Source organism: Vidua macroura, chromosome Z, assembly GCF_024509145.1.
Source record: "Vidua macroura isolate BioBank_ID:100142 chromosome Z, ASM2450914v1, whole genome shotgun sequence".
NCBI classification, from domain to species: Eukaryota; Metazoa; Chordata; class Aves; order Passeriformes; family Viduidae; genus Vidua; species Vidua macroura.
The window spans coordinates 59,364,990-59,509,168 of NC_071611.1; the positions used below are offsets into that span (position 1 = coordinate 59,364,990).

The 144,179-nt window shown below is 39.9% G+C and overlaps 2 protein-coding genes and 1 long non-coding RNA gene across 8 annotated transcripts; 2 read left to right on the forward strand and 1 right to left on the reverse strand.

The window, feature by feature from the left end:
* Positions 1-40,081: 40,081 nt before the first annotated feature.
* On the forward strand, positions 40,082-66,410 carry GDA (guanine deaminase). Of its 2 annotated transcripts, XM_054002406.1 has the most exons (14): positions 40,519-40,812; positions 45,758-45,846; positions 47,468-47,639; positions 50,111-50,198; positions 51,449-51,554; positions 54,327-54,354; positions 56,219-56,326; positions 56,805-56,912; positions 59,051-59,148; positions 59,675-59,742; positions 60,197-60,343; positions 62,545-62,663; positions 63,510-63,537; positions 64,256-66,410. In XM_054002406.1, exons 1-14 carry the CDS (start codon positions 40,690-40,692, stop codon positions 64,324-64,326), a joined length of 1,353 nt encoding a protein of 450 aa, XP_053858381.1. In that variant the 5' UTR covers positions 40,519-40,689; the 3' UTR covers positions 64,327-66,410. The 2 variants fall into 2 exon arrangements, with proteins under 2 accessions (XP_053858382.1, XP_053858381.1); XM_054002407.1 differs by lacking the exon at positions 56,219-56,326 and having other exon boundaries at positions 40,082-40,812.
* A 30-nt stretch (positions 66,411-66,440) lies between these two features.
* On the forward strand, positions 66,441-70,832 carry LOC128821409 (uncharacterized). Its single transcript, XR_008441104.1, has 2 exons — positions 66,441-68,825; positions 68,864-70,832. It is a non-coding gene; the product is annotated as an uncharacterized LOC128821409 (long non-coding RNA).
* Positions 70,833-85,705: 14,873 nt separating this feature from the next.
* On the reverse strand, positions 85,706-98,448 carry ZFAND5 (zinc finger AN1-type containing 5). Of its 5 annotated transcripts, none has more exons than XM_054002408.1 (6): positions 98,244-98,448; positions 95,154-95,311; positions 94,633-94,744; positions 94,128-94,225; positions 86,126-86,251; positions 85,706-85,875 (listed from the first exon to the last, which is right to left on the reverse strand). In XM_054002408.1, exons 2-6 carry the CDS (start codon positions 95,302-95,304, stop codon positions 85,727-85,729), a joined length of 636 nt encoding a protein of 211 aa, XP_053858383.1. In that variant the 5' UTR covers positions 95,305-95,311; positions 98,244-98,448; the 3' UTR covers positions 85,706-85,726. The 5 variants fall into 5 exon arrangements, with proteins under 5 accessions (XP_053858383.1, XP_053858385.1, XP_053858384.1 ...); XM_054002410.1 differs by lacking the exon at positions 98,244-98,448 and adding an exon at positions 97,661-97,959; XM_054002409.1 differs by lacking the exon at positions 98,244-98,448 and adding an exon at positions 97,527-97,623.
* Between the last annotated feature and the right edge of the window lie 45,731 nt (positions 98,449-144,179).

Sequence of the window (144,179 nt, forward strand, 5' to 3'; positions counted from 1 at the left end):
TTTTAATGTGAAGTTTTTTAGTAGGGAAAGCTTAAAAGGCTGTACTTCCCAGCCTGGCTAACCCACCTGCAGCTACAGTACTACAAGTGGACAAGTGCTGAGTTTCCAAAAGTCAGAGCTACCAACCTCATACTGTATGTTGCCCTCTTATAATGTGAATATTTAATTAATTAGAACATACATATACAAATAAAAATAAAACCCACACCAACCAACCAAATGAGTGAATGCTGCACAAACACAATAAATGATACAAATGAAGGATTACACATAGTTAGATTAAGCTCAGCTCATTAATTTCCCCTGAAATCTTGGAGAACCTGGTGTAGAGTTGTTGAGGGAGAAAGAAGTCTGAAAATTAAAACGTACTGCCAGCACGTCACATTTAACCAAGAACTCTCAGTTTCCACAGCAGCTTCTCAGGAGCAACCCTGAGTTGCTAGTTCCAAGGACATGGAGGTGTGTGTCAGGAACTACACAATTTTTAGTTTACTCTTAAGTTAGGAGAAAAAAAAAAAAAAAAAAAGAAAAAAGAAAAAAAGAGTGTAGGTAGAAATGAGTTAGTCTGCCTTCCTGTTATGAATTCCTTCAAAAATCATCTGCTCATTTACCACGGTGGGCCAGCCATAACTGAGAGCCAAATGCTCACACAGCTCTTTCCTAGCTTTATTCTCTGCAACATGGGAAAAGGTAGAAGAAATGTGAGGAGACTTGTGAGATAATTACAGCTTAATAGAGATAGCAAATTGAGACCTAACCCTAACCCCAATCCTAACCCTGAAAATAAAATATAAAGTAAACAATGGGTGTTGGGGCAGTGCAAATCAAAAAGAGAAATTCACTTTCCACTTCCAGGACCTGTGTAATTGCTACCAGAAGAGCAGGGTTTTGCCACGAGTAACATTTGTGGGCTGCTGTGGAGAAAGTCAGCTCCATGTCAGCCAGACACAATACTTTCATGTACTGAATATGCTTTCTGAATTGTTTCAGTGTCACAGCAAACTCAGCTCTGAGTGCCAAAAATATAAATTATTGTAAAACTTTTAGTGCAGACCTTTGCTAACACACACTGAACAAATTTGTAAGAAACTGTATCAGCATACACCTGGGGATCCACATGTACCAATCTAATTAAATGTCTGCCTCTCGCTAAAAGTAAGTCACTGTGCTCACTACGCATGATAAGCAGTTCTTTCATTGATAGAAAGATTTAAACCTCTATTTTAAAAAGAATTAATGTCTTCTTCATTACTCTGTAATTGGAAGACTATCAACAAAAATACAAAAAAATAGTAAGGTGCTAAATATTTAGGATAGGGTTATTTGGAGTCACTTGAGTTTGAGAACAGCAGCAGCATTTGAGATTTTAGTTTGCCTTTTTCTCTTTTGGAGGTTCCTCAATCCCTTTACTTCATGAATTGTTGGAGTCTAGGACATCCTTCTGGCTGCCCTGGCTGTCTCAAGATCTTGGCAGGGGGCTTGGAGACCTTGGCACAAAGTCAAAAACACCCGTGGCTTCGATTTCAGCCCATGGAAAAAGCTGCCAACTTTGTATGAGGAATTACAAGCCACAAGGCTTTGAGTAGTGTGGTAGTTGAATTAACACAGGGTGAAAAAGTAGATTTTTGGGGTTTTTTTAGAATGGGGTTCAGGGGACAAGATGGAGGGATTTGGGTGTGTCCTGGCCTTCTTCTCCTTCTTCTTGTCCTCCATGTCTTGCTGTGATGGTTGCTCTATTGGTTGAAGGTAGAGACACACTGTCTAACATAGATGATAGGCACAATATTGTAAATATAATACACATAGTTTCTAGTATAAAATGTAAACGCCATCCAAGGTGACACACAGAATGCCATGGCCTCCTTGCTAGACAGAGCTCAACAGGTCAGAGAAAGAATGTTATAGATAAGGAAAAATAAACAACCTTGAGAAGCCGACCCTACGCATTCTGACTCCTTCTTTGGCTGCACGGGCTGGGAAAAAGGACTTTTACACTCTTGGGGTCATCCCTACATACAGACCCCGAGATTTTGGCATCCCTGGATGGGCCAGGGCAACGACATTGGCTCACCAGGTGGGCCCGGCACAAGCTCAAAAGACTCGAGCCCGGACCATCAGAACATCAGAAAATTAGACATTGAATTCCAGCCCAAGAAAAGGAACACTGCCTGAGGAGGAGAAAACCTTCCTGAAGAGGACAGCCTAAACCCCTGCAGAGAACAAATCGCTTCAAACTTGACTCAGAAAGGAGAAGATCCAAGGGCCCTGGGTATTCTCCACCAGAGATCTGCTGGCCAGTGACCAGGAAAACCTCTGAATCGATTTTGCAGACAGCACAGTGAGATCAGTCAAAAATAAGAACATGGGGGGCTTGTTCCCAGGGTGATATTTGAGCGAGGATTTTGGCAGGAAGTTAATAGGCATCTTTAACATTTAGCAGCGAAAAAAAGATAAAACGGCTGTAAAGCTTTTGGCTCAAGCCAGGAAAATTCTGCGGGGAGTGTCTGCAATAGACAGGCAGGGGACACCCACAGGAAGGTGCGGGGGAGGAAGGTGCGGGGGGAGGAAGGTGCGGGGGGGGGAGGGCGGGGAGGGCACCGTCTTGTGAACGGCAGACGAGGATTACTCCTGAAAAGTCAGGAGGGTCAGACTTGACACCAGTTAGAAGGGTGCAGGAAGTATCACCACCCATTAGGTCTCCACACACACCCATGCCAGTTCTGAAAACCGAAGTTAAATATTTTCCCCAGTGAGCACGAGGACTGGGACTTTGCATCTTTTGAGGCATGTTCGCCTGATTCGCAGAGACCAATGAGAAGCCTCACCTCAGGGACAGAACAGCCCACACCCCCCTTTACGGGGACTCAGACAGGGAGATGGCAGGGGGTGCAGAAACAGCGCCGAGAACATCAGGGGTGGCGGCGGGCTCCGGGGCTGCGGGGGTCGCCGGGGACGGGCGAAAGCGGCCTTTCGGGGAGCCGCGACAGCCCGAGGACAGCAGGGGGCCGACTGGGGAGACCATGGGGGTCGGTGGAGCCGCGGCAGGGTTGCGTGCGGCAGCGTCCGTAATGGCGGACGCAGGGGCGGCCGGGGAAACCGCGGGGGAAGCGCGCGTGGCGGACACCACGGTGGCGGACACCGGCCAGCCGCCCGGGGCATGTGCGAATGCGGCGGGAGCGGCGGCGGCGGCGGACACGCGCGCGGCGGGCACGGGGACCGCGGCAATAACATGCGCGGCAGAACAAACCGTGGCGGCGGGCGCCGGCCAGCCGCCCGGGCAGAACGCGGCAGCTGCGGAGGGGAGCGCCGAGCGGCACCGGGCCGGGTGGAGCGGGACGCGCGGGCATGAGCGCGGCATGCGCAGTACCGGCCGCGGCAGCGGCGGAATGCGGCGAGCGCGCGTTGATGACATCAAACCCAGAAGACGGAGCGGGAGAAATTTTATCTCGTCTTGCGAACGCAGCGGGGACCCTAACAGAGTGGGGGACACTCGCGCCGAGTGCAGGCGTTGCCACGGAGCCCGGGGGGGACCAGCCCCGGTGGGGATCGGAGCGGGGCGGAACCAGGACGGGATCGGCGCAGCGCGGGTGCTGGCCGGGGGCAGGAGGAAGGCATTCCCGGGGGCGCGGCCACACCGGAACGAGCAGAGGCAGGGCGTGGCGGCGATGGGGGTGTTCCTTCCCACATCCCCATGGTGATGCAGCAGAAATGGGGCGTGGCCTGGGCAGAGACGATCTACAAGGCACCACCCTGTCCCGGTTGCCATGTCAGAGAACAAGGCCACGGACTGCGACAGCGTCACCTGGTGGCGGAACTGCAACATTACAGCAACCATGCCCAGCTGATCTGACAACACCGCCACCCAGTGGCGAAGTTACAACATTACAACAAACATTGCAACAATATTTTCCGATTTCTTACGAAAGACAACTCCAGGAAAAACGTATCCTGTGCAGCAGGATGTCATGGGGCTCAGGACATTCCTACTGAAGCGCAGCAACAGGATGATGATGTACTATGTATTACTGCTTTAGAGGGTGTCCCAGCTTGGATGGTTTCAACGCTAGGAGCTGCTGGTTCATATGGCCAGGGACAATCAACTTTGATATCAGGGGATGTTGTGAGACAAATTCTTGTGCAGTATATTGATACAGCCTTGAAGTCTCGTCTGGATTTGGTGACTCAACTTTTGCAGATTTTTTTATTCAATGCAGAGCAGCAGTGCTTCATCTTTAGCCACAGATGTTCCTGTTCCTCATTCAGGACCAAGGGAAACTCCAGGACTGTCATTATTTTTTAGAAATACAGCACCTACAGTCCAGCAGAGTGTGGAAATGCCGCTGATGTCAGTGGATCCCAGGATGGGACAAGTTGCTGCATGGCAGCAAGCACAACAATTGACTCCACTTTATAAGCAGATATTCATGGAATTACAAATACCTAAAACACCTGTAATGACAGATTGGGCAGAAATCAAGAAAAAGGCATTGAAAGAAAAAGACTTCCACATGACTCTTACAAGGGACATTGCCATGCCCATGAATTTTGATGCTCTGGGTCAAAATCCAAGATGGGAATGATTGGAACATGATGTCGTCAAAGACCTGATCAAAGCGATAAAAGATAATGGCCTCAGATCTTCATATTTCAAGCAACTTTTAAAACTTACTTTTAATATATACAATATGACACCATATGATATCAGATCCATTGTGTCAATGATTCTCACTGACACACAAATTCTCATGTGGGACTTGAGATGGAGAAGAGCTCTTACTGAGCTGAGAACCAGATACCAAGGCAGACCAAACACAGCTCTCACTGTGGCACAAATGGCAGGTGATCCCTCCAGATGATAATCCAGCTCAACAAGCAGTGCGACTTCCATGAGAGGTGCTGAATAACATCAAAGAAGCCGCAAGAAGAGCAATCATGCAATTTACACCAGCAGGAATTCAAGACACCATTTATACAGACATCAAGCAAGGTCCTTCTGAACCTTCTTTTTCATTCACTGACTGCCTCACACAGGCAGTGGACAGACAAGTGACTGAAGAGGCAGTGAAACCACACTTGCTCCGAAGCGTTGGTTTTGCAAATGCCACCCCAGAATGAAGACGAATCTTCAACATAATGACAGGCCAACCCTCTCTGGCAGAAATGGTGGAAGCATGCAGCAAGGTGGGAACACCTCAACATGTTGCATCCATCATTGAAGAATGGATGGAGAAAAATTTTAAAGGGGTTCTCTCAGAGCTTCAAAAGAAGGGTAGATTAGAGGGACAGTGCTACAAATGTGGGGCCCATGGACACTTCGAGAAAAATTGTCTGAGACTTGCAAAAACTGGGCAGTTGACAGACGTTTGTTCAAGACACAGAAGAGGAAAGCATCTCACGAATGAATGCTGTTCTCAAACAGATGTGGATGGAAGACTTCTACCTCTTCCAGGAAACTCAAATAAAGAGCACGAATCACCAGTGCGCGATGACACAAGTGATGACAATGACTCAAAATCAAATTCCACAGACAGGACAGATATTGGAGAGCATCAGACGGACTCCCTCAGTGGGACAATGTTCTGGTTTGAAAGCAAAACCAGTGAGATACTCCAAGTCAGAAATACAATTTATTGGGAAAAGGGAAAAGAAACAAAATACATGCAATAATACAAAAGGAAGACCACTGACAAAGTCAGAATACAACCTGACACCCCTTTGGCCAGCATGTTGGTAGCAGTCCAAATTGGAGTGGCTGCAGTCCTCCTGGAGTGGCAGATGTAGTTCTCTTGGAGCAGTGGTCCTGTAGAAAAGGTGTAGTCATCCAGTGGAAACCCCAGCTGTGTCCTCTTGGGAACGTGTGGAAAGGCTGCCCGTTCTGTCCAAAAATCCCAGAATATACCTAGGTGGGAATGCTTAGCTCCTCCCCCCTGGGCGGAGCATCTCACAATGTGCTGATGTCATTCTGAGTCACGAGTTGGGTCCTTAATCACCTGTTAAACAGAACTGGCTCCTGGAGGGAGTTATCTCTGAGTCATGTGGCAAGACATTGATGGGCCCATTAACAGGAGATAAGGAAAACTGCCCAGAAGACAACTGCTACACAGATGGCAATAGAAAACATCCTGGTTCTCAATCTCGGACAGACAATTGGTGGGATCCCCAGTGGTCTAGAGTTGTTGTCACCAGGAGCGCAGTGCGTTCTGGCAGTTTCCAAAATGACATGTTTCATGGATGACAATCATGCAGTGATACACACAGGTACCACTGGAACAGTGTCAAAAAGACAAGACCTTTTAATTATAGGTAAAGATAGAAGCAGCATTCTTGGACTCATCATTTATCCTTCAATAATCTCAGCAAACCGCAATGAAGAGTTGACAGTTTTAGGTAAACCTCTTCAACCACCATTGATCGTTCCAGAAAATACCTCAATAGACAAGGATATTGCTTTGCCATGTCATGCAGTGGAACAAATAATTGTTTGATTATCAGGACTCTCCTTCTGATGACCATGTGGAAGTTCATGCCTCCTGGGTGAAACACAAGGGTTGGAATCTGATGATCCAGAACAACGACAATGCCATGCCTGAAACAAAGCTCACAATGACTGAAATGATAGGGACACACAGTGAGGTGAGCACACCTCAGTGCATTGCAGCAATTCAAGCAGATGTCTGGGGAGAACAGGTTGGGAAACTCCTTCAAGCACAGGATGAAAAAACTTTCCAGAACTCTCGCAGCGTTTTATCCAAATTCTCAACAGAAAATGCAACTCCACAGAAAATGCAGCAGCAACAAGTCATTGTCCAAGATGCAAAAAACGGGAACACTATGTAAATCAATGTTATTCCAAATATTATATAGATGAAAATCTTTTACCATGAAAAATGCTTCCCAGGGATGGAAACCACAGTGTAAATAGAAAAGTATTAGTAATAATTTAACTACCCAAAATGTCTCTGTAAAACAAAGCATTTGGGAAATGTCAGTCAGATTCTATCTGCAGGGTCATCAGCTGATTCCACAATGATTCAGAGTTTTAGGGATTGTTGGTATTGAGTTTGTAATCTTTGTTATTTTTAGGTTTTTATAGGTAATATTGATAAACGGTGATTGTTGTTAATGTTATATGAATGCCTTAAAAAAGTTGTCTTAACTTCTTTCAAACATTTCCTGTAGATAAGTTGATTATATAATGTGAATTCTCTGATTTTTGTGATAAGAATTATTATTAGGGTATTGTTGTGTTATTTACAGCCAGTTTTCATGTGGTTTACTATCTCTTTGTGTGATTGTCTGCAATACATGTGTCTCCTCAAGATCCCGTCTTTTGGTTTTTTAACTACTCATATGTTTTCTTTATCCAATCTTTTATGCAGCTGCATTTCCTCCACCTTCACACTTTCAGCATCCAGATCCTGGTTCACAATCCTGTGATCACTTTCAGATCTCTGAAGAAGAGGTTTGCTATGTTTGAAGAATCTCTGTCTTGAGGGAAATTTCAGAAAGATTCAATTACTTGATGGTTTGATTGGTTTTTTACTCATAACTACTATTTTTAAGAGTTTTGTTTTAAAATGTGTTAAGTGATATCCTCCAATTAGAGTTTGGGCTCTGGCCACATTCTAGCTCTACTTGGATGGAATGACTGACCCAGATGTTTTCTGCATCAAAAAGTATTCAAGTCCTTTTGGCTTGGCAATTTGACCATATATGACAGCTGAGCCTGTGTTTAAAGGGAGTTTGGAGAGACATGAATCCGGACATGTTTTCTCCAAATCTCTGTTGTTTTAAGGTTTATCGGCTGTCGCAGACTATGGGATGGCAATTTGATATTGTAGTGCTTGGTAACTGTGTGATTTTATATGTGATATTGATTGTGTATTGTTTGATTGATTTTTATTTGCTGTTAGTTTCTTTACTACATGCATTGTCTTGCCCTGGATGTTTTCTCATGTTTATAACCAAAGAATGTTAGTAATAACAACTTACATTATCTTCCATTTCTCCATGCAATTTTACAGAACAGAATTGAGAAAGAATCCTGCAGTTCCTCTTGGGGTGTTGGGCTTGTTTGTGTTTTAAGAGGTGCAGAGTCTAGGTGGATTTCAGCGAAGAATGTGGAACTTTACTAACTGCAATAAAGCGGTGACCTCTTCACAAGCGGAGAAGAAGATGCACAGATGTGGACTGTACAAAGATTTGTGTTTTGCCCACAGAAGATTGTGGTCTTTGGGTTTTTGCAGGCGTGTGGGAATTAATGATGTTATAGAATTTAGTTACTGGGTCTTGGTTGATTTTAGTAGGGCTTGTAATTCTTCTGCTCATTTTGCCATGCCTTTTTCAATGCATGCGGCGGGCCATGAACAGGGCTCCCAAAGAGATGTTTTTAGTGCAAAGAGGAGGGGGAGATGTCGGAGTCTAGGACATCCTTCTGGCTGCCCTGGCTGCCTCGAGATCCTGGCAGGGGGCTTGGAGACCTTGGCACAAAGTCAAAAACACCTGTGGCTTCGATTTTAGCCCATGGGAAAAGCTGCCAACTTTGTATGAGGAATTACAAGTCACAAGAGTTTGAGTAGTGTAGTAGTTGAATTAACATAGGGTGAAAAAGTGGAATTTTGGGGCTTTTTTAGAATGGGGTTCAGGGGACAAGATGGAGGGATTTGGGCATTTCCTGACCTTCTTCTCCTCCTTCTTGTCCTCCATGTCTTGCTGTGATGGTGACATTTTTCTATTGGTTGAAGGTAGAGACACACTGTCTAACATAGATGATAGGTATTGGCACATTATTGTAAACATAGTACACGTAGCTTTTAGTATAAAATGTAAACACTGCCCTAGAGGGACAGAATGCCATGGCTGACCTGCTAGACAGAGCTCAACAGGTCAGAGAAAGAATGTTATAGATAAGAGAAAATAAACAACCTTGAGAAGCTGATCCTATGCATTTCAGACCCCCTCTTTGGCTGCATGGGCTGGGAAACAAGGACTTTTACAATCTTGGGGTCATCCCCACATACAGACCCCCAAGAATGAATGTGTGTGTGTGTGTGTGTGTGTGTGTGTTCTGGAGAACACTGAGTTTGAGTGGTCATGAGAGGGACAAAGTACAATTATAAGTGCTTAGGAATAGAGACCTGAAAATTATTTATGGGCCACTCCTCCTCAGAGGTCTTCAGAGCTCCTTCTTATTTCTTCCACAGTTAATTTCAGACTTTGACTGGTGATCTATAGCAGATAATCATTTGCATAAGAGCATTATTCAAATCCATGCCAGCATGTGGTTTAATTTAGTACTAGAGGTCTGTATTACTATATAGTAGCTTTACAAAACAGCACTGTACCAGGTTTCTTTCTGAAGTACTAAAGGACTTTCTGAGACATATCAAATTGTTCATTTATCTCAGGTATCCTGGTTTTTTGGCTGGATTAATGTTAGTTTTCTTCCTAGTAGTTGGTACAGTGCAATGATTTGGATTTATGTTTTTGAAAGAATGAAGAGTTTAAAGGGTTTAACACCAGCCAGCAACTAAGCTCCAAACAGCTACTGGCTCATTCTGCTCTTCCCACTTCTCCTCTTTCCTCCTTACTTTCTGGTGCGATAAGGGAGAAAATTAGAGTAAAAAAGAAAAAGCGTGGGTAGAGATAAAGACAGTGTAAAATGTACAGCAAAAGGTAAAGAGAAAGGTAAAGCAAAAGCCACACACACAAGCAAAGAAAAACAAGAAATTAGTTTACTGCTTCCCGTGGGCAGGTGGGTGTTTACCCCTCTCCAGCAGACCAAGACCCCGTTACAGGTGATGGTGACTTGGAAGACAAATGTCATCACTCCAAATGTCCCCCACTTCCTCTTTCTGCCTCCACTTCATATACTTAGCATGATGTCCTATGGTGTGGAATACCCCTTTGGTCAGCTGGGCTCAGCTGTCCTGGCGGTGTTCTTTTCCAAGCCTCCTCTCTGGTTGCATGGGGTGAAAAGCAGAAAAGAGCCTGGTCCTGTGTAAGTACTGCATCAAATCCAGACTGCATAAAAATCAGTGGGAATCTCAGTACTAAATCTAATGGTGTCTGGATCTGACATTTTCAAATCTCTACTCTGCTAAAGGTGATTTTGAATATGAAGCCTTCTGCATTGCAGGCATGCAGATCAAATTTTGCTCCTGCTGAGAAGACCTTGTGGTTCACATGGAACCTCACTATAATGAGATGATTCACAAGCATATCCACAAATGCTTGTTTATCCAAATTGGTCACACAGAAGCTGTTTTGAAAAGCTGCTACAGCAGTGTTTAGTTCTGATGTGAATTTCTCTTGCTGGAAATGCCATTGTACCTAAGGAGGTCTTAAGTCTCAAAAAAGGTAGATTTGGGGGTAAAACTTTTTTCAGCCCAACAAATAGGTGTAATTCCAGTTCATCCCAAAAGTGAATTCCCGGACCCAAATCTTGGGAGCTGAAGTATTCATCTTCCAATGGTCTAAGACAGGTGGACACAGAGGAGTTGGATAAGACAGCTACCAGCAATTCTTCTGTTTTTCTAGACTTTTTTCAGGTAGAGCTAAAGATTTCAAACATCTCTCCTCTGCTAACTTGACTGTTTTTTGACTCTGAGGGTATTTTGTGCATTGAAAACAAAATAGATGAAATTTAACAGCATCTGTTGAATCTTCCCTAAATTCCCCCATAATTTTTGTTGCAAACTTAAATGATTTCTATGGTAACAGCAGAAGAGTGTTTCTAAATTTATAACATCACATTGTGGGTGGGCATCAGTGCTCTTCTCTGCTGAAAGATGTTTGCATTTGAACCATTATAGGTAAAGTCTAAGATTTGCTTAAAACAAATGATCTACTTTTATTGTTTTATTTTTTAGGGCTGATACAATAGGCAAAAAGTTCATTTCTGTTTACAATTCAGCTCATGAATCACTTGCTTTGGCTGCAGTAAATGTGGTGACTGGAAAAACTGCACCAGCAGAGTTCAGGTGTCAAGAACTCTTCCTTTACATAATGTTAATCATAAAAGTGTCAAAATCAAATGTCTGGTCACAATCATAACTGATGACTTCACTGTGGTTTACAATGTGAGCATTTATAATTATAGACTAAATCAAGAGCATGAAATGAAAACACAATTGAAAGCTACAGCTTTCACAATACTGTTCTCATTTAGTAACAGTATTAATATTGAATTAAATGAGGTAAAATTAATATTTGTTATCACAGAAAAAATCTAGGGGTTCTTGACACCTAATCTAAGTAGACATATCCCTACTCCATTAAAAGTTGGAAGTAATTTTTTTTCTGAGGAACATTTGAATTTGATCCACAGTGTTTCCTGAATTGCAAAAGGCTCTGCAGTAAAAGGTACAGGCCTTCATGTCAGTAAATTGTATATGGAACAAAGTAAAGTGCATGGATATGGAACAAAATATGTTTTTTAAAGAGATGTAATATAACATTTTAGGAGTTGGAGGTTACATTGGAAAATATCTTTCTGAAAGCTCTTTCTCTTGTACATAAAGGAACATCAAAACATAGAATTATTTGGGTTGGAAGGACCTTAAAAATCATCTAGTTACAACCCTCCTAGCGTGGGCAGGGACACCTTCCTCTCCCAGAACTACCAGCTCTTTTCCCTCCTAATTAGGAGTGAGTGGATGACAGTTTGAGCAAATGGACAAGAGAGAAATCTTGTCCTTTCTTTAGCCAGTAGATAGAAATTAATAAGCAGAAATACTGTTTTCAAGAACATTTTCCTAATCATATTTTTCAGACACTGCCTTCCTTACTAGCAATTTATTTTCTGATGCAAAAACAGCCACAAGGTCAAACACATCAATGCAGAAGGCCTATAAAATATTCCACGTACCACAAAACACTTGCTTTAAGAACTTAAATAGTTGTTGTGGCCTTGTGCTGGCAAACAACTGGAGTCTTAATTCACCTTCTAAAAATATCAGATCTATTTTTGTGCCATCTTAAAAAAACCCCAACAAACCCACTTTGACTCTGACTTGGTCAGTTCATTTTTTACAATTGCTGTTTGCAGAGTGCAGGAATTAATCACTCTGATTAATGTCTATGGTATTTCACATCAAATACAGGCCTGCTTCTTTGAACAGTTTTTACTGAAGTGGGTCCAACTCAGAACACAGTACAGTCTCACTAAGGCAGGTCAGTTTAAAGATATAAATTATACATTCCCTCCCTGTTTCTGGCTTAGAAGCAAGTAACCATGGTGACTGGAAAATCTTATCTTCTGCACTTATTCTGAGATTGTCACCTTTCACAGATTTATTCCCTTCTTAACCCCCCCAAAAAGAATTACCTTGCCAAAATAACTTCATTACTTCATAAAGTGACGCCAATAGAAAAGCTTCTTGCCATTCAGCCGAACTCCAAACTGCTGTTGTTGTATCACACAGCAGGTTATCTCTAATCTCATATCTGCAAGGCACTTCTTATGACAAACTGGAAAAAAAAAAGCTGACCAAACAAGTCCAAAGGACAATCTCCATATGAAAGATTAAACTTTCAAAATCACCCCTGTACCTGGAGAGCCTGGTCTGTGCTGACTCCTTGACACAGGAAATTTACTGTTGTGCCCTGTGCAGCTCACACAGCTGGCACAGGGTCAGCCAGTGCTCAACAGGTTTGTACCCGACCTGAGAAGTGTCTCCAGGATCACCACTGTGCTGGGAAGTCCAGCTTGGAAAGGCCAGGAGGGAGTCAATGCCCAGAGGGAGACAGAATGAGGGCTGCTGGTGGTGAAAGGAGTCCCTTGCCTCCAGTCCTACCAAGCTGTAACACTGCCACCACCACCAACCACCCCGAGCAGGTTCTGCCCAGCAAGGGCTTGCCCATCTTGCTTCATTTGGGGCTGCATGGTGGGGTTGACCAGTGAGCTATCATCCTAACCCTAACAACTAATCCCCCAAAAGTTGTTCTTCTGTAGGCTTGATATTTACAGCATGTACATCAACCTGGATTGCACACCGTCACGCCACAAAAAATCATGGACTGATTTCCACATCTTTCACCCCATTATAGATGCAAAAAGATATCTCATCAGTATTACCTTAAAATGCATATGTCCATAAATGATTCTTACCATAAAGGGATGTCTGCTAGTGAGGTGCTCTGCTTACAGGAAGTGCACTCAGATATGTCACTTCACGGGGCTCTGTCTGACAAAACTGGAGCAGCAACAGTTCCACCTGATTAGCTGGTCTAGGATCATTATGATGGCTGAAATCAGCTTTCAAGAAGGTATCTTTATTTTTTCCTTGCTTCTATATATTGTGTACTTTTTGGAAGACAGCACTTTGGCATGTGTTTGAACTCAACACCTTATATTCTCTTAGTTCTTCAGTTTCACTTGGATAATCTGAAAATATTTCTTATTTTATAAAGCCTTGTCAAAAAGAAGAAGCTCAAGTATCAAGATAGACAGGACACCATTTTCCAAAATCACTCTGCAAAGAAGCCTCTAGATCTTTAACTGCATTTGGTGTACAACTATTCTGAAAAAAAAAAGAGAAAAAAACTTGAAGCAAGGTTGGAACAAAGATCCCATAGTAATTCTGTTGTGTATCTATATAACACATTTCTTTGAACTGTTTCAGTACAGCTCTTTTTAGAAAGAACAAAAGTTCACTCAACTATACTTCATGGAACAAGATTTCAGCTGAGGAGAAATCTTGCATTTTAAGTGTCTGTTGGACCATGACTGCAAAATGGAAATTGAAGCTGCTTATTCCTGTAACCCAGATCAAGTTTTAAAACTGAAAGTGCTCACCTCTGTAGGGCTGTGACTGTATTAACACCAGAGCTGGACATAGTGCCAGATTAGTGCATTTTGATAGAGAGTGAGAAACAGAGTAATGCTGCTGCTAGCTATAAGATCTTTTCCTGAAAGTACAGTAAATCACAACCACAGTATTACAAGGATTCTCTGGACTGTTGATAAAAATTGTATTTTGTTGTTCTAGTAGCAGGAACATATTAAATGTTTCTTCCTTCATCGCTAGCAAATATAAACTGAATTTTGTAGCAGAAAGAAGTAGTAGTAAGAAAAGGTGGTGGGGGAGTTCAGTGTGATTTTGAGGGATCCAAGTCAGGATCCAGTCAGGATAAAGAAGATTTCTTTCTTGCCATTATGTATTATGAGTAGAGTGCTGGTTTCGGGGGACAGGCTGCTGACCACCTCTCCCTGTCTACACCCAAAATTGGTGTAGAGTAAAACTGGGGATGCATGAGTATCCCCTTCTAAAAATAAGGGATATAAGCTGAAGTCTCATTCTTTTTGGAGTATGTCAAACCCTACCATCCCCAAGCTAGGATTATCTTTGGAGATATTTGCTGCTGCCTGGTGGTTCACTTCTTGACTTCTTGACTTTGGCTAAGCTGTTCCCTGACACTGTCATCACTGATTTTTCCCAGAAGTTAAATTACCATGTGAGACAGACCATCTATCTGAAAATCCATTTTTTTTCTTTTTTTTCTTTTTTTTTTTCCTTTTTTCTGTTTATAGTGCAAGCTTCTTTGGAGATTATAATGTTGTTTTAATCCGTGCAGTTCACAAATACAATGCAATACATGACATATATACCCTTGAGCATTTCTGTGGTGTGATACTCGAATCAAACAATACTTGGAATTAAAAAAAAGCCAATTAAAAGTACTGATAATTTTAATCCCTCTAGCCTATAGGTGTTCCAGTTATTTTGTGTGGAAACTAAAGACTGATATCTTCCATTTAAACTAAGCCAAAGTAATTTTTGAGATGCATAAGACCTTTTTTCTAAGAAGTAGAAACCTTTTTTTTTTTTTTTTTTTGCCATACTCCCTGATCTACAATTAAAAAAACCTGCACCCCAAAAATTTGAAATAATTATATTGGTCTTTGAATTAATGGTGTTCTGGTTTTCTCTACCAAAAGTGCATGGATGAATTTGATTAATGAAAAGGGATTTAAAGGGATGAGTCAGAGAACAAAATATATGAACTCAGAAAACCTGTGCTAGATTCTGAGGACATGTTTCACATTTCTGTTCTACCCAAGGTTTCACCAAACTCTTCTGAAATTGGGTTGTGAGAGACTGGGAGGGAAGTATTTGGTTGAAGAGAGGATTTCTGTTCTTTCTCTTTCTGTGGAATCTCTTGACCTTCAAATCAGAAAGAGCTGTATCTTTTCTGAGGTTTGATCTGGACTAGCTTGAAATTCTTTCAAGCCATGGCGTTGCTGCAGCCAAATCCTGTGCATTGCTTAACATGCTTTATTAAATGAAATTAAAATTATTGCCTCTTACCTTCTCTTACCTACCTCAGCCATCAGACCTGTTAGTGACTTTGTTCTGTGTGCATGGAAGCCACACATATCAAAAGACTGACTGATGTCAGAAGCTACAGATTTGTAAGGTTTGTTTGGTACAGTTGCATAAAACCACTACAGCTAAGACAATGATATCCAGTGTGCAACTGTTAGAAGGAATCAGACAGCAGTCACCTAACAGGTTATACTGTTCTAGAACACCAGTAACACATGTCTGGAAGGACCACAAAAGACTGTTTTTCACCTACAAAAGGAGGAAATAATACTTTGGGCCAAACCTGCCAAATTTGTTTCTCTTTTCTTTTATCACAGTGATCCTGAGCCTGGCCATCCTGAGCTCAGAGAACTAAAGCCAGTCAACCTTGTGAATATCAAGAGCCAGAAAGGAGTATCAGACATGTGATATGATATACATAAGGACTGACTAATGATGATTAATTTTTAGTTGCTAAGCATTTGCCTAGTCTTTGAACATAAGTAAAAACAGTTTGTAAGTTTTGAGGTTAGCCTGCTCCCATCACAGCAATCCACAGATGCCTAACAAAAACAGCTGCAACACCACCAAAATGCACTGCTGTTTATGTCTCTACAATGGTCTTTATGCTTTAATACACAAGGAGCACAAGACAAACGCTACTGCAGGGAACACCTGAGGAGCAAATTTTTCTCACAAATAATGTCTTTTACAAGCATGCATTAGCTGCCCTGATAAATCTATTTTACAGTGTTATGCATGCTAATATTAAAATCCTTCACACACCTCAGAGAATATAAATACTATTGTGAGAACAATGGTTACATTATTATCAAAATTTAACCTTGTAGATGGCTTTGAAAAACTCTAGTTTCAAAAACCAGTTTCAAAACTGGTTTTAGCAGAGCAGGTAAGCTGTCTATGAAGTCTAACTGTACCATTTTCTGATAAATTGGACTGTATCTATATCTCAACCTTGTTTGGTAAACCACCTGATTTAGTAGGACAAGCTTTTTCCGACTGTGCTTTCAAAAACTAGAAAAGATAAAAATTTACTTTGTGACTGACAGAAGGCTGCTGATGTCTGGTGATTTTTCCCTCTCACCAGTGTTGGTCACCTTGACATGGACCACACAACCATCATCATAGCACAGCCTTCAGCAAAGACTCCAGGCCCTGCTGCACCCCTGCTGCAGACAGCACCCTGTCCCTCTGAGATGGCTTCATTCCCTGTGACCTGGCAGCTGTTGCAGCATTATACTCAAAATCCTACTTATGGGATAGAGGAATCATAACTTACATACCAGTAAAGTTAGAAATATATTGTTAGGACGATGGAAATCCTAAAAGACTAACTCATGAATCTTTAATCATCTGTTGGATATGAGGGAGGGTGACCTGCTGTGAGATCTGATAGGCCACTGATTGCGTGGGTTGATCTGACTGATCTGGCTAGCTTAGGCAGGTGTTCCCTTTCTTCCTTGATATTCCATGTGTGTTCCTCTTAATAATGTGTGCTTGGTTAATGAGTAGAGCCTCCCCAACAGACATGGTATTGTTCATCGGTCAAAGGGGTGTGGTAGCTGTGCTCCCCTGCTGGAAGCTCTAAGTAAGCTCAAGATCCATTTGTGGATAAATGTAGGGTAATCAAGCATCCAATACTGAACACATCCAAATGAGAAGCTGCATGCACCAGTCTGCCACTGGCTTTTTTTAAAAACAAAAATTTCTTAGGGCAATGAAGCTGGGGAAGGGTCTAGAGAATAAGTCATATGAGGAGTGGCTGAGGGAGCTGAGGTTGTTTAGTCAGCAGAAAAGGATGTTCAGAGGGACCTTATCACTCTCTACAGCTACATGAAATGAGGTTGAAGCTGGTGAGGTTGGTCTCTTCTCCCAGGCATCAAGCAACAGAACAAGAGGAAATAGCCTCAAATTGAGCCGGGGAGGCTCAGGCTGGACAACAGGAAGAATTTTTTTACTAAAGGTTTGTCAAGCTCTGAACAGGCTGCTCAGTGAAAGTGTTCAAGAAATTACTGGACATGGCACTTAGTGCTTTGGTCTAGTTGATATGGTGCTGTTCAGTTAAAGGTTGGGCTCAGTGATCTTGGAGGGCTTTTCTAATCTTAATGATTCTATGATTCTGTGAACTAGATCTAATTATTACAGAACATGAATTAATAGAATTTCAGTCAAATCTCTTCTATATGGAAAAGTCTTGGTAATAATAAAATTAAAATTGAAACAGCCCCATTCTATAATTTTTATCCCCCTTTTCCTAGAGCTCATCTTCCCACTGTTCCTCTGCATCTTGAAGTCAACAGATTTGGGCCCCTAGAGAGGGCAGTGGTAGAAGCTGTCAGCCTCATGAATCATTCAGGAGAAAAAAGATACTGATATCACTGGTTTCTTCTGTCTGTCTCCAGGAGCCACTTGAGGCCACTTGTACACATTTTTTTTTACATCTTCCTTTTTCTTCAGTGGTATGTAGCATCATACTACAATCCAAATTTACTATGTATGGTGCTCTCTACATATGGCATGTTTGTTATCTTTAAAACCAGTTCTGGCCAGTTCTGGGTCCACATTCCTTTAACTCATCACAGGAGAGTTGTTTATAGATGCAGAGTCTCTCTCCAGTGCGAACCTTGTTCTCCACTTTTTATCACCCCATGCTGTACTCCTCTGCATCATATTGTGCATCTCTGCTTTTCAAGACCTCTGCTATTGCATCAGACCTGGGTTTCTCTGCTTTATGCCATTGTGTCAGAGGTGTAATTATCCCATTCTGCATAGAATGGCTGCTAATTTTTTTTTTATCTGTAAAAAAAACAGTGGCTCGTACTATACACAAGTACAACAGATTAATCACCAGCTCTTGCTCAATTCAAGGAGTTGCTTTCACAGCTGAGACAATAAAAAGAAAGCTATAGATCAACAAAAATTCAGCCAGAACAAGACTGACAAGCTTCAGACCCAAGGTCTTGCAAATTCAATAAAAAAGAGTAAGTGTGACAGGTCTGAGCCCCTGTTAGCTGCTCTGAGCTGCTGTGGAAATGGGGAAAGATACCATTACTGCCATTTCTACCCTAAAAATGCCAACTGCCAATTGTTTTAGGAGCATGCTTATTCTGAAACACTTGACAGTAAGGCGAGAGGGAGTTGTCACTCCTCAAAGGTATTTAATGGAAAAAGGATTTATAAAAAAGAGAGATTAAGCTGTTAGAGAGTGTCCAAAGGAGGACTACAAAGACAGTGAAGGGCCTTGAGGGGAAGCCTTGTGAGGAGTGGCTGAGATACCTTGGTCTATTCAGCTTCGAGAAGAGGAGACTGAGGGGAGACTTCACCACTGTCTTCAACATCTTCATGAGGGGCAGACACTGATCTCTTCTCTGCAGTGGCCAGTGACAGGACCCAAGAAAATGAGCTGAAGTTGTGTCAGGAGAGGTTTAAGCTGGATACTAGGAAAAGTTTCTTTACTCAGAGAAGAAACTGAGCACTGGACCAGACTCCCCAGGAAAGTGGCCCCAGCACCAAGCCTGACAGAGTTCAAGAAGCATTTGGCCAGTACTCTGAGGCACCTGGTGTGGCTCTTTGGAATGGTGCTGTGCAGGGCCAAGAATTGGACTCAATGATCCTTGTGGGTCCTTTCCAACTCAGCATAGTTTGTGATTCTGTCACCTGGATGAAGGGATCAAATGCACCCTCACCAAGTTTGCTCATGTTACCAAACTGGGCAGAGTGACTGATCCACCTGAGGACTGTGCTGACATTCAGGCTTCATAGGCTGCAGATTTGGGTGGAGAGGATCCCAGTGAGGTTAAACAAGGGCAAGTGTAGGGTGCTGCACCTGGCAAGGAATAACCCCAAGTACCAGGGTCAGGGGTGATCTGCTGGAGAGCAGCTCTGCAGAGAAGACCAGGGAGTCTTTGTGGATGACAAAGTGTTGAACAGAAGAGAACATTTTTTCCATATATGGGAAGGCGATCACAGAATGTTAAGGGGTTGCTCTAATCCTATCCTGTGCTGTAGCCTTATCCTAGAAGATCACCAAATTTGTCAGGCATGATTTCCCCTTTGTAAAGGCATATTACCTGTTACCAATCACCTCCTCAATTTCCATGTGCCTTAGCAAAGTTTCCAGTAGAATTTGTTTGATGGTCTTGTCTGGCACTGAAGTGAGACTGACTGCTTTTTATTTCCCTGGGTCTTTTTTACTCTTTTAAAAAATGCATGTTATGTTTCCTTTTTTCCATTCATTAGGGACTTCACCTGACTGCCATGATTTTTCAAAAAATTATGGATAGTTGTTGTAGATGTCAGCGAACCCAATGGGAAGAATGATGATGTCTAACTCCATTTCAGAAGGCTGAATGATTTCTTTATTATAATTATGTTATAATACATTAATATGCTATATAAAAGAGGATACTAAATACTACATGCTACTTTCTCTAACTATCATATCTCACTCACTCACAACTTGTGACCCTGTTCTCCGGAGTCCAGACACAGGTGGATCCGATTGGCCATTGAAATGAACAGGGCTAATGCCTTTATTAATGTTCAGCTCTTTATTAAAAAGATCAGCTGGGCAGGGGGCTCAACGCAGAGTTCGCCCCCGCGGTTGTAGCTTTCCCAGGCAGCCGAAAGGAAGGAGGCGTGCAGAGTCGGTCGCTGGAGTCCCGAGCAGCAGCTGTCCTTTCTCCTTTTCTTGTAGCACACTGGTAGCCTGAGGATGAGGAGGCGTGGTGTGCAGAGTCTGTTGCTGAAGTCCAGAACAACAGCTGTCCCCGCTCCTTCCGTGGTGGCAGCACCAGGGCTCTGTCTCTCTCGCCCTGCTTCTCAGAGCCTAATCTAGTCTGTTCTTTCTTAGGTGATGGCGACGGTTGAAAGTCAATCAGGGGATGTGTTTCCCTCTTCCTCAGCTAGGGCATTTGTCTAGACTCCTCTATTGTGTTCAGTTTTTGATTTATATTTCTTTTTAGCTCTTAAAAATACTCCCATGATCCTAAGGGGTTTTTATTTGCATGTTAGTCCCAGAATGGCAGCATGGAGGGGTGGGAGGCCAGTTATCTTCAGGTAGTTTAGAGAAAACAAACAGAGCAATTAGCTAATTAGCATTTCAATATCGGTACTTAGCTAGAGTTAGTAATTTTTTTAGTGTTGCCATGGGAACCAGGAGGGCCCTGCCCGCGTCTCTGGGGAACACGTGGAAACTGTTCATAACAGCCATCAGGCCCAAACAATCCACCATGGTCCAACCAAGCGCTCACTCTGGGTAAACAATTCTCCAAACACATCCCACAAGAGAAAAATAAGGAGCAGAAATAGAAATTGTTTTCTCTTTAATTTCTCTCTGTGCACCTCAATAAAAAATCCTGAGAGAGAGAGAAATGTGCTTGCCACAGATCTGCTAGCTCCCTTAGGACATATGGAGGAGTCTCATTGGGTTCCATGGACTTGTACACACTCAGGTTCCTTAGGTGGTGTTGAAAGTGATCCTCTCCTATGGTGGACCTAGGGATTTTATTTTCCTGATTGCTAAATTTTCTGTTCTGGACTTGGGAAGCATGGTTGGAGAACATAATCAGAGAACAGACCCTGGACTTCAAGCACAAAAACTTGGCCTTTTTCAGAGAACTTGTAGGTGAGAATGAGAATAGGAGGTATCTCTGAAGTAGAAAGGATTCCAGCAAAGCTTGTTGGCCTTCAGGGACAGCATTCTCCAAGTACAAAAATGGTCCATCCTCATGGAAACAAGGGGATATATTAGAAGGCCAGCTTGATGAAGCAAGCAAGTTGTGACACATCTTCAACCAAAAAATGCAAATACAGATTGGGGACACAGGCAGGATCCAGAGAAGGAATAAATAAACACTGCCAAGGCATGTAGAGGCAGAATAAGGGAAGCCAGAATTCCTGCCCTGGCTTACAAGAAATGTCAGGGGCAGTGGATTGTTTTACTACTGCATTAGTCACAGGCGGCTGAACATTGCAGGATGGGGTAGGTGATTCGGTGACAGCAGGCAGGTCTACACCACCCTGCTTGTTGTCACCAGCAAAGTCTGCCAGGCCTCTGCACTCAGTGAAGGAGAAGAGGAGCTACCAGCCTAGCTTGATGTTCAAGTCAGGGGTCATGCAGGAGCACTTAACACATCCTGGGACCTGTTCTTCTGCACCCCAGGGTGCTGAGGGAGGTAGCTGATGTCTTTATACAACCAGTTTCCATCAGCTCTCCAAGGCTGTAGATACCTCAACAACTGGAGAAAGCGAAGTGTCAGAGCGGCCTTCAAAAAAGGGCAAAACCCACCTTGATATGCCTGTTGGCTGGCCATCAGTCTGGGGTAAAATCAAGGAGGGAGACATCCTGGAGCCTGCATTTGGGGACCTGAGAGAGAAGACAGTGATGGGGAGCAGTTGACAAGAATTTACCAAGGGATTTGTTGCTGCTGGAGAAACATTCTCTGCAGTAAAACTCTTAATTCAAAGATTTTACATTTGCAGAAATAAATGAGCATGAATAAACCTTCATCTGAAGTAAACACAAATTGAGCTACATGATGTTTACTTCAACTGTAAAATGCTTACTCTTTTAGAGGTTGATTGGTTGAAAAGTGGGACTCAGTGCCAAATTCTTGTAACTCCCAAGATTAGATGGAAGAGCACCTGATGTATTTATTCAACAGAAAAATTATTCTACTTTTGCTGCATTTTATCCTTTTGTGTGTTGGCTATATTATGTGGGATGTTAAATATGTACATAATGAACATATTCTTAGGGATATAACTTTCTATCCTTCAATATGTTTTCCTGAATACAATGAATGATCATTCTATGGAATAGTGAATACGTACCATCCTAACAGCAGCACTAGCCACTCTCATTTCTAGTTTCAGAAAATAAAATGCAAACTGGTTTCTCCTATTTCTCCTATTGCACAAGAGCTGAAAATACAGGATTCAGTAAAACACATTTGTTTGTTAAGAGAAAGATCCAAAAGGAAAGACCTGTAAAAATATTTTAGATTCCTGAATATGTGTTCCTCCTTTAGTGTTCACTGAGTCTTCAGGATGACTGTCTGCAAATATGAAGCCTGATTTTCAATTAGTGGGAGTCAGCTCAGCTCCATTAAGGCCCAATCTACAAGGCAAGGTGGCTTCTGAGTGTCAGGCTCAGTATAAATGCAACACTTAGAATCTTGAAAAGGAAATTCAGTTTAGCTATGAAATTGATGTATTTTTATGAGCTGATATGAGACATGAGAGAAGGTCTTCCCCATTATTAAGAACAGAAATAAAATTTAATCACACTTCCCAAATAGTTAGCTCATAAATAAAAAAAACCCACACTGAAAATGATGTTACAGAAGCAGAAGAATAGTATGGAAACATACATGATACATACATTTAGTAATTCTACAGAGCTTCCCTAATGCAGAAAGCAGCAACTAATCTTTGAAGCACTGTCTTTCAAATATAAAATGAAACAACTTTTCAGGTATCTGCCAAAGCACCTGTAGAAGTAATGTTAGAAATAATGAAGAAACAGTTTTACTTAGAGTCCCAAGACAGAAAGAAGGGAATTATACAAAGGAAAAATTCCCTTCCATTTCATTAAGAACAATGGACTAATTTTTTTCCGGAATAAAATAATCAGCTTGTTTATTGTGTCCTTCTTTATTATGCTGTTCACAGTACTCATCACAAATCTTACAAATGCAGTCTTACTCTCCCCTTACTACTGCAGCTGCAGTGATGTATAATTTGAGTTCTTAGCAGATTCAAGTCTTATTGCAGTCTTCTCTTATGGAACTTCTAGTAAGAAATAAGGAAATTAGTTTGATGTGTTATTGTTTAGGAATGGTATTCTCCAGTATTGTGCTCCCACTAAAACCATGCACTGCTCGCTCCCTCTCCCCGCTCTCTGGTGCAGTGTGCTGGGGAGGGGAGCTGGGGACACAAAGGCAAAGATCACCGGTTGAGGTAAGAACAATTTACTGGAAACAGCAATGAGATAAGAAAATGAACAGAAGCAGCAACAATATTAATGCCAGAATGTACAAAGGAAAGTGATTCGCATGTAAAATTCTCACCTACAACCATGACCAGGAGGGAGCCCTTCTCCCTGGAAGAGACTCCCCCCACTCCTGGGGGAATTCAGGTAGAATAGAATAACTTTTGGGTTCTGGCCATTCCCCTCCTGGCTACTGCAAATAATGAACCCTGTCCTGGCTGGAATCAGGATAGACGTGAAATAAGTTAATACATTTTTATTTTCTCCCTTCCTTTCTTGTCCTCCTGTTACTGAATTCCCAGATTTCCTCTTCCAAAGTCTTCTGACCACAGTCTGTTGTAACTGGGGCCTTTGAAATGGCTTAGAGAGCAGGTATATAACCCGAAGCTAGGTCTTGACATGGTAGAAATAACTGCAGCCATTATAATTATGGAAGAACAACTTACTACCTGAAAGAACAACCTGAAAGAACAACTACTTATAGAGATCACTTCATTAAAAGAGGCAGGCTGATCTCAGTTTTGTCCCCTCACACTGTCCTTGAGATCTCTTCTTGAGGTAAAATTAAGTGTTCAAAATTTCAAGTAGAAATCTCACAAACCCTTTAAGAAAATGCTTTGGGGGTAGGAGTTTCAAGGCTAGTATAATAGGAAGCTGTTTTGCATCCTCCACATTGAAACTGCCTCTGAAATTTTTTATACCTCAGTTAGAGATCTGTTAAGCAGAAAGCCATGAAAAAGCTCTTCTTTGGCTGTGCAAGCAAGCATCTGATGGAGATTGGACAGTCACAACAAAAAGAGCTGCTGCTAAGTGAAACATATAAATTCAGAAGCTTAAGTCAGAAAAAAGGGAGAAAAGCAGGACCAGAAGCACTGATTAGCTTGCACATACAAGCTTATCTGTACCCCCTGTGAAACAGATATTTTCTTAGCAGGCACACTTCCACTGCAAAGGCATATAATATGTAACCAGTCTTAGAAAACCCCTCAAGACTACCTTTAATCAGGTGCATCTGAGCATGATTTAAAAGAATGAGTTATGAACAAAGTGGGTGGTTGCATGTGGGAAGTGAATGAAGTTATTCGGCAGTGAGGAGTTAACGAATTCTGGTTGGTGTTGCTATTTTTGTTTAAGGCACACTGAGTTGCTGGAGTATTAATACAACCTTCAACTAATCAGTTGCTTAGTCTTTAACCATTATAGGGTATTAGAAAAGGTATCTTCCCAGACCCCAAAACTAGTTCAATTAAGTTGTCTGGAAAATGAGCTACAATCTGGCTTTTCTGATCAACTACTTCACAGTACAAATGTGTTTCACAATATAAACATTCCTCTTCCTAGAGAAAGAAACGGGTCCCTATCAGTAATAAGAAGATTTTAATGTACACAAAATCTTGTATTTCTGCTGAACTATACTGCCAAAAGTATAGACAAGTATAAACCCCAGTTTTGTTTTCTGATGTAAAATGCAATTGCCCACTTTTTCTTTTGTAATTTGGCTGTGTCAAAATAGCCTGTTTTTTTTCAGTTCAAACTTAACTGCTCAGCTGAGGAGTGAAAGATGCAAATGAGACTTTTTCTGCAGGTCAGCCTTCCTTATGTTATAGATACATATTATAATATTGGCTTTTTGGAAATGTTAAAATGGATTTTATATGTGTAGTGTTAAAGTAACTTTGTTATAAAGATTTAGTTTTTATTTCTGTTGTTAATTAAGCTTAGACATAGTAGTGAAATAGCTATGCTTGTGTTAAAATGCTTGCTTGGATGGGATAACATCCAATGAACACAGGATGAGGACACCTCACAGATATGCCAACTATCAGCACTCACCATCTGAAGACAGTGTGGGCCAAGGCCCAAACTGGAAGTGATAAGCAGAAGGAGCCAAAGCCACAGCTGAGAAACATGCATGCTCTAAAAAGTCAGACCTGAGCAGGGGCCATATAAAATATTCCTGGAAAATGTAAACTAGTTTATGGATATGCATGACAATCTATGAATATGCAATCGGCTGATGTAAGGGAAAAGGTATTTAAGGGGTATCACTGAAGGTAACAGTGTGTTCTTGGCTGAGTGCCAAGACACACCTGGCAGTAATAACCTTTGCTCTATAGCCCTTGTTTCCTATTGTCCTTTATTAAACTTTTTACACTTTCACAGGAGAGTGAACATGTTTTTCACACTTATAATTTGATATTTTTTAATAAATAAATTTTGTGATTCTATAGATGAGGTGAAATCAGGAAGTCTAACAACAACCATTTCAAAATCATTGCCCATTACTTCAGTTCAGCCAGTTCAAGATTCCTAAAAATACATGGGATTTAAGTTTTGCAACAGCAGAACATGCTTTGAGGTTAATGTTTGAGGAGCATCACCACTCATAGCAAGAAATCAACAGGGGTAACTGAGAGGTCCATGACATTTTGCAGTCAGAAACTTGCTTGGTTATTTTACATTTCTGCATGATTTCCCTGATGTGACGCACCAGACACACTGGGCATCACTGGAACATAGTTAATTATTGTTTAAAATGGTCTAGGTTTTGCTAGCACACAGCTCTCTGTAATAGCCCAGGCACATCCAGCTTTGTTAGTTTCCCAGTGTACCCTGGCCACCTGCTGTGCTGTGCAAAACACCTCTGGAGCAACCATGTGTTTCCAGGAGTTGCCACACCTCTCTTGTACCCAGACCACCATCTAACTGATCATAACCCTGTTTGGGATTGTGCCTGGGTGTTGGCAATCCCCTTCTGTGCAGTGAAGATGGCCTTCCCTCTTGATAGTTATTACTGCAGTACTGGATACCAATTATATGACAGTTTCAAAACCTGTCTGTCTTTATCATGGAATCTATCTACCCAGAGCTTCCACTGAAGAATGGCATACATTCATGACTTCTAATCTTGTAGGCTTGGGAGGTCTGTAGTTGCTGCAAATACAGCTATAAACTCATTGACTAGCACTTACACTTTTCAGGAGGTAATGTTCTACCTAAATCTCTTGGGAAAAAAAAAAAGAATTTTAAAAGAAAAAAATAATAGAATTAAGCATTTTCTATAACATCCATTTTTGAGAATAAAATTAGAAATCAGTGTTGATACCGTGGGAGTTACAGAACTTGTCCTGGGTATGTATGGGAGTTTCTTTTGTTTTCCCTCAGCCCAGCCGGTGTTTCTGCTTGTATTTGTCTTGGAACCTGTAGGGTTGGCACACAGCAAAACTTTTGTAGGGTCACAGAGTAGAAGTTCTCTTTCTCAAATTACACATCCAGAGCAGAAATTGTATTTTTGGCTGGTACTTATCTGGGTGTCCAGCCATCCATTCCTCTCTCACTTGACAGAGCAATGGGATAAAACGCCTCTTCCCCTAGACAGTGAAGGACTCACTGAGAAACTGTGGTAGGCCCCAGCTGTTTTTCTGCAGCTCTGTGTGGATGACTGAGAAAAAGGAGCCTATTCAATTTGCATAAATTAACTGCCTCTTACAAAGGCTTAGTCATGGCTTTTTTTTTTTTTTTCTCCCTGTTGTATCTAATAGAAAAAAAAATCCCAAATTACAGTGTTTTAACACTGATAATGTGTGAATGAGTGTGACTTACTAGGGACCAAGATTCTCAACACAGACAATCCACCTTGCCTTCTCGGTCTTTCTGTCATGGTGTACTATTTAAAGCATCATACTTGCATATCAAATGAGCCTGTGAGTCACGACAGAACTTCTGAATCACAAGAATCCATGCTTGTGCCACGGATGAAAAAAAATATCTTCACTGTGAATGCTAGCAGGCAGCAGATAATTGAATACCTGTGTGTATGTGAGTAGATGTCCAAAGCAGAACTTCTGCATTCCCAGGAAGCAGCTTTGATTGTTGCAAGGGTCGCAGGGTGGACTCATAAATGCTGATAATAGCTGGTTTAAATACAGATGTCATGTCCTGCATTTTGCCATTCTGGAACGGATTTAAGAAACCACTTAAGAGGATGATGACATATTCTGCTTCTGCACACAGACTATTTATTCAGGTTAGGAAAGCTGGAGTCTGGAAAAGGGTGGGTAAAAAAAAAAAAAAAAAAAGAAAAAAAAAAGACAATTCCCTGGGAGTGACGGGAGACTGGAGACCAGAGGGCTGAGTGAAGATGAGTGCCAGGAGATGCCCAGTGACACAGCAGGAGCCTATGTGACATTTTGCCTGACAACACTGGGTCAGCAGTGACCTCCCTGCTGCAGACTGAGGTTGACAATTGGGAGGCTAGTGCTGAGGGAAGTGAGGATGTAAGTGCATAGCTCAGTCCCCGGATTCTTGATGAGCTGTCATTCAATATGCCTCATCTGGAAAACCTTGACAACTTGCATCATATTTTTAATTTAATGATTTTTAAAGAATTTCAGAGCAAAGACTTACGAATGTATACCAACTGATGTGCACAGATGCTTTGGATTAGAGATACCACTGCTCTTTCCCGCAAGCATTAAAAGAAACGATGAAAGGAAAAAAGCACAGGAAGTATTTATCTCGATGATTTTGAGTGCTTTTTTCTCTATTTAAGATTTTTCTGCCATAGTGGAGTGATAAAATTCCAAAAAACTTAAAATTTTAAAAAACTTTACACTGAGTATTTAGCTAATCTGTTTTATCAGAAATAACACAAGATAGGGTACCACACAGAGTGTAGTTTTGACCATCCCACTAGCTCATATGAGAATGACAGACCTCTAGCCACATTATTCATGTGAAAGTATATTATGGTATCTCCACTAGAATTGTGGAGATACTGATGCTGTGCTCCACATTCTTCTTATTAGCCATTAATAAAAAAAAAAAACAAAATTTCACTGTTACACAAATAGGAAGAGTAGCAAATAATAGAATCTTCTGTGATCTGGACATCTTGACTGCTTTGTCTCAAGCAAATTGTGCATACAAAGACAGAAAAAATATAAGGTGTATGCTCATGAGTGACTAATGTATATTGTATTGATTCTGCAGCTAACTGAAACATAGGATTAATTGTGGTCTATATGGCAATATGACTTGTCAGTGCAATAGCACAAGCAAAATGGCAAACATGCTGGTTTTAGCTGTATAAATAGGGACATTACATAACCTCTGCATTTCACTTTACCATGATTGTTTCTAGCATATGGCATTCAGTTCTCAACGTCCGTGACAGACACTGAAATCAGACAGAATCAGAAAAAGACATAAGGAATGTTTAACCTGGGAAAATAGGCTGTATCTTGAAGGACAAAAAATACAATCCATTTAGCTTGTCAAGCAGAGAGTGAAAGGATCTGCTTGATGCCAGTGAAAGCACAACTTTCATAAAGAGTTTTCCTACTCAATAAAAATATATTTTTTGTTTGGGAATCCAATGTGAACAAATTCAAATTATAAATAAAGGGTTTTTTGGTGTGTTTTTTGTTTTTCTGGGTTTTTTTTGTTTGTTTGTTTGTTTTGTTTTGTTTTGTTTTGTTTTGTTTTGCCAGGAGAGGTAGTTTTCAATAAGAATAGTTTGGCACACCTTATTGAAGACCATAATGAATTGTCTACTACTGCCAAATTATTAATCAAGGTCTTCCTAGAGATATTTAAATAAACATACACAACCTCAGGTGTTGCTAGTGGCACATATTACATAGATAATCAGCTATAGGATCACTGTTGTCTCTTATTTATACAAAATTTTGCTACATATATGAATGAAGGGAAAAGCCATGGAACACATCACAGTTTAATGGCCTTGCATTTAGTGTCTCAGCTTAAAACCTGAACGGAAAAGGACATCTCTTCATGTCACTATGTGAAAAACTGAAAAACACATTTAAAAAAAATTTACTGGAAGTTTTAAGGAAGTCTGAAGAAAACTTGTGTAAACCATAACAATCCTGGAATACAGCAAGGCAACAAAACATGTCTGAGAAAAAATTTGAATGTGATAGTATTCAACCATTTACTTGGGCTGAGGCCAACTACATGACATTCAACAAGGTCAAGTGCTGGGTCCTGCCCCTGTGTCAGAACAGTCCCCTGCAGTGCTATAGGCTGGGGCAGAGTGGCTGGAAAGCTGATGGCAGGAAAAGACCTGGGGGTGCTGTTTGACAGCAGCTGAACATGACACAGTGTGTTCCCAGTGGCCAGAAAGGCAGAAGCATCCTGGTGTGAATCAGCAACAGTGTGGCCAGTAGGACCAGGGCAATGATTGTCTCCCTGTATTCAGCACTGGTGAGGCCACACCTCAAGTTCAAGTGTCCAGTTCTGGGCTCCTCACTACAAGAAAGACGTTGAGGTGCGGGAGTGTGTCCAGAGAACGGCAATGGAGCTGGGGAAGGCTCTGGAGCACAGGTTTGATGAGGGGTAGCTGAGGGACCTGGGGCTGTGTAGTCTGGAGAGGCTGAGGGAAGACCTTATCGCCCCCTACAACTGCCTGAAAGGAGTGTTGGGGCTGGGTTCTTCTCCCAGGCTATCCCAGCAATAGGACAAGAGGACAGAATCTCAAGCTGCACCATGGCAGGTTCAGTTTGGACATTAGGAAGAATTTCTTCATAGAAAGGGTTGTTAAACATTGGAACAGACTACCCGGGGAGATGGTGGAGTCACCGTCCCTGGCAGTGTTCAAGAAACAACTGGATGTTTCTGACACTGGCACTCAGTGCTGTGGTCTAGTGGTGTGCAGTCAAAGGCTGGACTCAATGATCTTAGAGGTATTTTCCAGCCTAAAAGATTCTGTGTGTGATATGCAGGAGAAAGACTACAGCATAAGGAGGAGTTGCAGAAAAACAGAATTGAAAAAATGCTGTTAGTTACAATCTAGTCAATAAATTGAGGTGAGGAAGTAAAGAACACCAAGCATGAGGAAACAATGTTCTTGGAAACTCTTGGCTATAAAGGACAAAAGTGATCCAATGCTTCTTAACATTGATTTATGGCCTCTGCAACATTTCTTTATGTCTTGGTGTTCTGCTTTGTGGTAGTATGTTGTCTATCTGTGTGTTCATAATGCTTCAGTCAGTAAAGTTTGTCCAGATGCACTTCCAGCAGAACAATTTTGCCTCGGCATTGCCTTTGGGAATAGCTCTGTGATTATTTTGTGAATTCTGTCAGGATTCTATTCTGGAGGTGGCAACAAGAACATGGGTATGTGACTCAGTATGTATCCCTCATGTCAACTTGAGACTCAAGAAGAGCACTCCATAAAATTGTGAACACTGTTATTACCTTTGGGGAAAAAAAAAAAAAGACAGATATCTTCAGAAGAAGGAAGATACTTAGAATCACAAAATGGTTTAGGGTTTTTTGACATTTAAACTAATCTATACCAAACCCTCTATCACAAGCAGGGACACCTTCCACTAGTCCAGGTTACTCAAAACCCATCCAACCTGGTCTTGAATGCCTCCAGAGATAGAGCATCCATAGCTTCTCTGGGAATGTGGTCCATTGTCTCACCATCATTACAGTACAAAATTTATTTCTTATGGCCAATCTCAATTGACAGTCTTTCAGTTTTAAATGGCTACCCCTTGTGCTATCACTAAAGGTTCAGGTAAACAGGTTTCTTATAAGAAATAATTATATGAGATCAATGTAAGAAAAATATATGTTGAAAAACCACAATAAAATCTCTACTGGAGTCTTTTCTTCTCCAGGCTAAACAATCTCAACTCTCTGTCTTCACAGGAGGGGTGCTTCAGGCCACTCATCAACTTCATCACCTTACTTTAACAAGTCCTTGTCTTTTCTGTGCTGAGAACTCAAGAGCTGGATGCAGTACTGCAGGTGGTGTCTCACAAGAGCAGAGCAAAGGGACAGAATCCTCTCCCTCACCCTGCTGGCCATACTGCTCTACAGGCTGGGAACAGGCTGGCTGGGAAGTGGCCCAGGGAAAAGCCCCTAGGGTAATGGTCATGGTAATGGAGCATGAGCCAGAGTGTGCCCAGGTGGCCAAGAAGGTCAATGGCATCCTGTTGTGTATCAGTGTGGTGGTGAACAGGACTAGGGAAGAGATTTCCTCCTGTGCTTGATACAGATGAGGCTGCATCACAAATCCAGTGTTCAGTATTGAGCCACTCAATTAACGAAAGATTTGAGGTACTGGAGCAGGTGCAGAGAAGGGCAATGAAATGGGTGAAGGTTATGGAGCACAAGTCCTATGAGAAGCAGTTGAGGGAGCTGGGGGTATTTAGTCCGGATGAAAGGAAGTTGACCTTATCATTCTCCACAACTACCTGGAAGGAGTTTGTAGCAGGATGGGGGTCGGCCTCTTCTCCCAGGCAACCAGCAACAGGACCAGAAGACACAGTCTTCAGCTGTGCAAGGGAAGGTTTCGATTGGACATTAGGAAGAATTTCTTCACAGAAGGGGTGATTGGGCATTGGAATGAACTGTCCAGTGGGAAGGTGGAGTCACCATTCCTGGAGGTGCTTAAGGAAGGAGTGGGCGTGGCACTCAGCGCTATGGTCTGTTTGACATGATAGTGTTTGGTCACAAGTTGGACTCTGATCTTTTCCAACGTAACTGATTCTGTGAATCTGTGATAAAAGCTTGAATTGACGCTATCTGTTGTGGCTCTAGAATTGCATACCCAAGTTGTGTTTAGGAGCAAATGATTTGATACTAGCTGATGCCCATCAAATGCACCACATGTCCATACCTGTGTCCATACCTAATACTACATACCTTACATGTCCATGTTTCTACACCTAATACATGATTCCTACATGAATAAGTTTACAGATTGCATGTGAAACCAGATTTCTGTTTGGTAGAAATGTCTCAGATTTCCTAGTCTTTACTAAGAGAAAACTGTGGAAGTATAAAAATAAAACTACTGGAGGACCTCACGAAAAGATTTCAGAAGGAGAATTTTTTTGTGGTTTCGTGTATGCAGTCATCATTAGCTTCCTTCAACCAAGAGGAAAACCATCCAAGCATACAACTAGTGGTCACAAGCAGACACTGCATTACTTGAAATGTAGATACAAGACAAATCTACAACCAAAAAAACAAAACATGGAAAAGGAATTTGAATTTGCAGCTCAATCTGCTCAAACTGCCAGCATAAACACATTTATTGGGTGTCCAGATGACACATACTTATACTACATTCAGCTTATATGATTCAGTGCTGAAGAGTCAGGAAGGCAGAAAAAACAGTGGTTTTATGAAAAAGACACTACGAAAAATCCTCTGAAATACTAAGCAAAATATGGACAAAAACAAGGACTGAGGAAATGAATAGAGAGAAGGTTAATGTATATCCAAATCTGTAATTTTCCAGCTATAGGCAATCAAGTTTTTTCATGTTCACGTGGTCTTTACAGAGGGTACTGACTATTGGCCATAATGTTTCTAACTAGGTAAACAGCATCCCATGAAGCCCTGTTAGGAAAGGGTGAGGTTGGGAAGTGTTAGTGAAAAAATGAACATTATGATCAGCCTTTAAGTGATGAAAATTCCACTTTTTCCTACTTGTCACATGTATTTGCCTTTTTGGGAAGTAAGAGGGCTTTTGTCAACTTTTCAGACTGACCTTGGATGAATATGTGCATCTGCAAAATGTTGCTTCTTTTCTCTCATCTTTCCTCCTTTCTTTCAGTCTCTGTCCTTCTTTAAGAGGAACTATTGGGAAGTTCAAAATATTGTATACCTCAAATTAGAGACCACCACTTTAAGATGGATTCAAAATCCTGTTTTGGATGCAAAGCAGGAAGTTTCTGTCAAGAAGTCATTGAAATAAATTTCTTTTCCATTTCAGAACTGGTAATCCATAAAACTATGTATCTGTGAATAAGTAAGTTAGTTAATTTAGTGTAAATACATCATTATTACAAATGGAATTCAATAAATGTTTGGTTATTTTTTAAATTCTCACAGTTTATATATTTATGTTTAACTATCTTATGTAATGAAGTGATGAACTAATAATACTCTGATGTCATTTTTATATTTCTAATAGACTTCCTTCAACCTGATCACAAAACTTTTCATTATGATTTTGCTGCTTTACTGAACACTGGCACACTTGAAGAGATCCTTCAAACAGCTTAGAAGTGCAACTGCTGGTCAAAACATTGCAATTTTTAAGTAATTTTACAGGAGTAGGTTTGGATGCACGGACTATTGATTACATGTGTGAATTAGATTATTCATCATGGTTCAGAGTTCACAAATTGCTCAAAAAAAATTAATTCCAGCATCGGTGGAATTTGCTCTTTGGTAAAGCAGAAAAGGCGTTCATGTGTATAGGCGTTCAGCAATATAACAGAAATAAATTGTAACATCTCACTTTAATTCCTTACGACAATTTATTTGTGACTACATGTCTAAAAGTGTTTTGTCTTCTGTTAGCAATGCAAAGTTAGATAAATCATCACTGATAGTATGTTGGAGATTATTATTTGGTTTTATTGATTTTAAGCATGAAAATGAGACTAACAACAAAGTCTACTTTGAACAGTTACCTACAGTGGTCTATGATATTGCCATGACTAGGGATGAGCCAATCCCATTCTGTCATGTGTCTTGGCTCTACCATACAATGTAATTCCATGGATAAAGTTTCTCAGTGAAAGTTCTCAGACAATAACAGCAAGTCATGTCTCCATTTTTCTTCATAAATCTCTGTTAACAGCAGCAGACACCCAAATTCTATTGCATTCTCTTTTAACATGATCAGAGGTAAAGTCCACCAAGCACATTGATTCATCCTTTTTGTCTTGTGGAAAATACAACAAATTTGTCAACAAAATATTTTGACATATTCACCTTGTGCTTCTAATGAGAGATGAGTTTTACTGATATTTGTGTAGCATTTGCTCTCTCTCCTTAATAATGTTTCTGTTAATTGTAGTTAATACAATTCCTGTTATGAACAAGCCTTGGCAGTAAAACAGAAAAACTTTGTGAGTGTAAGAACTAACATCAGCCAATCTGCGTTTCAGTTAATCATGTATCTGTGAGCAAGTAGAATGTGCCATTTCTAAGTTCTAATGATGGGATATTTTATGACAGTACAATGCCAGTACTGGCCTCTTTAGGAGATAGGAAGCATCAGAAAGTAACTCCAGCATCCCCTGGCAGTGTCTGAACCTTGCCTTCCCAAGGCTTTGTAGACTTATATATCAAAGGCTGAAAGCTCCAGCTGGGACCTGCAGAGTGAATACTCATGGTCGCAAATGACAAAGAGGCTGTTTTTATTGTGATTTCTTCATATTCTTTTGGAATGTGGTAATTTTCACTTTTAGGTGGAGTTGGAAAAGTTAAGTAATGTAACATATTCTGATTATATAATTTTTGTGGGAAAATAAGGTGTATGAAGTAGCCCATGCTAGATTAAAACCTAGCTCCCAACTTAATTTCTCACTTGAGAGTACGTATTTATCAAGCTTCACTCCTTTGGTTTTTTTTTTTTTTTGGTTTGGTTTTTTTTTTTTTTTTTTTTTTTGGTTTTTTTTAATAATCCAAAGGATTATTAAAGTAGCTGTATAATCAGCTCTTCCTTATCCAGGAAAAAAGTTAATTATTGGCACATAAATCAACTATATTTTTTTTCCTCTCCTCTTACCTAGTTGCTATGTTACAAATTACGGACAAGGTCAATTTTGATCATAAATGCTATAATAACATTCATTGCCAGATCAGAGTAATGATTCTCATATCCTGGCACTCAGGCTGCACAGGCACTGACCTCAACAGGCTCATGAAAGAGGTGTTTCTTGTTGGTGGCAAACATCCCATCAACTACTTTTTGAAAGCAGTAGGGAGAAGCAGGTTTCTTTTTCTTATATTTCTCAGATGTTGCAGGATCAGCTTAGGTGCTCAGAGACTTTGAATCAAGTAATTGAATTCTTCCTTGGCACAGTGTGAAGAAAAGATCAGAAAGTGAAAGTGTCAAGGAAAATAAAGGCACTCTTATTCTGTTAAAATCTGTCCTTGTGCTCTTAGAAATACATTGACAAATTATTCTTCTAATCCTGAATATGTTTGGCTTCAGGATTCACTTAAAGACTCAATTCAGTAATTGCCTAGAAATTAATAATTTAGAAGACACAGAGAGTCTGATAAGCTACTGAATAATGAGGCAGATTTTTTTTTTTAAAAAACAGTATTAGATCAAAGTACACACTATTAATTATTAAATGTATTAACACATATATGATAGTATTAAATTCTACTAAAAGAACACCCATTGCATGATTTATAAGAGGCTAAATGTCTCTCTCCAGACCATCAACTATTTAGGGGAAAGAGAAAAAAAAAAAAAGCTACTCCTTAAAATAATTACTATGTAACAGTCACAATAGAGCATTACACTTCTATTCCAGATGGTGAAGTGCCAAGCCCAGTTTATCCCCAAAAAACCTAAACATACATTAGTCTTACAACATTTTGGAACAATGACTCAGTTTTTCATAGTTGGCCAAGGTCACTCATGTAAGTATCTAGGTGGCAAATTAAGTAAGTAACTGGTTGCAAATTAAAATCCAAAAAATCTGGAAGTTTGGAAGTTTGGAAGTTTGGAAGGAAGTTTGGAAGTTTGGAAGTTTGGAAGTTTGGAAGTTTGGAAGGAAGTTTGGAAGGAAGTTTGGAAGGAAGTTTGGAAGTTTGGAAGTTTGGAAGGAAGTTTGGAAGGAAGTTTGGAAGGAAGGAAGTTAGGAAGGAAGGAAGTTTGGAAGGAAGTTCGGAAGGAAGGAAGGAAGTTTGGAAGGAAGGAAGTTTGGAAGGAAGGAAGTTTGGAAGGAAGTTTGGAAGTTTGGAAGTTTAGAAGTTTGGAAGTTTGGAAGGAAGTTTGGAAGTTTGGAAGTTTGGAAGGAAGTTTGGAAGGAAGGAAGTTTGGAAGGAAGTTTGGAAGGAAGGAAGGAAGATTGGAAGGAAGGAAGTTTGGAAGGAAGTTTGGAAGGAAGTTTGGAAGTTTGGAAGTTTGGAAGGAAGTTTGGAAGGAAGGAAGTTTGGAAGGAAGGAAGTTTGGAAGGAAGTTTGGAAGTTTGGAAGTTTGGAAGTTTGGAAGTTTGGAAGGAAGTTTGGAAGGAGGGAAGTTTGGAAGGAAGTTTGGAAGGAAGTTTGGAAGGAAGTTTGGAAGTTTGGAAGTTTGGAAGGAAGTTTGGAAGTTTGGAAGTTTGGAAGGAAGTTTGGAAGGAAGTTTGGAAGGAAGTAAGTTTGGAAGGAAGGAAGGAAGTTTGGAAGGAAGTTTGGAAGGAAGTAAGTTTGGAAGTTTGGAAGGAAGTTTGGAAGGAAGTTTGGAAGGAAGGAAGTTTGGAAGGAAGGAAGTTTGGAAGGAAGTTTGGAAGTTTGGAAGGAAGGAAGTTTGGAAGGAAGGAAGTTTGGAAGTTTGGAAGGAAGTTTGGAAGGAAGGAAGTTTGGAAGGAAGGAAGTTTGGAAGGAAGTTTGGAAGGAAGTTTGGAAGGAAGTTTGGAAGTTTGGAAGTTTGGAAGTTTGGAAGTTTGGAAGTTTGGAAGTTTGGAAGTTTGGAAGTTTGGAAGTTTGGAAGTTTGGAAGGAAGGAAGGAAGGAAGGAAGGAAGGAAGGAAGGAAGGAAGGAAGGAAGGAAGGAAGGAAGGAAGGAAGGAAGGAAGGAAGGAAGGAAGTTTGGAAGGAAGGAAGTTTGGAAGGAAGTTTGGAAGGAAGTTTGGAAGGAAGGAAGTTTGGAAGGAAGGAAGTTTGGAAGGAAGTTTGGAAGGAAGTTTGGAAGGAAGTTTGGAAGGAAGGAAGTTTGGAAGGAAGTTTGGAAGGAAGTTTGGAAGGAAGTTTGGAAGGAAGTTTGGAAGGAAGTTTGGAAGGAAGGAAGTTTGGAAGGAAGGAAGTTTGGAAGGAAGTTTGGAAGTAAGTTTGGAAGTTTGGAAGTTTGGAAGTTTGGAAGTTTGGAAGTTTGGAAGGAAGTTTGGAAGGAAGTTTGGAAGGAAGGAAGTTTGGAAGGAAGGAAGTTTGGAAGGAAGGAAGTTTGGAAGGAAGGAAGGAAGTTTGGAAGGAAGGAAGTTTGGAAGGAAGTTTGGAAGGAAGTTTGGAAGGAAGGAAGTTTGGAAGGAAGGAAGGAAGTTTGGAAGGAAGGAAGTTTGGAAGGAAGGAAGGAAGTTTGGAAGGAAGTTTGGAAGGAAGTTTGGAAGGAAGGAAGTTTGGAAGGAAGTTTGGAAGGAAGTTTGGAAGGAAGTTTGGAAGGAAGTTTGGAAGGAAGTTTGGAAGGAAGGAAGTTTGGAAGGAAGTTTGGAAGGAAGGAAGTTTGGAAGGAAGGAAGTTTGGAAGGAAGGAAGGAAGGAAGTTTGGAAGGAAGTTTGGAAGGAAGTTTGGAAGGAAGGAAGGAAGGAAGTTTGGAAGGAAGTTTGGAAGGAAGTTTGGAAGGAAGTTTGGAAGTTTGGAAGTTTGGAAGTTTGGAAGTTTGGAAGTTTGGAAGTTTGGAAGTTTGGAAGTTTGGAAGGAAGGAAGGAAGGAAGGAAGGAAGGAAGGAAGGAAGGAAGGAAGGAAGGAAGGAAGGAAGGAAGGAAGGAAGGAAGGAAGGAAGGAAGGAAGGAAGGAAGGAAGGAAGGAAGTTTGGAAGGAAGTTTGGAAGGAAGGAAGGAAGGAAGTTTGGAAGGAAGGAAGGAAGGAAGTTTGGAAGGAAGGAAGTTTGGAAGGAAGTTTGGAAGGAAGGAAGGAAGTTTGGAAGGAAGGAAGTTTGGAAGTTTGGAAGTTTGGAAGTTTGGAAGTTTGGAAGTTTGGAAGTTTGGAAGTTTGGAAGTTTGGAAGTTTGGAAGTTTGGAAGGAAGGAAGGAAGGAAGGAAGGAAGGAAGGAAGGAAGGAAGGAAGGAAGGAAGGAAGGAAGGAAGGAAGGAAGGAAGGAAGGAAGGAAGGAAGGAAGGAAGGAAGGAAGGAAGGAAGGAAGGGTGTTAACCATTCTTCCACCAGCCGTTTTCCACACCTCCCATGCTTTTCCAGGTGACAGCTGGAAAAAGCAGAAGATACCTCTTTTTGACAGTTCTTCTGACAAGGAAATTGTACAACTTCAGAGTGTTTGGAACACACTAAATTAAAAAAAAAAAAAAATCATAAGCAGTGCACATTTCTCCGTAAAAGTGCTAATGAAACAGACTGTTCCACATTTTCTTCTCTCACATAAATACTATCTGGATTACCTCTCACTCAAATCACTGCACTTCCTTTTTTAAGGAAGTTCGAGGCAATCCCTGAGATTTTTAATGGAAAACTAGGGTTGAAGCAGACAGAGATTCTCAGGAGCAGCCCCCTTCCCCACCAAACACAACTAAGAGGTTCCTCAGAAACACTGAGCTCTGTTGAATATTATTTTGAACAGCAGAGTAAATGAGTTTGGTAGCAGCAGCAGCAGCTCCCTACCTCTCCAGCATGCTGTCCTAGGACAGCTGTGTGCTTCACTTAATGAAAACCAGGCTAATACAGCTCTTGGTACCAAATCTTGAGTTCTTGTGCTGCCTGCTGCCACCAGGGCAAAGGCAAGTCGTTTGAAGCAGCAGCCATTGCTGGGAAAACTGTTTTCACTCCTTTCTTCACAGGAGGATCAAGTGCATTTACCACTGCAGGGCTTGGTCCCTTTGCCCTGTTTCTCATTTCCACTCACCTTATTTCTCAGTAACAAAACCAGCCTTTCCCCCAGTCTTTATCCTTCTCGCCACAAAAGACAATTTTCCTTGTCTGGAGTAATAGCTTGGAAAACAGCTCATTTCAGCTGTAGCCTTGACAACCACAACTGCAACACCCTGAGAAACAACTTTGGAAAAGGGGTGTCTGCAAGTCCTAATTGAGAAAACTTTTGGTGCTATTTTTGAAACATTTATTACTCTGCATTTCAAAGAAACAGAAAGTGTTATTGTGTTTTAAACAGACTAAACTGCATGAAAGATTTTTATGCCGGTTTCTTCTCCAAACTGGATTAATCTGCAAGACTTGTGATTTGTTTTGTGTGCTATTTTCTCATGTCAAAGATGCTAGAAATATCATAAAAAACTGCAATGTGTCTTAAATAACAATTTTATGTCATTGTGAGTTTTCTTAAACTGCAAGACCTCTCACAAGAATTGCCAATACAAGTAAGTAAAAGTCACTTTCATATGTCTATTTTTTCTTTTTTTTTGAACACTCTTTATTGCCTGACTAAGCTGATCTCAAAATCCACATATGAACATCCCACCGATATCAATAAATCCAATATTTTTTTAACTTCATTCTCAGTAACATAACACATTCTTATGCAAGGAAGGCAAGATACAGGCTGATGACTTTCCCATAGCAGACTAAAATTAAATTTATTCTGCACTTTCCTGCTGTGTTTCTCTTTCCTCCCACTATTAGTCTGGAGAGTTTGTAGGAAAGATAATCTGCCATGCATTTGTATAGTGTCAGCACAATGGGGAGTGCAAAGGTCTTTTAATGATAAACCATGTAATGACAAACTTTGCAATCCAGCCTTGAGAATGGTAGTGTCAGTGCCCTTGGTGCCAAGCTCATTTGTCACTTGATAATAAAGTTGATGAATAAAGGTCACTTCAAACATTAATTCAGAGGATGTTCATGGTGTTATCCTTGATCCACACAATTCTGCCTTTGTTAAGTCTTAGTCCAACACTCTCAATAGTGATCCTCTTAGCATGTGTTCATTATGTACTTTGACTTAGCTTGTTGTTGTTCCAGGGACACATTTCTCTGAGTAAACAAAATTAATTTTTCTCTGCCTTTCATTCTCCTGAGGTTGTTTTGTTTTGTTTTGTTTTTCCCCTGTAGACCATATCCATTGAATGAGGCTGCCTGCTTCTGGAAGTTCTGGTACCTCAGCTGGCTCTATTCTCTACTCCTAATGTCTCTTCTAATGTCCAACACAGAGGCCAAGGACAGATAGGACAGTCTGACATTTGAAGGTCTTAAAGGTCTTTTCCAAACTACAAATCCTATTGTAAATTAAATTTCTGCAAGTGGTTGCAGCCCGCAGGTTGGTTGCAAAGCCGAGTTGCCAGACACTTGTAAAACACTACCAGACACATTGTCGAATCTCTCACTGCTTCCCAGGGAGAAACAGGGAGCCTAAAACCCACCGGGCATCTCTCCTGTCGTTCGCTCCTCTTGCACGGAGGAGAGCACATCCTTGGGATGACGGCATCAGCGGCGGGAAGGCCGAGGGTTCGGGGGACACCCCGCGCACCGCCCGGACACCCGTGTCCACCGCCCGCCCGGGGGAAGACAAAGGGGGCGGTGCGGCCTCCCGCCCTCCTTGTGCCGAAACCATTCACCGTAAAGAAAGTCACCAGGGGGTGGGGAAATGGCGACAACTCCCGGAAGCCGCCGGCGGCTCTGAGAGACACCGAGGAAAGGCAGTCCGTGTGGTGGCAGCTCCTAGCCCGTGCCCGCCAAGCCCGACGCCGTCGCTATGAGCTCCCCGCAGCGCCCGCCGCTCGCCCACGTCTTCAAGGGGACCTTCGTGCATTCCAGCGCCTCCGCCCCGATGGAGATCCTCCACGGACACCTTCTGGGGGTGGACGATAACGGGACAGTGAGTGGGGGGCTCGGGCGGGGTGTCGCGGACGCCGGTGCGGTGCGGACGGCGGGGGAGATGCCCGGCAGCCCCTCCCGGTCCGCTCGGCGGGGGCGGTGGTCCCCGGGAGCCACGCTCTGCTACAGGGTCCGCCAGAGGCGGTGACAATGACCTTTTGCGACCCCGAGTCCGCGTCTGGGGGTGGCGAGAGGTAGGGCCGGCTCCGCCGGTCTGTGGAGAGAAAGCGGAACATTTTCGCACTCCTGTCTGTCGGGGCAGGCGCCACGGAGAAGGAATTTCGCACTTGCAGGAGCTGGAGTTAACCGGGATGGAGGGTCTCCTCGGCACGAGTCTGCAGTTGGCATAAATCTGTGCTGAGTGTTCCTGGAACAGCAGCGTGCCTAGATCTGGCATTCTTTCAGATTCTCTGTTTTCTTTCAGTTTCGCAGACTGTTTTTTTATTCTCAGGGTATCTAAACAGTGATAGTGAAAATAGCTATCTTTTTGCACAGCCATCTAAATGAGGGTCTTTTTGTCTTCTTGTCACAAAAATCCCCCCCCATGGCATATACCCATAGAGTTAGAAAGATGGTGATGTTGGGCATTTCAGTAGTATGAACCAAGCTTAAAACAAGCATTGCACTTACTGATAATGTAGGAGAGAGTCTGTCTGAGAAGCAATGTCATTTCCTTAACCCTTATCACACTTGAAGCTCAGTTTCATAGTGCAGGTTGTGCAAGTAGACTGGTTATTTCTTGTAGACTCATTAACATATGGTCACCCTATGTGAAATCTGAAAAAGTAGTTTTCTTTCTTGTGGTTAAATAAAGGCTTCAGTCTGTCAGGCTTCAGTAACATTTGAAATATGTGCAAAACACAGTCTGAGCCCTAACAGTGTGCATTTTCTCTATTCATACAGGTCCATGAGGGCCTGTTTCAAGACAGTCCTTTTATAGCTGTTGAGGAGTCTGGTGCATTGGTGTATTGAAGTCTGTGAGGAGCTGTATTTGATGAACAGGAGTGGAGTAAAAACTTGCATAGTTATATATCGGCTGGTGTTCACTAAAACAATAGATTAGAATGAAAAAAGGTTTGGCTGGTGTAACTTAGGTGCACAAGGCAGAAATTCATACCTCATCCCACTCTCTTTAATGTCAGTTTCTGGAAAAGTGTCTCTACACAGCATCCATATGAAATGAGGATTTTTTAGTGATTTTCTTGAAAAATAGGTATCTTAGTAAGCTACACTTAGGGATCTGTGCTCTCACTTACTCTCTCTTTTTCCTAGGGAACAAGGATTCACAGTATCCTGTTTTCCTTGCATAAATTGGCAGAAGGCTTATTTTCCCCTTTTAATCCATTAAAAAACTATCTTCCTAAAATAAAATCCCCACCAGAATACAGTGACAAGCACTTGTATTTTATTCTCTTTTTATTACAAATTCTGACATTTTAATATTCCAGGGGCTGATACAGTGAGTATGCCATATGCTCTCTTTTCTCCCTATTATTCATAATGTAACCTCATGCAGAACAACCACTGGAATTACAGAAGAGTTGGCTTTTCAATAAAGACATAGTGGTTAGAAAATTACTTACCTTTATTTTTCAAATTTACACCAAAATTGCTTCTGTTTTCCTCCCAGAGATGTAAATTTAACTAAACAGGTATCCTTCTTTTGTCTCATGTTGCTGACTCTATCATGGAAAAATTTTGCATGGTCTCAGACACTGTGTGTCAGAGCTTGTATGAGCAACTGAGTTCTGTTTTGCAGTGTGAGTCCCTGCATGTCCTCCAAGGGATGTAAAATGTCATCTCTCTGCTTTGCCCCAGATGAAAACTAAGTTTTATGAAGAAAAGCATTGCTTTTGATATAAAACCCCAATTTATCATCAAGTTAGCAAAGTAAGGACCAATGTTTAACTGAGTGGTTTGCAGAGCAATGTAGTGTCTCCCTTGAGGAACAGCAAAGAGAAAGACCAGCATTCCTCAGAGTAAAGAAAACAGACATAGGTGCAAAATGTGAGATGTTATTGAAATGTTGGTGTAATTATCCTAGGTGAGTAGAATATTAAGTAAATAGAAAAAATATTATGCTAAAAGCCCTTATGGAAGTCATGAAAACAGCAAGAGTTGCGGAATAAGGATTTTAAACATAATGTTTGATTTAAGCCATTTGGTACAGTGAGTGTCACATGTCAGCTGTACAAAGAGGAAGGAGTACATCTGGAGTTCATTGCTTCCTCTTTCTCAGTGGGCTGGGCAGTTCCTTTAGCAGCTGCATCTAGCAAGTGTTATCTGTCATTTAGCTTCACATTCCAGTTTTGGGAACTAAGCAAACAATAGGCATCATGTCTCTAATTGCAGAAGTCATTTAATAACTGTGGGAAAAGGCAGGGAGGAGAGCATGTGGGAGGGGAAAGAGGGATAGACTCCTTCTCATGTTCACCTCTGAATGTCATAGCCAGGCACTGTTGGATACAAATAAACCGTGTTTCTTCAGCCAGTAAAATTCACTTTCCATTTTCTTGTTAGTGTAATATTTGCACTGTTTGAAGGCACTCAGGGTTTGCTGCATCAGGGTTGATGCACGGTTTAGTTGACCAGCTATGCTTTAATGGAAGAGCTTTGGACATCACTTGGTATACAAAAGGCCTGAATTAGTCACAAGTGTTGGGAGAGCTTTACCCCTGATCTTTGGATGTTTTAGCCCCATTACATGAGTAACGCATGAGAACTTATGGAAGTGTTTGTACAATGGGGTTAGCAGCCACTAATTCTGGGTTTTGTGATATACGTTTCCTGAGGTGCCAGTTATTCTCCTTGACTTCTTTAAAGCTGAAGTTCTTAGTCTTGTGCACTTCTCTTGACACTGTAGTGACTCTGCTGTAGAATTTCTTCTTGCTTCTACAGTGTTGAGGTGCAGAACTAATTTAAAGAACTGTGCATCCAGTTGGTTATCTTGAATGCACAAGCAAATACTGGAACAAATATCCAAGCATACGATCTCAAAGAGCTTAAAGCATTCAGCACCAGAAATGCATCCTAAAGCAATGGGGAACAACTCTTGGCTGACTAAGGAATTCTACTGGGAAGTTTGTTTGAAAAAAATATAGATGTCTTGTTGATTTACCCATAGTCTAATTCAACCATAATAGACCAGCTGTCAATTGAGAATTGATTTCATGTATCCAGCTTCCTTGAAACATATTTTCTTCATTTTTCCATGATTTAGGTATTTTATTTTTCTGCACCCTAAGAGTACATAACAGCCACTGCTTTTCCATGGCAACGCCTGTTTCCAGAATTCTCATCTGGTGTTTCATGCTTTTCTCTCTCTCTGTTTCCCTCCCTCTTCACCCTTCACCCCCCACAGAAGCTCTAACACTGCTCATTCTGCATCCATTTTGACTTCAATATCTGAATGACGTTTTCTTTATTGCACATCAGATATTTCAGTAGGTCTGTATTCCAAGCCTTCTGCAGTTAAATTAAGTTGGATGTATTCCTCTTCGCATGGAGGACAATACTATTTCTGTCAACTATTAATGGAATACTACAATCTTACAATTTTTGCTAGTGTGGTATTTATTTATATGGCATTATTTTAATATTTTTTCTGACTTAAAATGTAAAACATCTGCTCTTTAAACAATATAAATCATACCAACCATAATTAATTTATAAGACGAGGCAGCCAATAACTTTTTGTCTACAATTTAGCAGCATTTACAGTTTAGCAGCTTTGCTTATTTTCGTCTATGGAAAAAACAGAAAATGGTAAATTTCTATGCAAAAGAAGCATACACATTAAAAATGGCATGCAAATAAGTGCTAAACAATGCTTTTTTTCAGTCCTCTTGCTCTTTCTCCTAAGTTTTTTCCTATTGCCATTTTACAAGTACTAAGTCTTGCCTTTTGTAATGTGGTTTTGTTTTTCTTTTTAACTGATGCCCTAAAAAATGCTGTCATGAGGGTGATACAGGCCCTCAGTGTGGACATCATCCCAGGAGCAGAAGGATACTGGTAGCAGAAAAAGTATTCCCTTGAACTTAGGGGAACGAGCTCTTACACCAAGGGAGTTAGAAGACGATGAATTAGTTTCTGGCAGAGGCTGTGGTCAGAGGCAGGAATTTCTGTAAGCTCAGATAGGCAGTCTTTGGCCAGGGGAGACTTTCAAGTCCTCTAAATTGTCAAGTGTTGAGGAAACTTGGATCCCACATGGATCTATAGTGGGCATTGCAGTTCCTAGGCTCCACAGTCTCTGTTTCCTGGGGAGCTGTCATACCTACTAGTGATAGACCAGAGAATCAAAGAGTTGAGAGTCATCTTGTACATTAAAATATCATGGAATTTAAAAATAAATGGGAAATGTGCTAAAATACTGACTAGGAAACAGCAAGTCATCATCAATAGAGTCTATGTTCTCTAGGAGTCAAATGGGGTTGAGTTTGGCTCAAGATTGTAGTGTTTTATTTTGAAATAAACAAAGATATCATCATCCTTTTAGCCCATTCTGTAAAATGAAAATATTATCCACATTTTCCCCTTCAATTTATTTTCTCATCATAGGCAAAGCAGGTAATTTGACCCCTCTGATTGTGAATACTGTACCTGCATTCCTGTAAGTTTGTTATACACCTCTTTACAAGTGACTGTGCTGCTAGCATGATACTACATTACGGAACACTAAGGTCTGTGCTGTTTTGCCTGTGTATTACCTGAGAAGGAATTAATTGTTTTATGACAAATTATGAGGTGGGTGCGGTTATTCACTGGATTATGAGAAGGTATTTCAATGTCATGCTTGATAGTCAGGAAGAACAAGTGTCTCAATGCAAACCTAACAGCACTGTAGTAAGTGTGTAAAATTGGTTTTAAGATATAACTTGTCTTGCATTCACATAAAGCTGATGTGGGATGCACGCTTAAGGTACTTAACTATGTTTTCTTCTTTTTAGATTGTGTTTGTGGAACAAACTGATCAGCTAGAGCAACTGGCTAAGACGTGGGGGTTCAAAACATCTGACATAAGACAACTGAGTAAACAGTATGTGTTTTGTTAAGATTAGCTACAGCAAATTCAGTTTATTCTTTGAGTGAGGTAAAGCAAGTCTTTGGAATACATTTTGACAGGAAGCACATTAAACCTATATGATGCCTATACAATTAATGGCCAAAATTCCATTCCTTGGTTTGGGATTGCAGACATGGCTGGATTGTGCTGGCTGATGTATGCTGCACAGAACAAAATGCCATATTTAATTTTCACGCATAATCACTTCCGTGCTCAGAGAAGTAAGTGCCATTCTTTCTTGAGATTACATTTTATATCCATTTTGTTAGCAGTGGTCTGTGCCTACCATGAAAGTCTATATGTGGTAAATGTAGGTAACACTGACACTGCAGATATGAAATTCATTTGCTTGGACTTTGACACATTGTATAATAAAAATTAATACAATTAGAAGATTTAAACCCTCTAAACACAGAGCTTTTGATTTCTCATTATACTGCAGCTGGAGCATTTATTTTTTCTTCATCCAATGAAATCCTTCAACTTTATGGTGAAGTGAAAAAGTTTTGGACTCTGTGAAAATGTTTTGGACTATGATTTGCATGTAGTAGCAAACTGTAAACGACTTGTGACTTATAATTGAGAGCTAAAACTATCCTCTAGTAATCAATTGTTAAAAAACTTATGCTTTGATGAAAGGCTAATCATACAGTATATATGAGTAATCAGATATTTTCTTCACTTGAAATAGCCTGAGGAAAATGGAAGGTGCTGTGAATATGAATCAGACTGAGGAAGATTTTCAGCATTTATAGACTGCAAGAAAACAGAAAGAAGGGGAGTTAAAAAGAGACAAAATTCAGTTCATTCAGTAGTCAGGGAGACGGAAAGAGGAGTGAGAGAAATGTTATGCAGTAAGGAGTTCAGCACAAAACAAAATAGCCATAGTAGCTTTCTAGTAATGTCGATATATTCATTCCTGTTATTGCATGAACATTACATGACAATATATAGTTTTACAGTTACATTGTAAATATGCCTTTCCTGTCAAGATATTGAGCAGAGCTTTTTTCACGAGTGTCTGTGTCTGCATTTTTAGACACAGTGTCTGTTCTTCCATTAAGCCTTGAAATTAATTGATTTTATATCTCTATATAGACATATAAATAATATAGAAGAAAACTAGAAAGTCACATATAGAAAGTCACATTTTGTAGATATAATGGTCTGGAAGCTGGAGCCATTCCATATATCTTCATAGTAGGAAACAAGACTGTACAAATATCTTTTTCAGGTGGATTCTATAGTGGAATAATTTTAGCTATTGTGAAGTCAGTTCCCCTTTGTTTGTTGGCATTTAGGGTAGGTCAATATTAGAGATAATTAGATTAATCATGCTCTTATACAGTTTTTCTCACAGTTAGATATACGTATTTTGCAGTGTAAATGATAACTCAACTGCTTCATACCAAAATATGGGTATGGGTAGAGGTACAGCAGGAGTTAATAGGCTGACGCTGGAAGAGACAGATTAATCTGTACTTGCCATTTATTCTGGTGGATTTTTATCAAGTATATTCTTTAAAACAAAACTAATTACTATAGAGAATTTTGAGGCATTTTGGATTATTACAATTTTATTTTCTTTCCTTAGTGAATTCTTCATGCCAGGATTCGTTGATACACATATTCATGCTCCTCAGTATTCATTTACCGGTACAAGAATAGACCTGCCTCTTTTGCAGTGGTTGACTGCCTACACATTCCCAACTGAAGCCAAATACCAGGACAGTGGTTTTGCAGAAGAAGTGTACACCAGAGTTGTTGTAAGTCCTGCAAACAACATTTACCTACTTGACAACATTCATTTTCGTGTAATATAGGCATGTTCTCAGAAGGTCAGCAGAAAGAGTAGAGAATGTTTTACTGTCGTGGAAACCACATAAAGCCACTGTTCTAATTGCTAGTCAAGATTTTCTGATACTAGTTACAGTCTTGTTCTGTTGCTGCTGGCAATAGAATTAATTTAATCACAAGGTTAACAATGAACTGTTTATCACCTTTTCTGAATATAATGACCAATGACTAATCTACAACAACTAATCTGCTCAGAATTAGTACAGCTAGCAGGTGCAGACAACCTCAATGCAGCAATAACCAAGCATAGTAAAAAAAAAAATAATTCAGGAGATGTTTCCTTTCTTGCACAAAAATCCTCTATTATAAACTCACCATCTACAAAAACCACATGAAAGAGAAGATACTTCTGATAGATGACAATTCTGGGGTGTTCTGGAGTAGTAAAGGAAGACATTGCTGCTGCTGAGGTCTTTATAGTGAGAATGTCTTTCACTGCAGGGGTTTTAGAAGGAATCTCTCAGTGGTATTGTGGGTCAAAGAAATACTATGTTTGAGTTAGACGGTTCTGAGCATTATAAAGTCTTTAAGATCCACTGCATGGACAACAAGCAGCTAGGTCATATTGCAGAATACTAGTTCTGTCCTATAACAAATTTATCCTTTAATATGTGGACTGAAATATTTTCAACAGATTAAATTATTTGGCCAGCATAATTTGCCTTGCATTTGTCTATTACCCTGGCAGCATCTGTTGTCAATATAATAACAAAACTGAAATAAATAGTTATGCTGTTCCTTGCCACACAAATTTCAAAAGAAATTCCTTTCTGCCATCTGCCATGATAAAAGCATGCAGAAGCAGCCTGGTCATAAGCTCTAGTGACAAGCACACATGCCTTCAAGTGCTTAAAACATAGAAGTGACCTCACCTTTGAGCTGTGTGCCCCAACACTGTTGCAGTGCAGGCTGCACGACCCCAGCATATCTAAAGACCGCACCCTGCAAGGTATGTTACAGTATTGTCTGGAAAAGAGCTGCCAGAGAGAGGTTGAAGTTAGCTGTGGGAGCCTGAACACCACAGTTAGGCTCTCCCCATGTGAATCAAAAAGAACAAGGTCAAGAAAATGTCTTCACCCACAGAAGATACAGAATACCAGTCACTCTGCAGTGTTTTATGGGGCCAATTATAACCTTCATCTGTTAGAAACAGAACTAAACTTTCATGGAGCATATATTTTTTCATAAGTATCATTGTGCTTATGAAGTTGTAATGAAAAAACAGTGGATTTTTTCAAATCAAAGTCCCATTTCCAACAAACACCTTCTATACTCAGCAAAAGAAACAATTTAGTTGAAATTTTCCTGCTTTTAGCTGGAACCTCCTCTTTGTGCTGATGATTTGGAAACAGAATGGTTTTAGATTTACTTTAACAACGTTGTTAGGATTTCAGAAGTAGAGAATACTGAATTTTAAAAGCTAGGAAGGACAAAGTACCTTGTCTCCGTAATGACATGGCTATTTTTGAGACATTTTTTGGAACTTTTAAAGATTTTCATTTGAATATTGTAAGGAAAAGACAGAGCTTGGCTTCATGTTTGTCAAATAATTAACTCTAGCCTTCCTCCAAACATTGTGTGGGATGTCCAACCTTTTGTCTCATTAAAAAAAAAAAAAAAAAAAAGAAAATTCTCAAATAACTAGACAGCCAGAACCCAAAAGTATAGTTTATGCCTGTATGTTGGATAAGTGGTCAACATAGTTTGCATCAGTCCCAAGGACAAGAGAAGCTACAAATTTCATCATGAATTAATGTTACTAAAATACCTGGTAATTTACTATTATGTTCCCCAAAAGTAATTTGGGGATTTCCTTTCAAATGGTATATTAGATAAGTAATTAGCTCATAGTCTGAGCAGTTTTGCTCAGTTTACTTTTACAGTTAAGTTTGATATTTGGTAATTAGGGACAACAAAGGTTTTTGATACATGAAAACCTGACTTGTTTTTCTAGCTAGATCAGGTTGCTAAAAGAAAACCACCATGTTCCCCAAAAGCCTTGCTTTGCTAACACTGGATAAACAGTGCTTCACCATGAAAATTGAAGAACCTTTCCTAACTAGGAAATAATAAAAATTACTAGTTGTTTGTATTTCTAAATATAAGTTGGAGCATTGCCAGTTTGGGGAAAGGAATAAAGACTGGTTTCTATGGGTTTAGCCACTGCAAAAATTTTGTGAGGAGTTTTTTGTATTTATTAACCCTCAGACTTAAAAAAGCTTTTATGAAATTAAAAATCTATATTTTTACCTTCCCACTTCACTGCAAAATTTCACAATAACTAAATGTTCTTGCACTTTGAAATGAGACTTTCTGTTCTGCATTTTGCCAGCTTTACTGTTTTTTTTCCCTGATAGTTGAAACTGACTTCTTTTTTTAGAGACGAACTCTAAAGAATGGCACGACTACAGCTTGCTACTTTGCAACAATTCACACAGATAGTTCCCTTCTTCTTGCTGATATTATAGGTAAGTCTAACAGTGAATTTTGAAGGATTGTGTGGATCTTTAGTTGAAGGAAACAATGTTTAGGAGTTTAGGCTAGCTTGGAATCTGTCTTTCTCCTAATTTGTTTTTTATTCATTGTACCTGTCACACTGTGTCTCCAAACCCTACCTGTTACCCATATTCACTTAACACTTCTATCCTACGGTTGCTACTCCTTCTCTCCTTATTCCCAAATCTGCTGCTGGCTGAGCTTGAATTAGGTCTGCTGGACTTGTTCTTCAGGTGCAGCCCTCTGCTTTTTCTAACCTTTTGTTTTTTGATGTTTAAAAGAACTGAATGACAGAAGGCCCAGTCAGTACATTAATTTCCTGATACACTGAGATTTCATCTGATAATCAGTCTAAAAAATCTTCACACATCCTCTGAAATCAGAGAAGTGGAGGCTGCATCAGAATCTTATCCTTCCCTTCTGTTCATAGTTACAAATGCCTGTTGTTTGAAATTATTGTAGTTCTTGCAGGAATTCTCAAGGCTCAGACAGCTCATAAAGCAGAGAAATTTAATAAGAACCTCAAATTTCATAAAAAATTAGCTAGTCTTTCTGATTTATTAGGAAAATTTTGAAGTCATTATATTAAACAACTCAAATAGTTAAAGTAGACAAAGAGATCTGATTTAAAAACATGTTTGACAGCCAAGAACTGGATATTATACGCATGTTTTACACATGAGTTCTGGTTTATTCATCTAGCATGGGTAAGTCTCAAGAAAGAGGCTAGAATAGATCTGGAAATTTCTCACTCTAAGTGCATGTGGGGAGGCCTGTTAGCAATCTTTTCCTGTTAGCAAAAGGGGAGATGGTTTGCTGAGATCTTTATGCCATCTCTCATCTTCAGGTAGCCATCTACTACAGCTACTGCATTTTGATGCTTGTTTCTCATGCTTTGTGTCACAGCCTTCTTCATAGACTACCATTAAGAATTCTGGTTGTGGTTGAACTATAGTAATCTAGTTCTTATTTATAAAGTTGAGTATTAATGTGGAAGACAGCTCCTATTTAATGTTGTTTGTTTCCTTATTTCGTCTTTTCTTTTTATCCTTAAAAGTCACATGAATGATCCTAACTTAGAGACAAGATGGGAACATAAATTCGGGTCATTCTAAATGGAGCTGGGTGGGGTGGACTTCATTTTTTTATTTCAGTGCAAACTTTGGTAATGGTTTCTGAGAAGCAGTGAGTCTGAGATTTATATTCTAATGCATCTCAACAGATAAATTTGGTCAACGAGCATTTGTTGGGAAAGTCTGCATGGATGTGAATGACAGTGTGCCACAATACAAAGAGATTACTGCTGACTCTGTCCAAGAGACAGAAAGGTAAAATGATAAAATTGATGGCATAACCTTTTAAAATAAGATTTTTTCATACATCTGAAAAGTGAATGTGAATCTGTCTAAGTACTTACAGGTGTGAATTTATTAGCAACAGGTTTTTTTCTTCCAACAGTACTGTCCCCTACAGTCCTGGCAATTCCTGCAAAAGTTGCTGCACAGCCCAAGTAGCATCTCTCTGGCTTTTCCAAAGAGAGGGAGAAACCACAGATCTAGGGTTTGAGAGGATATGTGTGTTTTCTGCTGCCTCTTTTCCCTTTCACAGTTGTGTGTGTGGAGGTCATGGGACCTGACATACAATAGTGAGGTGGCAGCCAGTTCCTTCATCCCCATTAACTTCTAAGCTATTTCCTTCCACCACTTAGGTTAAGGCTTTATTCAAATTGTAGAGCTCAGCTTTCATATATCCCATTTTAAACATCTCTTCTCCATCACAGCACCAGTCAAAGTACTCCAATATGCAGCTGAGAGAATGAAGGAGAATCAAATGAAGGCAATGTCTGTAGCGGAGGAGAGCCAAGACTGCATTATGGAAGCTTATTATCATGTTTCTCTTGTCTTTTGCACCCATGCTCAGAAAACAGTTAAGCAGACATACAGCTCTTCTCATTGGACTATCTATTTACTTACCTAAATGTTTCAGATGTCATGCTGAAAGAGAAAACCCCTAAGAGTAATATAAATATCTTTTGGCGCTTGTGTGAGGTTGCTACCTTGTTTTTACAAATCATGCTAAAGGCATAACAATAAAAGTTAGAAATGGTTGTGTATTTCTAATGGTGTTTATATTTAAAGAAAATTTTAAAACATGCAGTATTAGTTACCTTCACTCTTCTAACATTTGTTTCCCTCTATGTAAATCCCCAGCTTCCATATTATGGTGCAAGTCCTGCCAAATGGGCCTGAAAGAAGCAGAACTTCCTGTTCTGATAGTTTTAAAAGCTTCAGAAGGATCTAAATAGCTTTCTTTTAAATATCTGTCTTGTGCCTCCAACTCATTCCTTTTCGATTGTGTAATAAGAAATATTTCTCAACTTTGGGTGAGAGGTTGCCACAAGTACTTCCTAGCTGTCTAGGGATTAGGGCTGTGAGCTTCTTGGCATGAATCTGGAGTACTTACCCGAATCACAGCAATACAATTGCAGAAGGGCGAAAAAACTGTTTCATGAAAAGGGTAACATGTTAGTTGGGTTTTTGTTGCTTGGTTTTTTTAAGAATCTAAGAAATGTGATCTGTTACACTGTCAGAAAATGGACTACACTCATTTCAGTTACTTAGAATTAACATTCAGAAATATTTATATTGTATGCATGGAAATAAGATACAATTCCAAGTACTTCATATATTAGATTTAAATTTGTCAAGAATTTGAATCTAACATTCTTTGTCAAAGAGGATTTAATAAAAAGTTAGGGAATTGAACTCTAGATTACCATATATGGTATTATTAGTTATAGTCAGCTGCAAAGATGAGAACCTATATTCAAGTCTGTTCTGCTACAGAAGACAGTGATTTGAAGTTGAGCTTCTTTCCTCATAGAGAAGTACATAAGCCAACAAACTGTAGGCTATATTTGCAAAACATATTTAATCACATTTCATCAGTTTTGATACAGCTCACGCTGTTCAAAGAATGTGAGAAACATTGAAATTTTGGCTTGTCAACTGGGCATTATATTTCTGTTAAAGCTTCTGCTCAAGTGCATATTTTGTTATATCAGGTTAATTGGTAAGAGGAAAAACAGGTAGATGATAGCTAATTCACATGGCATTTTAGCTCTCAATGTTAGACAGTGGTGGGCTCAAACTCCTTTGGTCATTGCAGAAGTTGAACTCAGGTTTCTCATTTCCATCTGGTGATCTAGCGTGAGCTTCAGGGCTGTGAATGTAGCCTCTAGCATAATTTTCTTTTCCCTCTGAAGTAATTTGAAAAAATTGATACAGCATGTGTTGTGATCAAAATTACACAGTTCTCTTACTATGAACTATGACATAAAAAATTTACAGAGATCCTATCCAGAAAGCATCTCAAACTGTCATTCACATGTCACTTACATATACTGAACAAATGGGCTTTCAAAAAATTTCCTCCTTCCAAAGTAGGAGGAAGTTTAGTTTGCTAATCTGCATTATCCGTAGTGACTGCTTGGGCTTTTTTGTAGAGGTCTGAGGTAGCATTTTATTTATTATTGGATTTCTGGAAGGTAGAGTGTCTATACGCTAACATTAATATAAGCATTTCCAAAAAAATCAAGGGTTCTTTAAGTGAAAGAGGATATATGCATCCCCTGTAAGATGTAAGATGTTGCTGCATCTTTTAAAATTTGGATTTGAAAAGGTTTTAACACTGCAATTTGAATTCATGGACAGACAAATTTAAGTTTTGTTTGTTTTTTCTTCAATGTTGCAGCTGTAGGTTATAATTAAGTTTTCAATTCATTTAATGTAGCATGTGTTTGATTTTCAGGGAGAACTCAGAATTATTGTTGCTTGTCTAATGCTAAATATTGCAATGAAAAAACAATAGTCTGTATGTTCAGAGTAAAATTCAAAACTACCATAATTTGTTGTCACTATGCTGACTTCATTGTGTTCCTTTTTTTTTATTTGATCTGAAAATCTGGCTCAACATTTTATAAAAAAATTGATCTGTCTAAGATGTTTAACAGGGTATCCAAGCATATATTTTTTATATTTTTTCATAATTTATAACATAGAGGACAGATTTATAGCAACTTTATTTCTACCCTTTTTCAGGTTTGTTAGAGAACTACTGGAAAAGAAAGTAAGTAGTGCTCTTTATTGAATTCACTTCCGTATTCAGAAGATGCTGTGTGAGCACATGAAAAATTAATCCTGCTATCCAAATCTGTTGTCTTAGTGTCAAATCAATAAATATACATATTTGTGTGTAATAGACAGATATCATCACTCTGGAAAATGTTCTTCTAATCATGTTGAGAAATGTACTTGTAACAGTGTAAAATCAGTTTTCTGTGCTCAGAGCAGAGCAATGTGTTTCTATGTGTTTCTCTACTGAGTTTGAAAAGCCTGGCTTCCTAGAAAGGACTATTTTCTTGTTAAGAAAGGTGGAATTCAATTTATCACTCTGTAGTATAGAAGTAGACAGACTAATGTTGCAGTTACTGTTTGTCTTACCCCAGCTTCATAATCTGGGTTCTCTGATAATGGTTACTTCCAAGTCCCTCCCTATGTTCCGAATTGGTTTCTCCCTAAGTCGTAGCCACCCCAATGTAAACCACTCCCTTCACTCCTCCCCTAAGGTTATCCCATTGGCTGGCTGTTTGTGCCTGCCCATCGGTTTTGGTCTGTTTATAAACCCCTGGAGGGGAAGTTTAGCTGTGTTTTGCTTTTGAATCTCTTGGTTGGAGGGCTGTTGGGAGATCAGGTGGAGAACATCCTTTAACTCTTTTACTTTTTTCCCTGATGCTGGTAAAGTTAACTTCACTGTAGAGCTGCAGCTCTGAAGTTCAGCTTCTGGTGAATTTATCCTGGAATTGTTCCGTACACCTCAGCGTGGCTCCTGCTGTTCTGAAAGAGCTAGCAAAAGACTCCAGTGGCTAGCATCAGACTAGTTGAAGGACTTCTCACCAGCAGAAATCATGTTTTTTTTCAGTAAAGTTACTAATCCACTATAAAATTAGTGGTTTGGGTCAGTGCCACTGTTAAAGTGTGTTTCTAAAGACATCCATGCTTACACTCCTGTGGTGAAGATAGAAGTTTACACTCCAAAATTATACACAGTAGTACTTATCAGCCTTTGATTTTAAGTGGCTTCTTTTGACATCCCACCAGAAAATATTCAAGAGCAGTTGCTTGGATTTTAATGCCTAAACCCTATGTATCACTAGAGTAATGCCTAAACTGTGTATGACTAGAGTAAGTTGGCTAATTTGCGAAGACCTGAGCTCCTTTTTTTCTGGGAGATAATACAAGGAACTACAGTCTAAGTTATTGCTTATTGGCTTATGCCAAACGCTTGTCTCTGACTGGTGACAGAATTGTAATCCTGCTGACTATTTTTTTAGGAAAATTTTAATTTAGAGATGCAAGGTGTAAACCTCTGTAGTTCTTAGTGGCTTCTCCACTGTTTCCTACAGTATAGTGTATCTTATTATATGACTGTTCTTCCCATCTAAGGAGTTTAGGGGTTTGTCGCTGATACGAGTAGAGAAGATTGAACAAGAAAATGGCTTTGGTTTTACAGAAGCTTGCAATTTTGCTTCATTGTATCTTCAATGGTCACAGAAGTGTGACTGAAAAAAATCTGGTCGTTCAACTGACTTATTTCTCATTACATATTTAGATTGTCAGCAGATAGGAAAAAGTATCCAGTGCTACTGAAGACTGGTAAAATTTCAGTAACTTGATGAAAGTTCTAAAAAATCAATTTCTTTAATAAAGTTCATTAAAATTGTTGTAAGAAACCCCCACTTTCCTTCTCTGTTTCTGCAATGAGATGTCTAATGAAAGCAAGGAAATGACTATACAGCTTAATTTGAGTTGGCAAGGATGCAGTAAGCAGTAAGCAATGAAGACAAAATGTAATTGTCATGTAAATGCTAGCCTTAGTTATGGTTACTGAAATATATATGTAGAATACAAACCCCATCTTCTATTATTTTCAGTATCCCAGAGTACAGCCTATAATAACCCCTCGCTTTGGCCCCTCCTGCACAGAGGACTTGCTGAATGCCCTTGGGGATTTAGCACAAGCCCACAATCTCCACGTGCAGGTAAGCTCTGAGAGCTCTGTGTGCCATTTAAGTGGCATGGACAGACAGCATGCTGAACATCTAAAGACACCTTTGGGAGGAAATACATATCTGCTGCCCTGATGTCAGCATTTGCTCTGTTGTAGGCTTGTTCTCTCTTTCACCTCACAATAACATTGTTTATTATTTTATCTATTATTTCAACATCTTCCTAAAACTGGAAGTGGGCTCATTGTGTCACCACACTACTGAGATGGACATATGTACTATCTCATATCACTTTGTTCCTTTAAGGAGCAAATGGAGCTTCTTCTTTAGGTCCTGTGAAAACTTCTTCAGGTCTGATGAAAAAAGAGATGCAAGGACTAGATCAAATGATAGGCTTTAATAGCATTATTTTTTATGATTGTATATTTAGCACTAGTAGATTGGTCAGAAAGTTGTAATGTCAGGTTCAAAGCTGTTTAAAGGACTTGATCTATGCATTTTCTTGTTGCAGAGTCACATAAGTGAGACTGAGGAAGAAATCAAACTTGTGGAGAACATGTTTCCTGCCTACCAGAATTACACAGAACTGTATGATAAAAACAAGCTGCTAAACAGCAAGGTAGCCACATAAAAACTTCCCAGATATGACTTACATTAATTAATGTAGAGATTGTGATGGTTTACTGTATTTACATGAAAAATTTGAATTGTTCTGTCAAGGTCAGTGACATCTGGGGAAAAGTAAATTTGTTTTATGTTCTATGTTGAGGTGTTGGATCTTTAAACAAGGCCACACTGCTCCTAAGTATTTTAGAGGAGGTGAAAAATAAACATATTTTATGCTCCCTGATTCATTTTCTAAAGGCTCCAAAGAGAATTAGGGTAGTAGGATTAGAAGAAAGCTAGATAAAGTTGGTATTGTAGGAACTGGTAATTCCTGGACAGTACCTAGTTATCCTTATATTCCAAGGATGTTATACAGTTTTTGCAGTTTGCCTGAAGATTTCTTCTGTGGTGTTACGTTAGAACCAGCTTAATTTTCTTCCTATGGAGAAGCAGCCCTTAGAAGTTGAAATCTAAACATCAACCTCACTTGCAGACAGGTGCACTTTACTGCTCTGACTATCCAAAAGCACTCTCACCTCATTTTACCAGCTTATTTTACCAAGCTTTGAGAGGCACACTAGCCCAAAGAATTGAAATTCATTACAGCTTTATGCTGTTGAGACAAATGTAATATACCTGCCCACAGTAATTACAGCCTGGAGACTCAGAGCACAACTAATTAGATAGTGGACTGCCCATGCAAAAGTAAATATGAACAACCCAACTACAATCAGAGTCATCAGTCAAGTTCATTTAAAAATTTGTGAGAGAATTTTCAGACGCACAAGGGGCAGCTGGGACTGCCCCTGGGACTCCCTGGGAATTAGCTATTGAGTTGCCATTTCTGTGTTTGAAATTTTTATCCCAGTAAATTTTATCCCAGTAAATTACTTGTTTACTTGTTTACTGTCCTTTTTGCTGAGAAATCAATATGGATTACAGAAGTATGTACACAGAATTAACCTTTGTTTTCTTACATGGTTCTTTGCTTGCTGATTTGGTGTGCAAGTGTTCTAAAGAGCATTATTTGTGCTGCAAAAGCACAGGTCTTCATTCTGTAACTTGTATGCACACAAGTGAGAATGGTAATGAAAAATCATGATTACTGGTGTCTTCTGGAGTCAAGCTCCTGGATATTTGAGAAAGGATTCTATTAAACATAAGCATAGCAGCAGAACCTCAGATATTGTTTCCCCATCAACTCAAACTAAGACACCAAATCAATTTTTTAAAGTGTTTTAAAAGCAGGGCTTTTTTTTTTGGAGCTGTTGCTGAAATGTTTCTTTCCTTTTAAAAACAGTACAGATTGGCAGGGATATGCTTCAGTAGCTACCATATGTAGGTCCTTATCTGAAGACGTGGCTATTCTTCCTGTGTTTTCAGCTACACTGATCTTGATGAGTAGAGATGGGAGTGGTACAGTGCCATTAGGAGATGCTCAGTGGAAGCAGTCTCTGTGCCATGCTCAATTTTATGTGCAGATTGCAAGATCTAACAGAGCTCTTGCTCCTCTCTTTCAGTGGGCATTTGGCATATGAGGTATCGCCAGTTAGATTTGTATGGGAATAATTGGTTTATCCACTATTAAATTATCCTATCATATACTTCTATGTTTTTCTTGTGAACTTATTTTTAAAGTCAGTTATGTCAGCTAAAAAGTAAAAGTAATTTATCAGTTGCGTAAAAAATTAGATTATATGTTACATAAAGAATATTTAATCTCTCTTTCCCTGGTGCAAACCTTTAGAGAGCTAATAGGAAACATGCTAAGTGTACATGCATCTTCCGTTTTATCTGATGTATTCCTAGCCCCAGTACTTAATCTCTGTGTTAGCTACAAAATATAAATTATAAGCTTGCTACAGTGCTAGGACAACTGGGAAGTTCTTGCTTTTGTCTTCCATCACAGCAGTCACTGCAAGAGCAAGTACCCTGTATTCTCATATTTAAAAAATGCAAAAAAGCTGAAGGAATGATATGTCAGGCACACTGATGTTAATCGGTTTTTCCCTTGTGGGTTTTAAGAGCTTAATTCAAGAAGTGCATTAATTTCACAAAATGGTAAAGTGTCCTTTTTGGCTATTTAAAGCAGTGCAGCAAACCTCATAGCCACAAAATATTGAGTAAATTTGTGATTCTCTTTTTCTTTAGACCGTGATGGCACATGCCTGTCATCTTTCTGAAGAAGAGCTGAAACTTTTTAGTCTTCGTGGAGCTGCAATTTCACATTGCCCCAATTCTAACTTTTCGTAAGTTAAAGAAAAAAATAGGAATGGTGTACAATTAAATAAAGCTGTTGTTTGTGTAGTACCCTGAGTCGATGCTACCATTGCAAAGCTATGATATAGATGCTATATGATACCTCATTACACCATAAATGACATATTGAATTGAACATGACCATTCATTATCCACTTCTGCCTAGCAAGCCCTAGACCAATTTGTGGTCTTTCAGTTTAGTTATTGTATCTATATCCATATCTATATAAATATTTATTTTCTAAAAATTTATTTCTTTTGACTGTTCTGTCAGTGGTAGATGTCAGTGGCATCTCCCTTCCCACTGAAATCTGCTAATGTTTTGGGGAAATGGACTATAAAATCTTCTTTCTATTGAGTAGACATGAGATACTGCGTGGTGTACAGACAGAATAAATAAACCAAATTGTGTACAAATTAAGGGAGAGTCTTTATCATAAAATGGCTGTGCAGCCCTGCTTTTCCTGAGCTTTTTCTGCATGTAGCACACAGAACATGTTTCTTCTTCCAATCCAGGATGCGCAGTGGTGTCTTAAATGTGCAAAAGGTTCTTGAACACAATGTGAAGCTTGGTCTTGGCACAGGTTAGTAGTTTCCTCTGAAAGTGGTTTCTTCTGGAAATGTATCTTTGGAAGATACATTCACCTGTTCATATTTAAAAGCATGTCTCCAGCTTTTGATCCTCCTTTGTTTTCTCCACCTAAGGAAGTCTAGACTATTGAAATCTAGGGTTGGTCCAAAACTGTTTTAAAACAAATTCAAAAAATTAATGAAGAGTTTTTGTTGCTGTTGTGACCTTAAACAGGGCTTGAACATCAACTTTTCAGGTTTCTGTTTTTGTGTTGTGTTCTATTCACCTGACTGTGTGTGAGAACACCTTTATTGGGAATTATGCCTTCAGAGACAGTGCTTAACTGTATAACTTGTTGGGTTTACCCAACAAGTATGTTGCTTCCTAACTTTGAATTAAAACTTATAGAAATTTAACATAGAGAATTATACCCAAAGCTTGTAACCTAAGGCTCTGATCCCTTTTAGATGTTGCAGGTGGATATTCAGCTTCTATGCTTGATGCTATAAGGAAAACAATGGTGGCATCTAATAGCCTTCAGATCAATAAAGTGAATGAAACCGGACTAACTGTTGAAGAAGCCTTTCAGCTAGCCACTCTAGGAGGAAGCCAAGGTAAGAAGAAAATTCTTTAGTGTGCACACAGACAGCTACAGCTCTCTTTGATTATATGTCTCCATGTCTTTATGGGAGATTCACGGATTTTCTGGTGCCAGAGTGAAATCTAACTGGTAGGCAGAGGTAATCCTTCCGATTCTCATACGCATAATAGGCTTTTCAGAGAAGAATACTCTATTAATGCTGAGAGTTTAATAACAAAATCTTAATGGCTTTTCAGGGTTGTACATTTGCTTTGCAAAGATCCTCAGACTTCTTAGTCATAAGGCTGTAAGTGCTTGTCTATTTATTGTACCAGCTGGAAATTTGTTTTCTCAGCAATCATCACCTAGAAGAAAAACTGCAATTACTGTAAAGTCATGCATTCTATTTGTCATCAGTTTCTAATTTTGCTTGTGCTTTTTGAGCTGTCAGTGAGGCAGTTTGTTGCAAATCAAAACATCATGTAAATCACTTCTCACTCAGGGAAAAGCAGAAAACCAGGCTTTTCACCATGGTTGTTCAAAACACAGTTGCATTTGCAGAATACAATCATATAGTATATGGGCTATCCAGTTTTGGAGAACCATTTTTGCTGTAGTCAGTGTGCACATAAAAATAGATACAATTAAAAAAGTTCTAGCAGAACTGGTATGATTTAGCAGAGAGGAAATCCACACGAAAGTGAAAACCTATTATTGTTTCAGTTAGCAGAAATGAGCTCACTACCTTCTAAAGCACTGGTCCTAAATCTTCTCAGTGTAACCTGTCTGTAGCTTCCAAAAAGCTCCATTGGGTATTATTAATGGAAGCTTAAAAGATGTAGTGAAAATGTCGCCAATCAGGTCTTCTCAGAACTGTGTTTGAATTCCTGGAGAGTGTAATGGTGGAAATAGAGAAGACAGAAGATGAGCAGGGAACAAATAGTATTCTTTTTCCTGCAATATATACTATTCCACAAAGTGTGAGAATAAATTAGCTGAGACACAGAAAGGAAGACTTATAAAAATCCCAAACTCATATGTGGTTTCCCTTCCCAGCTAGTCTTGTGCTTTTTCTACATTAGATTTCCTTAGTAAAGTGTTAGTTTTTTATATAGATTTTAAGCTGTTTTATCCTTACTGAATCACTTTTAAGGGTAGAATATAAATCACTTCTACAAGCTTCCAGTAGCCCTGATACCGAAAGGGAAAATTTCAGTAGCAGAAATTTAAATGAGTGATTTTTTTTTTAAGTTTGCTTTGTTAAGGCTCCTAAACACTTATCACCCTCTTGTGTTTAATCTAAAAATTGCATTCTGCTCAAAAACGTGAAGGAACATAAGATCATTTTAGTTGAAACTAGTAGGTAATCAAAATATTTCAGAATTTGTAGTAGTTTAAATGTCTTTAAGATAGTGTGATATTTCTGCCACTCACAAACTTCAATGACTTCTTAAAGTAACTTCGAGACTGAATTTCCTTTATCAGTGCAATCTGAAAACAAATAAATTATTTGCAGTTATTATACTCTTTGATGACTTAATTTCAGAGTATTGGAAAAAAAATAATTCACAGATACTTTCCATAACTTAAAATGGTTCTAATTTATTTCTAAAGAGGTACAAAGGCTTCTCTTTAGTTATTCTGAGCACTTGCAAGCACCCAGTCTCTGAAGATGAATTTGTACATTTTCAGGACATGCAGTTTCATGCACAATGAAACTTTGAAAAAATAAAGCTAAGTAATAGACCATGAGGCTAGCCATACAGGTAGGTATGAGGCCTTCAGACTGGCTATGATTATTTTTCCATACCATATTATTCTTTTTTTCCTGCTAATTGCAATTGCTCACTGGATACCTCTTTTATTAGCATATTACTATATATTAATATTGCAATACATCTATATAACCTTTCAAAATTGCTTAAACTTTTTTAAAAAATGCAGTCTAATACTGCCTTAGCAAGGTGAGTGTTATTATATGCTTTACTGTTTCTCTGACTTAATTTCATTGCCCCGTTTGGAGTTTGAATGTTTGTGGAATATAACCTATTGTTTCTTAAGTCTCTTAAGAGCTCAGGTGCTAACATACTATACAATTTGGTTTTGAGTTTTTCCTTGTAATCATCTAAATTTTTGTTTGTGTTATGAATATTTCAAGTAAGTTGCCAGGTACTTCTACGTGGTGGAAGGAGGCTGGTGCTGAAGACGTGTTTATGAGCTTATTTTCTTCCTCAGCTCTAGGACTGGATGATGTGATTGGAAACTTTCAGGTGGGAAAAGAATTTGATGCACTGCTAATCAACACGAAGGCTTCAGATAGCCCTTTTGACTTGTTCTCTGCTGATGATTTTGAGGTAATCAGAACAGGATTGATGCTCAAAACATTAATGGAAGTGATGTGGGGAAGGCTCATGATACAGACAGAAAAGGTCTCTTGAGAGTGATTCTGGGGACAGGAATGGGGTGTACTACACCCCTGCTGTCTGTGTTTCAGCCTAGGTTTTCTATGTTTTTTTTTTTTTCTTCAGAATCTTGCTGACCCAAATGACAGTGCCATAACACTATGAGCAAACATGCCTGTAATATTTTTAATGCCAGTTTTATTAGCCCAAGATGACAATTACAGTTATGCATTTGCAGTGACAAATGGCAGCCAAGAATAAGCAATTTATTTTTAGTCAATCCTTAGAGTTCAGATTGAAAAATTACAGCCTTTTCCCAGAGAAAGGTTAGGTTGCCTTTTCTACATTTCTGTTACAAAATGAAGCAAGCACTCAAGATGGCTAATTTGAGTTAAAAGCACAGTTTTTATATTAACATTAAAGCAGTGTTGGTTTTATGGTATGGAAACACCTTCTCATTCAAAAGCCTACTCTGACTAAAGAAGATAGTTAAGAGCAGTTACTTGAATTTATAGATGTGGTCAGACTGCCTGGAAACAATTCCAGTTCTGTAAAAATAATTATTTTTAGAGTTTAAATCTAAACTTTTTAAGCTAAGTTATTGGTCCTTAGCACTTTACAAAAGTTTAAATTTTGCCTTGTTTTCAAAAAGTAAATTATGTATGTTAAGTTTTTATTTCAATGTTACTAGGAATATTTAGGAGAAGTGTTTTTATCAGTTCTTTCAAGCTTCAAATGATTATGATCCGGGACAGCAGATACTGCTTTCTGAATTTGTTTTCTCCCATTTTTTTAAAGGACACTCTCCAGAAGTTCCTGTATCTAGGTATGTTTTGATTTTCAGCTCAAGTTGAATTCTCATTTCCTACATCAAATGTCTAAATTAATGTTGGGGTTAATAATAAATTAATTTTACATAAGTAAGTATACATTTGTTTGCAGTAATTAAATATGTTTATTCGAATCTTATATGAACATTAACATGTCCCAAATAATTAGCATTAATATTTGACATTAATAAATAAAAACTGGTTTATAATTGTTTGTAAATATGTCCGGGCAGTGTCCACACCAGGGCTGCGCTGCTGCTGTGTTGTGATGTTGAGGTGCCTGGTGCCAACTGTGGCTGCGGCTGTGTCATGCTGTAATGAGACTTTTGCCTTTCTGAGGTGATTTCTGGGTCACACCAGCTTTCTTGATGGCTGGTTCCCAAGCCAATTCAGATACTGTGCATCAAATAATTTTCTGTACAGATATGTAATATTTTTTGGGGTTTGGATCTACTGAATATATAGAAAATCTATGACACTATTGCAGCAGCTGAATGCTATGTTTATTTTTTTTAAACACGTGTGTTGCTAAAATATTTATTAGTTTTTGTGGTAGCCTTGACTATTTCTCTCCAAATGGACTTTCTAAGTTCTAGGAAATGATTGCTGCAAGTAATGTGTTCCAAAACAGTTTTTGTAGACTGCATAATTGTCATTAATTAAATCAGTGTTTGTATTTATGTGCAAATCTCAGTTTTGACCATGTTATTTCAGGTGATGATCGGAATATTTCTGAAGTGTATGTGGCTGGAAAGCAAGTGGTTCCTTTTTCAAGCTCTGTATAAATCCATTTTCTGTTTGCAAAATACTCTGCTGGTCATTCTGCATCTAATTTGGAAAAGATTGATTAAACACAGTGCCTGATCATCAGGAATGACACCTCACTTTTGGATAATGTTAAAATCTCTTGCATACATTGAAAATTTGCATACATTGAAAATTTTGCTAGACCTTTCAAGAATTACTATACTGAAATTTTCACAGTTGTAGAGGGAATGGCTATTTAAATTTCTTTATAAAAATAGCATTTGTGCATTGATAGGGTATTTGATAAATACCTTATTTAAAGAGGGCACCTGCTGCTCTGTTTAATAATAGTATAGGAAGCATTATGTGGAACAATCAGATGCTCATTTTCTATAGGCATTTAAAAAAAACCCCCGGTGCTTGTAAATTGATTTTCCAGGTAATGAATATCATGGAAGAATGCAATTTCCATAATATTATTATCAAGTATGGAAAAAATCAGTGTCCTTTTGGAGAATGTAGTTTTCAGTTTTTCGTATGAGCTTTAAAAAAAAAATTTAAAACATTTTTTTAAGACGAGTTAAGTCAGGAGTGTGTGTTTATAAATAAATAAGGGTCTTCACTTAAAAGTGTAGAATTGTCATTTGTAGTCAGACATTCCATTGAATTACTTTGATCTTAGTGATGGCTGAATGAAACTTCTGTTAAATTAGAAGCAGGCACTAAGATATCACAAAGGCAAACAAATTAAGAGGGTTTTCTGGACTAGAGGGAGTGCTTAATTTAGTTCAGCATCCTGCAGAATCTTCCCAAACTCATTTGCTCCTGACTGTTCAGACAGGATGATATGAAGATATCCTTTCTCCTTTCTGTAAGGGAAGCGAATGTATTTAAAAATTTCCAAGAGAAATGGTCTCGTTCTGGCCATTACCACTTTTGACTCGAGGTGAAAATCATCACGAAGAAAGCAGCTAATCTTTACTGTGCTTTTTATGTTTTTCAATGTGGCATAATTACAGCCCTGTACAATTCCAGGATTCCAGGTAAAAAAAATACGCCCTTATTGTTTTTTTGTTTTTTTTTTTTTTTTTGGTAAATCTATGTGACTTCCTACTTCCTTTCCTAAAATGGCTCTTTTTTTTTTTAATGTTTTTGCAACACAAAGAATGTAAGCTTTAATTTCAGGGTCATTAGAGACCAATATTGTATTTAGATACTGTAAACATGTGTTGAATATCGTTTTAAGGCATACTTCAAACTTATTTGATTTCACTAAGCCTTGTTTTGCACTTTTATCTCACTGCCTGGGGATATAGGACTTACCTCTGTTCACAAAACAAGGGAGGTCACTGCACCAAAGTTTCACTTCATGTCTACTTCAGAGAGAGTGCTTGGCCAATGCCACTCATAATGTTCTGATTTTAAAAGAATTTTCAGAGCTTATGTATTGTTATGATTATGCCTACATGAGACAGCATAGTGTCAAGGGGAAGTGTAACAGTTAATTTGGGCACTTAAAGCAGTACAGTCTGTTCAATGTGGTTTTTTTGCCAAAGCTGAGGGGCTGTACCAAACAGCAGGGAATAACCAGGAGGTGTCTTGCAGACATCACCTGGATGCAGCCACTCTCTGAGAGCTGGCAGAGGTATCTTCCTGGTTGCTGCCACTGCATGCTGAGGTACAGCCTTCCTACCCACTATGTTCCAAGACTTCTAAGGCTTTAGGAGTCAAGATCTAAGGATTAAGATTTACACATTCCATCAGGGTGTTTTCTCAACCATTGTGTTTTTCATGTGTCCCAATCACCTACACAGTAGCACACTTGTTCAGCAAATAACAACCTTCAGCTCTTTAACTTGCTTTCCTGATTCAGGGACATTTTTTCTCATGAATTTTGACATGAATTTAATTGACCAAATTTCACATTTCAAAACCAAAGAACTGTGAGACACATGTTTTAATCCTCCCAGTTAATGTTTGAAACTATTTTTAGGGAATTACATGGTTTTCAGCTTTGGCTTTCCTGTGGTGAAGAAAGTTCACACAGCCTTGTGTACAATGTATGCTAGTGCCCTACTTCTTTGCCTTCAGAGCTATGAATTAAATCAATGCTTTTATTTTAGTGGTAGTCTTAACTGTCTCTAACTTGTGGTGTTTTTAAGAAAAGGGTTCAGCAATTCTTAAAATACCTTTGGAAGAGGACAGGTTGCTTATTTGCAATATGAGAACACATTAAAACTTCAACAAGTTCAGGACTACACTGCTGTCCCAATTACAAAGGGACTCTCTAGAATAACTGTTGCCAGTGAGCTTTGTATCTGAGTTTTTACTGGGTCATGAGCAGTTTGATTCTTGTTAAATTCAGGGACAAGGTAGGAACTTCTCTTTTGATTATAGGTTTTCTATGTCTAGTATCTAGAAATTACCCAGACATAGCAGTGGAAAATCATCTTTTTAAGAATCTCAGCTAGAGGAGGAGCTCTGCCTGCAGGTAGTGCATAGGCTGCCTGCAGCACTCTGCAATGCCCAAGACCAGGAGGAGCAAGGCCCAAGATGGATAGCATTACATTAAATGCTGAGGTGTTTAGAGGTAAAGGAAAGAAGTCTGAATTTGATGTTTGAGGAGGCCAGTGGAGGAGTTAATATAAAAAATAAACCGAGGGTCTTTTAACAGCAACATTTAAATAGATCTGAATAAAGAAAAAATGTGCTGCCAGAAAAGCTAAGTGGGGTCATCTGAGGCAGTCCCAAAAGCTTGTTCAGTGGAAGATGGCTTATGCACAAAAAATTTAAAGGTTTTAAGTCATACAAAGAATGTAGTAGTCAGAATTCTCTGAAGTAATTTAGAGAAAATTACTTACTAAGGATCACTAAGGATCCCACTCTGAAGTCTTGATCCTTGAGACTCTGTGCCTGTGTGTAGATTACCATGGTGTTTGATTTGGTGGGGGAGAATCAGAGAATCAGTGGATAAAAGTGGTTACTGCTGAGACTTACACATGTACACTATATGCATCTCAAGACTACATATATGCTTCCTTGGATAGATGTCCCTACTGCATATGCACTTTGAAGCAGGCCAAGTAATGGGTTCAGATTCTTAGTGTCTCTTTTAGAGACTGGAGTATATTTGGAAGGCAGCTGAGCCTCCAGTGCAGTTTTCTCCAAAATAAGCTTAATTCTTATTACACCAAAACCACCCTGCAAACTGAAACAAGGTTCAACAAGGGACAATGATTGGGGATTTAGAAGAACACTATTGTCTCAAACCAAAATGCTAATAGAAGCTAGAACTTGAACTATTCCTCATCTGTTCTCATCCCATCACATAACTTAGTAGCTGAATACAAATTGAAGGAACCCTCTTCTACCTTCCTCCCTTTTCCCCAGCACTACCTGCCCAAAAAAAACCAAACAATCAAAAATACCCCAAACCTTAAAATGAAACAACTGGACATTAAGGGGATATGAGTATGTGGAAGAAAAGAGAGGAATAATTTTCAGTCAGTATAAATTGAAAAATATGACACTATAAATTGGTTTATTAAACATAAAATCTCTGGAAAAATGTACATTTTTCAGATTCCAGATGTCTCTCCCCACAAGTTTTCTTACTAGATGGTGAAATCTTTCTTTCTTTCTTAATATGTCTTTATGTTCAATGGTAGCACGCCATTCAGACAAAGGGAAAAAAAAGGGTACTTGTGTAGAGCTTGCTTGTTGGAACAATATGCTTACTGTGTTCTATGGTCAGATGAGCACTTATTTGTTATAAATAGAATGCATTTGAATTACTGTTACATGTTTATCTCATTGTGTCACTTTAGGTTTTGAAATACTAGTAAGAATTGCCTATGCATTATGCAGCATTATTTGAATTATTCATGTGTGGCAAGTGGAGTTCTGCACTTTAAAATGTTGCCTTGGCCTAATATTTATATTTATGCTGTATTTTTGTGTAATCCTAAGGTTTTGTAGGGGAAAAAGAGTGTATTTTTTCACTGTACTGAAATTTTCAGTAAGTTGGCTTTCTTTTAGAAAAGGGAACTTTAAAATTACCCTGTCTAAAATTCTGAGCCTGATTATGCACTCATGAACGGAAAAAAAAATAACGGTTTTATGAACTTGAATGCTAACATTTAATGTAAAAAGAAGTGCAGATAAATAGATTTTTTTTCAAATATAAATTATGATAATGCAAGTTAGTAAGAGGTATTACTGTTGAATATCTTCAGTTAAATTGAGCAAAAAAGAACATAGTAATTCTTGATTATTCATTTAAAAAGAATACTTAAGCCCAAGTTTTTTCAAAGAATATCCCGGTTTTAAAAGGAAAAGATATTAATGTCATTACTCAGATAAGCTGTTTAAAAATACTTCTTTAAGCATTTCCAGGAACAATCCATAACAGATGACAAGGTGGACACATTTTAAAGTTCTGTATTTTCATTAATAAACTATGCTGCTTTATTTGCAGCCTGGTATGTGTTAGGAGTCAACTCACCTGTAAAATGATAGTGTAGAGTCACAGAATAAGGTAAGCTGGAAGGGATCCTCAAGGATCATTGTGTCCAGCTCCTGGCCTACATGGCACCATCCCCAAGGAGAGGTGAAAAATTAATTTCAGAAGACATTTGAAAATACTGGAGCAGAATACAAAATACTGCAAAGTAGAAAGGAGATCGATCTGAGGAACTCATAGAAAGAAGATGACAGGCCAGTGAAATTTTAGGTGTGAAATGCTCTGAAAAAAATATACATTCCAAGGTAATGTTCCATTAGATCATGGATGTCATTCCTTCTAAAAGTCATGGAGGTCCAAAACCTGACTAAGTTCCCAAAGCCGTTGCTTACATGCTTAATAGTAGAAGGCCAAATACCTGCTTATGGAATAATTATGTAACTCTTCACAACTTCTAGAGCTCGGCTCCAAGTTTAAATCAAAATTACCTGTAATGGTTCCAGAGGAAACAATGTAAGGGCATATTATGTTTTATCTACACCTGCCCTGTGAAACATTTAGCACTGGCCAGAACAGAGGCTGAATTAGTCTGGTCCCAGTGAAGAATTTCTATTCATGCATGCTCCAGACATCATTCCCTTTCATGTGCATGGTGATGCAGTAATAACTGAGTTCAGACAGTCTGGTGTGACTGAAGTGACTGAATACAAACTGTTTTAAATATCACATTGTTTAGAAATTAAGCTCATTGCTGAGACCAATAAATACATATTAAATCACACAATCATATATCTAGTACTGAACTTCTAGATGCTAGGACTTTGGCTTAAATCTGTGGGGGTTTTAAGCACTGTATGTGCAACAACTGACGTTTTTCTCAACAGAGAAACCAGCAAATGACATCTTCTAGGTATGAAAAAGAGTAACAAAAGCAACAAACACCATTCTTGGGAAGCCAAAAGGACATTCTTGGGAAGCCAAAAGCACCATTAACAACTATCTGTTGTTTGAAGTTAATAGAATTGTTAGTTTATGTGGAAAGCCTGAGCAATGTTTTTGGGAGGCAGTTTCCTGGAAACTTCAGTGGAAATTCTTTCTTAGAAAATACCCAGAATCAGTGTGCTCCAACCAAAAGATCCTTTGCGGCTTCTGCAGAGGCAGTCACTTCTGCAGACGTGAATGCATTAGTCATGCCTAGACCCTCACTTCTTTGCTCTGTCATGACTCGTAAGCATGTATTAGCTTTAATTCTGGTATTGGTTTGTGGTTTCTCATAGACTGAGTCTTAGTTTGAAAATAACTATGGTAAAGAGTGGAGCTGGGAGAAGGATAAGGATAAAGGGCAATCTTACACCAGTCTGCCTAATGCTTCAACACAAAATATTTGCCCCACCAGGTAGATGTTGTAACGTTTCAGCAGCTCTTAGACTCAATGATTTGGCTTAATGACTTGAGTCAACTAATAACAATTGAACTCAGTCAAGGCTAGGATATAATGTGTGAGCAGCTCACAAACACATAAGGATGTTTTACTGTGATCTGCATTTAAGCCATCAGCAGCTTTCCTTGGCCAAGGGCTCCTAGGCATATTTAGGTACAACACACTGGAGATAAGCCTGCAGGAGAAGGGGCAAGTTTTGGTGACAACTGAAGGCTGTAAACTGCATCCTGTCTGGCCTTGTGGCTTTGGAGCTGGGTTGTGTACTCCTCTAACAACTTTTAGTGATTAAGCTTTTAGAAAGCATTAGCATGCGATCCTTATCTGAGGATGTTTACATCCCTTGCTTCAAGACAAATTTTCTTTCCCCAAAGGAGAGTTCACATCTTGCTGGAGTAAGTTTTTCTGATGCTGATTTGTCTGCTTGTCACCTGTTGTGCATAAGCTCTGGTTCATGTGAAAATGCCTAACTGGAGTTAATGTTGAATTTATCCTTCCTTTTGTACTTGTGCAGTTTCAAGGAAGAACTCTGTATTAGGAGAAATGGTATATGTGATTTTCACTGTTCTGCTTGGTTTTGATCATGCTAAATAGGAAGTAATGTACTGTTGAAACAAAATAAAGAGGCCTTGTATTTACACCAACCCTTGTCTTTTTCTGTATTTGACTTTTGAGAAGAAAGAAAAGCTGACAAGCTGACTAATGAACAATAAAATACACAGCAGCATACCCTATTCTCTGGGGAACCTGGACAACTCCCCATCACAGGAATTTGCAGACTCTGCATCGTATGTACAATGTTATTTTAGGGGATCTTTTTTCAGATTCAAAGCTCTTACAGGTTTTGATGTATCTTTATTACCAGATTTGTTGGCTTCATCAATCAAAGCCAGTGCTTCAGTAGCCACTTTATTTTTTTTTTTTTTTTGTGTTGAAGTATACTGTCCTGAAATGCTTGCTTCTTCTGCTTAACAAAAGAGTCACATCTCCTTTGAAGTGTTTCTTCACTTTCTTACTTTTCAAAGCCTAGGCATAAAAATCTCCCCAGTTTAAGTAGCTCTGAAACTCACCAGAAGTGTATTTTCTTAAAACAAAAACTGCCACAAGAGGACCACTAATTACACACTGAGGAATTTTATACTGAAATGTTGAGAATTATGTGCAAGCTGTTATCAACTTTCTCAAAATTTTGTGCACAAGAAATAAAGCTGTTCTGTATTTTCATCAACCAGCAGAGAAGAGAAGGTGAAAGAAAACTTCTTTATAGACTACTTTCCTTACTAGGAGGGTCGATTTAGGCTTTCAGCATGGGAATTCTGCTACTTGACACTTTACTTCTGAAAAATCCTTGGAGTACTCCGTTGAGACTTACCCGTTTAAAGTAGTGTGAGCCCCAGATGCAAGCAGAATTCTTATGGTGTAGAGGGTTTCCAAGTCAATTTGAAAATTGGAGAGCCTTTGGTATGCTCTCAGTAAATCTCAGGATATAATTACCTTTTTCACTACAATGAGTTGATGCAGTTTCTACAAGTGAAAACAGGATTTGCAATCCCCCCAAAAAGTCACTGAATAATCCTGAGTACTTCATCAACGTAAATTTATCAGTCTTCTCCCATGACTGTAAAGCAGAAAACAAAAATGCTTTTGGTTTGAGATCAGATACTGGATTATTTATATTTCAGCTTAAACTGCAAATATATTTGCAGTTCATGACTTAAGAACATAGTTAAAATGCAAAATGCAGGTTGCTTGCCCTATGCTTGTAATCCGTAATCAGCCTTTCAAAGCATGTGACTGCATTCTTGCATTATTTTTAATTAAATATGGCCTTTAGGAATTACCTTAAAAATATGGCATAAAGGCCATGAAATCAAGCTGAAATATGAGCAATGCTTCTTCCTTTCATAGTTGGTGTTAGTTGTAACATCTCAAAATATAGAAGTATTTTTCTTCATAGAAACTGAAAGTATTCAGCAGTAGTACATTTTCATCTCAGCCGCTGCTTGAACTAATCTCACCTTCCAACACACTGGTGAAAGTTCACAGCTGTCAGAAATCCAACTTCTCTGATAATTCATATAAAATATCAATTCCAGCTAGCTAAGGGCAGCATTAATACTCACTGTATTCTCTTGGTGCTCTAAAAATTATTCCCTGGCCTTTTATTTTTGAGAAGTGTTATGGTTGGACACTGGCGCAATGCCAGCGCCCCTATGAAAATGCACCTTCCCTAAATAAATGCTGTGAGATGTTATTAGGAATAGAGCAGAGCAGGCTCAAGCTTAGTAACAAAGGAAAAAACTTTATTAAACTACTACTAATACAGAAAACACATAAACTAAATCTAGGATGAAGACCTTTTAAAACACCCTTTCTCCTCCTAATTTTTAAAAATACTTAGCTATAAAACATTACCCGGGATTCTTGATCAAATTACCACCCTTCAGGTAATCCATACTCAAACTATCAAGGGAGAGAGAAGTCTCTCTTGCACCACAGACCCCCTAGGAAACACATCTGCCACTCTGTGTTTCCCTGTCACACATGGCAACTGCTCGGAAAAAAAAAAATCTGCTAGTGTGACACTCTCCATTCCATGTCACAGTGCTCTCACCACCGTGCATGGACAGACTGCTCATAGGGCTCCTTTAAGGATGCTTTGCCACGGACTTAAAGATACAACAGTTCAGTTTTTCATCCTGGGACTACAGTCCCCCTGATTTTCCCCTGGGGCCGAGGGGTTTAAAAACAGGACTCATCTTCTTCCCGAAGACAGAGGGTATCACCATTCCCTCTTTAGCTTTCTTCATTTCTCGCCATTTTTGTGCTGTTCGAAGCTGAAACAGGTCTCCCTGGGTCACTACTGCATCTCTCTAAAATGCAGTCTCTATTGCAGGAGATTTTGGTTCAGTCTATGGCTAACAAGAAAAGTCTAGCCAAAAGCTACTTCATCATCTTCTCTCACCTAAATATTTTTTCTTCTAACATCTCAGGTCCCGGACTATCTCTCTTCTACTACAAATTAAGGAGCAGTAATACTTTTAAAAAGCCCTCATTTCCTAGAAAGGGTTAAATGTTCAGACTCCCTGGACGGCTGATATCTCGGTCTGGTGTTCTATCTCCCACGCTGGACATCCCCCCCCCTTCTCCTTCTCTTCTGCTGGCAGATTTCCAGGTGCCGCCAAGCTCTCTGTCTCTTTCCCTCTTGGGGGGGGGGGGACAAAAGCATCTCCACTTCTCTCCACCCTTCCGTCCACAGGAGCTGGCTCAGTTCCAGACCCTCAGCCCCTCGGCCTACCTGGACAAGGCCGCGTGGCTTCCCCTCCCCCACCCAGCCTGTGGCTGGGCAGGGGAGGTCTGCACTCTCTGATGACCGGAACCAAAAGAGAGAGTTCTCCTGGGAGTTCTTGCTTTTAACCCCCTGTGTTCTCAGAGGCGTGTCTATACTTTCAGTGGTTACTCCAAGTGCCAATATCTAAACCTGACCACTAATTAGTTTGACCCGACTTCCTAGAAAAAATTCACTTCCATGTCAAATCACAACAAGAAGGAATCCCCATTGTTGTATTTTTATGACTTGTGAAGCAGCAAACAGATGTGCCACATGAGATCAGCACTGCCTTGCAGGACACAGCAGCCAGTGCTGCACAATCCTCCCTACCCCAGTTGAGGGGCTGCCTCTGGGCATTTCCAGCATTGTTATACAAAAATCACTTGCTTTGAGGGGTAACTGGAAGAAGAGAAGAGTTTGAACTGTGTGCAGCAGATGCTGTTACAGAAAGAGATATTCAGAGATTTTGTAAGTGTAAATCTAAATATTGAAGAGTTGCAACCCTCTGCTCTTACCTTTCCAGGTCAGAGAGGGATGGCTGAGGCACCCGTGAGGCCATGTCGTATGTCTTCATCATGTACCCACCCTTGGAGCTGAATGTCCTGGTGAAACACACACAGAGTGGATTTGAGTGACCAGGATTAGAGTTGTTTCAGGCACAGTATTTACATACTGAGCAATTCCCACTGTGCACGTGCTAAACACCCAGTGTCTCAGCTTACTATGGGTCTTGCTCCCTTAAGTGTAGTGCTGTGATGAATCCCGTGCTGACAGTCTGGGAGGTTGCTTGGGCACCCTGTTGCTTAGCCAGCCTACAGAAGCAGCCCAGATGCTGTCTGGAGGCCTGTTGGAGAGCAGGGAGATCCCACCACTAGGGCATCCTCATCTCAATGACATCACAAAATGTCAAATTAAATTCATATTGCTGCATTTGCACTTCTTCTCATATAAAAGCCATCTTAATGCACTTTATGTGCACAGACAGCTCTCTGCTGCTCCCCTGCCTGTTCTGGGAGCTGCTGCTGTCCTGTAGTGGCTGCCACTTCTGCCTGTAGATGCTAAAGTGGAATTGAGGCCAGACTTGGGTGTGCTTATGTTTGCAGCCAATCCTCTCCATTATTTTCTAGGTCTTTCCTGCAAAATGTGATTTGATTTAATTTAAAGTGCCTGGTAGCTTTTTCCAAAAAGAGGTTTGCTGCTGAGTGAGAAGAAAGTAGATGTACTTTTAGGGTGATGAAAAAAGAAGTACACAGTTGTCACAAATGAGTGGTTTAGATCACTGTCAAAGGTATTTTAAAAAGCAATTTTAATATAAAGGTCCAGAAGCACAGCTTAACAAACTTCAATGGCAAGATTCTCTGCATTACATACTAAATGAATGAAATATATAAAGTAAAATCAGATAAGAATTGATTTAGAATTATTTAGTAGGAGACACAGAAAAGGTAAGGATGCAAAAGGGGAGACCATCCTTCTGAGTCATGAGATTTGGGATGGACCCCCTCATTTTCTAAACTACCAGCAGATATCTGTCAAGTTGAAATCCCCCATGAGTGCAAGGGTAGCACTTGTAAGATTTCTCCCAGCCTCCTGTAGAATGAATAATCTGCCTATTCATCCTGGCTAGGTGGTCTGTAACAGACTCCTACAAGGACACCACTCTGCTGACATTCCCCTGATCTTTACCCACTCAACCTGTCATCATCATCATGGGTTTCAATCTAATCTAAATAGTCCCTCTCAGATAGTACCCCACTGCCTCTCCTGCGTCACTTATCTCTTCTAAAGTTCTTAAAGACACCCAAGAAAGAAAGTAAAATTGCACCCATTGCAAAAAACACTCTATTTTCTCCTGGCAAATGTTATCTGCAAATTCTGCTCAGAATATTAAAACGTTGGGGGACTAAATAGGCATCAAGCTGGCCTGAGCAATTCTTTTTCCTACATAATACATATCCTGTGGATTCACAGAAGCCTTCAGCTATCCCACTGAAGACCCTGGCCCTTATATCTTCAAATAAAAATAACCCATAACTTTCTGATGTATTAAAAACTATTGATTTGGGGAAAACAATACAGCAAAGGCAGTGGGCACAAGAACGCCAGAGTTGTTAACAATATTATATTATTCACATGGGCAGCAGGTGCAAAATACCACTTTGGGTTGTGATTCATATTCACTTCTGTTATTCACATGAGCTCTCAGAACCATTTCTTTTTAATTGTCCTGATAAAATTCAGATACTGTGGTGACAAATGTGGGATGGATGGATGGATGGATGGATGGATGGATGGATGGATGGATGAACTACATGGTATTACTAACAGGAAGGATAAGAATTAGTAAATTGTTTCCTAAACCCAAGATTACCATGTAACCCCAACATCTTCATAGATGCAAAGACCATGAAAATTTCAACTGGCCATCTCTTGGAATAACATCACAAACCCAAGGTATTAGACATTACCAAGAATTACTTCATAATAACCACAACAGTGTTTTAAAAATGCTTACTCATCCTTTTACTCTAGAGGACGAGCAACAGCATGGCCCCACTGCTTTTAATGTCTTTGGCAGAGCCCAGGAGAGACCAGCTGGACACTGTGGCTTCTCTGCCAAGATAGGGGGCAGAGAAGCCCCTCCCTTGGCCTGGAGGATTCACCTGCCAGCTTTGCCCCTCTCTGGAGCAAAGAAAGTCAATGCTGACTGCTTGCAAAGGTCTAAGCAACTTGCTCTGATAGACATTGAAAGACTGCATTGTATTGCTCCCCTCTGTAGTGTTTGTGCTGCTTTGGAAGAGTTAAACCTTTCTACAGGCATAATTTAACCAACCATTTCTAGTCTCAACAGCATGTGAAGATTTTTATAAGGAGGATTCTTGCCTGTTCAGTAAACACTACCCCTTGGTTACTAAAAATGTCTATATAATTGTTTTGGGTGGTTCTGTTACTTAGGCAGGCTTCTGAAGTGTTAATTGTAATATTAGTGCTAAATGCACTGAGTTGTCTTTTGCATTTACTGGAATTGTGACTCACTGTGCTGACTAAATTGCGACATGTTTAACTTCAGAACAAGGCAGAACTGAAGTATTTCAAAGTGGTATTTGATAAGCAGATTATTCCACTGCCTACAAAAATCCATACTAATAATTAGACAAAATTAAGTATGAGAATGAATTGCGTGGCGTCTCTCGCTGACACAAATAGCTCCCACACTCCTCTCTGCATTTTGCTTGGTCTATTCACCATGCAGAGTGTGAGCACCTTGAAGCAACCACCGCCTTAACATTGTACACTGGACTTTGAGACTCCTATTTTGACATTTTATTATATCATCATAAAAAACAGAACAAACACTCTTACCTCTTATTACAGTCATTTGCATGACAAGTCACCTAAACATGATGTAAAATTCCTTGTTACAAATCTTCATAAAATCATAAAACAGGAAAAAAACTACTCCCCCTTTTCTCACAAGTCAGATCAGATATAGGCAAAATTCACGTGGAGGCCCTATAAAGAACAATCACGCTGCAGATATTAAACCTTCCTTGTTATTAAAGGAAAAGTGTTTGAAAATCAAAAAAGGGACTTGAAGCACAAAATACCCTCCTGGATGATCCACATGGCCACTTGTGGGGCTTTGTGCAAGCTTTTGTGGCACTGTTGTGCTTTGCCTCTGAGCATAGGTAAAGTGATGTCAGTGTGTCTTGGTGAAACTCAGTCTTCCCTGGCATTTGCAATGAATGTGGGGGTATGAGACTGCTCATGCTGGACCAATGGTGACAGAGGAGGTGCTGTTCTCCCCTCTTGCAGACTCAGCTCTGCTTGGTGACTTGGAGGATTTTTTCCATCTGATAGCCCCTTGTCCCAGCATCCTGGGGACCAGCAGAGGCAATATAGTGGGCATAAATGCTCACCCCCTCCATGGTGCCCTTGGTAGGGCCTGGCTGCTGACTGCATTCACATACTGCTGAAACTCCAAATCCATTATCACAGTGGTGGTGTGGCATAGACAGCCCCAGGGCACCATGCCCTGCCCTTTTGGCCGACTCAAAATCCTTCTGAGATGTGGTGCTTAGCTTATGGTCAAAGTGACCTGATTGTGCCACAGCTTGGCACTATCAGCACAGATAAAACAAACGCACATGCCTAAAATATTTACTTGTTCCTGGAACTTTGTTCCGGGACTAGCCAGTGTGACTGACAACTTCATTAATTGAAAAAATGGGGTCGTTTTACCCTTAGTTTTTAGCCTTGGGAAAGGGGAGCCTTAAGACACCAGTTAGTTTATTTTATTTTAGTATTTTTCTACAAGCAGTTTCCTTATATTGAAATTCCTTGTAAGTACTCAGGGAGGAGAAGAAAAAGGCTGTTATTCAGCTGCTGAGGAAGGTTTGCAGTGGTGCAAGGATGCCTTGCTGGGATCGTGTGGGCTGGAGTTGGCACTGCAGCAGGCACGGCTGGGACCCCCACAGCCCTGCCAACCAGCTGGGACTGCTGCAGTGACACAGGAGGCCTGAACTGGGCTCCTGAGAGGCGTGACAACTGGGACTCCTGCTCACATGGGGATGGCAGTGTCAGGGCTCAACCCACAGCAGGAAGATTCTGATGGGCTGTCCTGGACACCGTTTTTCCACACATGATTTTTGTGAATCACTTTCTGACGTGCTGGAGGGAAAGTGAGGCACAGTGAAGACTGTGGTTAGCCACTGGTTATATTAAGCTGAATCAAACCCCTGAGCTTGTTGTGTTTCTACATTTGTGGGCTGATAATGGCTCTTTCCTTGAAGCAGGAAATAAAAAAGCTATAAAGTGTGCTCATGGCTGTAAATCCTGCACACACAAAAGGTTTTGAAACACAAAAGCATATATCTGATGTCTGAACACAAAGCTTTGCTTCTCTACACACAGCTTTCAGATGACTGAGGTAGGTGAGCACGGGGCAGGGGTTTTCACGTGCAGCTCTCACCTAGAACAGAGCTGGGCAGCAAGCAGGTGTGTTTGAACAACAGACTTTTTAAAAACACAATGAGCAGGTTTGCAAAAACAGAGATTTCAAACAGTATTCTTTGTCTATACTCCACCTAACTAAATTGTGTTTAGTTAAAAACAGCCCAAACATAAGTCAGCAACTTAACTGATGTTAGCAAAACATTCCCTAAAAAGAAGCATATTTAGCAGAAAGAGAAGTGGAAATTCTTGCTTTTAGCTTTTCTAAAAACAGTTCTACATTTGTAGCCCAAACCAGCAAACTACTTATACTGCAGGCTGTGCATATATGAACTTACTTTCTTCAATACTAATAAGGTCTGCAAAGATATGTTCTCGGCATAACCTTTTACCAGAGTTAAAAAACAACACACACACACAAATACACAGAGGTCATGTTTTCAAATTATGTCTGCCTTAAGAAAATCAGACACGTTTACTTCAGGCTGTTAAAGTGCTATCACAAGTGGGGATGAAATGAAAGAGAAAAGGCCAGTCAAAGCTTGTGCAGGGGTTAAGTTACAGAGTAAGGGTAAGGCAGTAGAAGTGTATGGGTATTCTTGCGTATTGGTGTTTTTCTTCTTTGGCATTGGTGTGACACAATTGTTTCCTGAGCTGAAGTGCCAGTGATTGACGAATTTTAATAGCCTGATGAGGACCAAGTGTGGTGCTGGTGAATTTTAGCCTCCAGAGAAGCATACAGATCTTTTGGGGCAGCATTTGCTGTAAGGGAAATGTAGAAATGACAACTCTAGGCTTCATCTGGTTTTGCCCACCAACGTGATATGGTGGAGCTGTGTCTTGAGTAGTGCCTGTTCAGGGCCCAGCCAAGGGGCTGCTGCTCCTCCCTGACCCTCCCTGATACCACTCTGGAGCTTGGGGAAAGCAGGTTTGCCACAGTGACACTTGAAGCAAGGAGAGCTGGGTCCAGAACATGGCACTGCTGCTTATCCTGGCCAGGGGCAGTTTAGAACTCAGATGTTGCACTCCTCTTATTGAAAGATGATGTTAGCGGCACTTGGGATATTCCTAGATGTTGTACGTCTGCTTCTGGTAGTGTAACTTACCCACCCTCTCCGAGATGTGTCATGTTGCTCTTTAAAATGTGGCTTTGTAGCTTGGATCACTTCACCAAAACCAAATCAGGAAGCAATTGCACAAGTTAGGGTAAAAATAATGCTGTAAGACAGTCAAGCAGCTGGTAGCAGTAGTCCACTAATATAGCACAGCTGGGGGCTGTGTCCTCACTGACCCCTTCCATGCTTTGTCCTCCCCTCTGTGCACTGAGGACAGCAACCCTTACCCACCAGCATGAGGGGCTCTGGGAAGCAGAGGCAGAGTCAGTAAAAGTCCCAATGTTGCTGTTCACTGATATAACCTTTGGCCTCCAGCAGCTATTTGCAGAGTGAGTGTTACATGACTCTATTTACTGAAGGCTGGCCAACACTATGAAATGACTCTCTGCTGAACTGTGATTCCACCTCAGCAGATGACAAATACAACCACTCCTGCTTAGGTGAAATGAGGAGTAAATTAACTTGAATCTCTAGGCTATTTCCTAACATAGTACAATTTCCATACTCTAGCTTAGAAAATGTTGCTGAGAAGCCAGTGAACTGTTGCTACTGTCAGACCTTTATCTATTGGCAAGTCTAGACATGTAGTTACTAACTAGTTTCAGCAAAAGAATCCCCTTAAATGTAAAGCTATCTCCACAACCTGCAGGTTTCTGGCTCATACTCAGTTAGCAAACCTTAAAGTTGCAATGGCAAATGCTAATCTTTGCATCACTGCCATGCTTGAAGCTACCAAACTGTTTCAGCACAGAGACCGAAACCGTGATTCCTCAGCAGTGTGTGCAAATCTGTGTGTAGTGGTCTCACCTCTACTGCCTGCCTGTCCATCATCCTCACACTAGACCCAGTACTCACAGAACTTCCCTCGAGTTGCTGTCATGACTAAATTGACAAAAAAAAATCCAAGACTTTGGTCATCCAAGACAAGGTCAGTCAGGAATTCTAAAAGAAATACACAAATCAGTAAGGGTTTCATATTCATCATATGAATCCAGCAATCAAAGGAACCAGCTCAATCTCACTCTGAAGACTGAGAGGGATCAAAATTTTTCCAGGTTCATAAATCTGCTTTCCCCTCATCAATCCCATGCTACTTAAAATACAACTAAGGAATATCTACTTTAGCCTAATCCTGTTTAAACCCAATCTGACCTGGTCTCCCAGAAGCATTATCAAAGTCAAATAGTCCCATGCATAAACTGTTTCACAGGCTTTCTTGGGAACTCAGGGTACAGTCATCATGCACCCAACTTCTCACTAAAGAAAATTCAATCACATCTAAAGATGTTTTCCACTCAAGGAAAACCCTAATCAAAAAATGACACAGGCCGGGTGGGTTTTAAACAATATATATGATCACTATGGTAAGAAATATATGAACAAGAATGAGGGATAGTGAATTAAATTGATTTCTTTTTCCTCAGATTTGTGCTATAATCTCACTGATACTACCAAGTAAAGATTCACAGTGGGACTTCATTCTCTTTTGCTATATTTGAAAATATATTAAAGAGACAAAAATATTAGACACAGGTATTGTAGGTCTCCAAAAGTAAAAGGTCAGAGCTGTTGGTAGCATTTCTTCACCTCCATGCTTGCCATGCAATAGCTCAGCAAATGTATTCTGCTTCTAACACCTCACAAGATTATGCCAACAACATAACAGAAGTGGTTAATATAATTATCCCATTTTTGTTTTCTCTCCATAGTGAATAAACCTCAGATTGTGATAAGCAGGCTTACTGCTGCTTGGAAATAAATGTTGGTGAACTGGTTGTAGATACAGAGAGAAAAGAAAGAGCACCACAAAGGGATTTAATGAAGACACAGATATCTCAGGCAGTTTGAGCCAAAGTAACACTCACCTGAGAAGCCCATCTTCCAACACTGCTACAATTCTGGCCATGAGCTTACAACAGAAACACACACTGAAATGAAACTCATTGAAAAAAGAATTTGTCATCTGCATCTTACCATCTAGTACAAAAGACATGTACAAGACAGCTTCTTCAGGAATCTGTGACACTAGTAATCTCAATTATTAACTTTTTTTTTTTTTTTAATAGTAGATTCTACCTATGCAAATAAAACAGTCAAGCCAGAGTATTTGGTTACTATTGTAGGTGTTGATTCTTGCATTTATTTCAGTACTCCCATCTTTACCCCTATTTTAATTTAATTTACATAAAATCACTGCTGATATTCTGCTAATTTCTAATATTCTGCAGACTGCCGATATTCTGCTAATTTGCATCCTACAGAATTCAATTCGTCATACCATGAGTGAGCCAGTCTTCAGTTCTGCTTTATTAAGCTGATGTGCCCTTTCAAGCAGAAATGGCCTCTTTATTTCCTTTAGTGAAAAAAACCTCCAAACTCCAAACCTGCTTCTTTGGCCATTACTAAATTACTTATAAAACAGGCAACTTAAACACTGAAGCACTTTCTGTTTAAGTGTTTACAATAGATTAAGTAACAACTCAGGTTTGCAAAATGGCATTTAAAACTCTCTGTGGTGATAACTGTAACTGCACTCACAGACAGAACTTTGTTCCTCTACTGTATTTCAACATATAGTCACTCATTATTTTTCCAGCTTAAATTTTCCAACTATTCAGTTATTTTCTAACTATTCATGTCAATTCCAATGCCATCCAGGTACTTTCAGGTATACTGCCAAAGCTCTTTGTGTCCTAAATCAGGAAGCAGGCCATCAAACATCCTGCGTGTTTAATTACAGAAAAAGATCAAGGGAGTCAGAAATACATTATTTGTGAGAAAACATGTTATTTCTGGCTGATGGAGAAACTAATGAGAGAAGCAGAAAAGTGAAAAGTGACCTGAGTCAAATCCTTAAGTACCCTTTCAGTGACTAGAAGAATCTAAGACATTCCATTACACTTGTGAATAATGACCTCCCAAAGGAAAGTAGCCGATGATCAATAGCATGGTTTCAACGATCTAAGTGTCATGAAAATAGTCAGGGGTTCTTGACCCCCTGGCATCCTTATGCATCATGACCAACAACCAGCCAAAGCATCTGGCAGCTCATCAGCATTGGAACCACCACAGAAAGGCCATTCTTGACATTCCAAGTTTCAGGTTTAACAGTAATAACTGTTGGTAAGTTTGCCCAGAATCCTGTTGAACATAGCAGCAGACAGCCATAACACTTGGGGCTAGGCAAGCATTTCACAGATTGAGGATTATGAAATGATGACCTAGGTGTTTTCATTTATTCACATGTTTACATGGCCCTTTCTGCTTCCGAACCAAAAAAGTCACCATCATCTAGTAATATTGTTTAAAACAGAGTAAGACTTTTCCCAGAACTTGTGTTTATGCATGAGTTAAAAAGATCTCAGTCTAACAGGCAAATGTTAAAGAAGGATGAGTGACACATGAAGCAATTATGTTTCTTGGATAATATACATACCAGTGTTTGCACATAAGTCTAAACAGTGTCCCCATCCATATACTTTGTCAATACTTGCTCTTTTCAAACAACCTTCCTCTCCTTTGTTTAATGAGCCTCAACAGAATCAGAACTTAGGACATACACTATTAAAAGAACAAAGTACTGGCCAACTTGCAGACTTGAGGACAGGCTCATAACCTACTTAAGTGTAATTTACATGATATAGTTCATTTTACAGGAAAAAGAAGGACTTTTCATTCCATACTTTCCTGTACAGATGTACCAACATCAAATATTTCAACAAGTGTTTTCATGTACAACCTTTTTACAGAAAAAAATCAGACTGAGATTGAGACCACCATAATCATTAACCAAAAACATCAGTATTAGTACCAGTCCTAAACCACTCTAGCCAAGAAAGTATTAAAACCAGACAGTTCCTCAAACACTCAGCTACAGGGCATTCTCAGGTCAAAAAAAAAAAAAAACAAACAAAAAAAACACCCACCAAAAGAAACCCCAACACCTTTATGCTGAAGCAGTTGCAGATGTTGCTTTAATACAAAAGGTAGAAATACTTTTAGTGCTTTAAAGCAATTCCATGGTGAAGTCACAGAGCATGCCTGTGTTCCCTTACTGGAGGTACACACAGTGGCTGAAGTATTAACTTATCACCTTGACTATCAGCTGACTGGTGGAATACCCATTATCCATTTCTGATACAAGCAATTTTTATGGATCATTCAGTATTGAAGATGTCTTTCTCCATTGCAACATGTGCTGTGTACTGTATCATTTTCCTTCCCACTGGAAAGGATAAACCAGGTATACTTACCACCTGTATTTAGTTGCTGACACTGACAGTAACTGACGAGGTCGACTGGTGAAGATGGGGACAGAATAGTCAGTGTACTGGCTCTGTCATGACAGATCCACTGGAAGTAAGTCAGACGTTCATTGCTAATACTTTTGTTTTCTCCCTTTAAAGCACATTGTTGTTTGCTGGCATTTTTGTCAGGTTATCAGGTAGTTACCTATACCCCAGTTGCTCATGCAATCTGTCACAAAAAAGCTGGTATATCCAAATAAGGACATAGGCAAGCTTACGCACAAGACAGCATCTGTAAGAACTTACATTAAACTTTGCACTTGATCCTCTACAAGGTCACGTTCTCATTACAGCAAGAACTAAAACCAATGAACTATCATAAAAAGAATTATTTCCTTCTGTACATTATTTTTATTATTTACATAATACAATATAGCATAGATGCTGGGTAGTTTATGTGCAATACATAAATATGAACTATCTGTACATGTTTGCATATCTAATAACTCAGAAGAACAAAGTTAGAAGCGAAAATCTCACGCTTTTAATAGTGAAGTAAAAACCAAGACTGAACACTGGCAACAAAAATCAGGTAGGAGTAGTGCCTTGTATGTAACTATTTACAGATGAGGATGAGAACAGGCATTACCACAACACTAGTCTAAACCGTATTTGTTTATATAAAAAACACAAGTTTCATACATCACAAAAACCCCTTCCATTATAACACAGAAGTGATATATATTACCAGACAAGCATCAGTGAAGAATACTGCCTTTTCTAGAGTTGTTATTGTACAATGCCGTAGATAACGCAGCCCATGCAATACACCCAAGAACACTACAGTCCTATACCCCAAGTACAATTAAAAATGATAAAGCAGCCCTCCAAGAGTGGTTCCAGCTACCATTTAAGTCTACAGCAGCCATGTTAGGTATGGTTTTCCATGCAGAATTGTGCAACTGTTACATTTAAAACTAGAAAAAATAATTCCTAATAGTCTTTTGAACTTGGAACACACAGAACATAAGTAGTACATGAATAATAAACTGTTCTAGTATTTCAACAACTTATTCAGACCCGTGTTGCTTGATAGATGCTGTGATGTGTCTAGAAACATTTGTAACTGTGTTTTGAAACCCAATCTTACAATACTGTGCTACACAACATTTTTAGCTAGGCAAGGAAAAGGGGACAACTCTGTTGCAGGCCAGTTCTTAAGCTCCTAACAGGACATTTCCTTTGGGAACTTTTTTTCAAGATTATGAAGTTAATGTAATCTTTTACAAAACAATTTTCTTCTCATATGTATCTGATTTTTTTCATTTTTCTCAGTGCAGTTGTTAAGTGACTTAAGTATGGGAAAGATGCTCGTCTTACTGTGATGGTAGACCCCTCTACACAGTTCACATTCTGCTGGAAAACTAAAATGGGAGTGTGGCAACTAAAAGTAGAATGAAATTTTAAATTATAGAAGTAGACTGCCAACTGTTTTGATGTATCCTTCTCCGAAACAGGCATATAACATTAGCCAAACATTAAATACCTCAGGCATATCTCAAAAGGCAGAGCTACTGCACACATGCAGATTGCATATGTCTGTCTGGCACATGTGAACTAGAGTCTGTCCTCTGAGCATATGTATTCCTGTGCAGGTTTCTGATCATCCATCTATTCTGGGGAGGGCATATACGTTTTCAAGGGCTGTATCTATCCAATTCTGCCTGTAACAAACACCCAAACATTTGAAGTATAATTTAGACAGACAGGACTAGAAGTAAAACTTTTGAAAACAAAGGAAAATGACCATGCACCTGCTCTTTTCATGGTTTTTAGGATGTATTGGAAAAAAAAGCACCACAAAAAGTCAGTCTTTTCACAAGCACATTAATTTATATTCTCTGAATTTTTTCAGCCACCACAACTGGATTCTCTTTTCTTATTTTTGCTGCAGCTTCTGCTTTGTAATCATATGGGCAGTTATGCTTGTCAGAATAACGGTGAAGTCCACAAAATAGGTTTCCACATCGGCAGTCAAATCCTGTACATGGAAAAAGAAACATTACTAGGAATTAGTTTTTAATTAAGATGTTAATTAAGGGTGCAGTCACTACAAAGGGGATATGTTTGTCTACTACAACATACAGAGTAAGAAAAATAAATGGATTTACTAAGTTGTGTGAATTGTGAAGAAGGTGATAAATTTAACAGAACACAAATTTTGTCAAGTTTAATGTAGCAAGAGGTAACTAATCATGCAAATTTGTTTATAATTGACAGCATTCTCATACCTGTAAGGCCAACCTTCTTCCTGCACATGAAACATCTGTTCTTCTTTGGTTTTGGCAGTTCAGTAGCTCTCTCCTCACTCTCTGAAGTACTAGGCTGAGAAACTGATGGGCTTGGTTGAGTAACAACTGTTAAAAGCATGGAAAGGAAATAAGGGTTAAATTTGCTTTTCTTGACTTCCCCCACAACTAAAACATCTTCCAAGGAAGAAAAGCAGTATACAGCATGCAGTAATGGTCACTAAAAGATACCAAGATAAGAGGGGACAAAAAATGTTCCATTTATTACTCTCCAAAAATAAAGGATTCTGCTATTATTTTATGCCAGCAGACTTCAGTCTGATTGGCTTTTATGATGTTAAATGTTCATAAATGTGTTTCTGAGTAATGGCGAGGACAGATTAAAAAGCTGCCTACCCTGTCCCCTAAAGCTCAGAACAAAATTCCTTTTTCATCAACCTGTAGATTAAAAATATTGAAAACTGCAGTTGTTCTGCCATGACATCAGGAGCCTATCTAAACCAAAATACTTTTCTTACAGCTGCTTGTCACAGAAGGCTTCCATTAACACAAAAGACAATCCAACTGACCAAGTATAATTCCAGTCCTCAAGATATTAACTTAAATTCATGCCAGAAATCATAGTGTTAATTAAAGTGCTCTAAATGATTTATGTAACACCACAGAACAGGTAGCTGAAAAAGTGCCAAAAGCTGCAAAATAGTGGTCAAACTGCAAAATAGCAGTGTCAACCCTGCTTCCTCAATAAGTATTCAGATGAAGCAAACTCTTCACCACTAAAACCTCTCGTCACTGTAAAAGAGCTCTTACTGGCATGCATGCACTTTTTCATCCTGATCTCCAAACTCGACAAACACGGTTTTGAAGGACGGACTAGGTGGTGGATAAGGAATTGACTGGATGAACACAGCCAGAGGTGTGGTCAATGGCTCTATGTCCAGGTGGAGACCAGTGATGAGTGGCATCCCTCAGGGCTCTGTCTTGGGACCCCTGCTCTTGAATATCTTAATCAATTACACAGACAGTGGGATTAAGTGCACCCTCAGCACGAAGGAAGGGATGCCAGACAGGGAGATCTGGACAAACTTGAGAAATGGGCTCGACCTACTGTAGACCCCACTTGGAGTGCTGAATCCAGCTCTGGGGTCCTCAGCACAGGAAAGATGTGAATCTGCTGGGTTAACACCAGAGGGCCACAAGATGATCAGGGGGCTGAAGCATCTCTCCTGTGAAGCCAAGCTGAGAGAGATGGGGTTGTTCAGCATGGAGATGGCGAAGCTCTAGGAATACCTTACTGAAACCTTTCCAAGCTTAGAGGGCTTATAAGAAAAGGATAGATTTATACATGGGCAGATAGTGATAGGACGAGGGGAAATACTTTTCATTTACAAGAGAAAATTGTATTAGATGTTAGGCAGAAATTCTTTACTCTGAGAATATTGATACACAGGAACAGTGGGCTTGGAACTAGATGATCTATAAAGCCCTTTGCAACCCAAATGGTACTATGGTTCTGTGTAGCCCTCTCCATCACCTTGGTCACGTCCATGTCCCTTCCTATCTCTGGCTCAAGACCTGCAAAGATTTATTTCACTCGAATTTTACCAGATCAGTTCTCCTAGTACAATGCCAAAAACTTTAGGAACAACTGATTTTCAGAACTGGGTAGGCTTTTATAAACACTATTTTGTTCTTAAATATATAGTGCCTATAGGCACTATAAATACGCATTACCATCATGGCCAACAATGACTATTACACTTATTACAAATTAATGATAAAGACTATACTGGAGATGGGCACCTGAAGAAGTCTACAAAAATACAGGCACTTCATCAAATATTTTGGAAAATTTCCTTCAAATGTAGCATAAAGATAAGATGCATCTTTACAAAAGGAGCAGCAAGGCAACTGATGGAACTAGTCAGCCACAGGACAAAGTACAACAGCTACTCAATCTACATGCAAGAAGGTTCTACAAACTGAAGAATAAAGTTCTTAGACTCACGAGAGTGGCATTCAAAATTAAAAACCACTCTAAGAAAAGAATGTTCAAAGCTGTCAGCAGCTTTCTCATATAAAACAGTATGGCTACTTAAAAAAAAAAGCATGTATAAGTATTACAGAGATTTCACCCTGGAAAGGAATGAATCCAATAATCTGGTTGAAGAAAACACGTTGAAAATAAATCAGTGCTATTTTCTAACATTCTCCATATCTAAAGTGACCAGAAAGGGATACAAAAGTAACAGAATAAAGTTTTTAGAAGCTTCTCTGAATAAAGAAAAATTCACCAAAATAAAATCTAAACACCTTAAACTTCAAGGATAGCAGTGGCACAAATTCTTGAAAGCGCAGGAAAAGAGATTGTTTTAAGGACCATGACTTGATGAAGCTGACTGCCAACTCCCACCATTGAACAAACAGAAAAAACAAAACAAGAGAAAAGGTCAAGTCAGAAGTTATCCAAAAGACATTAGATGCATTTCTGCACTTCTGGAGCTGAAACAATAGTAGTAGTAGTAGAAATACTAGAAACAATACAATCCTTATGTTGCATACTAGCACAACTGTCCTGGTTTCAGTTGCGATAGAATTATTTTATTCTCAGTAGCTGGTACAGTGCTGTATTTTGGATTCAGTATGAGAACAATGCTGATAATATCAATAAAACTAGTGTTTTAAATGTTGCTAAATAGTGCTTTTACTTTAAAACAAAGACTTCTCAGTTTCATGCGCTCTGCAAACAAACAGGTGCACAAAAAGCCAGGAGGGAGCATCACTGGGACAGCTGACCTGAATGAAGTAGTCAAAGGAATGTTCCACACAACAGAACACCCTTCCCAATATATAAATGGGGGGATGTTGACTGGGAGATGCCAATCACTGCTGGGAAATGAGCTGGGCATCGGTCAGCAGGTGGTGACCAAATGTCATATGTATCACTTGTGAAGTTTCTGGAGTTTATTCCTCTTTCTCCTCTTTTCATTACAGTTATATTATTATTACCATCAGCATTGCTATCTTACTTCATTTTAATTGTTAAACTGTTTTATCTTAAGCCATGGAGTTTAGTTTTATCCTCCACAACTGTCCTCACCACTGGGGAGCAAGAACTGAGTGACTGGCTGCATAGCACTTAGCTGCCAGCTGTGGTTAATCTAAGAAAACAAAGGGCTTGTACATAAAATTTTAGTCTGGAAGGATGGGCAGTACCTATTATGCTTTATCAAACTTTTGCTGAGGAACTACAACTTTTATGCCAACCTAGGTGCCTGTGATGAAAGGCTGCAGAACAAACCTCCATCTTGCTTACTTTCATGTCGAAGAGTGGAAATATAAATGCCACTCACTTTCTGCATGCCCTAACTTGTCTATTTGCGTATTTAATACCTTAATTTAATATACCCCATTAATACAACATAATGTGTTTTTGTTTCAGTATCACACAGAAACACTGTTTAATTTGATTATCATAAAGACTTGACATGTGTGGTGTATCACTATTAGAATAGTAATAATACACAGCACCAGCAGTTAGGTCCTCAGCGCTTTTCTAAGCAGTGGACAGCTTCAGCGCTTACAAGAGATTTCATTTCTGGAATTTTTCAATCAGGAGTGTTTACCAAAGCTACAATAGACATGGGAAGCATGAAGATAAGCTAATTACTTTCAACACAATACAGAATTATCTATCAGACAATATTACTAATACAACAGAACTGTTTACAGCAAGCAACATGGTGAAACTACTACAGCCATGTGTGAAAACAAACCAGAACAAACAAGGTACTTATTACAACCAGATTTAAGGAACATCATGTACTTATGTCTTGATCTCACCAGATCTCATAAACTACCTTACTTACATCTTACTCACAATATTACCTGCAACACACTGGCTCTACCTACAACATGGCAAGGGTAACCCATTACAGGGTCTCTCAACCTGAATGCTGAACAGCTGTAAAATAGCTCTAACTCTAACAGCTTGATAGAAAGAAAAGAGCCATGCCAACCACCATCACCTGCTGTCTTCTAACACTGCTGCTGCTGAATGAAAAGATAAGTTACAGCATGGATAGAAGTTAACAGTATTTGGGTATTTTTAAAATATGTAACTTACACAACACTGTTATCCATTCAGTTTCTGGTTTACTTTTTTATACGCAATACTACTTGCATGTAACACTACTCCCTAAATCAGAGCATTGCATTAAAAACCCAACCCAACCAAAAAAATCTCTGAATAACAACAAGAAACAACCACAACCTTGAGCCAGTGCTGATACTGGGTCTGGAAACACTGACAGACCTGACTAGAGGCTTGATCATTCAGCAAAGTAATCACCTACAAAAATCTAAGAAAATGCTAAAAATACACTGTGCATTAAAACAATATGATTGTTTAAATAAACTTGTTTTCAAAACCATTTATTTTTGGTGGTGTATTGGTTTTGCATGACCTGGTTTTGGTAGAGGGAAGCTACAGAGGTGGCTTCTATCAGAAGATGGTAAAAGCTTGCTTCTTCCATGTCTGGCAGAGCCAATTCCTGGTAGCTCCAAAGTGGGATGTGCCACTTTGTGGCCAATCAGAAACGGTGGTACCACCTCTGTGGTAACATATTTAAGAAGAAAGAAAAATAGAAGTTGTTGCACAGTTGTAATCTCAGCCAGAGATGAGTGGAGTGATAACAGGTGAGAAGAACAACTCTGCAGACACCAAGGTCAGTGAAGAAGGGGCAGGAGGTCCTGCGGCACTGGAGCTGAGATTCTGCTGCAGCCCATGGTGAAGACCATGGTGAAGCAGCTGTGCCCCTGCAGCCATGGAGGTCCACGGGGATGCAGAGATCCCTCTGCAGCCCAGAAAGAAGCCCACCAGAGCAGGGGGATGCCTGAAGGGAGGCTGTGACCCCATGGGAGACCTGTGGAGAGAGGGGCTCTGCTCCTATGCTGGAGCAGCCTGTCCTTGAAAGACTGCACCCCATGGAAAAGTGACCAACCCTGCAGAAGTGTGAGGGGTGCCATTGCCCATGGGATGAACTCATACTGCAGCTTTCAGGGACCTGCTGCTTGTGACATAGAGCCATGTTGGAGAAATCCATAGAGAGCTCTCTTCAGTGGGAGGGACCCCACAGTGCAGCAAGAGAATGACTCCTCTCCCTGAGCAGGAACCTTGGGTGATGAACTGACCATAACCCTGGCTCCTGGCACCACTGGGGTAGGAAGCACAGAGGATGTGGGTGGTGTGTAAAGAGGGGGTGGGGGGAAGGTGGTTTTAAGGTCTGTTTTTACTTCACATTATCCTGTTCTGATCTTGTTAATGATAAACTCTGTATCTCTAATTCAAGTCTTTTTTGCCTGTGGCAGGTATTTGGGGAGGGATCTCTCCCCATCCTTATCTCAACCCATTAACCCCCTCATTTTATTTTCTCTCTTCTGTCCAGCTGTGGAGGGGAGTGAGAGAGAGGCTTTGATGGTTGCCCGGAATCCAGTCAAGACTCAGAGCACTTCAACAAGTTACAAGAAAACAACCATGTGAGTTACAACGGAGTTACATCCACCATGCCTTTCTTCAGATGTTGAAGTACAATTAATTGTCTTAGCACCAGGTTTGCTTTGAAGTCAAATCTAGGTTGCAACTCAACCTGAGCAAAGAAGAAAAATCCCAAAATTACAACAAAATCAAGAGAAACAAGGTTGTCAAACTTCATAGTTTATTTTTTTCTCAACTTCTCCAATTTCTAGTCAGTTGTTTCAATTTCAAAAGCAAAAAAAGTGTAATTTTATGCTAGAAGATTGCAAAAAATTAGTTTATCAGATGTAATCCTTCTTTTAAACTTTCTGATTTGTAAGGGAAGCATACAAAATTTCTTTTCCTAATGCACAGCTGGCAGAAGAGAATATGACTTCATACTGTTGAAGATACAGTTCATGATCTAATACTGTCTAATTAGGAAATTGTCCCTAGCATCAGCCTATGTCTACAGCTACACTGTATTTCATTAACAACTCCATCACTGCATTATTTTAGAGAATCATACCTCAAAGAAAGTATTAACTTTTGTTGCTATTAGGTGATGCAAATTATTTACCATTGTTCCAGTTTGTCTTTGAGAGACCAACACATAATGGATGCTACTGGAAAAAAGGAAGATAAAAAAATCTGCCTAGTCCAGACACATCAGGAATTTTTAATAAAAAGTCTAGGCCAGTTTCTCTTGCCTGCAAGACACAGAGTAATGCATCACTAGATACAGCCAACACTGTTAAACTGAGATGTCCAACAAACCCTAAGAATAGTATATAAGGACATTATTTTACGCTATGATCTGTGCCAAACAATAATACTTAAAAAGGGAACTTGGGCATCACAGCAGCTGAGGCTGCCTCATGAATTTACAGGTATGTTCTCTCAGGAGGTAGTTTTTTCCAGTTTTCAAGTTTTTTTCCAGAGGCATTTAAGTTCTCTGGTCGTATTTCCAACCATCTCTACACAAGCTTGTGACAGTTTTTACTGGTTTCAACCTGTGATATAATTCACTACAATTCCTAAGTATCTTTCAGCTGCTTTGGATTTTTTCCCCCATTCTAATCAATAGAGCTGTGTGACCTATCATATAGCTGATCCACAGTACCTGAAAAACAGGTTATGTATCTACAATAAATAAAGACTTTCTTTGCAGCTGGCAAAATGACAACTATGAAAAGTAAAATCACCTATTACTTCTGCATTAGTACCATTTTATGTATTCCTATTTCGTTCTTGACACCTTCCAGTGGGATTTCGTAACACAGCACAATGGGTTAATGAATATTGGTGCAAACTTTAAATTACTTTTCAGTCACATAATGAAGCTTCTTCAGATGATATCAGCTACATAAATTTAATAATTGCAAAAATTCCCTATTCGTCCATTCATAATGAAAAAACAAAATATATTGTATAACTGTACTTTAATTCATGTCACAGAACCTTGACTTAGCGTGACTTATGAAAATGGTAATACCCTCTGTACAAATACTGACCAAATTAATCTTTGTTGGCAAAAATATAACTAGATAAAAACCACTTTGATACAGTGCTTAGTAGCATCTGATGCCATTTTCATCTCAGTGACTTCAAAACTGAAGAAACTGATTTTACCTTCAGCTTGAGTAAAAAGATTTCCTACTACACATCAGCTTATAGTTTTTAAAACTGTTTCAGAGCTGGTAAATTAAATAAAGTCTGGATTTGTTAAAGAACAAAACAAGTGCATTAAGATATCCATTTGAACAAACTGGTATGAATTCAGTTGTTCACTAGTAAGGTTAAGCAAGCTGCCCTCCCTCTCTGCCTCACTCCAGGAAATACTTTAGACCTTGAAGTTTTACTACTCCAGCTACAACTATCCAGCATGAGAATAAAACTGTTAAACAGACAATTCACACACAGCAATTAAAGCTGCAACTACCCTACATCCCTGAAACAATGCATTGATTGTATCTACAGATTACTCCATTAGTTCAAGAACCCTATGCAACTTCTGTTAATGTTTCTAAACCACATATTCTCCCTTCCCCCACAGCCTCACTTCTCTGTAGAATGGAATTTATTAAGCACCCTTCTCCAAATAAAACAAGCCATTCTGACTGCCATGAGTCAGATGGAATTGTTCTGCTAGATAACATACCGAATCCCAACAGTCCAACTTCAAACAGAACACCTTGCCATGATTTTAGAGTGCTCACTTTTAAAAACATATGTTAGGGATCTAAAAACACCTTCATAAGCGTCAATTCTTTTACTAACAATTAACATATATTTTAAAGCTGTTCTGGAACTAGTCCTATTTCTTCATTCTGAGGAGACAGTACTCAAAAGCATCCTAAACACATTTATTAAGACCACCACCATAACAGGAGATGGCTACTCAAAGTAAACAAACCCTGCACTCATGTTAAGACACTGGTTATGTCCAGTGTCACTCTGAGAACATACCTGGCTCGGTCACTGTTTTCGGTGTTAATTCTTCCTCTCTTGAAATGCTCATTTCTGTCATTTGCTGCGTTACAGGCAAAGAGGCAACAGGCACGTTTCTGTTTAAGCACAGTGAAACACATAATTTACATCAGTTTTACGTTAATAATAAAAGCTTGACCTGTTCAGAACCATTAATGAACTACTGGTTCAGTCACTATTGATATATTTTCCTGACCTATGCTTCTACTATCTTCAAAATACACTTCTTTATTATATTTTCGTTTCCCTAGAAGAGAGAGGCAAGCCTGTAACAAATTAGTTCTGCAGATAAACAAAAAACATTCCTTTTACTGCAGCACTACAATAGCAAATATTTGAATGATTTTTCAATTTACATGGATTCATAAGGCCCTGTCAGGTCCTTTTTCCTCTACAGACACTCAATGCAACAGGGCAGGATTGCTGCAGGCCTTTCAGCACACTCACAGCTCATTCAACTGTCACAGTACAACCTTAATTTTACCTTGTTTTTTCAGATGTGCTGCCAGCAGCACCTTCACAGTTGTTTAAGTTAGTGTCTGCTCTCTGTACAGATGCAGAGTCTGAGGTAGGACTGTTTGAACCACTGGTTGTTCCTATGTAACAAGAATTTAACAAGTTATGAACAAATTGCAGAAAACACATGAATCAAGTAGTGTCCTATACAGCTATGAACTGTCTGCATATAATTTGCTATTGCTTATTACTTTTTACTTAACGACAAATTTACCTAATAACCAAAATACAGAATGCATAAGAAAATGCTAACAGAAGTGGCTAAGTAGGAAAGCAAGTTATGATTGAATACCAAGAAAACCAGAGTACATTACACAGAAATTATTTTTATCTTTACTGTGCTTTAAAGTATTATTTTCTTTGAATATTCATTCTTTCAGTTCAGCTTTCAGAAGTTCCCAACAAAATGTTTTAATATTCCTTGTAATCCTATGTATATTTTATTTCTAAAGAAATATAGAAACCCCCAAGAATTCCTCACACCCTTACCCATTGGGCTGATTCTACCACTATTCTGCTGTCGCTGAAGATGTTCTTTGTAGCAAACTGAACACATCCCATTTGTCCTAGGATTTCCATAAAATCCACATCCTGTACTACACAGCATAGGCCCTGGGGTCTGGTTTGTCTCCTGAGTCATCTCGATGCTGTAAATAAAATCAAAAACTTCATTAGGACCTGGCATATTACCAAAATCAATTACTGGGTTAAAAGTATAAAGAATTAAAAGAATTTTAAGTATGTCTGCCCACATGCCACACCAAGTGATATCACCATTCTTAAAGAGGGTTATATGAACATTAATATACCATTTAAGATTGCAGTTTATTGCTAAGTAACATCATTACGAACCTTTAAGACAAGACAAATGTTGTCATCATACTAATACTGAGAAATAATATGCTTGCTGAGCACTGAACTGCATGTTCAGGTAAATTTGACAGCCAAAAAAACCTCCTTAAGTACTAGCTTCTGAGCACTAATAGGGATATGCAGAATAAGTAAGACTAAGTTCATTCCCACAAAACAGTTCTGGCAAATAACATAGCTTATTTTTCTGGACTCCAACAAAGCCAAGAGACTCCAGCGGAAAAACCCTGCTTTTTCAACACTGATCTCACATAATTTTGAGGCTAATTCCACAATTACTCTCACAACACTCTTCCAAGGAAGATAAAAATAACAACTCCAAACGATTAAGTATGTTCTATTACACAGCTTACACATTTACAAAACAAACAAACAAACAAAAAAATCCTTCTCTAATTAGGTTGTGTCAAGACTTCTAAGTCTCCCAGAGCCAGTCAGTGCTAAGCATGTTAGAAATAATGTCTTCACCTTCACTGCCTGTTAACCACTGAAAAGCAAGGTTAGTGGAAAACTGCATAGCAGCCAAATCCTTGACTCCCAAGGGCAATAAAACTGGAACACACTAATCATGCATTTGCTTCAAATTGAAGACATGTAATAATGCACTAAAATTTAAATTTAGCAGAAGCTGCACATATGGCATCTGAAGACACTTTAGTATAAACGTTGCATTGCTGTTTTTCTATTCAGAAACTGTCACAGTAAGAGATATTTGACAGCTGAGACTTGCTAGAAGTCAAAAATGCCAAAAGTGCATTTGTTACAGTGTAAAGAAAAATGCTTCTAATTAAGAGAGCTCACAGAGCGAGTAGTAAACTTATGTTTCCCTAGTAAAAGTGCAACTGACAGGTGCCTTTAGCTAAACTAAACTTCTGGGATGACAGTAACCAAAACCAGAAGAAAGTAAACAAGCAAAATTCATCCCATCTGCTGGTGGTCACACGATCTAATTTTCCAGGTATAAATAGCTGTACTATTTATAGCTTTCTAACACCTTCCAGGTATAATTAGCGTACTACAAGACTTCACACTTTTTCTGATACAGTTCTACAGCCAAACACACCAATCAAGGGAGCTAGAAAAAAGCCTGACTCACCTAGAGGAAATCTAAAACATCTTGCCATCTTTGACAAGACAGAGACCTATGTCTATATAACACAGAAAAAGACTACTTCTGCCCTTTTGTTACTAACCAGATAAGATCAATATGTTATCAAACACACTGCCAACATCAACTGACCTGCTTAATTTCCAAGTTAGTGCACTAAAGTTTTGCCACTTACTAAATGTTGCTTTAGGTGCCAACTCTACTATTCCAGTACAAACTAGAAACTCAGCAGCTCCTTTGGTCTGCAGAGTCTTCCACTACTTGAAATACATGCCCCTAACGGAACGATCAAGTCGTTGCTACCCAACGCTGAACAAGTCGTGCTTTTCCAGGCTCCAGGAGATGGCCGGGGTTTCACCCGCGTTTATTTTCAAGGCGCCTCCCGACAATGGGAACGCCGCTACGGCTCACGCACCCCGACTGACCCCTTACGGCAGCTCCGGGCCGCGGTGGGTCGGTCACGTGGGCGGACGAGCGCCTGCGCTTCCGCCTGTCAGGCGGCGGCGTGACGGGCCCGGGCCGCCCGGCCGCCCGCTGAAGTCAGTCCCTATTTATATCTCCCGCAGGCCGCCGGCTCCGACGGGAGGAGGCGCCGGCGAAATCCGACTGCCCTTCCCTTCCAGGGGGGAGCGGGAAGAGCGGGTGCTGACCTGCAGCCCAGAAAATACAGCATCCGCCTCCCGCGATCGGCGCCCCAGGGCAACCACCAATGCGCCCTGCAACCCGGGGCCGCTAGGGTTACACCCAACCGCTCCTCTTCGAGAGGAGGGAAAAAGACAATTGAAAAAGATCTCCTTCCACCAGCACCCCCGCCGTCATCAGCCCAACTCAGAGGAAGGGAAGGGTTAATCCCGTTAGCGGACTCGGCCCCAACCCTCAGTCACCCCTTCATCCCCGAGGCCATGGCCGGGCTGCCGCCATCCCGCCGGGCGATCTCACACTGGCGGTGTAACGACAAAAACGAGGGCCCCAACGCGCGCTGAAACCCGGGCACTGCGTTAGCAACGGGCGCACTGACCTAAATACCGAATGGCCTCAACATCCTCCTTCCGAAGAGGGATCACGATAAACACGAGAAACACAGGAACAAAACAAGAGGAGGATACATAAAGGCTGCGCGGGTCAGTCGCCGCTCACTCCCGCTCGGGCGAGCCAGCGCCCAGAGTCGGTACGGGGGAACCGAACTGGCACAGGGCGCTCCCCAGGCGGGTGCAGTCCGGCGGCGGACTCGGACAAAGCGCGGGGCCCTGCCAAGCACCCGCAGTGCCGCGCGTCTTAACTGCGTCTCCCACCCCCTCCGCCTCCTCCGACACCCGGACACAAAAGACCCGCGAGACTGCCGGGCTGAGGAGCGGTGGCAGCGGACGGGGGTGTCCGGCCGGGCCGCTTCTCGCAACCGCCTGAGTCACGGTCGGCCCCGCCGTCGGCAGGCCCCACGCCACCGCCAGACACCGGAACCTCACTGTCTCGCCGCCTGCATTGCCCCGCACCGGCCCCGCCGAAGGCCGAACGCAACGAAGCCGCCCAAGAGGAGGCCGGGACACACCCCGCCGCGGTGAAGACCCCGCGTAGCCGAGCCCAGCCTGCTACCCCTCACCCACCTGTTCCCGGCGGGGGCCACAAACCCCGCGACGGGCGCCGGAGAAGACGCCGCGGATAGCTCCGGACGGCTGCGGGGAGAGTGGGGGTTGCGGGGGGGCGCTGGGCTGGCGGCCGCGCCGCCGCCGCCTCGCTCCTTTGTTCCCGCAGCGGCAGCCGTATCGGCAACGGCGCGAGGCGGGACCCGCCGTGCGTGGAAGGCAGGCGGCGGGAAAGCGCTGCAGGCTGGTGGATGGGGAGGGGGAAGAAGAAGACGGCAATGAGGAGGAGGAGGAGGGCGGAGCCGAGCCAGGCGGGGCATGCGTGCTGCGGCTCGGCGCTCTGTCCGTTGCCGTTGCCTCTCTGGGGCGGGGCGGGCCGGGCCGGTCGCGGTACCGCGCCAGCCGTTCTCCCGAAGGCCGCGTCACGTCACCGAGCGCGGGAGCCTCGAGTGGGGAAGGCTCTTCGCTGGCGGAGCGCCTGCTTACCGCTAGGTGTCCGAGGGACGGAGTGCCTCAGCGCCGGCACACTGCGGCACGTCGAGTCTTAGAGAACTAAAAATAGTTTTAAAATATGTGTAGTTTTATTGGGTGTTTCTTTATTTGACCTAAATTTGCCTACAAGATCCAGGCGTCATGTGGGATGGAAAGTAAAAATGCAGGAGCATTGCCCCGAAAGGGAAGAGAACGTCCAATCTAAATTGCCGATTATAAATTTATTTGCCAGTTGTCTGATAACATAGTTCTTTCTGAAGAGCAGAGCTTCACAGAACAGAAAGAATAAGGAAATAACTACGCATTTTTCTTAATCCAATGATGATGAGCTAGTTCTACATGCCATTTTGGACAGAATCTTATCCTCTAAGAGGTTAGTACCTTCAAAAATACCATGAGATTCACAAAAAACTGCCTTGGAGACCTTTTCTAACTTGCGACATTTGGAATGTCAGGGACCCATAAAAGGAGGACACTCCCAGGGTAACCCTAGGATTATATCACAAGGAGCAAAAGAATATGTGCATCCTTAGAAGCTACAGCTTCAAAAGATGCTGGTGATTTTGGACCTTCTGTTGTTTGCTTAGCAGCATCACAAACAAGCTGCCTTCTGAGAAAATGGGTGACTGGTTCGAGGGATACACTTATAAAGAAGTTTTCCCTGATGAACATACTCATTGTGGAGCAGAAACATACTGCTTCCATTGTCTTAGAGGTGTTTATTCTGGTTACATGTTGTGAATTCTTCAAGAATGTGGGTACCTAGAACTTGGTAGATGAGGCAAGCAGGAAATAAGTTGTTTGGGAATCTGAGCAGGGTTCCAGAAACTCCTTTGAAAGACTGTAGGCTCACTTGATGAAGGGCATCTGCCCTCTGAAGAGACTTGAGGTGTAGCATTCCTGAAATGCTTTGGTGGAGATACATTGCTTTTAGACATATATGGGATGCAGTCCAACAGAGGACACAGTGACCATCTTTCCCACCAATTCTTCTCTAAAATACGTTGGACTACTTTATGGCATATAATTTTAGGCTTTCACCTAAGAAAGACAGTAAAAGACTGCCAGTACTTTCTCCCTGCTACTTTCTTCTGTAGTGCTGACATTTGAGTATCTCGCCTCCGTTGTAGGGACCAAAAGAAACGTAGAGGATGACTAGACTACAGGGTCTTCATGTTCTTTTCCTGTGTACTACTGAAAATATTGTGAACTCCTGTTCTGAGGTACAACAAGATAATAGTTAATTATTATTATAATTATACATATTATAATAGAATTATTATTACTATGGTGTAATTTAAGGTATGCTGAGTTGTGAATCTCTGTGACTGTGGTGAATAAGTGCCTCAATGAAGCTGGCTGCGTTGATCCTGGCCAGTGCTTCTCAATTTCCTCTCCTTGTTGTGCCAATGACACACCAGTCTTGTCCAGACTCATTTTAATCTTCAGAGTTTACTGTGCTCCCAAAAGTCATGTCAGATCATGGACTATTCTGCACAGTATTTTCTTCGTGCAAATCCTCACATTCTGCTCTCATATCTCTCATTTTCAACTCTCAAGACCTCTTTTTAATATATACTTTAATACTTTTGTACCTTGTTTTCTGATGGTGCTTTAAATAGTTTTTCATCAACAGGTCACCCAGTGGCTGACTCAGCTACAAGTTTAATTTCTCTAATGACTGCATTACTTTAAAACTGAAATCAATGTGCAGAATATAATCCGTGGTTTGATAGTCTTAGTTGTGACTGGAAAACTATATTTGATCATTGGTATTAGAGATTTCTCCATCCAACTCTTTTCTGCAACATTGCAAGGAAGAAGCCCACATGTTTGGATGTTTCTGTCTTCCAAAGCACTGTAGTTGTATAAGATACTTAGATCATCTAAATCAGTGGTGTCTAAAGTGGGCCCACATGAGATGATCTAATGGGGTGCAGGAAGGAAATACTAGAACTTCAGTAATGTATGTATACAACTGATAAAACAAGTATATGTACACTAGCCGTGTGTACTAAAAAATGCTTTATTAATAGGGATGCACAAAAAAGTGAAGTTGTAGGAATCATTTTATGTGTCGTGGTTTGACATGGAAGTGAATTTTTTCCAGGAAGTTGGGTCAAACCAATCAGTGGTCAGGTTTGGATATTGGCACCTGGAGTGACCACTGAAAGTATGGACACGCCTCTGAGAACACAGGGGGTTAAAAGCAAGAACTCCCAGGAGAACTGTCTCTTTTGGTTCCGGTCGTCAGAGAGTGCAGACCTCCCCTGCCCGGCCTCGGGCTGGGTGGGGGAGGGGAAGCCACGCGGCCTTGTCCGGGTAGGCCGAGGGGCTGAGGGTCTGGAACTGAGCCAGCTCCTGTGGACGGAAGGGTGGAGAGAAGCGGAGATGCCTTTGCCCCCCCCCCCCCCAAGAGGGAAAGAGACAGAGAGCCTGGCGGCACCTGGAAATCTGCCGGCAGAGGAGAAGGAGAAGGCGGGGGGGGGACGGCCAGCGTGGGAGGTGGAACACCGGACTGAGATATCAGCCGTCCAGGGAGTCTGAACTTTTAACCCTTTCCAGGAAATGAGGGCTTTTTAAAAGTATTACTCCTCCTTGATTTGTAGTGGAAGAGAGATAGTCTGGGAACTGAGATGTTAGAAGAAGAAATATTTAGGTGGGAGGAGATGATGAAGTAGCTTTGGCTGGACTTTTCTTGTTAGCCATGGACTGAACCAAAATCTCCTGCAATGGAGACTGCATTTTAGGGGGATGCAGTGGTGACCCAGGGAGACCTGTTTCAGCTTCGAACAGCACAGGAATGGCGAGAAACGAAGAAAGCTGAAGAGGGAATGGTGATACCCTCTGTCTTCAGGAAGAAGATGAGTCCTGTTTTTGGACCCCTCGGCCCCAGGGGAAAATGGGGGGGACTGTAGTCCCAGGATGAGAAACTGAACTGTTGTATCTTTGGGTCTGTGGCAAAGCATCCTTAAAGGAGCCCTATGAGCAGTCTGTCCATGCACGGTGGTGAGAGCACTGTGACATGGAATGGAGAGTGTCACACTGGCAGATTTTTTCCGGGCGGTTGCCATGTGTGACAGGGAAACACAGGGGGGCAGCTGTGTTTCCTGGGGGTCTGTGGTACAAGAGAGACTTCTCTCTCCCTTGATAGTTTGAGTATAGATTACCTGAAGGGTGGTAATTTGATCAAGAATCCCGGGTGATGTTTCATGGCTGGGTGTTTTTGGAATTGGGAGGAGGAGGGGTGGTTTAAAAGGTCTTCATCCTGGATTTAGTTTATGTGTTTTCTGTATTAGTAGTAGTTTAATAAAGTTTTTTTTTTCCTTTGTTATTAAGCTTGGGCCTGCTCTGCTCTGTTCCTGATAACATCTCACAGCATTTATTTAGAAAAGGTGCATTTTCATGGGGACGCTGGCATTGCGCCAGTGTCCAACCATGACATATGTCACACAGAAATCTAAGTAATTGCTCTGCCCTGACAAATTTATCAGTGGAGACCACTGATCTAAATTATGCTAGTTTTTTTTTTGTTGTTGTTGTTGTGGTTGGTTTTTTTTTAATGTAATAAGAGGATAGATGATTTGCTTTACTTGGCCATGTATCTTGCTCTTGATTATTTGAGAAAAATTACTATAGTGTATATCCACTTCTCTTGATAATCCTGTTTTTTTTTTTTTTTTTCCCTTCCTACATTTAAACAGGAGTCAGATAGGGCCATTCAGACTGCAGGGAATTTCTGCCCAGTCTAGTATTTTATTTTTTTGTATCTAACAATTAAAAGGTTGCCTTAATTTGCCTTGTTGGATTTCTCTGTATTTTTGAGCATCTTCTAAGCAAAGACCAGACTGTAACTGTGTTACCACAGGTCCTGAAACAGAGAGTCTGAAAAGTGACCAGTTAGTCTTGGAGAATCAACAAGTGCGTTTTAATTTTTTGCAAAAGAGAGGAGTATTTGGAGGTGGATGTTGTAGCTGTAGTGTTGATTGGTAAAGAGGTCAGAGGGCTGAGGTAGCAGAGAAGCTGCAACATGAATGCAGGTGAATCTGCAGTATCTATTTTTTCAATACAGGTGAGCAGTGTCCTTGTTCACATAGTGTTCATGGTGGTGGCAACATTTTTTTGTCTGTGTAGCTGTACAGACCCTGTTAAGCTACCCAGCTCTACCTGTGGACAGAGTGTGCCTTTCTTAATACCTTCCCTTATGACTGATGCATTTGTAAACTAGGCTTTTTTGACTGATACTAGGATGTATGTCGTACAAAAGATAAATTCATCAGGGCACAGCAATCACTTAGATTTCTGTGTGACATAAAAGCATTCCTGTGACTTCACTTGGAGCAGTTCACCTTTCTATCTTTTCAAAGTGGGATTCTTTTGAGCAAATTTGGATCTGTGGATTATAATTTGCTTACCACAGATATGTAAATATTTGGCAGCATATTGCAATAGTGGTTTAAGAATGCCCTCATTAGGTCTAAGGAATAACACCCACCCCCTCCACCACCCCCTCAAAACAACCTAAGTTTAACTCTCTCCTCACAGAAGTTTTCAGGACAATACTAATTTTGTTTCAATTTCCTCAGAAAAATGTCTTATCTCCCTTCCCTGTACCCCAACACTTTCATATGGTGTTCTGTGGGAACCCCATAAATATTAGAGTACTGGGTCAAAACAAACCTATAGTAAATTTCCTCAGAGAATGAAAATTATGAATTGGTGGAATCATAAAAGAAATTTATCTTTTTATGCTTCAAACAAAACCTTCAAACCAAAGAGCCCAAGGAATTCTTATGCCTTGGAGCTAAGACTGGATCAAGAACATAGAAAAGAATAAACATTACATCTGCTGCAATATGGAGATTCATGCAGTACTAGCAACATTGTAATGAATAGGTCTACAGGGTATTGGGTGTAAAGAAGCCAAAATAATTTTATGACAAGTATGGAACATTTTAAAGGATGGAATTTTAAAGGCATAACTGAAACTTACATATCAGGACAAAAATGTTCCTCAGAACAGGAATAAGACAGAGTACTGCCAGCTTCAGAAGACTAGAGCTGATATGAGGCATTACTCAGAGTTACTGATCTTTGAAAATTTGCTTCCCGTTTACATTTTCAACAGGCCTCAACTGAGCAGTAGGGATTATGCTAATTTTTCACTGAAAGATGCCTTTTGTGGGAAAACTGATTGATAGTCCCTGATTCTGATAGGTATTTATGTTATTGTATTGTTTTATAGCATTACTTATATTGTGTATTATATGTTATTTAAAGTTTTATTTGGACTTAATGGCTACATACGGATATGTAACAGTCCATTTCCTATAGTTGTGACTATAGGAAATAATAATCATTACCTAAAAGAAGACTATTAAATACAGGTTGATTTGAAAGGAAAATAAACACATTACAACAAATATTTTCAGACGCTTTAGATGGACATACATTTAAATAGAAGAGCAGATTTTCCAGTCTGATACACCTTTTGTCTATTTTACATCTTTGCACTGAAGAAAGACTACCTCTGAGTACTGGAAGCTTAAAAGCAATTTGTTTGGACTTCGGTTCAGTTCTCCGGGGTGTCCACAAATACATGCCTGCAAAACTGGATAAAAAGGGATCAGTACACAAGTAATTTCTTTCTGCAAATTTAGGGGGTTTTATGTTACAAAGGTTCTTCTGGGACAATAAGGACTGACTGAAAATTTGGTCTATACTATGTAATATGTATAACAGAATGAGACAGTCTTTAAAGAACATGCTTTGGCAAAGTTCCTGTAAGCTCCACCCTGAACAGAAGCCTAATAGAAGTCATTCAAGGTGTCCAAGTTACAACAACTAGAGATCCATTTACCTAAGTTTCTTAAAATCTTTTGAACATCTTGATTTAAGTGACTTTTGAGAGGTATGTAGCAACTCAGGAAAACCAAGAGGCACATTACTCTGATTTCCATAATGGCTTGTTTCATGTAGTGGCCAGTTTGGGCTTCTGCAAAGGGATTAATTGCATGCCAAGTCAGTGTTCTTACTGTGTCAGTCTTAGATGATGTTTCTTCAATTTGTGAATGTAAAAACATCCACAAAGAACTTTCATAAGCCATTTACATCAGATTCTTTTCAGAACAATCTATGTTCTTGTTTTGGCAAGTCCTTAAATTCTCTGTAACTTAGTGTATTTTAAAAGCCTTGTAAATGTAAACAAATGCAGGTAATTTTGATTAAGATAGTATGTTGTATTGTGTTTTTATATTTCTGTAACAGTTCTGTCATGGTTTGCCCCTTCACCCCCCATTTTCTCCCGGTGGTTCCACCCCGAGCTTTCTCACCTTTCCCTCAATGCCAATCTCCCTGAAAATGCTCAGTCACTCCCCTGTCCCCTCCCTTGTATCCTGTCCATCACTTGGCTCCCCATCCCACTCTCCCAGAATCTTCCACCCTGGGCATCGAGTGAGTGGACGAGGGCCAGGGGTCACTCCCTTGAACTTCCCCCATTGGTTTGTGTGTCTGTCTGTCCCTCCGCCTCCCACTCCCTCAGATCCCCCCACTGGTTAATGGGCATCCCTTCCCCCTGGTTACTGCCCCCGTATTTGAGATGTTGCAAGAGGCTCGAGGGCACTCTCGGTTGTTGGATACTCTGTAGTTTTGAACTCTTTGGAGTGTGGATTAAACCTGAGACTGTTTCCCCAGCCTTGAGTCGGTTCCTTTATTGCCTCCTCGATCGCCGCCTCTCCTCCATACAAGGCAGACAGTGAAGCGCTCTGTCTTAGCCGACTCTCTCGAGACACAGGGGAGTGTCCCCCACTGCTGATGGTGCCTCTGCCGGGCAAGTGAAGCCAGGGGGCTTCAGGGTGGCACAGCGGCAATAGTAGTATTCATGTTTCATATCCAGAAGTAAGATATGTTCGGAAAAAACATGCTGAGAATGCAGTTTGAAACATAAAGAATATGCAGAATTTACAGTTCTGAGAAAGCATTTACTTCATGGCCCTCCAAAGTCACCTTTGTTACCGGCTTATTCATTTCTCAGCACTTGAAAGTTTGTCTGTGCATTCCTGACCCATTTCCAGATACCTGATGGCACGAGTTTCTGCAATTTATAGCTTCTGCTTGTCCCTTTCATAGTCTTACTGAAAAAAAAAAAAAAAAAAAAAAAAAATAATAATTTATAAAAGAATAAGTGTAGTGTTTACCTAGAATATAGGATAATGGTGATACAGAAGGGAATGCAGATGGCGGCAGGGAGAACTGTCTATACAGGTGCACTTGCCAGACTGTCTTGTCATTTTGGGTAATGTTGCATGCTCCATTGTATTTTAACCTGAATTAAAATTCAAAACAAAAATACAATGATTGCAACATTGATCTATGATATTGATACATAAAGCATATTGCATTTTTCCTGCTGATGATCATACTGCATTTGCTGCTTCTTTTATAAAGCCCCCGCTCTTAGCAGAAGATGCATTTGTTTTCTGGGATGAAGAGGGCTGGCCATGAATCCTTAACCTCTTCTACACAATTTTCTCTTCCTACTGAAGGAAGAGCTCAGACCTAACATTTCAATAGTGTTTTATACAGACATAGTAATTATTGCCCATAAAAATTCCAGCACCAAAACTATCATTACACAAATTAAAGTTGATATTAGGAGATGCATTAATTCCTAAAAAATGTCTACGTCTCTGAAGTTGCTATCAAAACAAGTCACCACAGTTTTAAAAACATGAGGAAATAAAAGAAAATTTTAGCCAGTCAGATACAAAGCCGATAAGTATTAGGAAGTTCACTAAGCAGCCCTATTTGTAGCATTTAACATCTTACAGGAAAGCACCACTGGGATCAAAGTGGTAATTACGCTGAATCTTTCTACAAATCAGGTCAATACCTAAGTGTGGATTTATGTACTAACTCTCTAACATATTTATCTAATAGACTGGGACAAGAGCATGTGTGGTGACAGTGGGAGACTCAAAGGATCCTTGGTGCTTTGCCATTTGTTTAATCCTTTGGAGACTACATCAGTGCTCACAGTACTCTCCTTGTTAAATATTAGCCCAGCCTGCCAAGCTAGTTCACAGACTCAGTTAGACCTGTTTCTAGACATACAGCCTGAGAAGTAAATTTACTGATATGAACGTCTCCCCATGGCATCAGATTACTTCTGCGCTGGTAGGTGGGATTGGCCAGTTGAGTTTGTTTTCTTCATAATCTGGAGGCTGAAGGCTGCAGAGGCAGGAAGAATATCCACTGAGAGCTGGCACTCAATGTGAAAATATTAAAGGAGATTTCCAGACCTATCGTGAGCAAAACCAGGAGATACCTTTCTAGAGACTTTGGCTTCATTTATTGAGGCTCACCAGTGATCTTGCAAACTCAGTCACCATAGGCCTGAAAATCCCTATAATAGTCCTTTGATAAAATATGTGTTCAAAAAAAACAATACTATACAATATGATACAACACAATATGATACAACACCATACAATCCAACACAATACAATACAATACAATAATGTTATAAACATTTCTTAATCTGGGAAAATATATAAATTATCAGAATTCTAAGGAAGTAGAATGTTCTTTGGACATTCATTATATTTTCTTACTTCTTTTTCCAGTATGTCTAAGCATGCTGTGTATCATATATATCTTTTCATCCTGTTAGATTTTCAGAACCTGGGCTTTATTTATTTGTTTTAAACTTTTTTAATTTTTAACATTATCCTTTCTGATGGGTTTCCATTGATAACCTTTCTATTATCCTCTGGTTTCAACATCACAGTTTTTCTTAAATTTCACAGTTTATGACTAAGGCAGATTTTAAAGTTTGGTAGCCCTGGGGGAGTTTACTGAAGATGTTCATATTGGACTGCATTCTTGGAGCTTTGGATTCTCAGTTCAGTGGAATTTGAAGTCCTTTCTTATCCATCCAATTCTGTGTCCTCATGGTCACAGTAGTGGTATTTCCAGATATTTACAGTATTTTTTCAAAAAATATTTTTTCTATCTTCAGATCCCATCAGAAAGAAGCTGTGCAAGATTCTTTTGTACATGTTAAAGAAAGCCTGCTTTACAGTGTGTTCCAAAGATTCACACATAAGAGTAAGTAATTATTTCTTTTGCTGAAATTTTTTTTTTAAATATTTTTTTTTACTGAAAAGAAATGCAGTGGCCAGCAGATACCTTTTTTAAGTGGTCAGTTTTTAAGAAGTAATTGAATATCACCTCGTTAGTCTGGTCTTTTTTCCTAAGAGTCAAACTGTAATAGATGAGTAATGTGATGGTTGACTCTCACAATTAAAATGCAAATATCATTTATATATATGCTAAGAGAAGTTTTATAGATTTATGGTTATGTTTTACCCCCCTTGCATTGTTATCAGGGGGTGGCCTGGGTTCGGGACATTTGGGAGGGTCGGCTTGTTACTATGGCAGCACCTGACCTCCAGTCAAGATTTAAGGAAGTAAACTCCACCACTGGACAGGGAAGAAGGAGTCGATGGACAGAACTTTGGGAGGGGCTAAAGGGTTAAAAGACGAAACCTCCATTGTGTGTATGAGCACATGGTGGGAAGAGTCCTCTGCTGTCGGTGCTATAATATTTTCTCAATTCAGTCTTCTGTTGTATTTTTGATAAGGTTTTACTAAACCTTTTAAATTTTTTCGAAGTGAGTAGCATTTCTCACAAAACTGTTTGTTGAAGGAGGTGTGGGTTTTGGTTTAAGACAAGTTAAGGGGATGCACAGTCTAAAGTGAATTACTTCCCCTGTAGTTTAGCCAATCCCCTTCCACCAATAAGGAGAAGCAAATATGAGTAGATGTAAGTGAAAAAATAACAGTTTACCAAAAAACCCCAGAACAGCAAGAGGTGGAAAACATCAGCAACCATCACTAAGATGCTGAAATCTCACTGACCCCAGGCACAGATTGAGATTCTAGCTGGGAGAGTGACCCCCGCTATGGCAGCCCCATTGCCCAGCGGTGTGGGGAGACAGAGGACACAGGGCAGCCCTGCCCTCCCTGTCCATCTCTCTGGCAGCAGCAGCAGCTCTGTCTGCAAGTGTGGCTGGCAGCTCTGGTGGCTGGTACTCGCTCAGGGGCTGGTAATTTGTCAGTGGCTGGAACTCAAGGGATGATGTTCTACTCTGGGTAGCAGAGAGCAAGCAGCTGACTTGGGCAAGTCAGACTCCACTGTTTTGCTTCCTCCTCCTGTGCTCCGTAGCTGTCAATGCTGCTGTTAACCTGGGTGTGTTGCAGGGGCAAAAACAAGCACTGAAAATGGTACCCTCTGGCCGTTACTGTGGGAAAATTCACTCTGAAACTGTTTTTGATTGTGAAATGCAGCTTCTTGGGTTGCTACTGTTGCCAGTAGAGCCAAGAGGTAAGAAGCAAGAGAGGTAAGAGACAAGAGAGAGCCTAAGAGTCAAGACAACAAACAGGAGAACTCAGCTTTGGTAACTCTGACTTGTGAAATGGACCAGCCCCCCGCTACACTGCCATGTAGTTTCGTTTCTGGCTGCGGGGTCTTGAAGGGACAGTAACAAATTTGAGCACAGATAGATAAGGAATACAATAACATTTTGGGTTATCCATTTTGGGTAACCCAAATAGGGGTTTATTTCACCCCTATTTTTCAACTTCACTTTATTTATCACTTCAACATTTGAAAAGCACAGCAGAGCATAATTAAACCTTATGAAAACATTTCTTTCCTTTGTTCAAAAGAACTAGCCTTTGCAAGACAGAAGTGATATGCCTATGAGCAGTGTTTTGACAAAAATGATTACTACAGCTTATAAAACACAAAACTAAGATATAGGGTATGGGAGAGCTTAATGAAGTCTGATTTTCCTGGGGAAAAAAAAAAAAAAAAAAGGTAAATCTGAAGTAAAACAAATAATCTGAATTTATATTTGTCTAATCTTAGATTTTATTCTATTTTTTCTTTCAACTTGTATCTGTATATTTGGAAAATTTTCACTCTTCCAGTCCACAACAAGTCATACACACAGCTGGTGGGTATTTAAGTAGATAGTCTGTTAATAATAAGGTACAACTGGTAATTTTGAGATCTCATTTCTTGTCTGCCTTGTAGCCAAATTAGGAATTAGGTAACTGTGGTGCAAGTTTATGTAACAAATACATCTTGATGATATCTCTGACTGATTCTGTGTTACAGACTCTTCTGGTGCATGCACCTTTTAATGCCAAAACTATGTTTTTTTACCTGTGGCTTTGTTCATCTGTAGGAGGAATAGGAAAACAGATTTCTTTTACTAATACCAGAGATATTTTGGTGGAACAGGAGTGATTTTTCAGTACAATATAGCAGACTTCCTATATTATACTTTTTTTTCCTGGCAAAGACAGAGATACCTGTTTGCAGACTTAACTGTAGCATTGGCATCTTGTAGTCTGTTTTGATTCACTTGGCAATCTCAAACTTCTTCCCGTGTCCTCTGAAAATTAAGAAACCATTTGAGATCAAAAATGCTTTTCTAATGTCAATGAAAAAATGCAATCTTTGACAACAAAGAGAGTCGAGAATGGATATGTAGGATGGGGTCACCAGGGACAAGGGACATTATACAGAGAACCTGGGCACCTGTGTGCTACTGAGGCAGTGTTATGCATGAAGGCAGACTGGGAATCTGTCAGTAAATGCACTAATTAAACACCTCTACTTGCCTAAATTCCAGCTAACAGGTCACACCTTCCACTTTCTGTTTCTTCTACAGGACTGCTTGTCAAGTACAAACTGGGAAAATCCTGAGGTCTGGGATTCAGCTTGGCATTCCACATGACTTGAGGATGTGCATAGCCCAGTTAGTTAACCTGCATAGTCACCAATACTGGAGCCATATTGAGGAAAGTGGAATTGAAGCCAATTCTTGATAGAAAAAAAAAAAAAAAGGATCAAAGCCAGGGGTGAGGAAATTGGCTGAGTCACTCAAGGAACCAAAAGAAACATAACTGTGATTGTCATCAGTTTCAAAATGATGACCTCAAAGTAGTTAAAATTATGTAGCTGAGAATAAGGAATATAAAAGGTGTCAGGCAACAGAGGAGCACAATTAGCCCTAATATTTTATAACACGTGTTACTTGTGTCCTTTTGTAATTGATTGTGAAACTCTAACTGTCTGTAATGGAGCAAAATGTAAACAATATGAGCATTGCATACTTGCAATTAGTACAACAGAATGAGGCCAAAGATAGAAATCTGTAGTAGTTATTAAGCCTAACCAGAGCCTTGTAGAAATACCTGTGGATGATACCAAATACCAGCTGTTCTCTTTTGGAGAAGCTGGTTTTATGGCAAAGAGATAATCGAGATGAATATTTCTTCCCAAGGAAGCTACCAATGATGCAGAGGTGGCAGAGCATAGAAAATGACAATAACAGTCTCAGGGTATCAGGACAACTGAACCATGAAGAGATTATAGTTTGCATTTTTCCATTCTCTGTTTCTCTTTACTGTTCTTTGGGAAAAAAATACCAGTGTTTTGTTAATATAGAAAACTGTGTGTTTACCCTCTAGACTTGAAGCTGTCTATCCCAGAACATTTTAAATGTAGTCTAAGTGTCATTACTGAAAAAAATCCATATTAATATAAAGTAATGAAACTTATAATGAGAGGAAAATATAAAAATCTATGAAAATCCTATCTACAGATTTTCTTGTTGTATCTCTTGCTTGTAGTTTCAGCCTCTGTCCTGGCTTGTAAGATAAGCATATATTCTATTTGCCATCTGTCAGAGGTGGGACAGGTATCTTCTGTTAAGCTGGGCAGTTTTTTTATCTCTTCCAAGAACAGTGTCTCCCTCCGGGGAGATATCTTCTGTTAATGGGCCATTGAATAGCTCACTGCATGACTGATAAAGTTACATCATCCCATTGTGAGATGCTCCACCCAGAGGGAGGAGCCAAGCATCCTACCTGCATAAAATCAGCATTTTTTTGGGACATCAGGACAGCCTCTTTGCTGGATTCCCAGAAGAAGACCAGGCCCACCTACTCTATCACCAGACATTCAGAGAAAACTACACCTTTCTACGGGATCACTGCTTCAGCCGCATTTCATCTGCCACTCCAAGAGGAGCAGCCACCATTTAACTGGACTATCACTAACACACTGACTCCTCAGGGTGCCAGGTTTCTGACTCTATCAGTAGTTTTTGTACTAATTACATTTTTTTTTAAATTTGTTTTTTCCTAGTAAAAACCTGTTATTCCCATTCCTGTATCTTTGCCTGAGAGCCTTTTTATTTTGAAATTGTGGTAATTCAGAGGGAGGGGGTTTACTTTTTCCATTTCACAGGAGCCCCTTGCCTTCCTTCACAGACTCCTGTCTTTTTATACCAAGACAGCATCTCACAGGAATTCATCTGGAAAACATTGATGACTTTTCAGTCATGATACCCCACCATGTCCTGCAAACAGACACTTAGAAAGTTTTGTGTCTGAGCATTGGGTATAAATCCCTTCCCTCTGCATACCCTAAGTGTTATGTGGAATTTTATTGGCTTCTACTACTAAATCAGGTTCTGTGACTTTGCCCTGTAGCAGAAAGACAGGAGAGAGTGGTCAGACCTTTCATTGGGTGCAGGTAAGCCCTGGTGTCAGCCAGGGCACGAGCAGGGGGGTGCCCATGGGTGGTTAAGTTGTGAGTTATGCAGTTCAGAGCAGCCTTTTGGTGACTGCTGCTGGAGATCTGATTTATACTACCACCAAGACAATATTATAGGAGCAGGAGGGAAGGTCTTGAATTGTTCTTCCTCTGTCTTTGCTCAACAGCACAATGGGAAAATCCTAATTGTGTTTGCTTACCCACAGCCTAACCAGCTTAGCTGGCTTTGTTTCAGTTTAGATATCAGTGGTCTTTCAAAGATACTAAACTGTACTGATGGGGCTACACTGACTGGAAAATAATCTTGTTTTAGGTTTCTAGCCTGAGCCTAGACTTTGTAAGTCTAGTGCATAGGCAGTAGCAATAGGGTAAGTTAGGAGAAGTTTTAAAGATTATACCAGTGATATTTCTGTGGAGATCCTGAGAATGGCACAAGTGACTTGTGACCTCTCTATTTGGGAGTATACCAGAAGTTTTTCATTGATGTTTTACCATGGAATTTTCTAAGATGTCTGTCCCATAAACTTTACTGAAAAAAAGGATCGTGGAAAGACAGCAGTGAGGTACAGCATGGCTCTGTTGTCTGCTTTCACACAGTGTCTGGGGCCTGCCTAGGGTTCTTGCCCACTAGCATGTGGTGACCAGAGCATTGCTTTCCCATTTTCTTCCTTTCTCATCCTCCTGCAAACAATGCAATCCTCCCCTCCATTAGAGGGTCATAATGATTCTGTCCCTGTACCCCTCCTGTGATAAAGAAATGGCAACAACCCTGCCATTTAATCCACACATTTCATTCATGTCAGTAGGAAGGCTTTCTACTTGGGCTTTAGAGCAGCCCTGCAACCATTAGAAAATATATTGGAAAATTTTTTTAAAAGCCCCACCAAAAAAGATGTCATAGCTTATGGCTTTGAAACTCAGCCTGGCACATCCACTGTTTAATTGATTTATTTTACCATTCTCTCTATAAAGAGAGAGCCAGCACACACTCAAGCCCACCTCTGATTTTTGCTTTTCTCCAATTGCCTAGATGCTGCCTTTAAATATCCAGGAATGAGTGAACATTTCTATCTTGACTTCTGGCTGAGCAGATGAATGTGAGTGCTCTGATTTTTGCTTTCCAGCTTGCAGCTGTCTTGTAGCAGTGCTAGTGTGTGCTCTAGGAAAAAAAGCAGACAAAGAATTGGCTTGTCTGCATGCCGCTGTCTTGTCTTGTGTCCAGATTTGGGCAGGAAGCTGGTAGAAGGGTTTCTATGCTTTGGCTCTCATCTCCCCTTTGTGCAAGGACTTCTCGCATTTTGACAAATGTAAAATTTGTCATTCTTGTAAGTGCTTGTGCCAAACCAATGTGTTAGTGACTTTAGGGAGGTTACAGTCATGAACCCTGGCTTTTATTAAAGGATTTAAATGGATTGTTGGCTGCTTACAGGCTCAAAACTGCAGAGAATAGGTATGCAGAGCCCATGGGCTATATTTGTATACTTTTGTGTGGCATCTTACCTGGTGCCAGTGTCTGTACATTCTGCATGCTCCTTTTCCTCTCAAAATTTCAAATCAAAATTTCAAATTATTTCTTATGGTGTAGGCAGTAAATTTTATACTTTTTGATTAATTTCTCCTCCCCATGTTTTAACCACGGTTTATACTCTGGAAGAAAGAAGTAACTCATTCCTTTCATGTCTAAAGTACCTTTTGGGAAGGCTTTTTGCGATCCCTTCCTTTTCTGTTCTTTAGCTAAGGATGTCAAGCCCCATCCCCATCCCACTGTAGTACAATTAATTATTTTTTCTTTTAATTCTGGCATGTAAAAATTCTTCTCTTTTCCTTTCTGTGGTAGGGTAGTGTGAAATTATGTTACATTAACAGGGTATCAAAGTGCATTGGGAGGCACAAGTGAAGCCTACCTGTTGTAAGGTAGTTAAGGGCTGACAAAAAGTCCAAGTGGAGCTGGGGTCACACCCTATCAATTTAACAACGGGTTACTTAGCAGCTCACAGGAGCTCGTGGTAGAAATAATCCTGTGGACCATTTTTCTAGAAAACACAGCATTATGAAAATGTGCATTTAACTGAGTCCCCAGAGGGTGAAATGATAAGAACAAAACAGCTGCAAAGGTTTATATTAATCTTTGATGTACTGTCTTATTGCAACATGTGGAATATGTAAAATTTTCTTAAGAAAGGATGTTCTTTGATGTTTGATTTTTGTATACTTTCAAGCCTAATCAACAAGAAGGGAGATACAATCTGTGAAACAGATAGCAGCTAACAAGCAAACTCTAAATGATGCCCATGTATCAGAAAAATAAATCCTTGTTTAAATTTAGGACTTGACATACTTCAATGATCTCAGATCTAGGGGGAGGTTTAACAAGGCTTGGGAAGAAAGGATGTTCACTGATATTGGACACAAAGAATGCAGAATTTATGTGACATCTGGTAGAACTCCCAAGATAAGGGAGAAACTAATAAAGCCAACTCAGCAACTGTGCTGAAATTAGCTCTGACTGGGTAAAAAGTAATTCCTGCAGGGGAATCTGAGACGACCAATTCACATACCACAAACCTGAAAAGCCATCTGACTCAAAAGAAGAGAAAGACTGAGCATGCTAGAGACTAATTAGCATGGGAAGCGAGAGAGTCATTAACTACTAGAAGATAGGACACTATTTAATAAGAACTATGTAACAAATATGTATCATTTTGGCAAGTTAATACTAATTCCTTTGTTTACTAAAATGTATAAATAGTAAAAATCTTTAGTAGTCGAGATGCTTGACTTGTGGATTGCCACCAGGCATCCAGGCTTGTACAACCATGAAATAAACAATCAATGCCTCTCTAGAGTGAGTAATTATTGGCTTGTTGCACACCAGGTAATGAATCCGTTTCTTGCGCACAGCAGTCTGTTAGTAAATAGTCTGTCATCACTGAGTCACTGTACATGACTGCATCTGTAACAATGACTTTTTCTTCCCCTTTTGAAAAAAAAAAAAAAAAACCAAACACTTATATTAGTGATTTTCAGTATATGGTATCACTTACATTACTGAAATAAAAAATTTAGGTAAAGTCTTACAGCATGCTGTAACTTTAGGGATTACAAGACCATTAATTCGCACATCATTTCATGTCTGATAAAAGATGAATTCTTACTGGGGAATGAACAGGAACTGACTGTTAATGTTTATCACCCACTGAAGAATATTAGCATTTGCTAATAGCAAGTTTGATTTTTCTGAAAATTACCTGTGCACCATCTTCATCAGTGTCCCTTTGCTCAGGACCTCCAGTGTTACACAGATTTTTTTCATCTGCTTTTTCAAAGGTCACATGAGCAGTTCCTAATTTTCACACTTTTTCAGGTTGATGGTGAAACAAGAGCTGGAGATATGCCCATGAATATACGTTTAGATGGTTTGTCACAAAGAAACACTCATCTTTAGGTTAGCAGATTCCTTTTGCTGAGCCTTGTGAATACTCACCTTTTCAGATAGGAGAAAAGCATTGTGAAGAGCTTCTGCTGTTGTTGAGTGGTAGTGGCTTCATTCATCAACTCAGCAGAAGTTTGCAAGACGAGGCAAGAGGTCACAGGAGATGTTCTGGTACTGAAAATGCTGTGGTTTCCAAGTAGCAATGAGTAGCAGTAGTTAGGTTTTCAACTTAAGGACAGAGAGTTAAGATGTAGTTTTCTGGTAAGAAGGTTTTGTGGTTATTTTATGACTTTCAAAAGTGAGATCTGATTAGTGTACCTTTCCATGGTCACTGTAACAATCACACTTTACTCATCTTTAGGAAACAGAGACTTCATTGAACCTTAAACTTTGCAGAGTCATGTCAGCTTTTGTTTTCTTTAATTTTTTTTTTTTTGCTTTTCCCCCACTAAAATCAATTAGAATATTAAAAAAAATCGTATTTTTCAAGATTGTCTTTGAAGTCCAGTTTTATAAAAAATTATGCTTTCCATACAGCCAAAAACTAGGCTTTCCAGAAAGCCTTAAGTGGATACTTTGTTGCCCAGAGGCTTCTGAGAAAGGAACATCAACATTGTGAAACGTAATGTTTGAAAGTCAAAGTAGCCTTATTTCAGGCCCTTTGAGGTTAGGCATTACGCTACCAGCTTTAATTACATTGTTGCATACATTTTTTGCTACTTAAAATTTTGTCTACTGTCATGCTAATGTTAATAAACCTTCTAGTGTTTGATTTTAATGGTCCCTTACCCTCCAACTCTGGCTGCTGTATATCCCAGGAATTCTCCACCTTGATTGATGGGCCATAACCTCCCTCTGAGCTTATCAGTGACAGTGTTCCTTAGAAATTCTGCTGCCTAACCAACTGCTGTTGCCTAATGCCTTGTTGTTTACATGTACTATTTGCCTGCATGAAATAATATTGTATTTACTGGACTTTTGAGGAAAATTCCATCCTAGGTTATGCCCAGGAGGAAGACTGACAGACAACTACATCTAACCCTAAGCAGCAATCCTGGATGAGGCTCTTGGAGCTCTGCTGGGCCACAGTAGCTGCCCGAGCACCTCCCTCCCATTACAGCGCCTCTTGGAATTCAGCAATTTTGTGGTGTACAACACTCGGGCCACCAAAGCCTGGCATTAGGGTCGGGGCTTGATACTTCTTCATCAAGGCTTAACCCTCACCTGTTGAGAGGTGCAAAGATATCTAACATGAGTATCTCACTGAACTTGAGGTGAATTTTTAACAGGTGCGTATTTTTAACCTCTGTGCGTACTTCTTTGTGCTTGTATGCATGCATGAATCAATTTAAATATTATTTTCTTTTGTATGTTTCATTCATTTAACAGGTAATACAGTGAACCTTACATTGAACTTCTTTAAGTTATGCTTTTGGAAATTTATATTAAACCTTTAAAAAAAAAAGAACTGTGATGGTGATTCTTTAAGTGACATAAATCACTCATTCATGACAGATGTGGAGAAAGCTGGAAAAGTGGGGACATAATTCCTTGGGATTTTTAAAAAGGAAGCCACCCCTTAAACTAAATAATTGTCTTATTGAGACCTCCTGACCACCTTTCACATGGGTCTTTAGAAGAGATAAGGAGTCCTGCCACTTTTCTCATTATTTGAATTAAAGGAGTGGCTGCTGGTGGTAGAAGCCCAATTGACTTGAGTTTCCTAAAACATTAAACAACAAAACCACAGACATGTAATGCAGCTTGGCAGCTTGGGCTGCTGGCCTCTCTTCCTTGATGACATACAGCACTCTCCTCTTCCTCTTCTTTTCCAGTCTGAGAGGCTGAGTATTAAACATGAAGGTACTCAGAGAAGAATCAAAATCCCAGGCCTATAGTACTGTATTTTTTCAGTTTGTTCTGCCAACGAACACAGGCTTTGTTCTCACAGCAGCTATTAATCTGCTTTTAAGATGGATGGGAATTGCAATCAGCCTTTTCCTAGTTCCCTCTCAGTGCTGTTTGAGGGATGCTGTCTTAGACCTCCCTTATGAGGAGCTAAGCACTCACACTTTTCAGGAGCTTCTCAGTTTCTCAGAGGACACAGACCATGTAGCAAATGAGAGAGCATTTTTCTAATTAAAAGAATATGTTGGAGGAAAAAATAAATTACTACTTAAACAAAGCCTTTGAGATTGTTCTTAGAGAAACACAGACACTGGAAAAGAGGAACAATAAGGACATATTTTTAAAATCAAAATCTCATGGAAAAAGATCTTTGTGGTTGAGGGGATGGAATACAGACTCCAGTTTCACCAACTGTAATTAAAACCATAAACTGTTGTGATCTGATTTAAAAAACTATCCAGAAATCCTTATGGAAGTCATTATTCAACCTCCTGCTGCACCACTGAGAGAAGAAAGCTCCAGTGTCACAAGTTACTCCACACAGGCAAACTCCTTTACCTTCTATGAGTTCCACTAATTTTACTAATTGGTTGGGTAATGTTGTCTCAGATGTGAGTTCATTGCACAGCACTAATTCACACACTGAGGTGAGATATTTCTATCTTTTATTCTAAATTTAATTCTAAGTAGGGAGCTTGTGGTAACCCATGAAATGCTGGCTCACAGATCATTAAAACTTCACACTATTCATACATCTTAACAATGTGTAAATCAACATTCATTGGTTACAATTAGATAACTTGTTCATTTCTTTATACTCAAACCCCTATTTATTAGTTATATCTCTCATTTCCTATGCTTTTTAGTCTGCAGGTGCAGTTGTTCCCTTCACCTGAGTCTGGGGTCTTTTTTGAATAGGTGGGCACTGAGTCAGTAGCTAGGATGGCCCACTGCTGGAATTACCTTTCCCCCAGTTACTGCTCAGTTCTGCTGACTTTACCCTGGCGGCTCTCATCCAGACACCCCATTCACCTTGGGATTGCCATCAATTTCCCTTAAAACAAAAGATTAGCCAAGCATACAATATTCACAGTGCAATTGCTTAATCCTAACTGTCTAGCTATAGCTACTGATTAACAAATAAAAGTTTGGTTCCAATTTTGAGGTGCTAACATCTTGCCAGTCTTGATACCAAGGTCTTAAAGGGACATAACTGGCAGCTTTGGGGAGCATCAGTGCTTGGCTTGGTCTCTGCTTTTTAGTTTTATCAACATAGATACATTGGCAGGATGATGGCAGCAGCACTAGAATGGGTTGATGAGTCAAGCAGACGGAGGAGCTTTGCCCAGCCCAGTGGCTGCAATGTGCTGTTGTAGTGATCTGCTCTGTGCCTCATTCTGACACTGTGCAACATGGTTGTGTGGGTTTTGCCACACATTCATGGAGCTGAGGAGTGCTGGCTCTGCTCCCCAAAACTGGGCTTCAGCGCAGCAGGATCCTGAGTCTCCATCAGCTCATCTGCCATCCCCACCCAAGGTGTATCTGCCCATCCTACTGCCCTAGTGACTTGCAGGATGAAGGCCTCAAATATACAGTGTCAAACCATGACTAACTGCAGAGATTTCCCAGCATTTATAAAAGGATGTCTGAATGTAATCAATAAGGATCTGCCCTTTGAACTTTCCATCTGTGTAGGTAAGAGATATGCTATGAAAAGGGTATTCTTTAGACCATTTTAACTTTAATAATCTCTTCTTTAGCCTTCTCTTTTTAGAAAATATGTAGGCAGTCATTGTCTCAGGAAAGAGAGAGACCAAGAGCAAAAATGTCCAGTGAAAGGGGCTTTATTTTCTTGACTTTGGGTCCATGAAAGTGTTCCTTGTTCCACCTCCACAATTCATTGCTGCTTGTAAAGAAAGGAGCAAATTACTGAGTGCCAGCAGAGGAAAAGAATGTATTGAACTGAGATGAACAGGGGGTTTCATCATGACAAGAACAAGACAGATAAGAAATCAGTTGATTTGTGTTCAATGGCTGATGTTATATTTTAATGTTCCAGTAGTGGCTGTGCTGTCTCTGGTACCTTTTGGAACTGTTTGTACTTTGATTTAATAGAGAATTAAAGCTTTAAAGCAGATTCAGTAAGTCCCTGGGGAGAAAAGTTACTTGTCAGCTGTGATTACATTTAATTAGTGCAAGAGTGAAGTTTTGAAGTGCCATTTTTCCCCTTAATCTTAGCTCACCAAGCCCTATCGAGTTTCTTTGGAGTTCCATATTCCCTTTCGGCTCTCTGGGTTCAGAGTTACACTATACTGCCATGTTTCTGATGTGAAGTTTTGTAGCAATCCTTGTTGACACAGAAAAAGATATAAACCTAGCCAATATTAAAAAAAAAAAAAATCATGTTGCTTGACCAGGTCATAGCAGAATGGGCAATATAATAAGGAAAAATTTACTTTGTGGATGAATATTAATTGTACCTGGGACTTCTGTGCATGTTGAATTTACTTAGTAGTAAGCCAAACTGCATTGATATAGAGATCTGTATCTGGCAGTGTATTCCTCTAGTTTAACATGATTTTCAGCAGCTATTTTGCTGGGGTCTTTTGTGCTTGGCTGTGCTATCACAAAGTCTGAATGATGAGGATAAGAAAATTTACATTCAAAGTGCACCAGAGCTTTCCTGGAACACTGCTGCTGAACATTACACAATATCTGCAAACATGTTTGATAAGCTATGTGAGTACAATGAAATGGAGGGAAGGGACTTGTCTTTGGAGGAGTTACACATGGAGGACAACCAGCAAAGTAGCAGGCCAAGCAGACAAAACCTGGGAATCGCTGAAGAAGGGAAATTGCTATATTCAGGGAACTGGAAAGGTATTGCAGAAGCAGATCTTATGGTTAAGTGAACTAACAAAGCATGCTTTCATGCTGCTCTTCTACTTCTTCCACTTTGGTGTCTGACTGCCTGTACATTAACTTGAAGTCACATCAGTGGCAGGCCCTGAAAACCCTGTGCATGAGGAACAGCTGCCCATAAGAATCTGTGACTCAGAAACTCCAATAACGCTGCCTCAAAGGGAAGAAAAATTCAGGGCTGTATACAGACAGTCTTCATGGAGCTGGGCACTGGGAAGTGTCCAGCAAATTAAGGGTCTGGAGAGGAATTTCCTGCTACTCTGCAAAGGATCTGTACAAGGGCTAGTGCTGCTGGCCAGAGAATTTGCCTCTGACAAGCATGAATTACTTTGCCTCCTCCCAGAGTCATGCCTTGAAGTGTCATAACTGTTCAGCTAGTGATTCCTTTTGTAGTGAAAACAGTGACCCATGGAAACGGAGTTGCTTTGATTCTTCTGGAGGTGAAGGTGGTGCTTCATTAACTCCTCAGCCTCTGGAGTTCCCAAGGGGGTTACAAGAGGTAAGAAACCTTGAATCCAAAGATTAAGAATTTCAAACCAAGGTCTTTCTGGTACTACAGAGCCTGCACTGTTTGCACAGCATGTAAGCAGTTGCAGTTTAAGAGAGCTATTGTTTGTGCAAATGTAATTTAATTTTCTCATTTTGCCCATTATACCAAATGCTACTGCCCAGAAACAGCTGGAAAGTACCATTTTACAATGCATGAGGAGAAATTCCATGGACAGTAGTCTCTCTTTGAGCCAACAGGCCAAAATGTTTAAATAAAATGATAGCTTGTGACTTCAATAAGGCACACTGAAGGTGAAGCAAAAGTGTGTTCTCAGGAGACCTTGGCTAGGGGTTCACACCACATGAACTAGGACACCTGACCCAATATGCTAGTCAAGATCTCTTTTGCCAAATGGATGTCTTCATGTCTGTGTGAGATGCCCCTGATACCATATCCCCAGCAATTCTCCTTTAGGAAGTGGCACCTCCTTGTGCACCGAGACTTGCCTGGAAAATTGATGTCTTTCTTTTTCTGCAATGCATCCTGGACTGCTTCAGACAATACTGGAGGCAGTGCTTCACAGTTGGATTCTGGGATTGATACTACACATCAAGAATCACTTTTCCCCAAAAACATGCTCTGTGGTTCCCCTGCATCTGTTTCGGTGACTGTTAGTTCCTGATGTAATCAAGTCTTCATCAGCTGTTGTAGATGGAAGAGGAAAATTCAGAAGACAGAAAAATACACAGTATCATCCATAAAGCTGGTCAGTAGCTGTCTTGAGGACTGCTGGGGGGAAAACAGTGGCAATAACTGTAATTCAAGAGATGTGCTCACTTTTGTCATAAGAGTCCTGCTTGCCAGGCTATCAGCATTGTATTAATTAGCACTTGCAGGCACCAGTTGAACATAATGAACTTCCAGGTGCTCTATGTGCTTGCAGGAGCTCTCCTATGTGTATGTCCCTATCACTGAAACTCACAGATCTTGGTCTTCTGCAGCCATGCATTGTTTTCTTCTCCCTGATGATGTCTCTTTACTGTTCCCAGAATCATAATGTGCTAAATGAAGCTGTCCTGTATTGTCCTTGCTGAACCAGGCTTCTCTTTTCGTGGTCTCATGCTTGTTCCCTTTCTTGTGAAGCTGCAGAGAACACAGAGGGACCTGTGACTTCCCGTGTATCCCCAGTCTGCTCACCAGCATGGCAGGATGAAAATCAGAAAGCTCTGTGTAAGCTCTGCTCAACAAGAACAAAAACATCTCTCTATTACCAACCGTGTGTTCAGCATAAATCCAAAACAGCCCTATGCCAGCCACTGTGAGGAAAATTAGCTCTACTCCAACCAAAACCAGTGCAGGCCCCTAAAGCTGCTGTCACAGCTGCTGATTAGCACAATGCCTGACTTGCAGCCAGCTTGCAGTGATCCTCTGGTACACACACCATGAGTGAAGTGCATCTGCCTCACTATCAGACAAGTGTGGGTTGCCTTTCTGGTGATTGTGGCTGTCCACTGGCACTGGTTGTTAGAAGGAGTCAGATAAGAGATAGCAGGAGAACATCCCAGGATTTTTCTTGTGCAATCTTAAGGTGGGGCACAGCATTTCTTAGTTGCTCCATGGCCTGCATCTGAGTACTAGTAAAATGTCACTGGGAATGGAGGTCAGCACTATTACAAGCAAATGAAACCATCAGAGGAAACCTGCTTTGTCTGAAAGCACCAACTCACTGTAAAGCAAAAGCTGTTGGAGTGCTGCCACTGTGTGCCTGCTCAGATGGTATACTTACCATGAAGTACATAATCTTGACGTAACTCAAAGAAAGCAGAAAGGTTCTAAGTAATTTTCTGTGTTCAGTTGGCTTGTGTTGGTGTCACTGAAATAAATGGAGTTGCACAAGTGAGATGTATATATTCATTGCAACTGCTCTAGACTACTTTTTAGAGAATTTGTTTTCTTATTTGGTATGATCCCCAAACTAAAATAATTCTGACCATGACACTAGAATTTAGCTTCTCTTTAGAAATTATATTATATAGGCATGTTATATAGCAGTCTGGGTGTAGTCCTGCCTTTTTGCACCAGAGCTCCACTTAAAAGCTGGTGGTGAAGTCCTTTAACATTACAAAAATATCTCAGAAAAAAAAATTAGTTACCAATCCTAGACTAATTATAAGTTGTGTTGGTATCTCAGGTCTTCCAAGTTATGGCCTAACTACAAAATGGCAAGATTTGTATATTGTCATAAAATGCCACAGACCAGAGTTAGAGCCATGTCAGGGTATGGAGGTTTTAAGCTGCCAGGCTGGCTGAGCTCCACTGCTGTACTCAGAGCTGCTGCTAGGTCATCAGACTGCCAATTTCCTGAATACTAATTCACAAAGTCTGTAAGCACTGTTTCATTATTGCTTCACAAGTGTCACAATTCTTTTTCTTCATCAGTGGTGGTGGGCTGACCCTGGCTGGATGCCAGGCACCCACCAAAACAGCCCTCTCACTCCCCTCTGCAGGTGGATAGGGGAGAGATAATATAAGAAAGTTATATTCACAGATTGAGATAAGGACTGGGACAGATCAGTTACCAAATACCATCACAGGCAAAACAGGCTAGATTTAGAGATATTAACTGAATTTATTACTAACAAAATCAGAGCAGGATAATGAGAAGTAAAACAGACCTTAAAAATACCTTCTAATGCCTCCCTTCTTCTCAGCTCTATCTCTCCCCCAGAGGTGCAAGGAGACAGGGAATGGGGGTTATGCTCAGTTCATCACATGTTGTTTCTCTCACTGCTTAGGGTGAGGAGTCCTTCCCCTGCTCACCGTGGCATCCCCCTCACAGGAGACAGTTCTCCATGAACTTCTCTGATGTGAGCGTCCCACAGGCAACAGTCCCCCTCAAACTGCTGCAGGGTGGGTCACTCTTCCATGGGGTGCAGTCCTTCAAGGACAGGCTGCTGTAGTGTGGGGTCCTCTCTCCACAGGTCTCCCATGGTGTCACAGCCTCCTTTCAGGCATCCCCATGCTGTGGTGTGGGGCTCCTCTGGTGCCTGGAGCCTCTTTCCCCCTCCTTCTCCACTGACCTGGTGTCTGCAGGGCTGTTCCCATCATATGTTCTCACCCCACTTTTCTCTGGCTGTGATTGCAACTGTGCAATGACTTTCTTGTCATTTTAAATTTCTAATCTGCCCAGCCTTGGCCAGCAGGGTGTTGACCTTTGGAGCCACTTGGCACTGACTTTGCCGGACATCGAGGAAGCTTCTGGAAGCTTCTCACAGAAGCTGCCTTGGTAGCCTCCGCTACAAAAGCTTGGCCATGCAAATCCAATACAAGTGAGGGAAATAATAATTTAAGGACATGAAAATAAAAGCAAACTGCCACTCAACACTGATAAACACAATACTGAGATTATATTAACAATGGGGAGCAAACTCCTTTCTTCTCTTCACAATTTTCTCATCTTCATTATATTGTCCAGCTTTCTTTATAATGAAACCCAAAATTTAATGAAGAGCAGCTATATTTACTCAGTTGGAATATGTGAGATCAAATTACTTTTTGTATTACAGTTAGCTGCTGCTTATTTATTTGCTGTACATTATGTAAGGCCATAATTTCAATACTCTCTCCAACTGTGTGAAAGAAGACTGTGTGTGTGCATGTGTGTGTTCAAACTGTCTTTTCTCTGTGTGTAGTGAGTGGATGCCAAATACATTGTCCTCATTACTAAAATGCAGTTGAATAAAAATAATGCAATACACAATAATTTGTTTTTCATTTGCATGAGGTGTGCAGGCAGACCTATTTGGTGCAGCTTAGCAGCCCAAGCTTTAAAGATTGGCTCTGCAGTGTCTTGACACAAAGCTTCCTATAAACTAGATTGCAGGCTGATGCCTTGTTATTTATGGGTTCAAAATATAAAGACACTAAGTATCTTTCTCGTGTAACTCCCTGGGTAAGAGGAATGAGGTGTAACTGCTATGATCTTGCAGTAATGAGTATCTCTGTTATAGGAATGGAGAGAAAGACAACAATTAAAAAGTTGCAATATCTGGTTAATAATCAATCTTAGCCCTGTATCTGAAAATGTTCATTTTTTAAAATCAGAAGACATTTTCAAAGTTCAGGGCTCTTTACTGTCCTTCTTTGAATTGACAACATGAAAAAATAAAACCCTGGGCAATTTTTGTCCTCCAAGGCTACTCTCTGTTTCCTCAGGAACATAGAACTTGCTTGTACTCTCAAAAAAACCCAAACCAAACCAAACCAAACCAAACCAAACCAAACCAAACCAAACCAAAAAAAACCCAAAAAAACAACAACAAAAAACCCCCTGTATTTTAAAACAAAAAACAAAAACAGTACTTAACACTTGGAAAAATGACAAGTCTCTGTAGAACCATAAAATTACAGGCAGTTTTGCACAAGTATCTGTTGAAAGGCAGCAGAGCATCCCTCCTTCTTCCATGCAAAACTGAATAAAAAATTTCTGCCCATATCTCTTCCCTGCTTTTAAACTAGAACACAATGTGGTTTTCTCCCTCTTGAGTAAAATTTATGTTAAGAAGATGTGCACATCAATTTTATGTGTCTGATTACTTGGAAACTATTTATACTTACATTCAGAACATGTTGCAGTCCACTGAGGGGCCTACATTGTGCATACTTTAGTATACATGAAAGGAACAAAATAGAAATATATCTGGCATATGTCTAGATGTCATTTACTGTGGTTGAGCAAAGTAAACATAAAATGTGCCAGACTACATTTCTGACAAGCATTTTTTAGAAAATGTGCAGCAAAAGTGTGTTAATATCAAAGTTCAGAAGAAATCAAGCCTGTTTTGCAGGCTGGCATTCCTCTTAAACAAAGTGAACAGGAAAAAGTTTGAATCTCATGAAGATTTTCCTATCAATATTTAAGTGGAACAGTTACAGTGTGCAATGCATATCTTTCTCTCTCTTAAATATGTGTACAACATGTTTTATGTGTAATTCAACATAGCGGTTGAAAAATTGACAGTAATACAGTAAAATTTTAAGATATCTTGACTATTACAATAATTTATCCCTAGGTCCTTGAATTTCCTTTCTGATAAATTTTGAATCTTTAGGTTGTTGGCCATTCAAAAGAGTAAAAACTTGAAGATTTTTCATAAAACTGCCACTGCTCAGTACTAGTGATGACTACTTTATTGACAGAGCTCTGGTGGTAATAACAGATAAGATAACACTTCAGAGAAAGTGGAAGAAACTGATTTGAGACAGCTACAAGCTAGAAAATATAGTTCAGTTGGTCAGAGCATGGTGCTAATAATGCCAGGGTTGTGGGTTTGATTCCTGTAGAGGCCATTCACTGAAAAGTTGGATGTGATGATCCTTGTGGGTCCCTTCCAACTCAGAATATTCTGTGATTCTGCAATATAGTGTTCTTGAGATTCACAGTAAAATACTGTCTTGCTTTCACGTGTACAGTGAATTTGTTGATCAAGGATAGCTTAAAACTGGACAAAGAAAATGGCTTTCCCTATCTTCTGTTTTTCTGATTCTGTGAAATGATACCATACGCTGTTAAGCTATTAAAATAAGCTTTGTGTGCTCCCCTTCAATTTCCAGCTCTACATTCAGTAATAGCAAAACGTGGGGCATTACTCAGGCTCCGACTGCTGCCTGGCACTAGTGGGTGTAGTGTGACCTGACACAGTCAGAAAATGATCAATCCTGATTCTGAGACTCCCCCCAAGGTCACCATGCTATTTAGAAGGTACTATTGAGTAGTAAGATCTTCCTACCTTCCTTTTTATAAGGTAAGGGCAACTTTTTTCATGAAGAAAGAGGATGGAAGCAACTGAAGATTGCAGTTAAATCAAATGCTGAATCACTTCAGGGCAAATGTTAAACCACCCAAGTGCTTCAGATTTCTATGGCATTGTCACCTTTGTAGTTGGAGGAAAGAGGTTCATGTAGGAAGGGAATCTAGAGTCTGGTTTTTGACACTGGACTTCAGCATACTGAGCAACTGGCATGGTCTAAATGGCATGTTTTTTTCAGGACATGCAATTTCATTTTGAACCACCAGTATAGATTGTAAGAGAAAATACATTATACAGGAAGCTACCTGTGTACTTGAAACCAACATATGCATTAATTCATGGATTAAACTGACATTTTTAATAATGCAGAAGACTTGTCCAGTTACAGAAATCGTTCAGTTTTCATTGTAGAAAGGCTTAAACAACAAGAGAAAACTTTAAATTTTGGCTTATCGAGGGTTTTTAAATGCATTCTTCTTAACATTTCATAAACAGATTGCATGAGATGTAGCAACATTCAGGAAAGCTCACTGCTCATCAGTAATGGTTCGCTCATACCTCCACTAGCAGAAGTCTACTGCGGCACTCTTATATAATTCTGATTTCTTTTTAATAGCTGCTCACCAGCAGCCATTTGGTTGCATACAGAGTACTCTGGAAAATTTTGAGGATGCTAAAAAATGCTGCCTTTGCAAATGTGCTCCTTTGCTGTGGCATTTGGCAGGAATAATGTGGCAAAAGTGAAAATAAAAGAAAAGAGACTTAAAAGTATACTAAGGACATGTCAAGGCGACAATGCCATGAAATTAAGCAAAAGCTGCACTTTAAAAAAGGTTTTCTAACTGAGGAAGCATCAGGCTTGTGCATTGGCAAAGAATTGGTGGAAGTCCATGTGCACCTTTCATAAAAGGACTTCTATGTAGTGCTGAATACATGTTGGGGAATAAGAGGGGCCTGGTAGCAGAAGGGTGGATGAGTTAATAGATCCTTTCTGTCCTTCATTCCTGTCATTCACACTCTATCAGTCAGCACATGGTAAATGGAGAGCAAATGTGGTGCAGCCAAATTGGTTTTACAGATGAGATTGTTTTCAGCAGTTATTTCACACCTGCCAAGAACCACTTGAGCGAAATCCTTAACCCATCAAACATGGGCACATTTCAGCCTGCAGGGCCTCATTGACACTAAAGGAAAAAGAAATCCACCTTTTCCTTCCTGAGGGATGGTGCTGCCCTTTGTAGGCAAAATGGTTGTGCCAGCACTGTAGTGTTGACTTGCATTTAAAAATCAAAAGACCTCTAAGTAACAGCATAAATGTAATATACTTTGGCTTCCTTTAATGTTTGTTCTAGCTTTATATTCTTTGTTTTTACACTATTATTATTTTTCTTCTTCAGGAACAAAAAGCTGATGTCTTTTAGAAAATCAGGGATCCCTGTAATAAGTGCATACAGAAGGAACTAAATATCCATTGTTATATCAGACATGATTGTGAGTTGCAGAGTTCACTTACCTGCATGAACAAACATTTTAGTTATGGGTAAAACAAGACTCCTGGTATAGACTTCTACATGATTTAGGAATGCAGTGCAGAATGGAATTGTAATTTTGAACATGGCCGGTTGTTGCAGTGGGTTACAGCTGGGTTCATTGTGTCCAGGGAGGGTGCAGCTGCCGGTGCCGAGCATGGGAACAAGTGCGACGGGTCTTTGTTTCAGAAAGCTCAATAATCCACTTATTACCCCCCTGGGAGGAAGGGTGGGATGGAGAAGAAAGGCAGGGCAAAGGTAGGGTCGTGGGGTTTTTATAGGGTATCGCAGGGGTGGAGTTAGGGTTTGGGTCAAGGGAGGAGTTATTAGCAACACAAAATGGGTAAGATCAAATTCCTGTCTCTTAGGAACAGGGACATTCTACAGACAGTTTCAGTTAATATTATTTTGACTTATGCTGAGGACAAGGAACAGCATTATTCTGGATCCCCAGAGCCCACCAGGGGATTGGGAAGAAATAGTTAAGTTGCAGTATGGGATGACAGTCTGCAGGAGTGTGCAGAGTTAGTTGTCTCTTGTACATCTGCACCTTCACTTCAAAACAGAGAAGCCATTGTCACCCCACATTAATCTGCATGACATCTCATGGGATCAGGAGTCTAATCAAAGCTACCTAATGACTGAAACACTCGTGAGGGTCAGCTGGGCATGCAGTCCCATTGGAGGGGACACTGTGAGACATGGCTTGGGTCCTATCTGTCTGGGTGCTAAGTTGCAGGTCAGCCCACTATCACCAGCTTTCTTGTTGGCTTACTGCCAGAAGATGCTACCGGACAAGTAGTGTTGTACCTTGTGAGGCAAAAGACAGCAGAGATAAGTGTGCTACAATAATTTGTTTTCTTCTGCACAATGTCATTTACTCATGTCCAGAAATTCTGGTCTGTTAATACTCAGAAAATATGCATGTTTGAGCAGTGTTTTCCTTCTCAGCAGATCCAAGGTTCCTCCATTGCAAAATTACCTGGCAATGACAGGGTGTTTAAATGGACAAATAGCAGGTAAGAAAGTAAGAAAAAGAATCAGTGTCACTAAGGAGGTGGCGATTCGTGTTCCACCCTTCCATCAAGCTGCCACCCTTTCAGGTTTTGAAATAAACTTTACTCCTAGTCTTCTGTAAGCCTCAATGTTCATATGTTATCTCTTCTGTTAAGGTCAAAGCAAATACATGTGCCAAAATATTCCTGTTGTCCAGGCAGAACTGATTTGGATGTTAGGAATTTAAAATTATGATCTTGTAATTAAATTGATTTGGATAAAGGTGCAAATAATTGCATGAGGCAACTTTACATAAGAAAAAGCACAAAAATTCTCATTAAATTGCTAGCTAAGATCCGTGTTATTTCCTTTCCTACAAGAAAGAGAGTTTTTTCCTCCCCCTTTTATCCTTCTTCTGTAGAAGGCTGACCTTCAGCATTTTGCAGTCCTGGATATGCGTTATCCATAAGCAGAGTGAAAGGCTAAGTCTTTAAACATAGCTCTGCTTGACAAATATAGAAGGCAAATTGAGGCTGATAATTCATTAATAATGTATTACTCCCTCAACAGATATTTTTAACACAAACTGTGGAAACATGGGAGAATATAGATCAACCTAGAAAATGAGTTGTCCCCTTAAGGTTAGTGGGATCATTTGCATGGATAAAGTATACTCATGATACTACAGGCTGTACTCTATGGCATGGGTTTTGCAGCTGTACAGTCTGAAGTCCTGCTCTGAACACGTACTGGTTAGAGTGAAGGAAAAGACAATATCTCTCCATGCTACTACAGCTCTATCCTTTTGGTTTGAAAATTGAGGATTTTTGGATATTTTTAAAATTTTCTTTTTCCTCACCTTGACTGGGCCTTATGTTTTTGAAAAAACAAAACATTAGGCCAGAAAGCATTTTCTTCAGCATTTTTTCTACAGTGAAAATAATTGTAGGATTTGAAACATAACCTATTCAGTAGCCTCTTTCCAATTTTAAATTTGGAATACTTCTTTTGGAATACACCCACAACAAAAATTTGGGTTTCACAGGTCATTTTCAACCAGTGTAAGTAGTCTGTGAGGTTCTAAATGTTTTGCAAGCCTGTTCAAACCCAAAGCTTTTCTATTGAAAGTCAGAGCAAAGTTGCACTACTTTAAAACAAATGTATTAAAAGTCGACAGAGCTTGCTGCTTGGTAAGAACTATTTGCCATCTTCTGCTAGTTGTTTGACTAACAATTTTCCTATATGAGTAGATGCAATAAAAGTGATTGAACAAGACTACAGCCTGATCATGTGGGCAGGTGGTCTGAGAGCTGGGGACCTGAAGGCACTGGTCACCTGTTTCCTGGGATGCAGCTTTGGAGCTGAAACACCTCTGCTTCTCACCATGATTTGCCTCAGCCAAGTGCAAGTCATCAGCAGAAGGAAGGAAAATTCTTTTACTGAAATCTGACTCTGGCAACTCTCAGAATTCAGGAATTGTCTGCTCTGTGACAATGGTATCTTTGATTCCTCAGCCTCTTGGTTTGCAGGTATAAATTTGAGAGTCTCAAAACTTTTAGACTGCTAATTCATCTGTAGATGCCAACATTTTAAAGAATCTGACTCTTTCACACATAATGCTGTCAGGAAGTGGAACGTTGACTGATGCTGGCACTCTGTCCACACTTCTTGGGGCTGCTGCCTTCATTTAGTGCAGAATTCCCCTAACAGAATGTTCCAGTTGTTTTGAAACAATATTGTAAAGTGTGGCTATTTTCCCTGCAACAGATAATATAAAACCATCATATAAAACTGGTTTCTGTGGTTCCACAAACTGCTAGTGGAAGTTAAGTGGAAAGCATTTTTAAAATTTTGAGTGTAATGAGCTGTATCCAGTTGTAGTTCTTGACTTAAAGTGGTGCCAGGAAAGGAATTGTGTCTGGCCTATCACCAGGTGTGACTGGGGGGACCAGTGCCATGCTGCATGTAGGGCTTAGATTTAACTTAGAAACTGCAGAAGAGGATGACACAGCTGTACAGTGAGCAAGTGTGAATGCAGATGTGTGACATCCTTTGACCTTTACAGGATAAACACCACAAAGTACAAGTGGAGGAGCAATTGTGGGCTCAGAGAGCTGTCAAAGCCATTTATTCTGGAAACTTTGCACAGAAAGCACTGAGGAGAAACTCAGAACTCTTCTGGTGTAATGCTGGGCTGCAAATAGCTGAATTGTAGACATGATATTTTAGTTTATGCTCTAGTTTCTTAGGATGGTGAAGCCACTGTTAACACAAGGGAACAGGAAGTTATTAAAAAATTCAAGAAAATTCATTCACCAAGCAGCAATATTTAAACCACCATTAACCTGAATGACAATATTCTCTCCTTAATGCATAAGGGTACTGTGTCAGGGGAGGTTTAGTTTGGATATCAGGAAAAGGATTTTCATCTAGAGAGTGGCTGGGCACTGGAACAGGCTTCCCAGGAAAGTGGTCACAGCATCAAGCCTGAAAGAGCTCCAGAAGTGTTTGGGCAATGCTCTTGGGCACATGGTGTGTCTCTTGGGATGTCCTGTGCACGACCAGGAGTTGGACTTTAATGATCCTGATGGATGCCTTCCAACACAGGATATTCTGTGATTCTATGACTTAATTGGCACACACTCTTGACAGCAAGTACTTTTAGTCTGTCTGCAAGCATAGATGAGTAATCAATATTGCAGATCTGACACATTCACAACAGTGTAAGTTTCATCCAATGCACACAACACACGTGCACACAATGTTATGTTGACCTAGCTGGTAATTAGTCAAAACTTGTTTATGCCTTATCATATGCATCCAGAAGCAGTTAATTGAATAATCCTACACTACAAATATTAACCTATTATTTCCCTAATATAATCCCTTGAAATAACAATAACTACGTTGCAATATTGTAATGAATGTTAATTTGCAATTGATGCTGTTGAAGAACCAGTTTACTGTCTGAAACATCTTTTTTTATAGTTTTTTTTTACAGCTTTTGCTGTATTAAACTCCTACAAGTTGATATTTGGATATATTCAAATGAGATTACATATGAACAGCAGTTCAAACAGAACAATGTCAGTTTGGCATTTCTTCTGGAAAAATTAGGTATTTTTATTCGGAGATAATGGCAATTAAACTTACATACTTATATACTTAATATGTGACAGTTACAGCAAGAAATTTGGATCAGCTCTAAAAATGGCAAAGTTATTATTTTTTTTCCTCCCATCCTAGAGAGTAATGGGCATCAGGGAGCATTTCTTTCCTTCCAGTAATGTACATAACTATAACAGTAATGGAAAGGAGGCACTACCATAGTGATAGGTGTGTTTTTGTGAAAGTATGGTTTTACAGTGTCCTTGCTGTGAACTGAACTCACCAACTTCTCCTCCTGTTAAAACTTTTGTCATGATTTTGACTATATGAATAATCTTTTCACTCTAACAGCGAAACTGGGGTGTTTTGACATAGTCTGATCTGAGCAGGAAAATATCTGTCCTAGGTTTCTGCAAACAAATTCATTCAGATTTTAATTTTAGATAGCTTCTGAGTTCAGTTGTGAAATGGGGCAGACATCACCAATCTGATTTTAAGTGACCGGAGATGCAGCAGGAGTAAGCCATGAGGTGGGCTTAGAGCACCAGAGGAGTTTTAATTTGACATGTTCATTACAGCTTGGGTTCAGTATTGGGATTTGAATTTATTAATGCAGTGAAATAGTTTATTCTTTGTCCTTACTTCTAGTATTTCCCTCCTTAAAATTTATAATGAAAACATGTTAGAATATAGATAATATCTGCAGAAAAGTACATTTCATTGATGAAATGTGTGAATATCTACTATTCAGAAGCTGACTGGAAAAAGGATCATAAAGTAATAAGATCCTATTGTTTTAGAGATTATTTAAAGCTCTCCTTCTAGGAGGGTGCACTTTTTTTTGGCTTGGTTTTCTTTTCCACAGTTATTCAGGGTGGTTTCATTGGTGCCCATTGCTATTTTTTCTGCAGTTTTTGCCAAAATATGTGTTTCCAGCAAGAAAGTGTCAAGATCACAGAATTACGTGGGCAGAGAAGGAAAACAAGAGAGAGAGGAGATGCTGAGAAAAAGAAATGAGAAATTCCAAAGCAGTGCATCCCACCTTCCTTTCTATTATTAGTCTTGGGCTGTACCACACATGTGGTGTGTAAAAAAGGTGGATGTGCATGTTGTTTTTCAGGACCATTCCCACCTGTCACAGGGGAATGCATTTCCCAGGGGTTAAGGGTTTTTTTGTTTGATCATCCCCATTCCAGCCCTCAGTGGAGAGGTGTGGGAGAGAAGGTTGCTTAGTGTTAGTAACTATGGAGTAACCTTCACCTCTTGCATCTGCCCCCAGCTCCAAGATATTTAACTAACAGAAATGTGTACTGGGTTCACAGGGTTCAAATAAACAAGTTTCAGCTCATGCATGTTGTGTTAGTCGACTATCTTGAGGGAAGTTATTTACAGCTAGTTCTGCCTACCTTTTGACCTTATTAGCTTTCTGCTCCCCTTCCCCAAATTCTTGATTTATTTCCAAGGTATGACTAATGTATTTCTCTAAATGCTTTGGGCTGCACACCCCAGCTGTTTTACTTTGATGACTTGTTTAGTCATAATCCTGTTTACTAGTGTTTCAGTCAACAAGACTTGCTTACTCCCTGAGGAGAACACAGGAGTAACAACGCCTAAAATTATTCCTAATCAAGTTCCAACTACTACAAGATGAGAAAGATAAGAGATTTATTATTGTTAATATAATCTTGTGGGACATCAAATGTTTTGGTAATGAGCATCAAGATAAGCACCCAGGTACTTAACAGAAAAGAAGATTAAAGAATGGTGATATTAAGGTTTAAAATGGAAGACTGTACCCTTCTGCCAATGAGTGTAAATCAGTTGACAGAACAACATTTTCTGTTGTTTCATTTAAACTAGTCTAGGCTAGCATTTATCCAGAGATTTACCAGTGTTACACCTTCATTAAAGTTTTATAGTATAAGAAAAACAAAATTAATCAGTTTTAGCCCTGGTTTAAATACCATTGGCTTCTGTCTGGTCAATTGGTGGCAGGCAGAGCAGGAAAGCTGCCCCAAGGGGACACAGCAAAGAAGCTGCAAACACTGGAAAATGACCATCTGTGTGTCTCCCATCTGTGTCCAACAGAAAGGGGAGGATGGGATCTGGCAGGGATTAATAGCTGGCAAGAGGTGTTTGTGGAAGTGCAAAGGAGCCCTGGATCTCCCTGTAATCCTTGGTGAGGTTCCTGTGGGTGTGGGGTGATGAGTATGACTATGAGTGTGATCTAAGATCAGGGACTGGAGAAGTTACTGTGACTTTATGGTCTTCTGCATCTACTCTCTTGTACTTGGCTGAAGTGAGGATCTTTCTCCATCCAGCATGTGCATGACTAGTTATGCTCTTTCTGCCCTGTGTCACCCCAAAATCCCAAACTGGGATCCTGCTGAGTTGTTCACAGAGACACAGTCATTAGCAGGATTGTGTGGAGGTCCACAATGTTATGATCAAGATATTGTGCTCACAATATGTGGATGTGTTGAAGTCACCTATTCATCTGGAAAACAAGCGGGCACAGTGGACTAAGAGGATTTTTATGTAGTTTTTTTTTAATATCTCAATATAGGGAGATGTAATATTCCATGGAGGATCCTACAGACACGGGAGAGAAAGTTACTTAGTCTGGAACCTCAGCAGGAAGATGGAATAAGACTCACACACAGTCTTGTGCAACCAGGCTGACGATAACAATATAGGCAGTTATCTGGGAAGGATCCTAAGCATTTGCTGGAATTCCAGATGAATAAGCTGGTTTTGTGTAAAAACTCTTCTCACAGTTTTCTAAATCCTAACCGGTTTTAAAGATTATGGTAATCCAGGTAATTAAGAAAAGGCACACTTTTTCTCCTGTTGACATCCAATAATCAAAAAGCAATCATACTGAGAGTGTTTACTATCCCATTTACTGTAGCTGCTGCTTTATCACTTGTTCCAAAATATGAGCAGGTGAACTCGTTTCAATTTTTGCATTGCAGTTGACAAGAACTAATCAGCCAAAATTTTCAGTTCTTGCTTTGTTTTAAGTAAACACTGATAAAATCAAGTGAAGTTTCAGCTGCTTTCTCCAAAACATAGCGAAACCCAGTGTCCACAAAACAGGAACTATAACAAAAGTTTCAGTCACATCTAACCTAGTTTGAGTATTAGATGCTGATAGCAGTGTTATGTTACCTTTTGGAAAAAAAGATATCTTGCTTGATATTAATTAGGTAACATTCTATATTTGAAAGTTTTAAAGTCTGTCTGATGTTTTTGATATTACTCTGATTTGAAAATTAATTGATATGAAAGTAGTTGTTTTTGTAGTATTTTCCTTGTCAAGGAAAACAATTTTTCTGCATATTTGTGTGTTTCAATTGGCATTTAAAATATAATCTTTATTTAATACTTATTTCATTAAATTGCACATGTTTAACAACAAAGGAAGTACATATTCTGCCATGTAATGTGCTAAATTAACACTAGAACACATGTTGCTTCAGGCCTGTATGGTACTTGATAAAGAATAAATTGTTCAGGGAGTTATTTTTCTTCTATTCCAAGCATTTATTTCAAACAAATGAACAAACAAACAACTCCCAAAAAGCCAAACCCAAATCCAAAATAGAACCTCCCTCCCCCCAAACTCATGAAAAAAACCCAAAACAAACCTCCCTCCCCAAACCAAAACCCGAACAAAAGAAAAGTTAATCAGAGATGGTGACAAGGATAAGATGTACACAGCCTGAACTCAATGTCCTCATCATTTAGAGTCCTTATCCAGCACAATCTTCCTCCATTATCACATGTTTATGCCTGGAAGGATGAAGTTTGCCTCATGCTAACTTTCCAAATTCCATCAAATTTAAGTATGAACAAGTTGGAGTTGAAAAGTGAGTAATCTTTTGCTGAGCACTTGAGACAAAATTCACCAGTATGTGTGTGAGAGTGGGTGAACCCAGGTAGACAGGGATTTCCCTACTGGATTTCCACTCCATCCCTTCAGTCATTCCCAATTACAGTTAAACTGTGTGAGCAGCTCAGGAGAAAAAAAAAAAGAAGAAAAGGGTTATAAATCACAGGATGGGATGCACTGCTCTAGTGCTGGCTGCTAGGAGTCCAGCTTGACCTGCTGAGCATGTAGGGCCATTTCAGTCCAGCAGACACAAGCTGCTAAGCTGGCAGGAGCAGGCCACACAAGCAGGAAAAGGACTCATGTTCTTGTCAGGAGCAGATTTCTAGGAAGTTGCTCAGCTGGTAAGAAGCACTTGCTGGATTTTTTATGAAGGCTGACAAGGTTTTAGAGGAGTGTTAGGATGCTCCATTACCTAAAGGGAGCCTGCTGGGGGAAAGGTGGAAAGGGACTTTATACAAGGGCATGTAGTGATAGGACAAGGGTAATGGTTTTAAACTGAAAGAGAGCAGGTTTACATTAGATATTATGAAGAAATTCTTTTTTGTGAGGGTGATGAGGCACTGGCACCAGAGAAGATGTAGATGCCCCATCTCTGGAAGTGTTCAAGGCCAGGCTGGATGAGGCTTTGAGAAATCTGGACAAGTAGAAGGTGTCCCTGCCCATGGCAGAAGAGTTGGAATTAGATAATCTTTAATGGCCCTTCCAATTAAAGCCATTCTATGATTCTGTTGACTGATTTACTCAGACACATAAAAAGGTTGCTCTTCTCTTTTTTTATAAGAGAATTCCTGTAAGAGAATGACACCAAGTGAGTGAATGAGGAGTTAGGATGTAATTGACTGTTATTAGCCTGGACTGTTCATAGCAAGGATGATTCAAGTCACTGAATTCAACAAAGCTTTTTGCTCAAAGTAAACTGAGGGCTCACAACACCCTCCTAAACCAAAGCCAAAGTTCTTCAGTTAAGTGACGTCTAACAAGGTGTTTCAAGAAAAGAACTACAGTTAGTAGCTGTTTCTTGGATCTTATTTGTAAATAAATCTGTATAAAATGAAAAAGGAAAGATTAGGTTATGTCCCTATAGAACTATTGATGTTTCTTAGAAATTCTTCTGTTTGGATACGCTACAGTTGGAAATGAAGTATTAAAGTAAACCATCTGCACTTGATACCAAATGCAGATGGTTGTGATACTAAGATATTTACTTGACTGACTGAACTTGCTACAAATGTAATTTGTCCTTTATGTGTTTCCTCTGAATTTTTGTGGGTTGACTGGTTAAGACCCAGGTGATCATAGAAATAATAGGCTGTAGAAATTTCAGGAAATAACATGGAATGATATTTCCTAAGCAATAAATTGAGACCTTTTTCTTACAGCAGCGGCAATGATGTGCAGTGACAGTGACATGCTAGGTACTCTCCAAACACACAATGGAATGTGTGCAATGGAAAAACATCTAGGAGGAAGATGAAGTGAAAGAAAAGAGGGAAGTAGAACACTAAGAGCTAATTACTATTGAAACAGACAAGATTCTCCACAAGAAAAAAACAACATTAACAAAAATCCCTAAAGACACCTGTAGTTTGTTTGGTGTCAGGGATTAAAAACAAAGTTAAAAGTGGAAATAGTAATGACCTGTACAGAAATTTATGTGTTCTGGCTGGAGAAGAGCTATTAAGCAAGATATATAAATGCCTTTGTGAGAAACTGCCAGTCACAGAGAAATGAATGATTGCTTAGCAGAGTGTCATGAGAGATGATGAATGTAGAGAGACACACTTACAAAACTGTGAAAATGGAAAAATAAATGCAAACCCAAACAACCCTGTATTTTCAAGGAGGAACTGAGCAGAGAACAGCAAGACACACTGCAAAAGTAAATTGCAAATAAAATATAGCACATAAAGCCTACATGTTCATTTCTTCTGTGCCATGACACATTTTCATTTTGCAGTCCTATCCCACTAGTACAGTAATAGTGAAAACTAGCGCAAGTAATCCACCACTAAAATTGCTGCTAAACTTCGTTCTGTTTTCAGAGGCAAATCACCTTTAGATATGGTTCACAGACATGAGAAAGAGTGCGTGGTACCCTGGGAGGACCTGGAGAGGTCTTGCACTTAAAAAAGGCAGGAAGCTGTGAAGCCAAATAAACAACTCACTGACCACAGCACTGTTTCTATTCTTGGTGAGTCATCTGTGCCTTCCTCACCTTTACAAGTGCTTCTGTGCAGACCTTGTCTATAGAGGAAAGATGTTCATGTCGAACAACCAGGGACAAGGATCTTCATTTGTTCCAAAGGCTGTTAAAAGTACTTTCTGAATGTCTCCAGCCTACTTTTTCCTCCTTCCATTTTGCATCCTTTCCTACTGCTCTATGAAAAAAGTCTTGGTTATTTAGAAAGAATTGGAGTCCAGATTGAATAAGAGCAGTGTTCAGCTGCTTTGATCCTATTCCCTGTGGCCTATATAGCTGCAGGAGCAAAATTTATTCCTGCCATAGCCACTTTATTCTGCATGCGTTGTCATGACTTCCATGGTAAGTGGGTACTGGTCAGTGTACGTGGCATCAGCAGCAGCACCAGCAGATACAGCAGCACCATTTGGAGCAATCTGATCTGTGTGAGGAAGTGCTTTGTGCAGCCTGAAGGAGCTATCACAGAAGAGCTGTCAGAGTAGTAATCCCTTTCTACATGAAAGGAAAAGAAAAAATGTCACAAAAGCAAATTGGAAAGAGAACAGAAGGTGAGAGTTGCACATACTTGAACGTAACAGAAAAGCTCAAAGTTTCAAACAAATGAAACAGAAAGGTTCCATTTGTAACCAGGGAACCAATTTTTTTGGTGATGAAGAAGGTGTGAGCGTAGGAGAGGCTTTTTTTTTTCAGACATAACCAGAATACAGGCAACAATATAGCAGTCTGCCTTCCTCCAATAGCTCAAGACAGTAGCTCAGGATACAGAAAAGGTTGTCTGAGTAAGACTAACCATCATGGGAGAGCAGCAGAGGTGTGGAAGTGGAGATCATATTAATGGGTGAGAAGTGCTGACTGAAAAATACACTGAAAGCCCTTTGGTGCCTCAATGAAAGTGGGAGAGGAAGGGGGAGTAGGGCCCACTGAGGAATCGTTGCAGGGATTTCACTGCATCTTGCTGTGGTGGGCTTACATCTGCTTATTTCAAAAGTGCTGCAGAAAGGGATTCCTGGGATAACTGATTACATCCATAACTAGCCTCATGGTTGTTTTTTTTTTTTTTAGCCAAAGATTCTGCTAGAAGTATTAATATATTACAAATATCTGCTGAAAGGAATGCTTTTTTAAAAATAAAAACAATAAAGTTGTTGGGAGGAAACGAATAATGAGGCAATAAAAAAAGGTCTAGTTATAACTAATTATGTTGCTAAGATTCTTAAACTTATGTGAAAACATTTAGTAACATTTTTCTGTACCCCATTATATTTCTAAGCTGTATATCCTGATGGCCAACTCTATTGCTTTCTGGACAAGAAAGGACTGCCAAATCAGCCATTTATTTATTCTGGTTATTAGAGTATGCATCTTTTAAGCTGTGTAAAGAACAATAGTGTATCATAATTGCTTTCAAGAGTAAATGAAGTTTGGTTGCAGTCTCCTCAAGGCAGGAATTTTATGGCCTGTGCAGTGCTTGCCCAAAGAAGCCTTGGTAGAGCAGCATTTACTTGTGACGCTATCAAAATGCTTGTAATAATAATAGTAATATATTTTTAGTTTATTGAACCTTTTTTTTCTCTAAAGAATTAAGTGTCTCAGGTACCTTAAAAATATATCCTGCCCTGGGAAGGACTTTTACTTTTCTGTAGTGAATTCGGTGTTCAGGGTTCACAGATTTAAGGATTGCAAATATTTTGTCTCCCCCAAAATAATAAAAACCAATAACTGAAAAAGTTTTCCAGGTAATGAAAAACAGTAACTGCTCACTCTGCCTCCTTGTGCTTTTATATTGTTGTATTATATTGTAATGCTCTAACCACATTTGCTTGACACATCTGTGACTCTCTGGAGGTGCCTGCTGTATAATGTACTCTTAATTTCAAGATGCTCATTTAGGGTCTTTTCTAGTCTATTAGGATCTGAAAGAATGTGGGCTTATATTATTGTGGAGGATCTCTCCTTCTACCAGTGCTTTTTCTTGGCATTCATAGTAGGTACTTTGGTCAGCAACTGCTGGAGTCTATCACGCCCAAAGCTCTGAATAATCCAGAAGGATGTCTGCCCACATCTGGACATTTCCCTCTTAGGTGAAGAGCCAGTTTTGCTGTCATCAGCCAACAAAAGGTTGTCCTACTTGTAGGAATCTCATGAGCTGTGAATCATCCATATGAGGAAAAGTCAGGTCGATCAACTCAAATTGGCTGGCTGGATAAACCAATTTTGAATGGAAGGGAGAGTGATCCTGTAATCCACTGTGCAGTGTTCGTAGGTAGCAGAGAATGGTAACAACCAACCTTCAACTAGAACACCTATTTGCCAGCTAAGCATCTCTATAGTCCCCTGATTAATTAGCTTGGGATTTTTGTTTTCCCTGAACAATCTGTGTGTCAGGAATACCAAACAAAAGTCTTCTGTAAATAAGCTATCCCCATATGATGTGAGTTTTCTGCTATTTCCCGACAGTTTATTAATATTTAATTGCATTTGTCATATTCAGCCAAGATGAGAATGAAATCTAAGTTAAAATGCTCAAGTAGGTCACAATGGATTTGGTTGCCAAAACAATGCTTAGATAAATTAAATACAGGCTAATAATCTGTTTCCTTGAAATCTTAGAAAGATGATGGAAAGAGAAATGTAAGAGAGAAAGTCCACATGGAATCAAACATATTTTTATCAAGCAGCCACTTACTGAAAGACTCTCACACTCAAGGCTGGGTTTTCTGAGTGCCTATACGGGTTTAAAAACAGTAGAAGAAATAGGTGCTGTTTGCACACAGCAAGGCCCTTTATATTACCATTGCTCTTCTAGTCAGTGCTAATAAGCGGATGCATTACCCAATAGTCCTGGTAATTAGTCTATCATCAGAAGGAGCTGGTGTTGCAAGATGAGTAAAGATAACTTATTTAGAACAGGAAGGGCTATGTGCTTCGTGACTATCATCACTGCACTTCCACTCTACAGGGAGAAAAACAGCTACAAAACACAAGGACATTTTTAACAGCTGCAGAAGATTTTACTGGATGCCTAAGAATAGAAAAACCAATTCATTTATTGTTACATTTTCTAGGTTACTAGCTATGAGAAGCACTCATTTTCTCTGCAACTGCACCTGTGATGTTAGGTTTAATTTCTGATCAATAGACAGAGACAGTAATTGAGGTCAAACCTGCTAATTGTAGTGCCAGTTTGTGTAGCTGTTTTCCTCTTTAAGAAGCTACTAATTGATTTATTGCTTTCCCACTGTGATCCTCACTGTTTTTTTTTTTCTTTAGCAGTTCTCTTTTCTGCAGAGTAAATAAATAAATAATTGATCACTTGGAGTTTATTTTTCCCTCCCTGACCTATGAGTGGTATTTAGAAGAAGCTTAAATGTCTCAAAAGCTTTACACTGTTTTTTTCAACTTAAAAAACCCATCCAGTTGATTTTTTTCTCTGCAGAGAGTCATATTGTTGAAGGCCTTGAGGCTATTCAGTTTTGCCACTTGAGGAAACATGTAGAAGACATGTAGAACATTTTTCAGCTTGTTGACTGGAGCTGATTATAACAGCTGTTTTTTTTTTTTGAAGTATGTAATTACATTACATTTCAAGTTTTGTTCTGGTGTTTTGTCCTGTTATGGACTCCCAGTAAACAATAGAAATATATTATGTAGTTCTTTAGACAATTGATCATGGCTACATTTGCATAGCATATGTAAATTCATAACTGGTCTTTGGAAAAGAGGGAAAAAAATTGATGAAAGGTACTTTTTGTAAAGAAACTTTGAGTTAAGAAGCATTTCTTTCAGCAGTGGTGCTGTTGTTAAAGGCTCTTACCCCTTGCCTTTATTCTCAGCCTATGCTTGAATAGCTTTAACTCAACCCTTCTTTGTCACAGACGAAATGAGTTTCCAAGCCAAATTTGCCTTTATGAATGGGGTTAGCTCAATTTAGTTGTATACACTCTCAGTTGTAAAGATATCACTGGTTGTGAGATCATACAGTGGCTTAGATTACAGAGCTCCTCTGTGACAAAAGCTGGAAAAAAGACAGAAGAACCAAATTATCTTAAGGAGCTGTAAAGACTGAAGAGCTGAAACAAGGGTGCTCTGGAGGCTGGGCCCAGGCTGGATATCATGGCCCATAGCTATTCTCATTATGTTAATGAAGACTATTAAAGGTAAACCTTAACATTCTGTAAGTGAAGAATAAAGTCATGTTAATTTTTACCATTTTTCTGAGCAGACACTTCAGTAAGTTCTATCCACCATTTCCTTCAGGCTGCAGATCAGACTATGGTATTTCTGTTAGCTAAGAAAAAGGTGTGTAGTACACAACTGTTGAAACTCAGTATGCTAAGTTATGAGACAGATTTCAGCCTGGACTGAAGTGGTCCCTTCTGTCCCTAGCCTCACTATATTTTGGGCAGGATTTACAAAATGGGACACTGGTGAAGAAGTGGTGGGAACCACCAGTGTTTTTATGGACAAACACAAATGAACCTGCTTTGGAGAGGTTTTTGGTAGCTAATATCCAACTGATATTTAATATTTAGAAGGTGCAATTTTCTATTGTAATAATTCAGTTGCTCTTGTAATTTTCTTTCTGTGATCTGTTTGGACAGTGTTTATTAAATAATCATGTTTATTTTTCAAATGGATTTACTTGATCTCTCAGTAGATGAATGTCTTTGATGAAAATAAGATCAACAAGAAATAGCAAGTCTGGTGTTTCCAAACACAGAAATGAGATAAACTTTCTAAAGGTACTCTTCTCAGAAGCCATATATACAAGAAAGCATTTCAGATGACTCTTGACAATAGAAGGGTAGGAAATGTGATGTGCTTCCTTATTCACAAGAATAACTTGTGGTTTTATTTGTTCCTCTCTGCTGACTTAAAAGTACAGCTATATGTTCCCTTATCCAGCATTGCCATTCTCTAATAATGGTTATAGTATTTTCTTTTTCCCTCTGAGTAAGTTTCATTTTTTAAATGCAGGTAAGTTAACTGTATAGTTTTAGGTCCCACTCGATGTGACTGCTTTGTCAATGATACTATGATAGAGAAAAGATGAGCTGCTTTGATATTAAATAAACATACTGTCAGGGTGTGAAAGGCTTCCTCCCCTATGATGTGCTTTTGTGAATTGGAATTGTCATCCAGTACGGCTCAGGTGTGCTGTAGGGGTCACCACTGAGCACTGCTGCCCTTCCCTACTAGTGTCCTAGTGAGTCCACTTATGTGGCTTTACAAAAGAGATAAAGCCTTAATGATTGCTGTGACTTCAGTGAAATCCAGTCTGGAGAAATTTGACAGGTTGTTTTTATAAACACTGTACACACTAGAGGTTTCCTTGAGATGTAGCTATATCAAGTTTTACAACAGACTTACAAATTGGGGATAATTTCTCCTGCATTAACTCAGACTTGGCAAAAACAAGGAAACAAAGATGCACTTTGGTTTGTGATATCTGAGTCAATACATGGAGCAATTTTGCATATGGGTAGTATTTCAACAATATGACACAAAAAAAAGACAATTAAAAAAAATCACTAATAG

Coding starts and splice junctions, on each gene's coding strand:
- GDA (XM_054002406.1), top strand. CDS start 40,690: ATGAGCTCCCCGCAGCGCCCGCCGCTCGCCCACGTCTTCAAGGGGACC. Junction 59,743..60,196: donor GAAGCTTGGTCTTGGCACAG/GTTAGTAGTTTC, acceptor GATCCCTTTTAG/ATGTTGCAGGTGGATATTCA. Junction 63,538..64,255: donor CCAGAAGTTCCTGTATCTAG/GTATGTTTTGAT, acceptor ATGTTATTTCAG/GTGATGATCGGAATATTTCT.
- ZFAND5 (XM_054002409.1), bottom strand. CDS start 97,546: ATGGCCTCGGGGATGAAGGG. Junction 94,226..94,632: donor AGCACATCTGAAAAAACAAG/GTAAAATTAAGG, acceptor GTGCTTAAACAG/AAACGTGCCTGTTGCCTCTT. Junction 85,876..86,125: donor GAAGAAGGTTGGCCTTACAG/GTATGAGAATGC, acceptor TTCCATGTACAG/GATTTGACTGCCGATGTGGA.